Below are 133,848 nucleotides of genomic sequence, written 5' to 3' on the forward strand. Positions count from 1 at the left end.
AAAAGTCTAAAAGACACACATCTCTGTGCTGTGATCCAAATCCAGATTTAGCCCTCCTCCATTTTCTATTTGGAGGGGGAGGATATAAAAGGGGAATGATTCATTCACACATCTTGGCTATCATTTGCAGTTTTGCCCTCTGAGAATGCTTTTGGTTACTTAAAAAAAAACACCTGCCAGGTAAAAGTTACATGGAGGGTTTAGCATTACGTATATAAAAGTAACACTGTTCAACATATTCCTCGTCATAAAAAGATTATATGCAGCACTAGGCCACAAGGTGGTGATAATTCTTCACAAAATACCTCAGTCCTTCAGGAAGTGGAATACAGTCAGACAACTGAAGAGGCCGCCCTCTTTTTCTTTTATGCGGTGTCTTTTACAAGCTTGTAGAAGCAGATGTAGCTTTCACTGCAGCCACAGGGAAGAAATTACGCTTCTTTCTCCTGAAGATATTTAATTGATGCTACTCTCAGGTTACCAGATTTTTTTCAATGAATCCGGGGACACTTTTCAACTTCCTACTAAATAGATGGATTTTGTCAGGGGGCTGATTTGCAAATCCAGGGACTGTCCCCGGGAAACGGGGACATCTGGTAACCTTATCTACTCCTCAATATCTACATTGAGGCTTATTAGAAGGGCAAGTTGGCATAATGTTCTACTTTTTATAAGCACGTATTGGACACGCTTTATTATTCATCTTATTTCCTATGTATAATTTCTGAAAACAAATGAAATGGTGGGAAGAGAACCATGTATCCTGCCCCAACTCCTCAGAGAAATGATGGGATGAAAATGCCATTAATATTAATGATGATGATGATGACACAGAATCTTGCTTTAGAACATGGGTAGAGAAGCTGCTTCCCTCTAGATGTTGTTGGGCCACAGTCCACCCCTCATTCCTTGACAGAGGCTGGTGGGAATTGGAGTCCAATGAGATCTGGAGGGCTACAGGTTACTCCATCCTGCTTTAGGAGAACCTTTTCATTCCTTCACCAACATGGTCCTCCAGGTGAGGACTTCACTTCCCATTAGCATGGGCCAACAGTCATTCTGGTTGAGGCGGATGATAGTTGTTGTCCGGAGGACACCAGGTATATCCTCTAAATTCTCGCTGCATGAATGTTAACGAACTGTCCCAAAGCTGCCTGCCACCCATGAATGGCTCAGTATGTGGGGTACTCAACATAAAGGTTACTGGCTCAATTGTAATGCTCTAACATGTGAAGAATGCCTTTGAGAATAGCACTCCAGCAACAGAGGCAGATTTAGGGGAGCGCAACCAGTTTGGGTGTGAAGCCTTGGTGGTGCTGCAGAGGGATCCACGACTGTTACGTAGAATGGAAAGGGGAGCAAATTTTGGCATCACAAAGGGCACAACTGAAATTTGAGACCCGCCTTTATTGGCAGAGTTTGGTGGAATTAAAGGAATGAAGCAGAAAGTTGTCTCTAAAAATGCTCTATTGAATTGTCAAACATACAAAAAATCTTAAAAATTAATTTGCAAAAAGGTCAATATGCAAAACAAAAGACATTGTTATTATTCTGGTCTGTCCACAGGAACCTAGTTCCTGCAGATGACGTTTTGCTGCCTTTCCAACAAATCCTCTGGAATAAGGAACTGATTTTGCTTCCCATTCCATAAGAGCGCATATGTCACTGGGATTTTGCAAAACTCCTGTTCCTAGGTAAATGAAATAAAATTGGGTTGGGATGTCCCCCCCTCTTTTATGATTTTATTGTCTAAATTATGACAATAAAGGCTGAATGAATGAATGAATGAATGAATGAATGAATGAATGAATAACTACTTCATTGTTGCCTTTAGCCAGTACATTTTTCTGAGGGTACTCGAAGGTATGGAGTACCAGCACCTTTTTTAATGTTAAAAGTGTGGCACTTACTGTAACAACTTCATGGCGATTACCAGCACCATTTTTTCTATATAAAAAGCACTGCCTTTAGCCATTCTATTTTTGCCTTACCGGTCTCTGTTCTTCTTTTTAGCTAGTCTCCTTTTCCTGTTTGGGTTCTTTCCTGCCATCTGTCTTCGGTTTAGCAGTCTTGGTGTAAGTATAAGAAATATTCATATTTCTTCTATGCCTTAAAATATTTTGCTCTCCCTGATTCAGTATAACATTTGGGCAATTGTGCTGTTCTCAGGTATGTAATCTGATTCTCAATCTCTCGTTTTTATGTGACAAAGTCTCTACTTGATAGCCTTTACTTTCTGAATCCAACAGCCCATTACTGAATCTGAATACCAGAAGTCTGGTGCCGCAGGGCTGGTAAAATGGAGCACTGAGAATACCTGCAGCTATGCACATTAAGCAGCGCAAATAATGGAAACCAATCTCTCCATGCTGGCTCATGGAACTATAAAAATTGTCTATGGAAGCTAGCCATCTTTTTGAATATTGGTAGGGCAATGGTTTGTTCGAAGAATGTTCGAAGAGCCCTGCATTCGAAAAAGAAAATACCAAATTTTTCCATGTATAAGACTGTTTTTTTATTATAAAAAATTTAAACAATTGGGGGTCGTCTTATACACGGATAGTGCAGAGGGGGGATGGGCAATTGGTGGCAGCCGCGAGCAGGAGATTGTCGGTGGTGGTTGGGGGGGGGTGATTAGTGGCTGTGGCAAGGCCTGCTGGCGATTGGCTTTTGCTGCGGCAATTGGGTGTGCTATTGGCTGGTGCTGGCGGTGAACTGGCAGACGATCATTGACTTAGGCGAGGAGGAAGATTGTTGGCAATCCCCCCCCCCGCAAAAAAAGCTCAACAACTCTGCACTCAACAACTCTCATCTCCCCCCATTTTCTTAATTTGGGGTCCCCAAAAATAGGGGTCTTGTACACGGGGCGTGTTATACACAGAAAACACTGTATAACCTTCTTTAAAGTATTTTTAATGAGTAATTTCATGCAAAGATATAAAATATAACATAAAAAAGAGAAAAAACATCAAACAAAACTATGAAAAAATGGAAGAAATAAAGGTGAGATTTTCTCCAATTTTCCAAACTACAAAACTGCTAAATTATGCAAATTTGTTATACAACTGATTTTCTTTAATGTGTCAGGCATACATACAATATACTGTACTGTTAATAACTTAGGCATACACTGAGTTTTTGGTAACCACATCACTAAAGGTTGAAGCCTGTGTAGAATGCTTGAAATGGGGCATGCTGCACTGAACACCTTGCAGAATAAAACAGTATTTTGGTGATGGAATGTCTGAATATTAAAAAGAGGTTGAAAAGGTCATTTAATATTAACATTAAATGAAGTATTTAATTTTTCTCTTCCAGGTGTATCTATGCTGTCTTCAAGCCACCCCGTGTATTTTCAAGGCACTGAGTGTTTACCCATGGTATGTCAGCCGTATATGGGCAGCAGCAGAAGCGAGGTAAGAGAGAGAGAGGAAGCTGGCAGGAAGAGGAAGAGCAGTGAGAGCTACTGACTAACAGGCCTCTGGTAGAAGCAGCTGAGTCTAAGAGGCTGTGGTGTGTGTAGGTTTTTCAGTTTTACAAGCCAAGAATCAAAAGAAAAGCAGAATGGTAAGTAGCTGACAACAAATGTCCCCCAATCTCCCAATCCCCTCTTCTTCCATGCTTGGTGTGTATGTTAGGATTTTAACTATCCAAGCTGCTCCAGCGAATGGTACTATGGTACTATGATTTGTGTACATCATGTGAGTGTCTGAGAGAGTGTGAGAAAGGAAGTCTGTCTTATCTTTTCCTTCTGAGTACTGTTGGAAGTTGGTTTCACTTCTGTATGTGTCGCAGTTCTGTACTGGTGTTCAGAGAGCACAGACGTACTAATGGAGTCTCTGTATATAAGACTGTAAATAAAGTAACCAGCCAGCAAGGAGGAGCTGCATCTGATATGTAGATCTGAGAGAGTCACAAAGGGACTGCCACCCAGGAGGTACTCTCGGAAGTTTGCTAACGTAGCTGTTGCATATAAAGCTGTGGCTAGCAGCTCAAACCAGGTTTCAGACACTGAGGTCTTGAGTGAGGTACAAGGTTTGTCCACACCTGAAGGTTGCAAGAGTCAGCACTGTTTCCTCAGACCAAGGTAGAGCAAGAGCTCTAGTCCCATGGAAGAAAGGTAACCAGAGGTTTGAACCTGTCAATCCAGTTGCAGGTAGTTCCAAAGGTGGAACTGGTACAACAGGGGTATACTATGTGTATGACAACTGTATGTTTATGTACCTTGATGCTGCACTAGCTTATGCAGCTACAGTTACCTAAAAATGGGGGAGTATGTTAGGATTTTTATCTATCTGAGCTGCTCCAGCGAAAGGTACTATGGTACTATGATTTGCATACATCATATGAGTGTCTGGGAGAGCATGATAAAGGAAGTCTGTTTTAACTTTTACTTCTGAGTACTGTTGGAAGTTGGTTTCACTTCTGTATGTGTTGCAGTTCTGTACTGGTGTTCAGAGAGCACAGATGTACTGATGGAGTCTCTGTATATAAGACTGTAAATAAAGTAGTTTTAGAACTACGAATGAGTCTTTCTTCTGCCATGATATACCAGAAGACGGGCGTGCTCTTTTCAGGAGAGAAGGGTCGCTTATTACCGTTCTCTCTAGACAGATGGAGATTTACAGCCAGAGAGGACCACTGGAGAGACTCTCCAAAGACTTGGGAAGTTGGCAGCCTTCCCAGGGCATTTTTCCAAAAGTGTATGTGTGTAGCTGTGTTTTTGAGGTCTCACCTGCCTATTCCTCTGTTGACACTGTCATACAAAACCAGGCAGGATTCTTCCACCTGTCTCAATGTGAGATAAGCAAAACACACCCACTCTAGTCATGTGCCAAAAGAGTGCAAATCAAGCGATAAGCACATTATGGGACCATAGAAATGAACAGAGGTCAAAAGGTAGGGCAGCCTTTGCCAACCTGGTGTCCTAATGGGTGTTGTAGTTCCAAGCTTCTGGGGGGCATCAGACTGGCAAAGACTACCCTAGGGATATGGTGGGCGCTTGTGGTGATGGTTTCCTACCTGCTGATGAAGATACAAGTATTCATGAGGGTTTTCCCACGCAGATTTTTGGACTATTGGTATTCCTAGGTATCAGTGATTTTACCTGTTCTAAATATCTGATTGTTTTATTGCATTGATTGTACAATGAAAGGTGGTTTATAAATATTTTAGGTAAAGAAAGTAAAATGGACAAATTCCCTGTAATTTGATTGAGAATTCAGCTATACTGGCAAAGAAAAAGCACTTTATATGTGGTGCATATGCATTATAACACGGTGATACCAGATGGCACTGTTTTTGCCAACCCACTTTCTCATACAAAGTATACACCGTGTTTAACTGAAACGCTTCTTTGATGTGCCTAGATCCAGCCTGGGTTCCTTTTGGAGGGAGGGCAGGGTAGAAATTTTGCAAGTAAATACTGGTATGGAGCAAGATCCCCCAAAGTTGTGGATAAATGCCCTTGTGGTAAAGATGTCTGCTATCTGTAACCCTGCCTATTTTGTTAAAAGGCGTCTCCCAATTAAGGGCACGTTGCATAAACTTGACACACATGATAGATAATTGGCCAGAGTTGCTACCTGCTGTTTTGAAGTTGCAAACCACGGAATGTTGTAAACACTGAAGCCTTTGAAGTAATTGTGTTTGTCACAGAGAATGAGACTCAGCATGGAGCAATATGCTGGACTAGAATGCAGTACCCAATTCTGACATCAAATTGTCCTGGGCTGGCCCACCTATGAGGCAAGATGAGGCAACTGCCTCAGGCAGCAAGATCCACAGGGGCAGCAGATCAAAACGTAGATCTTACCCTTTCTTCCATGGCAGGGTGTGTAGGTGTGTGTCATTTTGTGGTTCTCCTTAGGTGCCAAAATGTCTCAGGCTGGCCCTGGTCCTGAGTATTCTGCTGATGCTGAGGGAGAGACAAGGAATGACTCTTAATAATGTTGCCTGATATGAAATGCAGCCTCAAAAGGCTCCCAACTTCCTCCTGGCTTCAGGAGGAGAACAGGTTGTGCTCTAAATACAATCTTCTCTACCAGCTGCAAAGAAAAGCATTCTCAAACAAACTTTTAAACAATTATTTAAATATCTGATCTGAGATTGATTTTAGACAGATGGGAAATATCTTCTAGTGTCTGCATTTCCAGACAACAGAAGGATCAGAATTAGCCTTGTACAAACCCCTGAACTCCAGTTCAGTTCATTTAAAAATGTCTCAGATGTCGACTTTAGCTTCTGAGTACAATTTTTTGGAGGAAGTCACATTTTCTTGTGCAAGATCACTCTGAATGCAAGCAGGAATGGGTTGTTGCAATGTGTCAACACATTATGAAACCTCTAGGTTTAAATACAATTAGCATGAGCCATTAGCGTATAGCTTTTGCAATTAGTAATGAACTCAATGAGTAACAATCCAACCTTATAGGATGTTTTGTAGCAGGAGGGAGGAGCATAGCTAAACTAACTAGAAAGTCTTGTTCCTGAGAATACAGAGAGGTGTTGTCTTCCATGAATTTTGTTATCCTTCTTTGTTACTATTTCAGCAAAGTGTTAATTTTGCTGTGGTTAGCTGAGAACACACTGCTTGAAACCAAGAATATTTTGCTGGTAAGTGATTTGTTTGGTGTTCTGTCTAACCTGATCAAAGTTTTAGAATCTTACTGTCTGGCTGTATGTAGTAAACCTTACTTGGCTGGTGATTTTTGTGTTATATATGAAATATGATTTCTCATTGTGTGGTTAAGAAAGGTTTCAAATCCATCTGTTCTGGTTTCTAATTAATGGATAGTTCACAACCACTATAAGATAGCAGTTCACATTTAACTGAACTTTAAATATGTTTAATGCTAAATGCTCTCAAGCAAGAGACTATGGGAATTGTAGTTCTGGGAGAAATAGGGCAGTGATCTTTAGCAAACAATTTCTACTACCTACAACTAAACCTCTTTTAAACCTAGTTTAAATATGTAATGTAGATTTACCATAAATCAACAGTTCAATGAGTACTTCAAAGGAAAAGATGAGACGTTTTGTCCAGGTTACCTCTGCACCTGACATCTTATGGTCTGATTCCACACTTAGCATGACACATTTCTTGGTATCTCTGAGAATTTTTACAAATCTTCTCTTCTTCCTCTTCCTCTGCTCTTCCTTCAGCTCTTGCCTGCCCTACACCTTAAGGTGCCAATGGGGGTTACAACATTATTATAAGAAGTTTTATTGATTCTCAGTGTATAAACACAATTACAAAGAGCCCCCCCACCCCAACTAACATTAAAACAAATAAGGTGGCTCCTAAAAATATACATCTCAGGTGTTGGAAGCCAGGGTAAAGGGGTGTGTCTCCATCATCCTCTGTATAATGAAGACATCCAGCTGTCTCTCTCCTTTTAATCTAATGCAGTTCAAGTGGTAAATGTGCTAAAGAGATGTCTGGTGCCAGGGACTGGATTAGGGCTCATAAACTGAAGCTCAATTTGTTAGACAGCTAGGCAGGGGTATTGTTGTTAGCTGGCTTTATGGGAGTGACTATAGCTCAGTGACAGAGCACAGGCAGAAGGTCTTAGGCTCAGTTCCTAGCATCTCTAGTTAAAAGGATGAGATGTGTTGCTCAAGTACATCTCCCACGAATCCTTGCCTTTGGCCATATTGGCTGGATCTGATGGGAGTTCATCGACATCAGCGAGGGGCACAGGTTCCCCAGTCAGGCCAGGCAGATGAACAAATAGTCTAAGACAACTTCATGTATTACTGATCAATGAGGTGGGGTTTCCTCTTCTGGACAGTGTTGTATTTCCCCTTAAAAATCAAGTTTGCAATTGGGAAGGACTGTTGGATCTCTCCATTACCTGGGAAGTCCAGGCGGTATCTGTGGCATGAAGAGCTAGAATCGTTCGCAGGGAACAGATGGTTACAGCAGTCAGAATCCCTCCTCCTCCTATTCCTTAAGTCACCAACAAGAGAGGGCAACTTTTAAACAGTTTAAAACAAGGATGGGTGACCCCTGTTGCTCTGGAAGTTGTTGGACTCCTATTTGCCCCTGGGAGTTGGAGTCTAGCAACACTGGAAAGGCTACACCAGGCCTCCTCAACCTCAGCCCTCCAGATGTTTTTGGCCTACAACTCCCATGATCCCTAGCTAGCAGGACAAGTGGTCAGGGATGATGGGAATTGTAGTCTTAAAAATATCTAGAGGGCTACAGGTACACTGCTCCTGGCTTAAAGGAGGAAGCAGCAAAATTAGAGGCAGCTGTCACTACATGGTAAATGCCGGATCCCCTCCAAAAATACCTCCCAAATTTATCCCCTAGCCCTCACAATTTGGGAGAGGCAAGTCACATAACACTCCACATAAGGCAAACCATTTCTAAAAAGAAATGTTCAATGGAACCCATGTTGTAAATGGGTCTGTCTTTTTGAAAACTACTGCTGCAATTGGTGCCAGAATACAGTCACAGGAGTAGTAAACAGCATTTCCGTGCACTCTGGCTTCCACCACAGTGTTTCATTGCACCAGAAGCGGTTTAGTCATGCTGACACATGACTGTCTGTGGACAGCAAGATGAGCACCACATCCCTTAGTCGCCTTTGACTGGACTTAACCATCCAGGGGTCCTTTACCTTACCTTACAGGAGTAGTGACTGGAACTGGCCAGTCAAAACATGCCTCCTCAGCTTTACTGGCTTTCTATGTTTCTGGACACAATTCAAAGAACTGATTATAATATTTAAAGCCATGCACAGCCTGGGACCTGGGACTAAAAGGACCCACAAACCAGTCTCCTGGATGTTAAGATCTGCATCCATGGCTCTTCTCTGGATACCCCACCTGTGAAAGCTTAGGCTTAAGCTACAGTTCTCATGAGTTTTTTGAGGAAGTCATGTGCTTTAAATGAATGCTGTGGACCAGAGTTTTTCTTTTAAGATGTTTTCCATTCGTTTCACTGCTGAGTTCCAGGGAGTTCTGGCTGGGAGAAAGCCCTGATAATGGGCCTTGTGTTTGTGGTGTTTTCTTTTTGTTTGAAAGTTGGTTTAGAAATTTCAGTTTAAAAGTTGGCCCATACTGAATTTGAATGCATGAAACTGCTGAAGCACACAAAGCTTCTTCCTCTCTAGGTCCATTATCAGGGCTTTTCCCCAGACAAAACTCGCTGGAATTCAGTTCTGGCACCTCTCAGGTAGGCACCATTGCTATTCTAAGAGAATGAGGATGGTGTTCGTGGTGACTTCTGGCACCTATTTCTCTGGAAAAATAGCATGGCCCACTATACTTTCTCTTAGGAGCACATCTCTGACAGCCACTCTTCCCATTTTCCCCATATGATCTGGACATGAATGTGTGGTAGCAGTAGAGTCAGAAGATATATTTGCATGCCATCTCCTAAGGCACTGAAAACAGGAAATAAACTCAGTATCATTGTAACAGCTAATAACTAGGTACCTCCCAGCCTTTCACTGTAAAAGAGACATGCAATAACGTGCTGCCCTTATGTGTAATTTTATCCAGTTCTCAACATTTGGCGTGTTAGGAAAACTAGATGCAAACAAAACCACAATCTCCTGCCACCCCATTTGCATTTCCTTCTTTGATATCTCCTAAGAGCTTTTGTGTCTAAGAAGGGATATAAAGCTATTATTGGCTGGCTGTACATGATGTGGTGTGCATTAATGCTAATCCAATGTCTGGGAGTTCCTAGAGTTGCTATCTCAGTGGTTCTGTAATGTAATGAGATTTTCTTCACTTAAATTTGAATCGATACTCCTGATATTGTCAGCTGACTGGTCTCCTGAGGCTCAGACCTCAAGAGTCTCGGGCACTAAATAGCAGTGGGGACTTGTTCTTAGGAAGAAAATGGTCAGTGCCCTATGACCACTGGCAGACTGTGGCCAATCTTGTAGAGCCTGAGGCCGCTCCTTCTCTCCTCTTCCCTCACACTATCGGTATTCACTTTCCGTTGTCTGTCTTCTTGCTTAGAGTCTGCGTCACTGTGGTGTGACTCCATGCCCATAACACCAGGAAAAAAGAACATATTTTCCCCAAACAATTCCCATTGAAAATGGCTTTCTTGAAAAGCAAGGGCACTTACCAACTTTTCCTTGTGACTGGCAACACCTAGCCAGTTATTTGCATACAATCAGCCTCAAGCACTGTAACTGCTGGTTCCCATGAGCCAGTTTTACATTGCCACTGAAAGTAACAGGGATGGCAGTGGAGAGCACTCAGAGCCAGGCCAACAGCAGTTGCTAGATAGCTTTAGTCTCTCTCCCCCCACCCCACCCCTGCTCTCATGCCCTGTGCTCCCAATGATAGCAAAATCACAACAGCCTTGCCCACTCAGATCATGGTGAACTGAAACTGTACCAGCTGCTGTGAGTCAGGTGGTTGCCTACAACAGCTGATCTCAGATTACTCGACACAGAGTTATGATTTGTCACACACCCAACTCAGGATGCGCAGCGACATCCTGCATGAGATACACACCCAGTTATCCCTGCGCTAGCAAAGAATTATTCCTTGGCCATTCACAGTTCTCTCTTTTCTTTCAGGAAGTTCATCTCTGAAATAGCAAGACCAACCGAATAGCACTTACTTATCGAGTTACCAAAGAGACAATTATACAGGTCAGTTGGTTATTTTTTTCTATGCCTATGCTGTTTTCTTTTGGTAGTGGTTTTACTATAAGCACATGGCTGTTATTTTACTTCCATGTGTGGAATTTAAGGCTCGTTGATTGGATTCAGATAAATAGCTTCCGACAATAACATTTTTTCAGGCACCATAGAGTGGGGATTGAATGGCAGTAGGTTGTGTGAAGCAGGTGTATGTTGGATTCACAGCCAACACTTGCTGAAGAAACTGTAGCCTAGCATGTCTAACAAACCACAGAAACCTTAATGCACTGGGCCTCTTCAGTCTGTGGCCATTTGATTCCCAATACATAGTCAAAAACCAGTAAAAAAGAAAGTCTGAATCTGCCTACTACCAAATTGATAAGGCGCCAGAAGTTTGAACAAAGAGAAATGTAGAAAGAAATTATTGAAAATGTTCTAAGTCAGACTTTACCAACCTGGAGCCTTCCAGATGGTGTTGGACTACAAGGCCCATCAGCCCCAGCACAGCCTGATGGGATTTGTAGGCAACAATATCTGGAGAGCACCAGGTTGGCAGAGGCTGGTCTGAGTCTTTAATATAATTCAATACAATGTGCATGTTGAGCCAAAAACATATATGTTTTTTTATTGTCCACTTTGTGCCTTTGATGAAATAGGCTTTTGGCTATGAAAGGTTAGCAATACACATGTTGCTTCAGTGATAAGCAGTGTCCTCTTTCTGGAGTTCTGTTTTTAAAATAATGCAATGTAAGCAGAGATTATTTTTCACTCTCTACTTCTATAAGAGCTATAAGCCTAAATTAACTATTATTAAACTTTAAACTATTTTTAATTAAGCTATTATCACTAACTAACTTAATGATAATGCTTAGATATTACTACTAATTACTAGGAACACAGGAAGCTGACATATTCTGAGTCAGGCCATTGGTCCCACTGGATCAGTACTGTCTACAGCAGGCTTCCTCAACCTCGGCCCTCCAGATGTTTTTGAGACTACAATTCCCAGCATCCCTGACCACTGGTCCTACTAGCTAGGGATCATGGGAGTTGTAGGCTGAAAACATCGGGAGGGCCGAGTTTGAGGAAGCCTGGTCTACAGTGACTGGCAGTGACTTCCCAGGATTTCAGGCGGAGGACATTTACAGCCCTTCTTGGAGATGCCAAGGATTGAAACTGGCATCTTCTGTGTGTAAAACTGTGACTCTACCACTGAGCTACTTACTTTTCATGTAAATAAGATAATGCAATTCCCTGTCCCTTTCTCGGTGGAATTGCAATACTTGATACGCTGCTTCAACCGATATCACCTAACCACTTGATCTACTGTGCATCAACGTCATTGATGATGTATTTGTTAGACAAATATATTATAATTACTATTCATGCATTTCAAGCTTAATTGTGTCTTGTTAGCAATGTATCAGAGAAGCCAAGGCACACCCAGACTTCTCCACCCCACCCTTTCTCATGGTATGTTGCCTATAGCAGCATTCTTTCAAACCTGTAGGATTCCTATGTGGAAATCAAGAAATATTATAAAATACAAGTGCAGAGAACTGATGTTGCAGGTATATATAGGTCTCACAACTATTTGGACCTTTTTCGTTTCACTGAGTTGGAAACGAGCAAGTAGATTCCACTGGCTTAGGAAAAGCATAACAATTAAAATGAATTCCATTTCTGAGGCTCAACACAATTCACAGCAACTCATCCAAGCATAAAGCTATTTCATTGGCTCCTCTACTTCACTGCAGGCCACTTGTCAGATCAAGCTATTTTTTAATATATATAAAAAGAGGCTCGTCTGGAGTCTATTTTCATTACTTCAGTAAAGAGCTGTGAGGCTCAGAAATGAAGGAAATGAAGGACAGTCCTATAGAATAAGAAATATCCCTTCAAATGTGAGACAGTTGATCACTCTAGGGCCAACAGTCAGGCTGTGTTCCAGTGAAGGAAAATAACCCCCAAATTATCTGAACAAACTGAGTGATGTGGATTTCCAGGTGGTTCCAGCATCACTAAAATGGTACATTACATTTTAGGACAGTCTGTAAGCTTGTCGTCATTACATGGTTTTGATTATTTGTGTTGTTGTTACCCTGCTTGTTGACCGTTTCTAAAGTCACTACCGCACCGATTCTAAGCATTGACAACAGAGAACCGGCCTCTAGCCATTTGTTTGTCTGCTGAAAACATTTCTGTCTCCATCATTCAGAACTAATCTTTCAAGGCAGCTAACAAGAAGAATGGCAAAATATGGAACACAGTAAAATATTGAAACAATGAATGATAAACTATTGAAAGAAAACCATACAACGCTATGCTAGAAAACTAAAAGTAAAAATAGTGAAGGAAGAGGTAGTTCATAATTAATTAAATTGGGGGGGGGGATCAATTGTTGTTGGACTCCAACTCCCATCAGCCTACTGACCAGTAGACCGGGATGAGGGAAGTTGTAGCCCAACAGCATCTGAAGTCCCATAGGATCCCCACCTATTAAAAGCATGAGGACAAAATGTTTTATTTAGCCGGTGCCTAAATGCTAGCAGATTAGGGAGATCATTCTGAAACCTGACCATGATCACAAAAAGAAGCCCTGACTTTAGTCACTACCTGCACCATTTCTGGGAGTGGGGGGAGCTGGAACAGAGCATCTGAAAATTATCTCAACTCGTGGGTAGATTTATAAAGGAATAAGCAGTCCTTCAGATACCCTGGTTCCAAGCTCTATAGGGCTTAAAAGGCCAAAACCAGTATCCTCAATTGCCCCCAGAAACAAACTGGAAGGGAGTGAAGCTATTTTAATACTGGTGAAGTGTTCTGACCAGTTGGTTTTGGCTAATTTTCTGGTGGCTACCATATGTTGAAATGAAGTTTATGAGTAGTCTTCAGCTCATTGCAGGCTCTTCAGCACCACTTCTACCTCACCTGATGATGGCATCCCATATTGATGGTGTCACATGCCAAATCCCTGAGCGACCTTTCTGAGTAGTTGCATGTAGCATGAGATGCAGCATAGAGCTCTATGAAGAAGAAGAAGAAGAGTTTGGATTTGATATCCCGCCTTTCACTCTCCTTCAGGAGTCTCAAAGCGGCTAACATTCTCCTTTCCCTTCCTCCCCCACAACAAACACTCTGTGAGGTGAGTGGGGCTGAGAGACTTCACAGAAGTGTGACTGGCCCAAGGTCACCCAGCAGCTGCATGTGGAGGAGCGGAGACACGAACCCGGTTTCCCAGATTACGTGACTACCGCTCTTAACCACTACACCACACTGGCTCCACACTGGCACCACACTATGGGACCTCCTGGCCCTAAAGCCATGGGGAAGAGGAAACATTAACCAGCATTATCTTCTGAAACCAATCAGTTGGGTAGGGACAGAAATGCCACAGCATGATGCCCCCAAATCCCAACATAGATAATGTAGATGAACACCATAGTCAATGGCAATGAGTGCCACTGAAAGATCCAGGATAAGTCACGTGACCAGAATGCCACTATAACGTCCTGTTTTGTGACTTTGCGTTGCTATAGCTGTCAATAAAACCTGTTCCTCAGAAATATGCTCTCATTGCAAGTCATGTGACTGCTTCATGTGTTTCTCTTGTATCATTCAGTGCGATCTTAGGTACTCATAAATGTCTCAATGTGTTACCAGGATTTCAAAGACGGAATTGGTACCTGGGTGGGTGGGTGTGCTGTGTCCTGGATTTTAGGCAAGTCAGTCGGAAAACCATAACAACTTTCGGGGTGTCCTGGTTTTTACTTTTTGAAATGTGGCAACCCTACTATGTGTTAACTGGGCTTACTCCCTGTTAAGCATGCTTAGAATTGCAGCCTTACTGCAGTAAATAAAATGTCGTGTCACATGACTCAAGTGTGAAGCAGTTCTTTCTCAAGGAACTCTCAGGTTTTCTTATTTGCTTCCCTCCCCTTTATTTTTTAAAGGTTGTTAACACTTTCTGCCTGATCAGATTTGAAATGGATTATGAAAGATCTGAAGGACTTAACCAGATTTACAATCTCTTTCTCCATCTCTTTTAAACAGACACAACAATGAGTAACTCAAATTCTGCTGATTTACTTCATACAGGAGGAAAACAAGGTAATGAAAAGATGGGGAGACTAAGCCTGGGGGCACATTATTGGCTTAAAAGACAATTGGGCAACCAAGTATAATATATTTTGGTGTGCTTGGCTGTACTAAAGCGACATTTTTCAGAAGGCAGCCATCCATGTGTTTTGTTTCAGCTTATTCTTCTGTAATATTTTGAGTCAAGCGCATAAAATAGTTGGATACCAAAGTCTGCATGTTCACATCCTGATTTTGGGCTTGGAATGGGATATGTGAATTGGTGAGATCTCTCTTTCAGTTTAACAGTACCACTGTCTGTAATTTAGCCTTTCTTGATTAAGTTAATTTTTATTTTTATGGAAATTACTCTCTGATTAGATTATTCTTATTCTAATTATTAGTATTCACCTTCTATAGAATTGTCTCATGGCAATGTACAATAAAAACACTATCCGCTTATACTGAACACTCATTTTAAAATGGGTAGCTATGGCTGTCAGCACTAACACCGAGGGCCTTCTTGGTAGTGGCGTCCGCCCTGTGGAATGTCCTCCCATCAGATGTCAAGGAAATAAAGAACTATCTGACTTTTAGAAGACATCTGAATGCAGCCCTGTTTAGGGAAGTTTTTAATGTTTGAAGTTTTATCACATTATTATTATTATTATTATTATTATTATTATTATTATTATTATTCTGTTGGGAAATGCCCAGAGTGGCTAGGGAAACCCAGCCAGATGGGTGGGGTATGTATAAACAAACAAACAAACAAACAAACAAACAAACAAATAATTATGGCAACCGATAGGCCAAAGTTGCCATGAGTGCCAAGAAAAACAAACATGGAGTCCGGCACGCTTCCCGTTGCGCAGCTTGCAGACTGTTTGTGCCGATCCAAAGGTCCTCTGCCTCCCTGGCTGTTAGCAGAGCGATCGCAGCAGATAGAAGCAATTGCAAACAGTGTGGGTAATAAATTCAGAGCAGACACAAGGCATTCCTTATCTTCTTAGCCTTTTAATCAAGTAGAATAACATCATAACTCAACCTGGCGACAGCTCGCCCATTTTCTCCCTCTCGCATAGCGTCCCAGAGGCAAACTGAAACACTCGGAGTCAAACCCCTCCCGTAAGTGTTTCTAACCACGCCTCAGGAAAGAGACGTCACACAGAACTCTTTAACCCTGTGAGTTCTGAAACCAATAACAATAATAATATTATTATTATCACAGTATGTAAGGCTAACTCTGTTTAGATATGTAAATAATACATGTAAAGTGCTTTACCATCATGAAAATCTTTGATGTTTTTCTCTTATACTTTGAACAGGTGGGAAACCAAAACAAGGCAAGAAATTAAAACCACAAGAAGAAAGTGAGGGTGAAAGTTCTTCTGGGGAGCTTAGAACAGAGAGTCCGTCACAAGGTAACTCCAAAAGATTGTATGATGCTTTGTCTGTGTGCAGGGAGAACTGATCTTCACTTGGGAGCTATCTTATGTGCCAAGCTTCAACATGGAAAAAGCACTTGCAAATGAGTATTCAGATAAACCCAGCAGCCAAGGTCAGACTAGTGCTGAGCTGAAACAGGGTGGACCTTTGCAAACCTTTCTCTCACCCACTCATTCTGCACAAACCTGCAGAATGCCCCCTCTGAGATATGGCTGGCACTGAGGAACTTTTGGCATCAGCTGTAGACCCATCTACAGTATTTCATCTATTTGCTGCCCTGGGGTTTTTTTGAGAGAGAGAATGGGTGGGATATGAATTCAATAAACCAGTAATAATAAATGCACAGGACTTTGTAATGCCTTGTCAAGTTTTGTTGTTGCCTTTCACTAGATTAGTATTTGTTTTTAGATGCTGTGTCAAATTATTAAAGATATGGAAATGATAACCTGCCTTTCAATTGAAAAGGGCACAAAAAGAAAAATTAAACCACAAAACAAACTATAACAGGAGTTTCTATATTTTGACAGCAACATAAGCTGGAAAGTTTTACCTTAATCATACTTTTATCTGTTCTATATTTGTGCACTATTTTAGATTCACCCAGAGAAGTCGTTCCATATGGTGAATCAGGTAAGTCGACTAAAATCCTGAGCAGCACAGTTTTTAGGTTTGAGAGGCCCTTGGCCCCACACTCTGCATCTGTGAGTGGACCAACTGCTTCCTCCTTCACGTTGCTGCTGCTGTTGACTTCACCAGGGACGTCTTTACTACTGGGCGTAGCGGTGCGGCAACCAGGGCGCCAAGCTGTGGAGGGCGCCTGGCGGAGAGTCCAGGGAGGGGAGAGCGGGGAGGTAAGTGAGGCGGAGCTGGGGCTTGGTACCTGCACGCTTACAGCGCCCTGTTTGGACCCTGTTCCGCTCTGCAGCACCAGGTCCGAAAAGTGAGGCGGGGGGCGGGGAGAAGGCGTGGAAAAAGCTGCCTCAAAGAGAACTTACAGTGGTACAGTTTTGTTATTTAGGCTCAAGGCTCAATGATCTTGCAGCAACAGCCCCTAAATCTGCCTCAACGTCCTGCCTTGTAGCCTCTCCACCCCCCTTGCCACTCTGTGTGTGTGTGTGTGTGTGTGTGTGTACGCGCGCTTCACTGATTTAATCTGGAAATGGTGTTGTTTTTTCCTGCCAGCTGGAGATTGTCTATTGCGATTGGTCCTTTTTTCAATTGGCTGCATCAGTGGCTGTTACTGATTGGTTGTAACAGCTTTTGTTGTTGTTCTGTATTTTTTTCGGCGCTTTGGCTGACGAAAGCTGCTTTTGGTACTGCGTGCTAGTATTATTTGTCCTTTATTACCGATCTGTCCCTTTTTTAAAAAAGTGCGGAGGCCCCCTAGAAAAAGCTCACTAAATATTGGGAGCCCCCCAAAAAAGCTTAACAACTTTGGGGAGCCCCCCTAAAAAAACTAAATTTGGGGGCCCTGGGCGGATCTTTGCACCACGACGCTGCATATGCTAAAGACGGCTCTGGACTTCACCCCCTATCTGCTCTTTCTTTGCTTCTCTTCTGGGCCAAATTGACATGCCTCTCCCTTGTGGGAGAGACGCATGTATTGGTAAACCCTATTTGCTGCCACAAAATTTATGAATTCTTCCTTAAACAAAAGGCCCCACATGGAAAGAAATGGGTTATATCGAGCTTGAACAAAGCAGCTAGAATTTTCTAGCTTTGGGATGTTTCAAGACAAGTCTTCATTGCTCCCTCTAGTGGTAGCTTCACTCAATGGCTTCTGTGCATGGGTTTTATTGTTGTGAACCACCCGGTGACCTTAGGATGAAGGGTGGCATACAAATTTAATAAATAAATAAATAAAATAAAACAATACTGTTATTTGGGCTGATGAGTTGCAGTCAGAAAAGCATGGTGAGCAAGGCAAGTAGCTGTTACAATGCATAGAGGGTTTTTTTTTTGTCCAGGTAGGAAGAATCTTCATATATATGCACTTCCTAGTATTGTAATGTGGTTTGTTTCTGGTTTGTTTTGCAAAAGGAGATGCTTGTTTGCTTTGGTCCCCTCCAGACGACCTATTTATTGAACATTCATTCTGATTTGTTTCCACAAAGATAGATTAGGTAATGTCAGCTGTTTGTTGAGCATTCGCTCTGATTTGTTTGCAGGGAGATTTATACATCATTGTATCAAGTAATTATCCCATGTTTTCCAATGCATTTCCCCATCATTTTAATTCTAGCAAAAAATAAATAAATCCATTTTTTGGTGGGGAGGAGGAGGAGGAAGAAGAGGCTGGCTTTTGCACAAGATTGCCAGATTAACTTTAATTGCACAGCCTGAATTTGTCACTATGTGACTGAATCCCACCTCAAAACCGTGAAAGTCTGAAAGCACCTTTTATATCAGTCTGTGTTATTTTTCAGAAGTTGTGTGCAGAGAGGGGGAACCTGAAACTGGTAAATATAAATTGCAGATTATGTTGTTCTTTTCTATATAATTCATGCCTTTTAAGTCTCATACAAGTACCATGTTATCTGCCTGGGCTATGAAAGCTTCAGCATACAAACTTATAAGCATGCAATGGTCCAACCCCCTGCAATGCAGGAATCTCAACTAAAAACACCCATGACAGATGACCATCCAACCTCTGCTTAAAAACCTCCAAGGAAGGAGAATGTTTGCTTTTACTTACAAAGTGTTCTAAGATATTTTGTGAAATAGATTTGTATTTTAAAGCATTTTGGGCCACTCAATGGCAGATTTCCTAAAACAAAACAAAAAACAGAGCATATTGATCCAGCTTTCAAACTAGTCCTTGCTTGTGACCACAGATGGAGCTTGGTGTTTGGCTTCCTACGCCCCCCTCAATATTGTGGGGGCTGAGCCCCCTGTTAAACAATATAGAGGGCTCAGCCCATAGGAGTTGGCGCCTGTGCTGGGTGGGCAGGAGACAGGCAGAACTGGCCAGGCGGAAGACCCCCAGGGCACGGGGCTTGCAACAGTTGACCCTATTCCCTGCTCCCAGGGCTAGCCTTTTAAGAAATGCTGTCTTTGATGACTACCTCCACTGTCGGAGGCAGTGAAACTGAATTGCTGGGAATCACAGGTGGGGAGGTTGCTTTTCTGCTCAGGTGTGCTTGCAAGCCTCCCTTAGGCATCTGGCTGGCCAGTGTGAGAACAGAGTGTTGGATAGGATGGGCCTTATTTTGTCCTTAGGTATTGTAAAATGCCCTGAGGTCCATTGACCAATGCACCAAATAGAAAAATAGCAACAATAATAATAAAGAATAGAATTCAGTGGCTAATATGATGTGGCTCAGCTTCAGTTTGTGTACCTGGGATTGACTTTTACTTTAACTGAAATTTTATTTCCCATAGCGTATGAAAATGTTCCCTGCCACCCACCTCACCACCCAAGATGGTGGCTACCAGGCATACGAAAAGATGGTAAGAGTTTTTCTGACCCTCAGGCTCAGGCTGTGGGCACCATTTACTCTGGCTCCAATGCACTCCCGCCCCTGAGTACACATGACATTAGCCAGAATCCATATGTACGTTGTGGTTTCTTGAGTAATGCTGCTGTTTCCCTCAGACATGTGTTTCCATCCTATTTGAAGATGTAAGCCATGGTTAAGCTGAGACGTGTGTTTCAGACATCCATTGTGCATGCACAACTCTGTTGAATAGGACTTGGCAGAGAGGTTGCAGGCACAGAGAAACAAATCAGGTCATAGCACGTACAGCACTTTAGATTGCAACTTGAAATGCACGAGGGGAAAAGCCTAGCTGTGTTTTCAAGCCATTAACATGCACATGCCCTTAATTGCAAAACCTGCTCAGTGTGAACCAGAAGTTCTCCCATGTGCAGGTACCTGATAAAAATGCCAGAATTCATTCCTAGAATTGTGAATAAACAGTGTAGTGGTGGTTTAATTATGGATGTTTAAATTCTAATGCTTGTGTAATTGGTTTACACACTTGCAAACAGCTTCAAAGACCGTTTTGTCATTAAATAGTATACAGTGGTACCTCGGGTTAAGTACTTAATTCGTTCCGGAGGTCTGTTCTTAACCTGAAACTGTTCTTAACCTGAAGCACCACTTTAGCTAATGGGGCCTCCTGCTGCTGCCGCGCTGCCGGAGCACGATTTCTGTTCTTATACTGAAGCAAAGTTCTTAACCAGAGGTACTATTTCTGAGTTAGCGGAGTCTGTAACCTGAAGCGTATGTAACCTGAAGCGTATGTAACCCGAGGTACCACTGTATAAGTAAATAAATACTGCATGTGAGCACATGTAGGACAGAGTGCCTTTTCCACAACATTGCGTAATCAGACTTCACGTCTTGGACTTCCATATATAAAGTTCCTAGTAATTAATCAGTAAACTTGCTTAAAGTCTTCACAATTAATTGCTGATTCTTGGTGGTTTTAGCTGTGTGGGAATAAAGCATAGTTCCATATTTTAAATAATGTATATGGCTAAGAGGGTTGCTGACTTAAGTTCTTCACTTGAGTTGATGCCTCTGGAAAGTATACATAAATTATATATATGTACAGTGCAGTTAGTGAAAGTACTGGCTGTTGGTCTAAAGTATGTGAGTAATCATCACCTTACCCTCCTCCACAAACATATGTGTTCCAAAAGCAGACGACTTTCACTAGTACAAGAAAATTTCAAATTGCAGCCAATAGGGGCATTGAGTTTGATTTTGTGATATCCTTTAAGAACTGTCTCTTCTCTCTCATTTCAGATGAATTCTTCCATTTTGTCATTCTTTGTTTTGCCATTGGAACCTTGTTGGTTTGCTATTACAGATATAAAGGTACATCAAAACTGGAATGCACTGCTTTCATTTGGATAACACAGAACATAATGTAATACAAACATATATTTGTATATTTTTAGACTGGACAGTTTCCCTTGGTATTGGTTTGATGACCTTTGCAGGCTTAGAAACAACTGGAATATATTTTGGTCTAGGTAAGTGTTTTGCATGTACCACTTGAGACAGCAAAATAAGCTGCTTCGTATTTATACCTAGGTATAAACTTTAAAATATACCAACATTCGTTTGATGTTTATATTACAGTTTGAGTTGTAGTGGAGCTATTAGCTTGTCCAGTTTTCTTTGCTTCTTTGCATATAACCATTTGTCTTTCATTTCCCTAATAGTGCACCGCATTAGAAGTATCCTGGAAAGTTTCATCCCCCTGCTTCAGAGCATCAGAACACCTGGTAATACCTACTGCCCTCTTGATGTGTCTTTATATACCCCTGTGGAATCATTTGGGTACAGCACATAGATAATAGTTGTAGTTTTGCAATTTTTAAATAGAAAAACTCAGGAAAAAGGGCTCATCCCAGGAAAAAGGGCTCAGGATTAAGAGATTGTGTGTCAGCTCCAAAGATTGTCATGGCTCCAGGTTTTGAGGGGAGACCCATGTAAACTTTTCTAAGGGTCCTTGGAGACAGAGTACTAAAAGCACAGACTTCTTCGTGCTTTTAACCAGCAGGCTTGTGCCTATTGGGACTGCTGCCTCTAAAATCCCTGCTTCTTTCAAACTTCTAAATTAAATGCTCATGAAAGTGACATCGAAGTGCTATCTTTTCTGACCCACAGACCAATGTGTGGTATTTTGAAATAATCATACTGACGAGTTTCTCTCTCTCCCTTTGTCATTGTGTAGGTTTGAAAAAGATTAACTAAATCGGAGGTGTCAACAGAGCTGGGTGGATCCTGTTAATATTGACAAGATGTTTACAAGGCTATTATAGCCAATGTAAAATAATATGTTAACTATACAAATGTGAAATTTCCTCAGTTGGAGAAAAGAATCAGGCTTACAGTGAATCCTTTGCTTCCTTGGTGTATGTTGAGAGAGAGATATGTAAAAGTTGCCAGCCTTTTCGTATTCATTGGGTCTGTGGCTGTATGCTGCAACCCCACTTTGTGAATGAATATCAGCTATTTCCACTCCGTCTTGTATTCTACCATGCACCAGGTCTCACCAACACTGAACATTGCTGCTCTTATCTATGGCTGAAATCGCCTTCCCTACACTTGGTCAGGACAAAGGACTGTGCATAGCCCATGGCTACGTCATGGGAAGTTCTTTACATATTCCGTGAGCCAGCTCATATGATGAGTAGTATGTGAAATAGCTTCAAGACACGTTTCTCAAGTCTTTTGTGATTGTGTGGGAAAAGCTAGTTCACTTGGTAATCACTGTGCATGACCACAGCTGGCCTGTGGAACAACTTGGAAGTGGCCTCCATGTGGCAGCCATGAGCCATTACTGTGGGGCAGCTTCTATTCATTGTGGTGGAACTTCTACGCACGTCCTTGGCTGGTTCTTGCTCTTCATTGTACTACCATCCTGTCATCCATTTGATTATGCAGCAAGGCTTGCCAATGTCACAGGAACGATACCCCATTTCTCGCTAACACATGAGATACGCATGAGATACGCTTTAGAAAAACGTTATGCTACATAATGCAAGCAATGGGCAATCCTAATGCCCGTATCTTGAGCGTTATTTCAAAGGTGTAATTTTGCGTGCAGTGTTTCCTTATATCTTCAAAGAGCAGCCTTCTGTTGCTCCTGCCTTTATCTGGATCATGGGGCATCAAGCACAGTGCTATGCATTACATTCAGGTGAGGAATTTTACTGTACCTTTATCCGGATACTGTTTGTTTTGGTAAGGCATGGTAAGATAAGGTAACGAAAAGGCTGGGCGGTGTAAATGTACAGTAGGGAACAAAGTCTTTATTGTTTGATGAAAGTAGTAAGAACTCTGATGTGAACATACCTGATTTGCTTTAGTTCATTAATGTTTAATACCTTTGGGCAGGTCTTATTTTCTGTCTTGGCCATTTGACCAAGAATTCAGCTTCAATACCTCATCCAATCTTCAATCTTGGCAACTTCAAATTTTAAAAAACTGGTGTTTCGGGGTGGGTGGGGTGAGACTGTGGCAAGGAATCTTCTGAAAAGTGAATACAAGCTCAAATTGCAAAGTAAACTTGGAAGATCTGGTAATATTAGTACTTCGTTTGTAAAAAAAACCACCACAAAATGTAGCTGAAACTCATAAGCCCATTGTTTTGAAATATTCCTACTAAATCTGGGGAAATATTTTGAAATAAATGCCCTGTATCAAACGCATAGGGGAAGAGCAAGTATTTTTAAAATTAGGAGGTGGGAGGAAGTTCCTAACATTCTTAGAATCATAGAGCTGGAATAGACCACAAGGGCCATCGAGTCCAACCCCCTGCCAAGCAGGAAACACCATCAGAGCACTCCTGACATATGGTTGTCAAGCCTCTGCTTAAAGACCTCCAAAGTAGGAGACTCCACCACACTCCTTGGCAGAAAATTCCACTGTCGAACAGCTCTTACTGTCAGGAAGTTCTTCCTAATGTTTAGGAAACAGAATTGTCAGACCCCAAAGTTAAGAATTTGTCAAGAATGTATAACTTGCTGTTGAAATGGAATACTCAGGATGAAACGGTGAAATCTGCTATGATCAAATGGGCACAAGATGTTGGACATAATATTATGTTGGCTGACTGGGAACAGCTATGGACCACAGGTATGAAGTTTACGGCATGTAATGCCTTGAGAGAATCTAATGAAAATGATTTACAGGTGGTACATAACACCAGTCAAGCTTGCAAAAATCTACCATTTGCCTGATAACAAATGTTGGAAATGTAAGGAGACTGAAGGTACATTCTTTCACCTTTGGTGGACATGCCCAAGGATTAAGAACTTCTGGGAGATGATTTATAATGAAAGGTATTTAAATATACCTTCCTGAAGAAACCAGAGGCCTTTCTCCTGGGCATGGTCGGCCAATTGGTGCCAAAGAAGGATAGAACTTTTTTTATGTATGCTACAACAGCAGCAAGAATACTCATTGCAAAGCACTGGAAGACACAAGATTTACCCACCCGGGAAGAATGGCAGATGAAGCTGATGGACTACATGGAATTGGCGGAAATGACTGGCAGAATCCGGGACCAGGGAGAAGAGTCGGTGGAAGAAGACTGGAAAAAATTCAAAGTATATTTACAGAAATATTGTAAAATTAATGAATGTTAGAAGGATGCTGGAATGAAGTTACATGGTTTTAGCAGAAATGTTATAAAGAACTAAGTAAAAATAGATTGTTAATGGGCCAAAGTGTAAAACTTAAGGTCAGATTGTGTTAAGATAAATTATAGAACAAAAATTGAGAAAGATGGAAAGGATTTGCTGAAATAGCTAATTGAACAAGAATACAAAAAAGGGGGTGTGAGGAGGTCGATGATACAAATAAATGAAAGGTAGAGATATAGAGATATTGGATGTGCTTTTTGAATGTTTTTGCTTTTCTTGTGGTTTTGTTCTTTTTTGTTTTTTTCTCCTTTTTTGATGTATTGTGAACTTTTTACTGTTTTTTTCTTCTTTTTTCTGTAACTATTAAACTTTTAATAAATATATTTTAAAAAATAATAATGTTTAGGTGGAATCTTCTTTCTTGTAGTTTGGATCCATTGCTCCGTGTCCGCTTCTCTGGAGCAGCAGAAAACAACCTTTCTCCCTCCTCTATGTGACATCCTTTTATATATTTGAACATGGCTATCATATCACCCCTTAACCTCCTCTTCTCCAGGCTAAACATGCCCAGCTCCCTTAGCCGTTCCTCATAAGGCATCGTTTCCAGGCCTTTGACCATTTTGGTTGCCCTCTTCTGGACCACCAAACAGTCTTCTTAACTGTATTAATGTAATCCAGCTATTTCACTAATAACAATTTATGTTTAACTAAAAATATCTGTCAAAAGAACAATGGCTTAAATTATTGGAATTTATTTCATCTTTGCTTCATTTCATGCTGGCCTGAATGATGACTGAATTGTGTCCTTTAAAAAAATGCATTGATGCTGTGTCGTTACATTGATATACATATGAAAGGCTGCTGTTGATGTTGACAAGTTACAGATTTTCCGTTTTGTTGTTTGTGCGTGGTCCTACCTCTGCAAGTATCATAAATTAATTTAGAATCACAAAAGTCCAGTTGAGAAGTAAGGATTGCTGTAGATGCAGGAGGTCAGTGTATCCAAATGCACCTGATGGCTACACACATCTAGTCAGATCAGGCACCACACTTTCATGCGAGGCCCTGAAATGTCATTTGTAGAAGACAGCAGAATTATATTTCAAAGTAAAATAGCTGCATACGTCCTTTGGCTTCCAAAGGCAAGCCAAATCTCGCTACCAAACGGACCCATGCCTGGGAAGGGACGTAGCTTAGAGGCAGAGTAGTTGCTTTTATGCAGAAGACCTCATTATCATCCCTGGCATCACCAGGCAAGGCTGAGAATGTTCTGCCTGGAGTCCTGGGAAGCTGGAGTCAGTCAGTGTAGCCAAAGTTAAGCTAAACCATGGGTAGGCAAACTAAGGCCCGGGGGCTGGATCTGGTCCAATCGCCTTCTAAATCCAGCCTGCGGACTGTCTGGGAATCAGCATATTACATGAGTAAATGTGTCCTTTTATTTAAAATGCATCTCTGGGTTATTTGTGGGGCATAGGAATTCATTTAATTTCCCCCAAAAAATATAGGCCAGCCCCCCACAAAGTCTGAGGCACAGTGGACCGGCCTTCTGAAAAAGTTTATTGTCCCCTGAGTTAAACAGACCAATGATCTGATTCCCTAACAAGGGAGTTTCCCATGCTGGGCTTGCTGAATGACATTCTGGTTCAGGGACACCACTTTGGTGAACTGCACTGGGAGACAATAGGAGCCATGTACACACTTACAGGCACAAACATGCTGCAGCTAAGTAGGTCTGCCCCAAGATGGGAGACCATCTGGGAGCAATCTGCAAGCTTCTCCGAACTCTGCAGCTGAAGAACAGGATACAAATAATGAATAAATAATAAGAAGCTGCTGCTTCCTCCTCCACTCCCTTAACCTCTGTTTGATTTCCCCATACACTCGAGATGGCATGCTCCACCTTGCTCTGAGCGCAGATGGTGGAGCAGGCTAATAATAGATCATAAACCTCAGAGAAGCCCAAGGACATGCTGTCTGTGGGTACTTGTTTGTTTTAAATCAGTGATGGGTGAGCCAATGACTCAGTCCAGATATTCCAGCTCAGTCAGCACTGATCTCAAGCAGACAGGACCGAGGGACAGAAAATTGGGCTCTTAGCTTTCCTAAACCGATGGATGATGCTGTTTTCTTCTCTCAGCACATGCACAAGAAGTGTGTTTGGTCAGTATTTAAGACAGGGATGAGTAACCAACTCCCATCAGTCTCCAGCCAGTTTGCAGAAGCAGAGGCTGACAGCAGGTAGTAAAGGGACACCAGAAAATATAAGCAGAATCCGCTGGCGATAGAGGAAGAGGAGGATGGGAAGAAATAACAGCCCCACTACTCTTGGATGAAAATACAGTGCATGGAAATGTTTCACCTGAACATAGGAAGCAGGTAGTTGAAGTGAAATGTTTGCTCCTGTATATCTTATTTCACTACTGTGCCAAATAGGAAGTATTTCTGGACAAGCTGGCAGTTATGTGAGAGAGAAAGGTTTCTCAGAAGAAACAGAAGAAGGGACTGAGATGTCACAGTGCTACATTCAAAGCCCTGTGGTCAGCCATAAAATTCACAATCCCACAAGTGTTGAGAGAAGCATTATAAATCATTTTGGTACATTAAATTGCAGCAATTTACTTGGCTCTTTCTGTTTTACGTTATGTGCTATTGCCTTATCAGCATCTAGGTTTCCAGAAATCCTAACAGTTCAAAACAGAAAACATGACTTTTCTCCCAAAACTTTTACTTTTATTAGAATTCTTCCATTAAAACTCTGCATATAATTTCAACCCTGTTTGAAAGCTACAGTGTTTGGGTTTTTTTAACCATCCTTATTCCAAAACACTGCCCCCAGAACACAATGGGTGTACAACACAAACTACTCTGCATTCCTTGATTTGGACACTGCCACCTTCACAGCCTGGATGATGCCATCCTTATCGATGCCAAACATCCTAAGCAGCTCAGCTGATTTTCCACTTCTTGGTATGTGGGACACAGCCAAGCGAGAGACTGTGATCCCTGGTTCTCCAACCACAGCCGCAGCAACGGCTTCTCCAATGCCACCTAGGGAAAGATCATATACAAATGGATGATAAGTCAAGGCTAACAAGCTTTATTTCTTTGTAAGCAGCTTAATCCAGCTATTTAAAAAGAAAACAATTGGATAGTTCAGAGGGATTGGAAAGGTTGCAAAGTTGTTTGTCCCATGAGAAGCTTTTGCCTAAACAGTTTTTCTTCTAAGAAGATTAGTGCTTTGATGCCCAATCAAGGCAGCTGATCTCCAAGAGTCCACACAAGCCATCCAAGTAGAGTAGTTGATCATGAAGACACAGGAGATACAAAAATTATATTTTATAAATGTCTAAAGGAGGACCTGTGGTAAAACGTTGCAGTGTGGAGTGCTCCTTTTTTAGTGTTCCAGCCAGCCAGTTAGCCACGCTTTCCTCCACAAAATTCCATTCCATTATATCATTCCCCCGCCCCTCCACAGCAAACAATCAGCATTCTGAGCACAATGAGCTTGTTCATTCCTCAATGGACATCTTTGAGGTTCCTTAGCTATTTCCCCCCCCCCCCAAGAATTTTTTTATGGGAACGTTGGGGTTCACCCAAGCCTGATACCTCCCCATTCTGCGAGTATGGTGCCATTTTGGCTATATAACTAATGGCGCTCATACCCTGAATATCTAAAATAGAGGAAACAATGTCTTAGATATGTAGCTTATTAGATGATGTTGGACCCCCCATCAGCCCCAACCAACTAATGGTCAGGGATAACAGAGTAATATCTGGAGAGTCAACAGCTCCACTACAACAGCAGGAAATGTAACTCCAACAGTATAACTGTTGCAAGAGCACACCCAAGCTAGGATTGTCAAGCGAGGATAGTCATGAGAGAAATCTCTTTCATTTCTCTAGGTGTCTGTACCATGTATAGGTAGAGTTGAAGCACAGGAACTAGAAAATAATCAGTGTCCATGTATTTCTCATCATCGTTATTAATCACCTTCCATGTATGTCCAATGCAATATACAAAATATAAAAAACCCTCCAAAGTTAGGAAATAGCACAGAAGAGGAATTAAAAAACAATAAAAAATGGACACCCATGGCAGAGACGCATATACATTACTGAATTTTTCTCCTTTGTTATCATGTGTGTTGACCTACCTTCATAGTAATGGTCTTCCACAGTGATAATTCTGCCTTTGGTTGCTCTTGCATTTTCAAGTATAGTTTTCTTATCCAGAGGTTTTATAGTGAAAGGGTCAATCACTCTGATGGAAACTTTTTCTGAGAAAAAGAATGGGAACAGAATTATGCACCAGAGCATGTGGCTCAACAAAACACAGGAGAGGGGACTCGCTAATGTTTAACGTTTCATACACATTTATTAAAGCATCCCAATGGGGGTTTTGAAACCACTAAGTATTTGATTCTAAGAATGGCCAGAATATAAGTCAAAAACAAGCTGACTGATAAGTAAGCATAAGCCTTACTTTCTCATTTTGTCATTCCCTAGAATGAGGGCACTCATAACCCACTTCCAAGGACCTTTACTATGATAATTAATCTCCAGAAGAATTAAGCCACCCAGAAGCTAGCTTATGGAATATCTAAAGAACTAGATAGCACAAGGTCATCATTCAACTTCAGTCTTCTTAAAGCACAGCTGCCTGCTCATTTATCCAATGGCTATAATTGCATTAACTTATTAGTACTATCATCTTGTGGACTTCTCAATAGTGAGATTTCCTTTATTCCACCAAAGGTTATGTTGGAGAATGCCAATAGTCTTGGATAATCATGGCCCAGTACACTTCCGATATTAAAATGATATCTGCAGTGAAATGAGTAGCAACACATGTGTTTCAAGGAGCAAAATGAGGATGGGAATATGCGACCTACTGCCAGTTAGGTAGCCTGTAACTGAAAGTGTTCAGGTATGGTGCAACCTATATGTTTCAGGAAAGATGACATTTCATCTACTGTGAAACAAACCATGGTTTACTTATCCAGGACTATCCATCTAGTAAGATCTTGTGCAGATGCAATATTCCTAATCAATATACCACATGCTCACTGACTTCTCCTTTCCCTCCTTCCCTTTCATCCATGGTTCGTCTTGTACATGCACTGCATTGAGGCTGATCATAGTTACTCCGAACCAGGGTGACCTCAAGTGTTTAGAACCAGTCTGCATCAGATTCACCAGTCCCTGTCAAATGGGAATCTAGTTCGCTATTCTTAACAGTGATGTTAGTGGCGTAATGTTACACCATTGTTAAACAAAGCATGGAAATTCACAAGGAAGAGAGGCCATGCAAATCCATATCGCATTTCAAGTCTCTATTGTTCGTACCAGGGCTACATTGCTACAGATAAGATACATGTTTGGGTTTGATTTTATATATTAAACTAACTTTTTTCTTGATTTTTTTTAAAAATAGACTTAAGGCTCCAAGGGAAGGTGTAGTAATTAGATTACACTTCTAAATAATTTCCTATCCCCCCCCCTTTATAGCCCTCATGTTCTTCCCTACAAGATGGCTGGTGTGCATTTCTCAAAAGAGTTTGGTGTAATCACCTCTCTTCAGTTGCTCAGCTGCAGCCAGTGCCTCGTGCAGAGTTACTCCTGCTCCAATAACCGTGACCTGGTCATCTTTGCTCTTGAATACCACCTGATAACAACAGTAAAACAAAGAATTAGAGAAAATTCTAGATTTACTGGGAAAAAAATAGTAATAATCACTATGTTCAATGACTACATTCTTGTAGTTCAAGTCTTTTAGCAACTTTCAAAATGGTGCTCACCTTGGCTTGTCCAACATGGAAATCCTCATTGCTGCCATAGATCACAGCATTTTCTGGACGACTGGTTCGTATGAAACAGATGCCCTGTTTTCAAAATGAACACAGGATAGATTGTAACACCCATAGTAGCCCATGGAATTAAACTTCAAAACAGAAAAAAAACATTTAAAAATCCAAACACTAAAACTAGTCTTTTTAAAGCTGAGTGTGTCTAGTTCTGGATGGGTGACCACCCAGATATTATAAGCATGACACCTTGGGTTCCATGACAGAAGAAAATGGGGGTATAAATGGAATGGAATAAACAGCCAACTAACAATGAAACTCTGACAAATTCACAGCAATGGGCACCCTTCCCTATATGCCTTTGCAACAGAAGTGAGCAAACTTCAGATCTGGAGGCAGTACTGGGCCAGATCCTTATCTTTTCCCCATCCCTATGCAGCAACTGTCAATCATCTGAGGTCATGAGGATGCCAGGTGATTGACGCCTGTCAAAAGTCCCTTGCACATTTCCTTCCTAATGCCCACTGCACTCGGGAAGTGCTGCACAATGAGGAGTCCCAACGTTACCTATCCTCCATCTGATGTCATACGAGCTTGCCGGCCAAATGGGGAGGGCCAGCAGATTCCCCACCCCTGCTCTAAAACTCCCAAGCAAGTACACTGCAGAAGAGTTGCATACCTTTGTATTTGCAGCCAATTCTACTGCCTTTTCAGTGGATACAGCATCACTAGGGTAAAATACAGTTGAATTAGGAATGGCACGGAACATGCACAGATCTTCCAGCCCCATCTGTGAAGGTCCATCTTCACCTAGAAAAGAGATGGTTTAGGGGCAGGGGATGAAAGAAAAATATCAGTGTCGAAAAGTGAACAAACTTCTCTGTATACTTCTTAAAACAAAAGGCATCCAAAATAAATATAAGTCACTCACAGGACATGGAAGGCTACCTACCCTCTTCTGCTTAAACTTGGAAATAGCAAAGAAAGAAGATAGAAGGAAACTAAAAAGAAAGAAAACTAGGGTTATAAAGAAAAATCATGGAAAAATGCAGACGTAAATGGTAACTAAAACAATAAAGCCGAAACTAAACCACCACTACCACAGAGGCAAAAGGAGAAGGAAAAGGGATATAGGGCTACATACATGAGTACAGAAATGAAAGAAAATAAATGCACAATTTTAGCCAACTGGCAAAAGAAAAATGTACAAGGTGACAGTAGGCATGTCTTAATTATTGGTGGAACCCAGAGTAATTCATGATTCTATCAGAATGTCCCATCCTGGGAGGGGGCACTTGAAGCTCATAAGAAGCTTACTTTTCAGCAAAGATTGGCTTAATGAAACCCACAGAGAAATGCATTATAATTAGGGATATATTTGGATGGGGGGGGGGTAGAGCAGTGAATGGCACAGTTCAAATCCCTCTAGGGCCAGCAGTAGGAAGAGCTGTGGATGCACTTGTGCCCTTCTGGTAGAAAACAAAAGTATTTACAGGAAACCAGTTAGAAGAACTGAGTGCATTTTTTCCAGCTTCTACTTGGTTGAACTGACTTGTGAACACTGTCTGCCTTAAAAAGGAGCCAGAGGGCCGCTCCAAAGTCATTTTTTAAAAATGTGGGAAAGTGTCTGCTTCCTGTTTCAGTACAATTGCCACACAGGATGCAGTAAGAGTTACGGAAATGACACTACCACATCCTTTATATATATACCTATTTGGTCAAGGACCCCAAAAAGCCCCAGTCGGTTGTGCATCTCTGCATTTTAATAAACTTGAGGGGGTAAAGGTTTCTCTCATCATTGGAACTTAAGATCCCATTCCTGATAAGGGTAAGGATTGAACCTGCAGCCTCCTACATACAAACACACGCTTCAGAAGCAGGCGAAGCTTTTATCCTGATGGCCGTGAGAGATCTACTGAAATAAGATCTTGGCATGTGCAAAAAACAAAAGCACATGTCCCACCCTACAAACAGTAATAGAATGTGTGCACTGAAATACACTGGCACCTGTACTTAAAAGAGGGCTTCACTGTACGGTTGAAGAAGCAACTGGAAATTCTTTGAAGAGAAGCACAAGTGGCAAGTGGTGTTAGAAAGAATCTGAGGCTAATTAATGGCTAAAGCGAGCAACCTGACCATGCGACAGCACTGAGAGACAAGTATAGCAAAGCCCAAGCTGAAAATTCCTGAACCACTGCCAAGCTGTTCAGGCTTCACTGCTTACATTTCCAGTGCAAACTCTGAGTGCAGCATGAGCAACTCTTAAGCCAATAAGGAAACTTCCACTGTGCTTTACAAAGCTCAGATTTAAGAAGAAATTTGTGATAAGCCACTTGCAGTTCTAATCAGCTTTTAGTATGATATCATCACTGAACCATACACTTTGTCAATGAGCTATGAAGGAACAATATTGCTCCCAAAGATTTGGCAGCTGGTGGCAAAGGTGGTTAATACTCATATCGAGTGGCGTAGCGTGGGTTGTCAGCACCCGGGGCAAGGCAAGTAATTTGCACCCCCTAACCCGTGGATTTGCGCCCCCTAACCCGTGGATTAGTGCCCCCTAACCCTACCCCCCAGATGTTGCGCCCGGTGCGGCCGGCCTCCCTGCACCCCCCACGCTACGCCACTGCTCATATCTATCAGACAAAACACTGTTCATAATAACCCAATTTGCACACCCCCCTAAGGCAAATGAGCAAGCATGCAGGTACCCAGAGAGAAAATTATGGCTACTTTGCTTATCTCTGGTCATGCTATTGCACTGCTTGTAGCTAAACCAGGGTTTGGCTTAGGGTTACGTTTGAACACAGACTTGAGGCTTGTCTCCCCCAAATAACCAAGGTTTTTGCTTGGTATAAATTCTGGTTTTTTGGGAGCGAGACTAACCACAAGCATAAGTTTACACAAAATGCTAAATTAAAGCATGTATTTGGCTCATGGCAGTGCAGCAGAACCAGGGGAATGACAAAGTGCATCAGTTTTCATGCTGGGCACCCACATGCTTGCTTATTCTTGCTAAGTCATAGTCTGGTTTAGTATTATGTACAAACAAGGTCATTATCCATATAGCAATAATAGAATAAAAGCTTGGGGGAAAAGCTTGCTTTGCTGTTTTAATTTTGTTGGGTATAGCCAGAGCGTCCTGCACGTTGACACAATGGTAAAGTGTAATGTTCATTTGGAACTAAATGAGAATACACAGCATTTTCTAGCACATGTTGGAACAATCTCTGATACATCCAAAACTCACTTTATTTGTCTCTAATGTATACATGGAATGTCTATTGTAGGCAGATCAACTATGTGAGGTTTGAAAAGTACACTTTGGTCAAAGGACTTAGCAGACCATCAGTTTTACAAGCCTTATTTCCTCTATGATGCAACAAGTGATATCAAATAAAAAGCAGAGAATAAAATTTGTAGACTATGATAATAAGGTAGGGGTGAGAGATTCCTACAGAATTTTGAAATTACTTCCACTTCATGGGTAAAGCAAAGTTTAGATTTGAATATTTGTTTCAAACTCATACGGAGTTAAAACTTTAACCATGCCCCTTAGTTTTATGAGCTGTCTGTGTGCCTGCATCTGGGAAACTAAGGCAATTTGCTGAATAAATTTGAAGACGCTTACCAATGGATACACCGCAGTGAGATCCACAGAGGTTGATGTTGCTCTCGGAAATTGCTGCCATGCGGATCTGATCATATGCCCTGGTGTAAAATGTGGCAAAGGTGCTGGCAAACACAATGTTTCTGTCCCGGGTTGCACAACCAACGCCAACGCTCACCTGTAATTGGGGGGGGGGGAGGGGAAGAGCAGATTAACCAGTTCCAGCAAAATTTGAGTGCTACATGCTGAGTTAGCTAAATGTTTTATGCCTATATAAACTATATACGTTTTATATATTTATATTCTTCCTCCGAGGAGAAGTTCAGGACAGTATACAAAGCTCTTCCCGTCTCCCTATGTTATCCTTACAATAAGGTAGAGAAAGATGGGAGTGACTCAAGATCAGCTGGTAAGTTTAATGGATGAATGAACTTGGTCTCCATGCTCTTGGTCCAATTGCTACGTCACTAATTGACTAATAGAGCTGGAGTGCATAGAGGAGTGGGGAAGGAAATAAGAGTTACGTGTGCCGACAGAATGATCATAGCAGTGCAACCTGCTCTCGTGCACATGTTTGTGGTGCACGAAATGTGCTTAAGCTCCTCAAGAAATGAGAAGTAATGGCTCTGGTTACAGCAGCCTGATCTGCAGAGCTCTGAAGCAGAAGCTCTCTGACAATGGTAGGCTGGATATAGGGAGAGCAGCAGCAAGCTGTCCAAGGCCTGAGGGAAAGGAGAAACAGGGCAGGAGATGCTCTGAAAGAGGTGGGAGGCAAAGAGAAGGTTAACTATGGGGCTGAAAGAGGAGGAGAACTATGGGGCTGATGCACTATGAAATGTGCCCTTGAATCAACCTGGCCGTTGCATGTTGCAGTGCACCTAGAAACCCTAAGCCCGTGGTTCCCAACGTGGGGCACACGCCCCACAGGGCAGCAATTTCATTTTTAAGGGGGGCAATTTGAGAATGAGTTAGACCAAGTTAATGGCCTTTTAGCTTCCTCCACATGAATAGGAGTTCCCTTTTTGAATACAGTATAGTGGTACCTCAGGTTACAGACTCTGCTAACCCAGAAATAGTACCTCAGGTTAAGAACTTAGCTTCAGGATGAGAACAGAAATCGCGTGGCAGCAGCGGAAGGCCCTATTAGCTAAAGTGATACCTCAGGTTAAGAACAGTTTCAGGTTAAGAACGGACCTCCGGAACGAATTAAGTTCTTAACCTGAGGTACCACTGTAATAAGAATTATATGTCACTGGGGAGGATCAGGATTTTAGAGATGTTTAGGTGGGGCATGCCCCCCCCAAAGGTTGGGAACCACTGCTCAAAGCTCTTTAGGACATTGTATCTAACCAAGTCATCTTCAGAGGAGGGTCACCAAAATCAACGGACAGCACTAACTTGAGTCTATTGATTTCAAAGGGTCTGCTTCAAGGAAGACTTAGTTGAATACGAAACCTTATTTATAAAGGTAGAGTAATGGCAATGGTTTAATTATGAGAGTGAGAATTTATCCAAAAAAACCCTGCTTAGTTTGAAGGAAGAAACAAACGAAGAAACACCCAAACAAAGCACCTTACCATGTTTTGTTCAGCGATGTAGCATTCAATGAAACGGCTGGGGTGCTCTTTTTTGAAGAGCTCAGAGAAAGTGGAATTTTTGGTATCCCCATCCAAAGCAACCACACGGTCACAGGCATGGCCCAGTTTGGTAAGGGCCAAGCCATAAGCTTTGCGAGTAGCAAACTGTGGAGAGGAAAAGGACATAGATGCCTCGTTTTCATTATGTTCAATTATTCTGTTATGCTGCAATTGCAAACCACATAAATAAAAACCTTCGAAAATGAGTCCAAGACAAAACTCTGCATGACCAATATTACACTGAAGAGTTTCAAAGAATCTCTAATGCTCCCCTGTATGTTATAGTATGTCACATCAGTACCTCATACTTACGGCCAACATTTTAAATGTTTACCATTCTGATCCTAAGCATAGAGATTATCATAGCTAACTGAAGCATCTATAATATGTCCTTGCAATCCTGGTTAACTTCACGCTTTGTGGTGTTCTGCTAGTAGTACAAGGGTCTTTATACCTCTAGTCATCAAACACATCACAGCTGAAGCAGAAAGACCTAGGAAAAGGCCTCAGGGGAAACTGTGCTGAGAGAAGCCAGGTTGTCCTCATACAGTCACACCAAGTGCAGTGTTGTCCTTTATTTGACTCAAAGCTAGCCATGGGAACACAACCAGCACTTCCCTAGAGAAGTGGAAACCCCAAACCACGCTTGCATGAGTTTCTCCTTCTGTCTCTGTTTACTTTGGCATCTAAGAGTTTCCATAAGGTTTTTGTCTGCAGGCTCAGGTAAGATTTCCATGCTCTTCAAATCTGATGACAGGGAGAGAGACTGGTAAGTCTTCCTTTTCTTCTCCCATTTGCTGCATTAGTTCAGCTGCCTGACAGCTATAACTTGCTCTGCATCACAGCAGGTGAAGGAGACAACTGACCAGTATTGTGACTTTGCCACTACTAGACAAGAGGGACAGACAAACTCTCTACCTGGTTCATTCTTAAAGAAACAAGAAGTCTACCTGGGTCTAAAAATGGCAACCAAATTTGATCAGGATGTATCCCTTCCAGTCTGAAGTAGGGACATGCAGCCTTCACTTGCAGCCATCCTGAATGCGCAAGACATCTCATGTGTGATGGCTCCACAAGTCCCATTCTTAGCAGTTACCTTAGAAGTGACTCACTAGAATTATGGCCTTAAACAGGCATGAAGTAAAACATTTGCTTTGAGACTCACATGTACAAGATCAAGTTTGGCTCATCTTCAATAGTTTGAAATAGCATTTACTCTTCTCTCAAAAGGTGTGACATTTTGAATGGGCATTTTGCTACTATGATGAATTAATTACAATTGGAACTCCACTGAGTAGGCAGCTGAATGTCATCTGGAATATTTTACAGAATTCTGGACTGAAAGTTGTTTAGTCTTATTAATCAACTCCATAAAAAACGCAGTTCCCAGAATAGTGAGCAAAAGCACCTTTCCAATCACAAATATAAACCTAAGCTAGAATTGCTTGAGGAGAACAGAGAAACACCATCATACCTTCTCTCCCAACTTATAATTTGGTGGTGAAGGCATCTTGACATTTCTGATACTGACAACTGGTGCATCTTCCTGCGGAAGGGCTGGAGAAAGCTTTTTCTTGTTCTGGATTCTATCATCAATCTCTGAAATGACCTGCTCAGCCATGTTTCTGGGAAGAGGTTTGCCATGCCAGTTTTCCTTATCCTCAACACCTGCGGATTACCATACACATAATTAAAAAAAGGAAATAAGTTAAATACAACACACTTTATCAAAGTGCCAAAATCAGCAGCTTCTTCTGAGTTAGGCCCAAGTAAGCTAATAAGGTTATTTGCAAATGCAAATATCTTCCTATGAGGTTTAAGCTAGCAATGCCTTAGCCTGCCTCATTCCTGTTACTGTATTCCTTTGATCCTGCAGGAAGTCTCCTGACATACTCTTCCCTGATGCTCCTACAGCCCAATTCCTTCTCCCTCCCCATTATACTCCCAGTTCAATTATTCAAAGATGCTGATGCTGAGCCAGTCATGAGAGTGTCATACTAAGACTGGAAATACTTGGGTTAAAATCCCCACTTACCCCCCCCCCCAAATCCAATGTCACTATCATTCAGCCTGACCTACTTCACAGAACTCCTTTGAGTTTAAAATTGGGAAGGAGATTCCTGAGCTTCTCCAAGGACCTAGCAATCAATTAATAAAAATATAGTCCTAGTAATTCCTCCCTTCATCTTCTCGTCACCTCCTTTCTAGAGTAATCTCCTTTGGTGCTTGGGCCCACTAGAATGACAATATAACACACACATCTGCATCAGTTCAATTACAACATAAATGCATATTGCTATTATCCCTTTTTGGCCTCTCTTAGTCCTCTTTAGATCATGAGCCTCTGCAACACGTATCATCACAATTTTGCTTCTGCAATCCTGCTAGCTAAACCCTTGGAGCAGGTTGCACTATGTGTTCAAGTAAATGAATAAAATCAAGCCAGCAAATCAATAACCTTGACTGCAATAATGACATGCTAGGTATTCTGTAATTAAGGACCTGAATAAGCAGGCACTCTGTGCAAGCACGAAACGTCTCTTTGCTTCGGGAAAGAGCATCAGACAGACTGAGCTCTCACAGTAACAGGAGCTAAATACTGGATTCTTTTCGCCATACAGAAGTCTCACAGAATGGCAGCATTTGTTCCTGAAAAATGACAAATATCCTAAGTTTATTTAGCTATTTTTGAAATGGCTTAAGCCAGCTGATGGATGCACAAGATTAAAAATGTAACATAATGGGGAGGAGGGGGGAATACATGATAAATGCATAGTGGCACAAACCCCCAGTTGCCTAGCGCAAAGAGATTCATTATTCATTGTGATTTCAGCTGGTTCTCTACCAGAGCAGAAAGGAATTCACATCCTTGCACGTATCCAAATTCAGCAGATGTGCCTCGGCTTTATTTAATTTTTAATGGGCACAGACTGCCAAGCAGGCAGGAGGAGCACAAAGATCTCTGCTGCACGGCTAATGAAACATTTGATGTGTCCTGCCACTTGTGACAGCTCACAATTCATACTGAAGAGCCAAACAGAAGACGATTCCTACCTACTATTTACCAAAAAGTGGCAGATTACTTAACGTGAAGCAGGAGGAAAAGCACAAGATATATTTTGAAGGCTAACTCAAACTTCATTTGATATAAATATATAATATGAGTGAGCATTTCATTCATATTTAACAACTACTGAATTTTTTAAAAAATGTCCATGTGATTCTCTTGAACATTGTACATTGATTTATGGTTTGAATACTGCACACTCCACTTTTCCTGATGACTTAATTTTTGGACCATAACCATTCTCAGGAATATGGAAGTACATATACAGGCATTCTCCTTTATGCTAGCCCACTCTTCTTCTCTCACCCCCCTTGAATTGAGCCTAAACTTCTATTTTATTTAGCTTCACATCTCAGCACCATGCTTGACACTTTTGTAGCATGTTTATTGCACGAAAAGCTATTCCTTCACAATAATCAATGATTATGCTCCCTTAAGAACAGGGCTTTTAAAAATATTTCTGCTTAATAACCCAGATTGATCACATTTTATGTAATTTGTGTGTAAGACTATTATTCAAGTCCTGAGGTATGCTAATCAGGTTTGTTTAGTGTTTTGATTTGCTTTTGATTTCGTGGTGTATATAAATCAGGCTAAATAACATCAGATATAGCAAAGGGTTATATTGATATGCAGAATAATTTACGGCTAAAGCTAGGTGTGAAAAGAAAAGGCTTAGAGTTCAGATCTAGTGTTTCCCACTATGGCACATACTGTGTCACCTTATAGGCAGGCATAGACAACATGGTGTCCTTCGACCCCAGCCAACATGACCATCGCCGGTGATGTAGAAAGGGGGTGCGGTGAATGCGGGCCACCCCAGGTTTCATCACTGAGGGGGGTGATCGCGGGGCCTGACCTGCAGCACGCCCGAGCCACACATCTCTCCTGGGGAGTGACGTGGTGGCTTGGACAACTGCAGACTCCGCGCTGCCCGAAACGGCAATGTGGGGATTGCGGATTCTGTGGAGCTTCCGCGCAGCAGCGGCTTGCAGCGTCCCTGAGTGCAGGGCATTTGCGTCGCCACGGGCGCTCAAGCAGTTAGCTACGCCACTGACCAACGCTCAATGATAGAGGGAGCTGTACTCCTGCAATGTCTGGAAGGCGACATGCCACCCTGTAATAAGGTGTCAGCCATCTTGCCATTTTAGTCACCTGCAAATGCAGAAATGTTTAGCAGGCATTTCAGCTTGAGTGAGGAACTGATTTCAAAGAACTGGTTCATACTGAAGTCTTACTGGGGGAAATCAAGCCTTTCACACTTAGTGATGTGGCGTAAACATTTTCTAATGAGATCATTAATGACACTGTCATATAATCCAGCATTTCCCAACCTTGGGCCTCCAGCTGTTTTTGGACTACAACTCCCATAATCCTCAGCTAGGAAGACCAGTGGTCAGGGATGATGGGAATTGTAGTTCGAAAACAGCTGGAGGCCCAAGAGGTTTTCTGAAATCAAGCAGTATATATATTGACTTGTAGCTCAGTCTTTTCACCACTATGCTATACCAACTATCACATTTATTTCTCTCTCATTCATATATATGTGTGTGTGTGTGTGCGTGTGTGTGTGTGTATGAGAGAGAAACAAATGTCATAGTTGGTGTATTTATTTCTCTCTCATATATATATATATATATATATATATATGCAGGTTTTGGTGTCCTCGGGTGTCTTCCCGTGTAAAAGTTGGGGTGTCTAGGCGACGTTTCGACGAGGTCTCACTCGTCATCTTCAGGCTGGTGCTTTCGGCTTCTTGTTACTGGAACAGAGCGGGATCTCAGTGTTTGAGTTCCTATAAATACTGTAGAGGGGTGTGGTGTATTGCCTCAAAAGTTCTGGGCAGAGGGGAAGTTCCCAGGCTAGTGTTCTTTTCTTCTTTTGTTCCTTAATTACTTGAGGGATATCTTGAGTGATTTCTTGAGTGATATTCTGAGTACCACTTAGGTGGGTCATTAGGTGTGGATTAGTTGCTAAAGCCTTCGTGTCTTGACCTCTTGAATTTGTGAAGAGTTTTTCTGGGAAGATGGCTGTACTGCACTTAGTTGTGCTTTGGCTTGGCTTCGTGTATAGGGGCGAGCTGTGGTTTTGTGCCCTGTGCCAGCCAGATCTGTGTAGGGATTGCAGGGGGGTGCAGCATCCGGAGGTGCCACTATGGTTTGGTTACTGGATGGTGTCTGTAATTTATCTGTGGAGAGGGTCTGGGTTTGGGTCTGGTGTGGTTGATTGGTGGTGGCGTTCTGTGTGCCTCTGGATCTGGTGTCGGTTTTTGTGGGGAGGGCTAATTTCCAGATGTCTGGCAGGCGGGACGTGTCGTCACGCTTGTTCATGTTGTGAGGGTGTTTCTCTATCTCGATGGCTTCCATGATTATTCTCTTGTGGTGATGTTCCATGTTAAAGAGCAATTTGGAATCTGCAAAATTAATTTCGTGTCCTGTTTCTTTCATGTGTTGGAAAAGAGAGGAAGATTTTTCTTCTTTTTTGACGGCATTCTTGTGTTCTGCGATACGTGCATTTATTCGTCTGTTTGTTTGTCCAATGTACGTGGCTGGGCAGACTTTGCAGGGTATTTCATAGACCCCTTGGTTTTCCAACTGGATTTTATCTTTGGGGTTTCTGAGGATATTGGCTATTTTTTGGTTGGTGCAAAAGGCTGTTTTGATATTGTGTTTATGGAGGATTTTGCTAATTTTATCTGTAGTGCCCTTGATATAAGGAAGGAGGGCCATGCCATTGTTTTCTTCCGTGTCTTGGTTTTTGGGGGGTGTTTCTTTTTGGATTAGCTTCTTAACCCTGTTTTGCTGGTATCCATTGGCGATTAACACATTTGAGAGATTCTGTAACTCAGTTGTCAAGTGGTCTTTGTCAGCCAGGCGTTTGGTTCTGGAGATGAGGGTCTTGGCTACGGAGTTTATTTGTGCAGGGTGGTGGTGTGATTGAGCATGTAAGTAGCGGTTGGTGTGTGTTTTTTTCCGGTAGATAGTGTGTCCTAGGGAGCCATCAGGTTTTTTGTAGATTAGGACGTCAAGGAAGGGAAGCTGGTTGTTGGCTTCTATTTCCATAGTGAATTGTATTTTGGGGTGTAGGCTGTTGAGATGTGTGAGGAAGCTATCTAGTTTTTCTTTCCCGTGTGGCCAAATTACAAAGGTGTCGTCAACATATCTGAGCCAAAGTTTGGGTTTGTGTTCTGACTTGTCTAAAGCATTGGTTTCAAAGTGTTCCATGTACAGATTTGCGATGACCGGTGAGAGGGGTGATCCCATAGGTGCTCCTTCTATCTGTTTGTATCTTTGTCCATTGTGGATGAAGTACGTGTTGGTTAGGCAGTGGTTGGTCAGGTCCAGGATGTATTCGGGGGGATTGTATTTGTTTTGAATGGCTGTCAAGGCTTCATTAATGGGCACTTGTGTGAAGAGAGATACAACATCGAAGCTCACAAGTAGGTCATCGGGATGTAGGTTTTGCTTCTTTATTGTTTCTATGAACTGGAAGGAGTTTGTAACGTGTGAAGAGATGGATTCTGCATAGGGCTGAAGTTGCTTAGCGAGAAATTTAGCGAGATTTTGTAGAGGTGAGCCTATGGAGCTGACTATTGGTCTGAGTGGTGTTCCTTCTTTGTGTATCTTGGGGAGGCCGTAGAGTTTGGGGCATCTGGATGATTTTTCTCTGGGGATGATTCTTAGCTGGATTTCTTCACTGATAGGAGAGGCTTTTATTTTGGATTTGGTGGTTTTTTCCAGATAGGTGGTGGGATCTGTTTTTATAGGTTGGTAGGTAGGGTCTTGGAGTAGATTTGATAGTTTTGCTTGGTAGTCCGATGTGTTCATCACAACAGTGGCATTACCTTTGTCTGCTGGGAGAATGATTATGTTGTTGTCTTTCCTCAGGCTGGTGAGTGCTTTCTGTTCTTCTTTGTGTAAATTGCTTCTGGGTGGTTTGCTGGAGCAGAGGATGTTGGTGACTTCAAGTCTGATTTTATTGGCTTCATCTGGGTTGATTTTGGTTAGGCTAGCTTCGACTCCGCATATGATGTTTTCCGTGGGGATGCGTCTCGGGGTAACTGCAAAGTTGAAACCTTTGGAGAGTACTTTGGTTTCAGTTGAGGTGAGGATCCTGTCTGATATGTTATGTACTGTTTGTTTCATGGGTTGTTGTGGAGGGTGGCTGGGCTTCTGGCGTCTCTCTAGTTTGTGGAGTTTGTTGGTGTGTGTGTCTGTCTTATGTGAGGTCTCAGTTTCAGCTCTCCAGACGGCTAGTTGTTTGCATTTGTCCCAGAGTGCAGGGTGGATTTTGTTACAGAGTTTGAGGTGAAGAGTGAGCAGATCTTTGTTGGTTTGGTTTAGTAGGTATCTTTTCTTATGTAGTTCGTTTCTGATTAGGGATAGTTCAGTTCGTTTCAGGATCCTTTCGGTAGCTGGGGTTTTAGAGTGGAATTTAAGTTGGAAGCATGTGGGAATTAAGTTGTTGTCTCGGCAGTTGCGTAGGAACAAGAGATCACATAAGATGGTGGCTCTTCGGATTTCTAGTTTCTCGTAGGTTCTTGTCAGCTGGAAGGTTTCCTCCCCGTAGAGGTGAGATATTTGTTTTCGTAGATTTTCACGGGTACAGGAATGCAGGTTTTGGTGTCCTCGGGTGTCTTCCCGTGTAAAAGTTGGGGTGTCTAGGCGACGTTTCGACGAGGTCTCACTCGTCATCTTCAGGCTGGTGCTTTCGGCTTCTTGTTACTGGAACAGAGCGGGATCTCAGTGTTTGAGTTCCTATAAATACTGTAGAGGGGTGTGGTGTATTGCCTCAAAAGTTCTGGGCAGAGGGGAAGTTCCCAGGCTAGTGTTCTTTTCTTCTTTTGTTCCTTAATTACTTGAGGGATATCTTGAGTGATTTCTTGAGTGATATTCTGAGTACCACTTAGGTGGGTCATTAGGTGTGGATTAGTTGCTAAAGCCTTCGTGTCTTGACCTCTTGAATTTGTGAAGAGTTTTTCTGGGAAGATGGCTGTACTGCACTTAGTTGTGCTTTGGCTTGGCTTCGTGTATAGGGGCGAGCTGTGGTTTTGTGCCCTGTGCCAGCCAGATCTGTGTAGGGATTGCAGGGGGGTGCAGCATCCGGAGGTGCCACTATGGTTTGGTTACTGGATGGTGTCTGTAATTTATCTGTGGAGAGGGTCTGGGTTTGGGTCTGGTGTGGTTGATTGGTGGTGGCGTTCTGTGTGCCTCTGGATCTGGTGTCGGTTTTTGTGGGGAGGGCTAATTTCCAGATGTCTGGCAGGCGGGACGTGTCGTCACGCTTGTTCATGTTGTGAGGGTGTTTCTCTATCTCGATGGCTTCCATGATTATTCTCTTGTGGTGATGTTCCATGTTAAAGAGCAATTTGGAATCTGCAAAATTAATTTCGTGTCCTGTTTCTTTCATGTGTTGGAAAAGAGAGGAAGATTTTTCTTCTTTTTTGACGGCATTCTTGTGTTCTGCGATACGTGCATTTATTCGTCTGTTTGTTTGTCCAATGTACGTGGCTGGGCAGACTTTGCAGGGTATTTCATAGACCCCTTGGTTTTCCAACTGGATTTTATCTTTGGGGTTTCTGAGGATATTGGCTATTTTTTGGTTGGTGCAAAAGGCTGTTTTGATATTGTGTTTATGGAGGATTTTGCTAATTTTATCTGTAGTGCCCTTGATATAAGGAAGGAGGGCCATGCCATTGTTTTCTTCCGTGTCTTGGTTTTTGGGGGGTGTTTCTTTTTGGATTAGCTTCTTAACCCTGTTTTGCTGGTATCCATTGGCGATTAACACATTTGAGAGATTCTGTAACTCAGTTGTCAAGTGGTCTTTGTCAGCCAGGCGTTTGGTTCTGGAGATGAGGGTCTTGGCTACGGAGTTTATTTGTGCAGGGTGGTGGTGTGATTGAGCATGTAAGTAGCGGTTGGTGTGTGTTTTTTTCCGGTAGATAGTGTGTCCTAGGGAGCCATCAGGTTTTTTGTAGATTAGGACGTCAAGGAAGGGAAGCTGGTTGTTGGCTTCTATTTCCATAGTGAATTGTATTTTGGGGTGTAGGCTGTTGAGATGTGTGAGGAAGCTATCTAGTTTTTCTTTCCCGTGTGGCCAAATTACAAAGGTGTCGTCAACATATCTGAGCCAAAGTTTGGGTTTGTGTTCTGACTTGTCTAAAGCATTGGTTTCAAAGTGTTCCATGTACAGATTTGCGATGACCGGTGAGAGGGGTGATCCCATAGGTGCTCCTTCTATCTGTTTGTATCTTTGTCCATTGTGGATGAAGTACGTGTTGGTTAGGCAGTGGTTGGTCAGGTCCAGGATGTATTCGGGGGGATTGTATTTGTTTTGAATGGCTGTCAAGGCTTCATTAATGGGCACTTGTGTGAAGAGAGATACAACATCGAAGCTCACAAGTAGGTCATCGGGATGTAGGTTTTGCTTCTTTATTGTTTCTATGAACTGGAAGGAGTTTGTAACGTGTGAAGAGATGGATTCTGCATAGGGCTGAAGTTGCTTAGCGAGAAATTTAGCGAGATTTTGTAGAGGTGAGCCTATGGAGCTGACTATTGGTCTGAGTGGTGTTCCTTCTTTGTGTATCTTGGGGAGGCCGTAGAGTTTGGGGCATCTGGATGATTTTTCTCTGGGGATGATTCTTAGCTGGATTTCTTCACTGATAGGAGAGGCTTTTATTTTGGATTTGGTGGTTTTTTCCAGATAGGTGGTGGGATCTGTTTTTATAGGTTGGTAGGTAGGGTCTTGGAGTAGATTTGATAGTTTTGCTTGGTAGTCCGATGTGTTCATCACAACAGTGGCATTACCTTTGTCTGCTGGGAGAATGATTATGTTGTTGTCTTTCCTCAGGCTGGTGAGTGCTTTCTGTTCTTCTTTGTGTAAATTGCTTCTGGGTGGTTTGCTGGAGCAGAGGATGTTGGTGACTTCAAGTCTGATTTTATTGGCTTCATCTGGGTTGATTTTGGTTAGGCTAGCTTCGACTCCGCATATGATGTTTTCCGTGGGGATGCGTCTCGGGGTAACTGCAAAGTTGAAACCTTTGGAGAGTACTTTGGTTTCAGTTGAGGTGAGGATCCTGTCTGATATGTTATGTACTGTTTGTTTCATGGGTTGTTGTGGAGGGTGGCTGGGCTTCTGGCGTCTCTCTAGTTTGTGGAGTTTGTTGGTGTGTGTGTCTGTCTTATGTGAGGTCTCAGTTTCAGCTCTCCAGACGGCTAGTTGTTTGCATTTGTCCCAGAGTGCAGGGTGGATTTTGTTACAGAGTTTGAGGTGAAGAGTGAGCAGATCTTTGTTGGTTTGGTTTAGTAGGTATCTTTTCTTATGTAGTTCGTTTCTGATTAGGGATAGTTCAGTTCGTTTCAGGATCCTTTCGGTAGCTGGGGTTTTAGAGTGGAATTTAAGTTGGAAGCATGTGGGAATTAAGTTGTTGTCTCGGCAGTTGCGTAGGAACAAGAGATCACATAAGATGGTGGCTCTTCGGATTTCTAGTTTCTCGTAGGTTCTTGTCAGCTGGAAGGTTTCCTCCCCGTAGAGGTGAGATATTTGTTTTCGTAGATTTTCACGGGTACAGGAATGCAGGTTTTGGTGTCCTCGGGTGTCTTCCCGTGTAAAAGTTGGGGTGTCTAGGCGACGTTTCGACGAGGTCTCACTCGTCATCTTCAGGCTGGTGCTTTCGGCTTCTTGTTACTGGAACAGAGCGGGATCTCAGTGTTTGAGTTCCTATAAATACTGTAGAGGGGTGTGGTGTATTGCCTCAAAAGTTCTGGGCAGAGGGGAAGTTCCCAGGCTAGTGTTCTTTTCTTCTTTTGTTCCTTAATTACTTGAGGGATATCTTGAGTGATTTCTTGAGTGATATTCTGAGTACCACTTAGGTGGGTCATTAGGTGTGGATTAGTTGCTAAAGCCTTCGTGTCTTGACCTCTTGAATTTGTGAAGAGTTTTTCTGGGAAGATGGCTGTACTGCACTTAGTTGTGCTTTGGCTTGGCTTCGTGTATAGGGGCGAGCTGTGGTTTTGTGCCCTGTGCCAGCCAGATCTGTGTAGGGATTGCAGGGGGGTGCAGCATCCGGAGGTGCCACTATGGTTTGGTTACTGGATGGTGTCTGTAATTTATCTGTGGAGAGGGTCTGGGTTTGGGTCTGGTGTGGTTGATTGGTGGTGGCGTTCTGTGTGCCTCTGGATCTGGTGTCGGTTTTTGTGGGGAGGGCTAATTTCCAGATGTCTGGCAGGCGGGACGTGTCGTCACGCTTGTTCATGTTGTGAGGGTGTTTCTCTATCTCGATGGCTTCCATGATTATTCTCTTGTGGTGATGTTCCATGTTAAAGAGCAATTTGGAATCTGCAAAATTAATTTCGTGTCCTGTTTCTTTCATGTGACCAACCACTGCCTAACCAACACGTACTTCATCCACAATGGACAAAGATACAAACAGATAGAAGGAGCACCTATGGGATCACCCCTCTCACCGGTCATCGCAAATCTGTACATGGAACACTTTGAAACCAATGCTTTAGACAAGTCAGAACACAAACCCAAACTTTGGCTCAGATATGTTGACGACACCTTTGTAATTTGGCCACACGGGAAAGAAAAACTAGATAGCTTCCTCACACATCTCAACAGCCTACACCCCAAAATACAATTCACTATGGAAATAGAAGCCAACAACCAGCTTCCCTTCCTTGACGTCCTAATCTACAAAAAACCTGATGGCTCCCTAGGACACACTATCTACCGGAAAAAAACACACACCAACCGCTACTTACATGCTCAATCACACCACCACCCTGCACAAATAAACTCCGTAGCCAAGACCCTCATCTCCAGAACCAAACGCCTGGCTGACAAAGACCACTTGACAACTGAGTTACAGAATCTCTCAAATGTGTTAATCGCCAATGGATACCAGCAAAACAGGGTTAAGAAGCTAATCCAAAAAGAAACACCCCCCAAAAACCAAGACACGGAAGAAAACAATGGCATGGCCCTCCTTCCTTATATCAAGGGCACTACAGATAAAATTAGCAAAATCCTCCATAAACACAATATCAAAACAGCCTTTTGCACCAACCAAAAAATAGCCAATATCCTCAGAAACCCCAAAGATAAAATCCAGTTGGAAAACCAAGGGGTCTATGAAATACCCTGCAAAGTCTGCCCAGCCACGTACATTGGACAAACAAACAGACGAATAAATGCACGTATCGCAGAACACAAGAATGCCGTCAAAAAAGAAGAAAAATCTTCCTCTCTTTTCCAACACATGAAAGAAACAGGACACGAAATTAATTTTGCAGATTCCAAATTGCTCTTTAACATGGAACATCACCACAAGAGAATAATCATGGAAGCCATCGAGATAGAGAAACACCCTCACAACATGAACAAGCGTGACGACACGTCCCGCCTGCCAGACATCTGGAAATTAGCCCTCCCCACAAAAACCGACACCAGATCCAGAGGCACACAGAACGCCACCACCAATCAACCACACCAGACCCAAACCCAGACCCTCTCCACAGATAAATTACAGACACCATCCAGTAACCAAACCATAGTGGCACCTCCGGATGCTGCACCCCCCTGCAATCCCTACACAGATCTGGCTGGCACAGGGCACAAAACCACAGCTCGCCCCTATACACGAAGCCAAGCCAAAGCACAACTAAGTGCAGTACAGCCATCTTCCCAGAAAAACTCTTCACAAATTCAAGAGGTCAAGACACGAAGGCTTTAGCAACTAATCCACACCTAATGACCCACCTAAGTGGTACTCAGAATATCACTCAAGAAATCACTCAAGATATCCCTCAAGTAATTAAGGAACAAAAGAAGAAAAGAACACTAGCCTGGGAACTTCCCCTCTGCCCAGAACTTTTGAGGCAATACACCACACCCCTCTACAGTATTTATAGGAACTCAAACACTGAGATCCCGCTCTGTTCCAGTAACAAGAAGCCGAAAGCACCAGCCTGAAGATGACGAGTGAGACCTCGTCGAAACGTCGCCTAGACACCCCAACTTTTACACGGGAAGACACCCGAGGACACCAAAACCTGCATTCCTGTACCCGTGAAAATCTACGAAAACATATATATATATATATATATATATATGAATGAATGAAATAAATGTGAAAGTTGGTATAGCATAGTAGTGAAAAGACTGAACTTGTACTCAGGAAACCCCTGCTTTTGAATCTCACATCTGCCTTGAACTTACTAGGTGGCCATAGGCAAACCACTCTTTCGGTCTCAGACCCCTTTCAGCAAAACAGCGTTAATGTTAATGCAGGGTTGCTGTAAGATTACATGACAATATAAGTGTTATGAAAGCACTATGTAATTCCTTATCATCATCCTTATCCTTAAATCCACTAAAAAGTGGCTAGAAATACTATTAACAAGCAAATCATAGCGGTAGCTGCTGCTCAGCTGAAAAGTCTGCCGCCTGGCATCACCTGTTATTCCTTTGCCTTTATAAGTCTTGGCAATAATTGCAGTTGGCTGATGTTTGGCCTGGCCAAAGGCTTTGCACAGTTCCTCCACACTGTGCCCATCGACGACGATAGCATGCCAGCTAGGAATGCAAACAAACAGATTAGCTTTTAAAAGGATTTGCAGAGGCAAAGCTTTTTATAAGAGCTCCGTGCCGAATAAGCAAAAGCAAGCACTGAACTGGTACCTATAGTTATATATTATTAATAAGATACATGATGGCATTTTTTGTTGCAAGATGCAGCTAAGATCCAAGGAATAGCTTAAGTGCACCAAAGGTGCCCAAAGGCACGCCCAATAAGATGTTTTGCTTTGTTTTTTGACCAGCCAAGCCCAAGCTGTATCACAGTTCGCTTTATAATGCCTCTTCAGTATCAAACTCCTCAGTAGTTTGAAAGAAATTAAGACCAAGCTCTCCTGGATGCTTAGGAATGAGCACACAGTTCTCTGGATCCCAGTGACATGTCAGAATCAGAAAATGTTGCACTTGGGCTTGTTGCCTTAGCTTATTCGTCTTTGTCTCTGACTAATGGCATGCTGAACAGTAGCAAATTTTAGTCCTAGCATATTCAGCCTAACCTTTATAAATGAATAATAAAAGAACCAGTAGCTAAGAATGTATGGCAAGAATGTATCATGGACTAAAAGATAAATATCTTCCAAATATTCATAAGCATAAAGGACCTTTGCAAAAACCAAGAATTATCTCTCTGAATAATAAGTTTTTATTTTTTCCACTATCACATTCTCCTTGTGGGCTCAAAGGCTATAAGCTACCTTCAACCTGTTTAACCACTTTATTAAAATAACTATAAACTAAAGCAAGGTCTAGAATACTTGCTAAGGACACAAGAATCTATAACAATAAATCCTTTCTGAAATAGAGACAACACCTATGTGACCTAAAGGCTCAAATAGTTCAATGGGGCCTTTAAGCATGTTTAAAGGAGTGAGGAAATAGCCAGTTTCCTCAAATAGGACAAATTTCAACAGAGCCAGAAATAAACGCTTTGAAAGCATGACTGTCAACGGCTAAACAAATAAAAAAAGCACTTCCTTGCCATTTTGTGCTCTTCAAATGAAAGAACGGACTGACTCCTGGACAAAATTTAACGACCTGTGTTGGCCTTTACTTTTCTGTGTTTATGATCCCTTTATATTGACTATCATGGCTCCAAGTTGGATGCAGACATCTCTGTTTGTGGAAGGGATTGAGATTCAGTGGAGGCTCCCAGTGCATGAAGAAGACAAGGTGATTTTCACCAAATCTGCCTTCTCCGTGTAGCCCCATGTGCTTTGTACCCTGACACTCTGGAGCAGCTTTTCAGAGAGCACAGGAATTTTAGGGGAGGAATTGGGGGGGAATGGCCTCTTCCTTCAGCAGGAGAGCCCTGTGGGAAAACTGCTGCCCCTAGAGATTTTGATTCTGCATTTAATGATCCTCCGAACTCAATCCACAAATTGAAAAGAGCACAGAGCAACCAAGGTTGAAGACATCATATATTTCTCAAATACATACATACATACATACCCAAAGGCTTCACAACGTTTTTGGTAGATTTCAACATGATGCTGCAGAGGCGCAGGGTCACTTTGTCCAAGTCGGTTAATGTCAAGAATAGCAACCAAATTATCCAGCTTGTAGAACCCAGCAAAGGCCATTGCCTCCCAAACTGAACCTTCAGACAATTCTCCATCACCGAGGACACAATAAACACGGTAGCTGCGTATTGAATAACAAAAAGCAGGGACTAAATATTCAGTATCATAAGTTGACAAAGGAGGAAAAACACTTTTTCAGATAAGCCTACACAGTATGGACAATACAACAGTAGCCCCAATGAAACATTTTGCCTTTAATGACACTCTTCCTACATAGATTTTGTTGGCTCTTCTTCAAAGCCTATAACATGCTTCAGCCCTCTGAGGAATTTTGCTTTTGAGTACTTTCCTTTCTTTCTACCATTTTTTGTTGCATCATTATTACACAACCTAGTTAGATGTGACAGCAGTACATTTGTGTATCTGGAGAAAATAGGTTTGGATCTTAGGAGCAAAAAGCAGTCAGGGGCACAGCCCATCATGCCAGCCACATGCTTCCTAGCCTGACAGACTTTTGGCATCAAAAAAACTTCAAGTGACAGCCACGTGAAAGTCCGGTATATCACTTCCTTTTATTCTTCAATTCAGACCCTGTCACCATCCCCAGCTTCCTGTGTGGCTGGGGAAGAACTGGATTTCAACACAGACCTGCTGCCGTTACATTCGGTTTCACCATTAGGACAGGGGCAGGAAACTTGTGGTTGCCCGTATGCCCTTGGACTACAATGCCAACTATCTGTGAACAATGGCCATGCTGGACAGAAGTTTCTAGTTCAGCAACATCTGAAAGGCCTTCAGTTTCCCACCAGTGACTTTGCTACAACCAGAATGAGTGCGCTTCGCATACTATTACACGGCCTTCTCAAACTTGGGTCCCCAGATGTTATTGGACCACAACTTCCATCGTCCCTGACCACTGGTCCTGGTAGCTAGGAATGATGGGAGTTGTAGTCCAACAACATCCAGGGACCCAAGTTTGAGAAAGGTTGCTATAATGTTTCCAAAGCATGCTCTCTGGGTGTATGATACTAAAGGCATTAAGATGTCTTGGGTTATTTCAGTTCTGGCAGCCAGTGTATTTTGATTTATTCCTTTAATCAGAGAGAAAGTATACAATCCTCATTAGATGGGTCAATCCAAATGTCTTGTTTGTGTTGGTTTGTGACTCATTTATACTGAAAAAGCTTAAGTGATTTATAGTACTGGATGCGACATAAAATAAATTTTATGAGCCTAAAAGGTGAATCAGACAAAGGCTCATCTAGTCCAGCTTTCTGTTTCCACCAGCAATCCAGCAAATGTGTTCCGGAAAATAGTCACCAAAACATAATTTTAAAATCCAATTTAAAATAATGAGTCAGTTTTGAAGACAGGAGGAAGAAAACACAATTTTTTAGGGCTGTGTCAAAGTAATCACAGAAAACTTACACATGTGCAGATAAAAGCTTTACGCTAGCTATGCCATATTTCTTGTGGCTGCCATCCGCAGGGGTATGGACACAAGATTTATGCCTGCATTTGGGGATTTGGTTTGACAGGTCACACAAGGCTTGTGGATGCTCTCCGAGGTCCTGTTCTATGGTCAGGCTTGCACTAGAGACATAAGCCTGCCTTCAATGTCATGGTTTCCCCCCCTCCCCAAGAATTGTGGGAAGTATTGTTCTTATTAAAAAGCCCTCTCCTCCCTTTATGGAATGAGCCTATGGAATGAGCTGCTGCAGGATATGGTAGCAGCCACTAACCGAGATGGCTTTAAAAGCAGATTAGACAAATTCATAGAATATAAAAGGCTATTAGCTGCCACTAGTTAATGATGGCTATATGCTACCTCCAGATTTAGGACGCCACTGAAATACGGTTGCTGGAAACAATAGTGGGAAATGTCTTCATATTCTGCTTGTGGGCTGCCATCGGGCATCTAACTGGCTAGACTAGATAGGTCTTTGCTCTGATGCAGCAAGATTCTGTCAGCACCCATGCAAAATTACAGCACCCATGCAAAATTACAGTCATTTAGAAGCTATGTCTGACATTACTGGAACCTTAAGCACAGATTAATATTGGTTTTAGGATTCTAACATAAATGTGCCCTGAGAGGACAGCTTTTTTTCATAGTCATACACCATGAGAAACAGGGCTGCAGACAAGTATTATTCAGCTCCGTAATGCAGGTTTTTAAGACCAAAATTCAAGCCCTCCTAGTGTAGTTCACTGAACTAACTTCATTTGTTCCTGTAGGCTGCTGCGGTTGTTAAGAGGCCTAATAATGTGTGCCCGTGTGCCCTAGAAAGTATTTAAGGAGCTCATAATGAGCAGCAAGAATAATCTGAAACACACATTATTCTCTACTTTTGGTTTTTCCGCCTAAGTCAAAGCCTCACCTAAAGGTAATCAAAATGAGTAACCAGAGGGAAGCTGTGAGTCATTAGTGCCAATTATTGTAGAACGAGAATGTAACCTTGAGGGGGAAAAGGTGCTTCAACAATAACTCTTACTGTAAAGCTGGAATGAATGCGTGCCTGCTAAACACACCATCACTGTGACTCAGCAAAATCCTTGGGAAAGCTCAGCTACTACTTAACAAGTGATGCTTATAATCTATTTAGCCAGAGGCAAGGATTTGCACATTATTCAGTATGTATATTTGAGTCTAAATGCTTAACCTGTAAGAACTGCTACACCTCAAGGGAAAACAAGTTGGGACACTAAAATGCTTGAAGTTTTGTTTGCTTGTTTTATAGTTCATAGCTCCAACCACCACCAATGGAAACTCCCTTTCTGGGTTGAAGTGACAGCATGAGGCATATTTAGCGGAGGATAGAATTTCCCACCCACATATCACTATTAGCTGTAAAAAAAAACAACCAACCAAACATACAAATGCAACTTCCAAATGCATTTAGAGTCATGTTTAATTTGGCCCTCAGTTGTGGCCTACTGCAGTTAAATAAAAGGTTCAGCCCCACTTCCATTATACTGGGTTTACCCCCAGTTCTTTCGTGTCATTAGCATCTGCCACAAGTAAAAGCACTGGGAGCGACAGTCTTGCACAGCAATGTTCCTTCTTGGTACGGCTGATTATATTAATATAGATTAGAAACCTTTTGATTTATTAAAAAGGTGCCCAAGATTCAGCCTTGCATTTAAGCACTAGCCTGGTAGCCACACGTGATTAGGAATTGCATGCAGGTTGAGTGCATGTTGCAATTCTAAGCAGGCAAATGAGTGGTGTTAACAGAGGGATAGACGAGTTTGTCCCTGCTGAGCAACCAGCAGAGAGACTAAGGGAGCTGCCGGAGGATGGAAACCCTTTCCCATTTACTTCCAACACACAATGCCACAGCTTGTTGCAAAAGGAACAGAGCTCTCCATCCATCCTTTGTTAGCCACCAGCAAGCTTGTAAACAGTTCTGCAGGCTAGTAACTTCTATGGGCTTATTTACAAGGTCTGTGAGTTTTAAAAAGCAAAGCAAAAGAACTGATTTTAAAAACATTCTTAGAAAAAGCTGCAGATGGCAGGTGTTGTCTTTCAAGAGGCATCCCCTGTCCCCTCTCTCTTACAGAGGATGAAAAGTCTCTGGTAAGATGGCGCAACATGTGCAGGCATTCAACATGTGCAGGCATTCAAGAGTATGCTGGCATTGTTGTTTATTCTGATACAAATTTACATAGTTATAGTCAACTAAAAACCATATGATCAAGTAACTAGCATTTCTTTAATCAGGTGACAGTTCTACTTTATGATTTTTTCAAATGAGCAAAGGCCAATATGGATTGTGATGCATCCTGGTAGGGACAGCAAGGAGCCACTGTGAAGTAACTGCTGCATTGTGCAATCTGATGCCATTTTTTTCCTGCCGGACATTTAATGGGTGATTTGCTACCCATCCCAGTATCTCATGATGGGGAATGCACCGGCAGCAGCATTTAAACCTAATATGCAGCTGTTAAAAGGCCCAGGAGGCTGATGGAACAAAGTTGACAATCCTAGATGGACTTAACATTCCTCTCTCAGCCTTAAGATTTTGTGAATCAAACTCAACTCCAAGTGACAGGGTTTCTCCCCCCCACCCCCAGTTTAGCTTTTCTGCATTTCCTATTTCCTCAAATACTTTACAGATGACTGGGCTGATTTGTCTATTTGCCAAAACATCAGTGTGCAAATTAAATGTATTTGTGTGAGAGGTGAGGTGGGGTGTGTGAATATAGCAAGCTGGCAATAATACAGCAAGGCAGGAATAAAAACGGATAAATACTGATGAGAGCAGTTCATGCTATCATCTACAGTAAATATCATTTGTGTTAGGGCACGTATCTGCAAACTTTATTAGTCACCTAGCTAAGTTACGATTTTACAAAACCCTGGCTATTCCCCAGCATGACGTGCAAAGAGCCAGTGAGCACCAACCGTAGGCAGAGATAAAGTCTTTCTATGAATACCACCTGCCAGGCTGCATTAAGATCAGCACATCAGTGTACACAGAAATGCTTTCAAGCAAGTGAAGTGTGCAATGTAAAATTGCATTTACTCAGCAACCCAGATTTTCATGCTCTAATACTGTCACATAAAATACATCAACTTCCCCAACACACACAGACAAATGCCTTTGGATATCTACTTTTCTTTAACACCACATGAAGATTTTCATACCAGTTCTAACAGGACTATTGCCCTTGAACTCACTACGAGTTGCACAACAGGGTTCTTCTGCATAATATCCTCTAACACCTTTGTTGGACAACGCTGTGTTGCCATAACAATCTTTGAACAAAATTCGCTTTCGCTCAAGCTAAATACTGCTTTCATATAAAGTCACCTTTCTATTCCATTGTCACTCACATTATTTCTGCAGAGGTATGGAGATTCTCGCACTTTCTCTCATACGTACATGGGCACCGAACAAGCTATAATTGCAATTCAAAAGGTTGTGGACCAGATTTGGCATTTCTTTGCTCTGTGCCCAATTTAACAACAGATGAATCTTGTTAATTTAGCAGGGTCTGCATTCTCAAACTTGAGATTGGAAACTTGATTGTGTAACAGCATCATGGGCAGTTTTGCTTCATTTCCTTATCCATCCATATACCTCCATGCAAAGCAAAGAGGGTGAAATATTTTCAAGATACCTGGCTTTGTCAAAGTACTTCCCGGTGTAGGCCATACCGCATGCAGCACCCAATCCTTGACCGAGTGATCCAGTAGCGACATCAGTGAATGCTTGTTTCTAAAAAGAAGAAGAATATCATGTAATCAAAAGAATATCTACTTCATAAACCCTAAGCTTTCAATCCTAGGCACACCAGCAGTGAGCCCAGTTTGGGGTTACTTCCAAGTAAGAACAGGCTGCATGTTCAACCCTGACCCAAAGTTCCCACAGGTATATCTAGTGCAGCAGGGAAAGATACCAGCCTAACTCCCTGAAGACTAATTTGTTAAACTCACCTTTTCACCATCAATACTCATCTTTTTAGCCATCTATATTATCTAAGGACTGTACCCCACCCAACCCCACCCTGCCCTTGAAATCTGGCCCTTAGTCAGCCTTAGCTGCCAGATCAAGCACTCCCTCTGAGCACTTCATGAAGTCATGAGAAGAGCCTATGGGCTGCATCCAATACAACTGGCGTTCCATTCATGCAACAAGACTACTACCCCTACGTCTTCTGTGTGACCCAAAAATCTGCTCTGGATCAGATTTTAAGGGTGCACAAGGAACTGCAGGGAAGAGGAAGCAGACACTCCCATGTGCAAGAGGTAGTATGTTGTGTGAGCAGATCAGCAGCACCGGATGCAACCCTACGTGAGTAAATTAATGCAATACAGGTGTGTCAGGAGTTAAGTATTACTCTGCAGTCATAACCCATACGGCACATCTCTGAAGGTCTGAGATGCAAAAGCTGCACCTGCCCTAAATATTTAAAGCCCCGTTTTCTGCTCTTAGCTGGCAGCTGTTGCAATGGTCATGTTAAACAGATTCTAACAAACAAAGAAAGCATGCTGAACTAATTATCTTGATCAACTGTACATTTCAAAAACAGCTGCTCATTAGGTGAGCTTCTGCATCTAGGGTAGGCAGTGGCAGTGTGTGGAGGGGATTTGTGATGAAGCATCCATCCATTCTCAGAGGTATGAGAGATGTGTTGGAGCATCATAAAAGGTAGCCTGTTTTAAAGGGACCCCTGACCATTAGGTCCAGTCACGGATGGCTCTGGGGTTGCGGCGCTCATCTCGCTTTACTGGCCAAGGGAGCCAGCGTACAGCTTCCAGGTCATGTGGCCAGCATGACTTAAGCCACTTCTGGAGAACCAGAGCAGCGCACGGAAACGCCGTTTAGCTTCCCGCCAGAGCGGTACCTATTTATCTACTTGCACTTCGTGCTTTCGAACTGCTAGGTTGGCAGGAGCCTGTTTTAATACCATAGCTAATATTGACGTGCATGAAAGTAAAGGCATTGAGTGCCCTTCTAAAATGTAAAAGTAATCTTCTTTGGTTGCTTTCTCGGGGCAGGGGGGACACCTTTAACTATACTTCATTTGTTGTCAACCCAGGGGTTTATTTCTGTTACCTAAACCATTGCTAAACTATCACTACGAACCAGATGTTGACAGTAGTGTAAAAGGTGCACAAACTTTTGATTCCTAAGGCAATCTCCCTGCGTTTTCCCAAAATACTCACTGGCACAGGGTGGCCTTCCAAAATGGAATCAATTTTCCTCAGGTTTAATAACTCTGATTCATGGAGGAAGCCTGCTTCAGCCCAGGCAGCATACAGGATTGGGGCTGCATGACCCTAGACGAAGGGGAAGAAACAAAATCAACAATTGCAGACCATCTTAAGAAGAGAGGCAAAATAGCATGCAAGGATATGGAAATGCTCATGTCAACATGTTGCCCGCATATTCTGCCTGCAGGTATTTGGTTCTCTACTGCAAGAACAGGATGCTAGAGTAGATGGGATTTTTGCTTGATGCAGCAAAGCTCTTGTGTTGTTGTTTTTTAAAAAATAACTATTGAGGAGAAAAACCATTAGATATCATACTAGTGACATGGTCCCTGCTGAAGGGTCTTATTCAAATCGGAGAGTTTAAATGAGGCAAAAAGGGACAGTGAACTAGTAGAAGGGGGAAAGGGGCTCAACAGAAAATGGGGATGGCTGTTCTAGAATAGGAAACAGCATGGCAAACAAGGCAAAAACAGGAGTAGGAAGTAATGGAAAAGAGTGGGAGCAGACAAGCAGTTAGAACAGGAACAAGGGAAAGTTTTTTAAAATAGGTATGTCTACATGTGCAAGGGGGAAAAAATATTTCAAGTCAAAGACCAGAAGGCTGCAAATACTTTCTCCCAGTCCCTCCTCTGTTCTGCTCATTGTAGAGAGAAGCAAATGCCCAAAGTGAGAAAAAATCCCAAGGATCCTGCAATATATGGGGCCTCCTGGTTAATGGCTTGCTTCTCTTCATAAGTGAGTTTGAGCCCCACTCCCCATCTCAGGGTGTACAAAGAGGTAGAGATAAGGAGTAACAGCCCAAAGGAAAATACAGTCGGCTGAATTTCAAGTTCCACTGAAATTAATGTCCCGTTGGCTACTTGTCCTACTGATTCCAATAGGACTTAGGTGTGACTAACTTGATTGGCATTTGAGCCAATGTCTCAAAAGCCCAAGGAGTTTGAAACAAGTGCATGAATCCAAGGGTCAGCGCAGAAATTGCGAAGGATGGCAAAGAAATTCTTGGATTTTTTGCATTGTTGTATAAGAACACTGCTGAGGATATTTTTTCCCCTGTTGCAAAGAGCCATTAGGAAACAGAGTAGAGTATTCAATCAGAGCTAGCCTTCAGGAGAGTAATGAAAAAGATCTAGCTCTTACCTTGGAAAGAACAAACCGGTCATTGTTGGGATTTCTGGGATCCTGCGGCTTGTACCTCATGGTATGGAAAAACAGCACAGACATGATTTCTGCAGCACTGCAACATGACGTTGGGTGGCTGCAAATCAAAGCACACGGAGCGTTACAACTGCAGCCTCTTGTCAGGTCACATTCCTGTCACTGAAACACCAACATGCTCACCCTTCCAGGCTTCCACAGGGAAACATGCCATTAGAAGTGCCTGTGAGAACTCCTTCCATCTACTATCATCCTAGCGTCCATTAGCTCTGATCAGTTAAGAGAAGAGGATGTCGTGTTATCTCCCCCAAAATGGATGCCGAAATGTAAGCTTCAGTGAGAGGGCACCTTGAGCTACTTTCTCTCCACTAAGATCAAGAAAGAGCGTCAGAATCAGCAGCTATTGTGTTCATGAAGTTACACGTTCACCTACTTTTAGAGAAAAGCTTCATTTTCTGTGAAAGGCCCAAGGAGATCTCCTTGACCTGAACGAAGCCCTGACAATACTTAGGTATTTTGGAAAAATGGCCCCTGGCCTATGGTTTATCATACGTGGCTAAAGGGTATTCTCTGCCTAGATGCTGCTGGACTCTACTTCTCACCAGCCCCAGCCAGGATGATGGGAGTGTAGTCCAGCAATATCTGAAAGGACACAAGTTAGCCACTTTGAAAGAGCACTTATCTGACTAGATGTTAAGTTTTAATGAGCACTTATAAAGGAAAGTTAAGCTTCAGAAAACAAGTTGGTGCATTATGACATTGGATATGTTTTCTCTCTTTCGAGAGCACAAGTTGAAGGAGATTTGCAGCAGGGATTTCAATGGCATTGTGAAGGAGCATGTCATCTATGATTTTCTCCTGAGCTTCAGGGAAGGGTTTCAGTTGCTTTGCAAAATAACCATGTCAGTACATTACTAAAAGGAAGATGAACAGGAGAGATGCCCTTTCTAGCGCTGCAGATTATTAGGCTGTTTCAGGACAAGAAACAAGCACAATTCTGTTTAACCTAGTATAAACTTGAAGTGGCTTGCTTCCTCCTCCTATATATCCCAATGTGATCTTAAGGATCAACAGCAAACAATTCTTGTAGTACCACACCTGAGCATCATGTTCGGGCAGCAAGAGAGATTTTCTACAGTTGTTAAACTAATTTCTTTAAGAGGTTTCTAAAAGCCCCGACTTGCCTTGAAAAGAAAAAGAAAAACCTCAATAGATCTGGCTTTTGAATGGTGGAGTGGGAATTCCTTTCCCGCCCCACTTCATTTTTCATTTGTGAACATTTGTCATACCCTTTTAAGATATTGCCTACCCTGAACGATTATCACAGGGAAACTAGAAATTAACATTTCTAGGGATTGGAGAAACTGAGAAAGCAAGCATTACCCTGCAGTGAGATTTACTTTGTCTCTAAAAGACAGAATTTATAAGAATGCGTACAGTTAATTATAGATAGTATAACAGCATTCCATAAACAAGGCATCTGGATTTCAGAATTTGGACTTATCAATAATATATCATTTATTTTAAAATATTTAACAGAATTTTACAGCTCAACCCTATGTATGATTACTTAGCCCTGCCTCAAGTGTGGAGAAACCTTTTGGCTCCACAGGCCAGATCCAACTCATGGGCCAAATTTAACAAGTGAGTGAGGATGCCTACCTGTCAACCCACATTCTGTCACAAACAATATCAAGGTATTTTGCCCTATGAAATCCCAAAGTCAGGACTTCAAAGTTTGTAGCAGGCAGGAAGGCACTGCTAACATCTGTTTCACTACAAGGGGTTTACAGTGAAACAGCTGCAGAAATGAAGAAAAGGCTTGCTTTTAGCAGTGCTTTGCTACCTGCTGAGCGCTCTGAAAGTGCAGCCAAACTGAGCAGATTTGGGTGTGTGAGGGAGTTTCCTGTAGGATCACCCTTTCCTTGCATCAGCCAATGTACCAGGAGGGCAATCCTACTTAGTGCTGGGTACCAGTTTTGTGCAGCATTTCAAAGGCCCCCCACCCTTATCTGTATGACCCTCAGAAGTAGGACAGGTGAGCATGGCTTGCCCAAAATGGCTTTGCAGTCCAAATGGGGAAAGTTGGCAGGCCAAAACTGGCCCCCTGGGCTGGAGGTTCCTCTCTCCTCTCCTACTGGGTTCAATAAGGCTTAAAAGTAAAGGTAAAGGGACCCCTGACTGTTTGGTCCAGTCGCGGATGACTCTGGGGTTGCAGCGCTCATCTCGCTTTATTGGCCGAGGGAGCTGGCATACAGCTTCCGGGTCATGTGGCCAGCATGACTAAGCCGCTTCTGGTGAACCAGAGCAGTGCATGGAAACGCCGTTTACCTTCCTGCCGGAGCGCTACCTATTTATCTACTTGCACTTTTGAAATGTGCTTTTGAACTGCTAGGTTGGCAGGAGCAGGGACTGAGCAACGGGAGCTCACCCCATCGTGGGGATTCGAACTGCCGACCTTCTGATCGGCAAGCCCTAGGCTCTGTGGTTTAACCCACAGCGCCACCCGCGTCCCAATGAGGCTACTCCCTAGTATAAGTGTATTATGGACTACAGAATTGGAGTAAAACGGTTCATAAATTTATGGCTGAAGTCTGTGACCCAGGATCATGCTCAATTTTAAACATTACTAGTCTAAAAGTGTCAGTAGCTTGTAATGATCCAGTGGAATGAATTGTCAGTTGTACAGTACTAACTGACATGCTATAGGGCAGCTATAATAGTTAACAGCCAGAAATCCTGTTCATAGAGTAATGGTCTACTAGTTTGGCTGTCACAAGGCATTTTCCCTTTGACTACATTTTCCATGCATGTTAGCATTTTAAAATCATAAATCCAAACACATGATACAACAGTTGTATGACATCCACAGGACTTAAGGCTATATAATGTGCTAATTATCAAGCTGCCAATTAAATATTGCTTCCTAATCCAAACCCCTTTGGGAACAGCACTCTCGTTAACAATTTCTTAAAACACATGCAAATGCTTTTTTAAAAAAACAGGAGTAAAGGTTAGTGCTCATCCCTTGTTAAGTACTTGCACGCTAGGAATTAAAATAATTAGATTTAAGTCACGACTCAAAAACATGTATTAGTAAATATTTACACATGGCTGTTAATCAGTAAACCTTACATGCTTGCTTAAAAGGCTTTCATTCCTTAAATCTTATAAATGTTATACTTAACCATCTCTCTAAAGAACTGCTGCTCTGAGGGTAAAGTTTTTAAATAAACCTATTGATGAACATGTAGAAGAAGAAAAATTAAAAAGGGATTGAAAACAAAATTTAAAAAAATTAAAGCAACCAATTAAAAACATTTTACCACAACAATTCTCAGTTCCAACAAAGAATCTTGAGGCACCTTAAATGCTAGCTAATTTATTACAGCATATGTTGTAGTGGACAAGAGTCCATTTTATCAGACAAGACTTCTTACTGTTTTGCTGCAGCAGACTAACACAGCTACCCCTCTGGGCACTCAGATATAGATACAGATATAAATATACAGATATAGAAATATAGATATGTAGATATATTTGTGGTAGGGGACTTCAATAATTGTTAGCATTTTAAAAACATTTTAAAACAGGTTTAAAATTATATTAATAAAATATAAGAACTGAAAATTGAGCTACCTATCTACTGGAGGGGGAAGATGTTAAATGTGCTTAGGACTGCAACCTTGGTTACCAGGAAGCAAGTCCGATTAATCTTGGCAAGATGGACAACACAGTTCTAGCTATGTCTACTCAAAAGCTCATACCAAGAACTAACTTAGTTGGTCTTTAAGGTGCTATTGGAAGGAATTTTTTTTATTTTTACTCAAAAGTAAGTCTTACTGAATTCAACAGGGCTTGCTTACAGGTATGTGGGAGTATGACAGCAGCTTTAGGATTAGATTGCAAAATACCGATATTGCAAACACAGTAAGCAATAGTGTTCTGCAAGTACCACTAATTTTCATAAGACTTCTGCAAAAGGCTTCAAGCAGATTTCAAAATGAACTAAGGTGTTGCAGAAGACATAGTAGAGCACACCCTCTACCTTTCAGCTTCCATCAGTAACTGGAATTCAGTTTACAAGCCGAGCTACGCTCCAATATCTGAAATTCAACACGTTCCATGTAAAAAACAATTCCTGTTGAAACTAGAGATTTTCAACTATTGGCCAATGTGCAAAATAACTTGTTCCCTATACATTTGCAAACAGCACTCCCAATACAGAAAACACATTTTGGAAAAGGAATGTAAACACAGTGGATTCTATGGAAAATACATTCATACGTAACTTCCTTCTTGCAATTCCTTAAAAAATAAAATATTCCTCTGAAACTACAATAACCATTTGTTCTTTCTCAAACCTCTCTTCTTTTAATCGTCAAATTCTATTAGTTCTGGTCAAACTGCTTGGATTAACACAAAACAAACAGAGCTGCAACACAAAAGATGCCTACTCAGCATGGACAGTTGATTAAGCAAAAACACACCAAGTGCCAGCGGGTGGAGTGGAATTATGCAAAGGCAAATATGCCCAAAAGGAGTAGAAAAGCGTAACAACGTGAAAGCATAAAACAACCAATTTCAGCTTTTACCAAGAAGAGACATTTGGAAACATGCACCGCAATCTTGATGGAGGTTGTGAACCCATGTTAAGAAAGTCACTTATTCCAGATGTTGGCAAAGGAGGCAGTAGTCAAGAGACTACCTTGAGTTGCTGCACTGAAAAGGACCTGCAAAAACCAATGTGATTGCTCAGGTTGAGCATGCAGGGCTAGCTGGGTAGGACAGCCAGCAGCCTACAGCCACCAATCACCAGGTCTGTGAACTCAGGGCTTGTGCTAAAGGCAGGGATGCTTCAGGAAGTTGCTATCACTATGCAACATGGCGCAGACACCACCTAGCTCTATTTCTCCTTGTCATCTGAATCCTTGACCAGTGCCCAGATACATGGGAGGCATCTAATGAAACCAGCGTGGCAACATAAGGAACTTACAGATGAGCTGAGATGTAAGAAGGGAATGAATAAGAAATGGGAAGCCCCAAAGGAAGAGTATACATGAGTTACCAGCAGTTGCAGGGAAAAGGTCAGGTGGGCCAAATCTCAGACTTGCAAGAGAGGTTAAAAATAATAAAAAGGTCAGGAGTCAACAGCAAAAAAAGGTAACACTATTCTAGGCTGCGTCAACAGAAGTACAGTGTTCCAGTCAAGGAAAGTAATAGTCCCACTCTATTCTATCTTGGTCAGACCACACCTGGACTCTTGTGTCCAGTTCTGGGCACCACATTTTAAGAAGGATGTTGACAAGCTGGAACATGTGCAGAGGAAGGCAACCAAGATGATCAAGGGTCTGGAAACCAAGTCTTATGAGGAACGGATTAAGGAGCTGGGTATGTTTAACCTGGAGAAAAGGAGACTGAGAGGAGATATGATAGCCATCTTCAAATATCTAAAGAGCTGTCACACGGAAGATGGAGCAAGCTTGTTTTCTCCTGCTCTGAAGGATAGGATTTGAACCAATGAATTGAAGTTACAAAAAAACAAAGAGAGAGAGACTCAGGAAGAACTTTGACAGTAAGAGCTATTTGACAGTGAAATGGTTTCCCTTGGGAGGTTGTGGGCTCTCCTTTGTTGGAGGTTTTTAAGCAGAGGTTGGGTGGCCATCTGTCATGTATATATAAGTTGGGATTTCTGCATTGCAGGGGGTTGGAGTAGAAGACCCTTGGGATCACTTCCAACTCTATAATTCTATGAGGACCAGTAAGTAGATACTGAATCCAGACAAGAGGGAGGTCCTGTTGATTAGTAGATTGCTTTCTCTTGAATTAGGTAGACAGCCTGTTCTGGGTGCAGTCAGAGTCCCCTTGAAAAGGCAGTTACATAGTCTGAGCATGCACTCATTCATCATTGCCACTCAAGGAAGATAAGTGTCATCATGGACAAAGGCTGACTCCTTCTTCCAGCTCTGGATTGTTTGTCACCATCACCTACTTCTACCTCTGGCTCCTCCCACAACTGGCATGTTACCTGCCCCCTGGTGGCCATGAGACCCTTTTAAGACTCTACTAGATGGCTCAGTCTGGACACAATAGGGAAAGAGGACTAAAAGACTACCCAAGCGTCCTCAGGCACTTTTCTGTTAGTGCAAACAAAGAAGTGGGTAGGGCATATCAACTGGAGACTTGCAGAGCCCCATAACATGATTCATCATGCATTTACTTCTGGCCATTTTCTGCTCCCAAGGAGTGGCAAGAATTGATATCCATCTATTCATTCTAGTATCTGGCCCCAGGGATAACAAAGGAGGAATTAGATCTTGCCGAACTGAGTACTGAGTCTCTGCTCCCTGCTATTTACTAAAGGAACTTTTCAAATAAATATTGATCCTGTATTTGGATGTACTGTACAATCACATTGTTCCCATCTCTTAATTTCCCAGTCACTAGGCTTTGCATCCTCACAGTCTCCTTCAGACAGAACTCCAACTGACTTCAAAAAATAAAACAGGAACCACCTTGATGTTGTAAAATGGTAAATATAGCTATTGCAACACCACACCGAGAATATGAAAGGCAACTTCCTTCTAAGGGTTCTGCTTTATGGTTAGGTACTTTCTTCCCCTGCCCCCAGAACCTGCTTCATTTCCCCCCCACTCATTCCATATACTTCCTCAGAAATGGTTTTGCCTTAACAAGTTACTTGTTACAAGAGATGTAGCAATTTGTGACAGAGTCACATTTTAATGTGCATAAAAATTAGCATAGGCTTTGAAAGTACAGAAGAGCTGTGACCAAGGCTGAGGAATGCTATTTGCCCTCAACTAGAGGCACACTCAAAATCTGGTGAATCCAAACTGCCTCTCTATCCATTTGCAAGCTCTTAAGTTGATTGCTAAAGAATGCATGATATATATTTGGGAAGTCTGAAGCTGAATTAAAAAGAAATGGAGATTGCAGAATGAGGCTGCATTGCCTGCTCTGGAGAGGCATGACACTGACAGAATCAATTTGCTGCTCTGGATCCAGATTTGCTGCTTGAAGCTCAGCTGGCAATGGTGGCTAGTTATAAATGGTTTTTGCGTGCCCAGGCAAAGTCCCCACCCCACCCCTCTGGGAACCAGACCTCAGGATCAAGCAGGAGGCACGACAACATCCTTAGGGATTAAAATGGCCACAACTTTATTGAATTTCACATGTAGGAAACCTTGGCACAGGCACTGGGTGTGTATCCCTCTCAGCTCCCCTGCTGGGGGTTTGAGGCAAGTCACGGTCGAACGGGAATATGGGGCCACTGCAAAATGTGTGTTTACGCAACTGGCTCTCTCCCACGTCGCTGGGGGGAGTTCTATGGCCCACTTGTTGTGCCCTTGTGGACAAAGACTCCCCTCAAGACCCCTTTAACAGGGTATCCTGGTGTCGCTGCCGCAAAAGGGATGTCACCACTTTACCCTCTTTCAGTTGTTAAGACTAAAGGATTCCGCCCAATGCCTAAAATCGCCAAAATTGTGACAATTGCTATGAGGTAGACAAAACCTGTAGAGCAGGGGAAATTCTTTCCCAGCTGTGAGAAAACAGCAGCCACTGTACAACCATATCAATGCCAGAGAACCCAAAAGAAGAAAGGTTAGCCTGTAAGAAAAAACAAGATTAGAGGTCAGCTCTGGCCCCTTTTTATGCTTCTGGAGTGGACCAGAGTGAAGCCTGCTCCAACTCAGTCCGCTGCTCTTGCCCCACCCCCAGGCTGCCGCGGATAGGTTGGAATTTGAATCTGGGTTTGGTGGGAACCCATCAGGCACTGCGGCAGCCAGGAGGGCGGAGCAACTGCCCACGGAACAGTGTGGCTTCAGGAGGATGGTGAAGCCGCGCACCGAGTTGCTAACACCACCCACAACCAATATAAAGTCATTTTGAGCTCCATCTGGGAGAATAAGGTTTTTGCCACCTTCTACATGACTTGGTGAACTTTAGGATCAAGCAGAACACGCTCCTTTCAAGGCAAATCAGCACGATGATTAGAACTAATATCAGTTTTAAAATACACTTGCATATAGATTCTTGCTGTTGTTACTTCTCTTACAAAGGGACTCGTTATAAGGCTGTTCACTGTTTGTTCCCAACTCCTCTAATACTGTGAGCTGCCCTGAACACAGCTACAGAGGAAGCATCTAGTAAGAGTTAGGCTATGAAAAAGGAGATCTATCCTGTGAGCAGAATAGAGCACTCATGAAGATGCTACAACTGAAGTCACATGTGCACTTTCATTTTCCCCAGCTTTTCTGCCTTAATGGTGCACCAAGGCATCAGCCATACCTATGGTGTGTCAATTCAGACAATCATGGAATTACAGCTAGTACAAGCAAACTCATTTCATATCATGTTCCCGGTTGTAATTTTCAGTTCCATTACAAATCATGGTTTCTCAGGTCTGATGTCACACTGAACCAACGTTAAGGTTGAACTATGGTGCAATTGTTTTAATTCATTCAAATTCAAAATGGGTCCATCACTTTTCTTTTGTTGCAACTTTGTTGCCCAACACAAGGTGGAAGGGTTTACATTTATATATATATGTATGTATTATGATCCCTAGTCCTTCAGATGGACCTCAGAACAGAATGTGTGGTTGTCAGAATTTAGCATTCCATGTAAATGAAATTCATTGCAGGAATGCCTCCAACGATGGCATTTTCATGCACCTTACAAAAATCAGTGAGATCACTACAGACAAAAGGAATTTAAAACGTGGGCAGATGTTTCAACCTTACAGAAAACTTTTGCTTCTAAAAATTAAATTTTAAAATGTAACAACATGAACCCTATACAATATAGCACATACAATCAACAGAAAATAAAAAATACAATCCTCAGCTGAAACAAAGTAAATATATTGTAGAGATTTTAGAAAATCAGTGTTTGTCAATGGAACATTAAATAAACCTGTTTGATGTGGGGAAATAGCTTGATTTTCACATCAAAAGGCAATGAATTTTTCCCATCGCAGAGTACAAGCAAAACTAGACTAACTCTGGAATCTGCAGACAGAGCCTAAAATAACCTCTATTCTAAAGCCTGAATAAACTGCCCATATGAGACTTCAGGCATTTGAAAAATAATCCCACTTTGGCGAACTTGAAATTTTGCTGATAATTAGTTACGACTGTTGGGTACAAAAGAAAGAATTTGGCCGAAAGCATAAATTGTTTTTCTTCCAACTGTGTGTCAAGAGAGCATTCCTGAGTTCCCTTTCTGTCATATCATATGCATGAAGAACCTCATATCCCAATTCATCTGTGTCAAAAATACACTGTCAATATTATACTCTCACGCTTTCTGGACGCTCTGATTTTAGCTGCCCACTTTAGCTGCACATGATTAAAGCAGACAGCATTAGGGTAGAAGGGCTGATTCTGCACGCTATCCACACTGAGCCAAACATTTGGACACACACACACTACATGCATAAACAAACTGTATGAGTATAATCAGAAAAGCCCCTATACAGTATTTAAGAGCAATTAACTCTGTTCTCTTTCTAAAAATTAAGCCTTTGAACCAATCTATATCGTGTAAAAAGGGTTGTTGTGCAATGAGCCCTTTATAAAAACATATAAAACACAAAAATATTTCATCAACACAAGCATCCAGTGTTCAATGTTTTATCATTCTTATTCATTTTTCACAGCCACAGGTGAGGTAATAATTTTCACACACAAGTGTATTTGCAGATAACTACTGCATATATAGTTCTGATCTGTATCTTCCAGGGACAATTATTACATCCAGCACAATCCTAACATTGGTCTATTCAAAAGTTGCCCCATTGAGTTTAATGGGACTTACTCCCAGATAAATGTGTATAGGGCTGCAGGCAACAGATGAAAATGGGTTTGTTCAGCTCCTTGGAACTTACACAAATCCCAAATTCAATCCAGCTACAGATGAAGCAAATAAGCTATCTAATTCTATTTGCACCTTCGCTATATCTGCAACCTTCTAAAGTGATTTGTAATGGCTACGTCTTCTATCCAAAGAAAATCCTCCATTAAATTGTATGGCTGTTGAAAGCTTTAGGTTGCCAAACCAGGTTTGCTTATTACATGAGTTGTGAAACATAACTGACACCTAAAGATTGCTTTAAACCTGCATTTCAAAACCTAGTGGAAGCTCTGAACCCATTTTGCAACTCAAAATTCAAGGTTTCCCAGTAAGAACAAAGATCTTCAGCTCTATATTTTATTTATCATTACTGCTTTTTAAGAAAAGGGGAAAAACAGGTGGTATGCAAATAGGTATGTTTAAGATATCACTAGCCCATTTGGGCAAAGCTGTGAAATTAATTATTGCTCCAAGAGAAACACCCTATTGAACTCAAATACAATGTTTAGGTAACAGTGTACGCACATTGTGGCTTGATGACCGATGCATAACTCAATAGATTTCAACAGTCAGATCTCTGCAGAAATCCCCAGGACTGCACACACACACGCAACAGTAAGAGGCAAGATTTGGACCAAATTTCATCCAGAGGCACAGACGTCCACACAAACAGCTGGTAGTGTCAAGGCTGTTCGACACATTAGTAGCCTTGTTCTAGAATCATTTGTAGCAAGACCAGGGAAGGAAAGCACAACTATCTTTTTGGGCTACACAGTACTAAAGAGACACTTAAGTAGGGGCTACCTTCTTGTAACTAGGATTATTAAGAGTGAAGGGACGAGACGAGAACTTATCCATCTTATGGGGTGAAATGCCAATAAAGGTATGATCTGCTTAAGGAGACAGCAAGTGCATTTTCCTACCTTCAGGCAGTTGGATAATGCTTTGATATGTTGTGGGTGGGAGCAAAAAATAGATGTTAAGAGAGTTGACCCCACCTTGCTCAGAAAATGGTAAGGGTCTGTTTTTAGGAGGATAGCCAGTACCCAAGTAAGATCTACCCTGGAATAAAGGTGTCATGGGACATTTACAGAAGGCACCAATAGAGCAACTTTCCACCCCAATCCCACACTGTGGGTGGGAAACCTGGGGCAAGATCAAAGGCGGGCAGCCAGTGCTGAATATGTCAGGCAGACTGCTGCCATCCCTCCGTGAGTTCATTTCAGCCAACGCTCAGCTCTGGAGAAACAGGTCTGCACTCCGGAAGCGGCGTGTATTACAGGGGAAAGGCATGCAAACGGTGTTCGGGTCAACCTTTAGCATCTCCACTGTAGGGCTGGGAGAACCTCTCTGCCTGGAAACCCCGAGTGCCGACTGCCAGTCCGAGTCGCGCAACACTAAGCTAGGACCAAAGGTCTGACTCGGTGTGAGGCAGTTTTCCTTCGAAAGGCTGCCTTGATCCCTCATCTGCGAGATCCGGGGCCTTCCAAGAGAGAAGGCGTGACTGGCCGGCAGGCGTGTGAGCCCCGGCACTTCTGCCTGAGTCGAGCCCGGCTCCCTCCCTCCCTCCCTCCCTCTCCCCCTTGGCTCACCCGGAGCCAGCCGCGGTGGTGGCCTTGATGGAGTTGATGCGCAGCCGATTGGCCGTGTCCTTCAGGGCCTGCAGCGTCTGCTGGTCGGGCTTGTGATAATCCTCCATGGCGAAGCAGGAACGTGGCCGGCGGCGGGCTCGGGTTGCAGGCGGCGGCGGCGGCAGGAGCTGGAGCGTGTGGCGCTGGACAGGCCCGGGCTCGGCGACTGAGGCAGGAGAGGCGGAGCTGCTCGGCCGGGCGAGGAGGGGCCAGGCGCCGGGGCCACCTCTGCCAGCGGCGCGCGGGCGGAGTCCTGCCTGCCTGCCTGGCCCAAAAGCCCCCGCCTCCCCAGCAGCGCGCTGCCTGCGGACTGAGCTCTCCCGCCCGCCTGCGAAGGCCAGCCGCTCCCCTCCCGAGGAAGAGAGGCGCGGCTGAGGGGCAGAAAACAGCCGCGTCCTCTTCCCTCTCGCTCCGCGCGCAACGGGAGCAGGGCGCGGCTGAGCGCCATTTGCGCAGCGGAAAAGCCCAGGGTGCAACTCAGCCCGCGTAGGGCGCAGGGCTTGCTTTCTATCCGGCCCTCCAGGTGCTGTTGGACTCCGGCTCCCATCACTCGCAGCCAGCACGGCCAATGGTGAGGGATGCTGGGAATTGGAGTCCAAGAACACCTGGAGGGCCCGCAGTTTTTCCCCAGCCCCGCGTTGCAATGGCATTCTGTGCTTGCGATGTTGCTTGGCTTTAAAGCGGAGCAAACTGGTCGGTTGGGGGGGGGGGGACGCTCAAAAATTGAGAGACACTCTGTGCTATTTTTCTTGAAAAAGAGGCGCTGGAAGTCACCAGGAACGCCTCCCAAGTTCTCTTAGAATGGCAATGAGGCCCACCTGAGACGAGTTCCGAGTGAAAAAAGCGCTGGGAATAATGTTCTGCACTCCCTCCATTGAAGACTTTAGGTGTAAAATGAACCATATTTTTTAAATAGATTAGCCTCCACTGGGCCTCAGTTTTCCCAATGGAAACACTGGGTGAGCGCCTGGAAACCCCTGGAATCCTGCTTGGGGGTTCCAAAGCTGGGAGAAGTCGCTGAGAAGGCCCTCTCTTGTGTCCCTACCAAGTGTGCCTGTGAGGGTGGCAGGACTGAGAAAAGGGCCTCCTCTGAAGATCTCAGAACATGGGCAGGTTCATAAGCAGGAATATGGTCTTTCAGATAGCTTGGACCCAGAGAGCATTATAACTAGCACTTTGACTTATGCCATGAAACAGACCAGTGGAGCTGTTAATGCTGCCTATAACCAGACCCGGTCAACAATCTGGCTGCAGCTCTTTGGACCAGTTGAAGTTTCTGAGCACTTTTCAAAGGAAGCCCCATGTAAAGCGTGTTATAGTGATCCAAATGGGATGTAACCAAGGTGCATGTGTCACTGTGGCCAAATACATCTCAAGGAACGAATGCAGCTGGTGCACTAGCCTTAACTGTGCAAATGCACTCCTAGCCACTGTAGAGACGTGGGCATTGTTCAGGGGCCCCGTGCACATAGGTGGAATCGCATAAAGTGGGGAGCACCCTGTATATGCCTATTTCCCCCTGCTCTTCAGCTCTCTCTTCTGCTCTCTCTCCACTCCAGACCAAAATAAGAGTTTGGAGTTGAAGCTCTGGGGCTGGCTGGATGCCGCGTGGAAAAGCGCCAGCTGCTGTGCTACCCCGTGCATCAGCTTGTTCGGTGGGGAGGCTAAGCGGCCTAAACAAAGCCTCACTGAGCCTCTTTTGGACTTCCTCTGCCCTCACTGACATCCTCTTTAGGCTCCAGGGAGGGTATGGTTCCATTTACTTACCGTATTGGCCTGAATATAACCCTCTTTCCCCCAAAATTCTGACCATGAAAAGTTAAAGTGTGGCTTATATTCGTGACCTTACGGTAAGCAGCCAGGAGCGCAGCAGTGCCAAGAGTGCAGCAAAGCAGTGCCTGCCTCACACGTAGTCCCCTGTCCCCGTCCCCCCAAGGTCAGGAAGGGAGAGAGTGAGGAAGGGGAAAGGCTGCCAGCAAAGCAGCATGACTCCCCCCCCCAGTATGCAGCCAGGAGCAGCAAGGAATGGAGCGGCTTATATTTGGGTATTTTTCCTTCCCGCCCCCTCCAATTTTAAAGGTGTGGCTTATATTCAGGCCAATATGGTATTTCTCAGCGCTGTGCATATGTGCGGTCATGTACAAGTATAACCCACGTAAGTTGGGGGATGCTTGTATTCAGGTTACATCTTCATCAACTTGAATGAAACAGTTAATTTCAGAAGACATCCTGGCTTTTTAAAGATGCTAAGCCTGTCAGGTGAATGTCTTATACCATCTCCAATGATGTTTTCTCCTTAGCTTCTTCCCCCAATTTCATAATTGTATATTCCCTGGGTAAATGTGGCATCAGATGTTCGTATAGCATATGTTAAAGATTTATATTAAAGTGTTAAAGCAAACGAAAAGGAACACAGATGCAAGAATCTAGGGTTGCATTCAATGTTAGTCCACATACAGTACCTCCATTGAAGTTAATGGGCACGACTAACTCAGATCCATTAATTTCAATGGGTCTACTCAATGTTAGTTGGCTACAATCCCAAGAGTCACATTTTTGTGTTAAAGTACAGATACGTCTGGTTTTTGAAGATGGTACCCAATTATCAAACCTTCATAAAAGCTTTCAACAGCTCTCCTAAGCTGGATTCCCTTTTCAAAAGGTGAACTGCCACCAAGAAGATATCAGGACAGACCAGAACATTTGTCTTTGAAGTTTTATTACAAAAATATATCTGCAAACATACAAAATTTTCAATGAAAAATGCTTATTCTTAAACATTTATGCAATAACTTAATATTTGCCAGTATAATAAGATGGCACAAATTACATACCCATATACTGAAATGTTAATGAAGCATTATGGTGACAGTTTTAAAAGTTGCTCAAATGCTAGTGGGCACAAACGAGGCCACCACAGGTGCAGCGCCAATATGTAGAGGATTCCAACAAGTTCAATATATATCAGCTCCCAATACCCCCACCTATATATGTGCGTAGAAGGATGAATAACTTCAACCAAGCAGTCAAGGACTACGAATATGAATGAGACGTGCGTACAAAAGTTCCATTCCTCTTCCTATCAGTCTCTTGTACTTCCTATGTGCCCATAAAAAATGGGGAAATAGGGCTCTATTGATCCTCTGGGAATCATTCAGGTGTGAATGCTGTGCCTGTAGAACAGGACCATGCCCATTGTTTTCCTATAGTAATCACTTAAAATCCAAAAGATCGGAAGCACCTCAAATCTTGATATGCATGCGAGTGCAAATTAAAGCGCTAAACCCAAACACTGAGTGTAGTGTGCATTTTTAACAGAGAACCACCATGTGCCCACAATGTTAAATTGGTACAAAAACAAACCACAGGGGGAATATTATTGCAAATGTTTCCCACTTAAAGTGAAGATATTGCACCTTTAACATGTTCACGAAAGATGTCCAAAACTGAGGTGAAATATATATTGCACACATTCCTCTTTTTAAAGATATGCTAAAGAAGCAACTCATGTAAGCCAACGAGGTGGCTGGGTTTTTGTGTCAGACCACTCCACATTAAATATATTTCCTGGAACGTTCCACACTAATTATACCCGTGCCTAAACATGGCATTGGTGGAATGCCCTAAATTCAAGCAAAAGAGAACTACGGGGGGGGGGGATACCATTTAGTATGCCTGAAACATGATTATACTCTCTGGCTTAGATCCAAAGTTCCAGGGAGTGAAATGTCACTCTCAGAAGATGGAAATGTGGAAGCGGTTTCCACCAACTCTTCCTTTCTACCAAAACTACTCTGGAGGGCTGAGGAACCTTCCAGAAAACTGAAGCAGCATGGGGGAGGCAAGGAGGAAGTGGGGATCTGCAAGATCACCTTCCCCCTTTCCTTCAGCAACATTTGTCTCTTCCACAGAATGAGCTTTTCTGTTCATCGAAGAAACGTTGAATCCAACCCCATGTCAGAATAAGACATGCTTTTACTTGTCATACTGTCATATTGTGCCTTAGCTCTTAGCAGACTGTTTACATTTTGCCGGGTGTGTCACAAATACAGAGTTGCTAGGCACATTTTTAACAAAACATTGTTAATGCAACAGAACAAAACAGCAATGAGTTCTTATTGAGTAAGCTGTTTGTTTTAAAGCCACTTTTGGATGGACAAATATTAAGCAATTTTTAATAAAATGCTGCATATAGGCAATGAAAAAATACATGCTTAAGATACTGAATATTGATTTTAGGACAGTCTAAAATCATACATTTGCTTGTGGGAAATAATATCTTGCTAAAATGTAAGCTTGAAAAGAATGGCCCAAGTCGGTTAGCTATGTACTTGTTACTGTTGCATGCAGGTAAGACTAAAATGTTTCATTATAACTCTAAACTTCTACAAGAGATTAAAAGACCAAATTGCACTGAGAACAGACCTATTGTAATCATTCAACTTAAGGAACTTAATTCCATCAATTTCAATAGGTTTACTCTGAGTATGATTACTGTTGGATATGACCATATGTAATCAGGCTAAAGCTGTCCAGTAATTTCTGCATTTTGTAAGCATCTGTGATTTTTACCTTGCAGCAGAGTTTTGTTTTTCAAAGCAATTCTTAAAATGTTTTGTTTTGTTTCATTTGTTAACTTCTCACGCTACAATAAGCAATAAAAGCAGAATGCTGCTTTGTATTGCCTAGCTTGTCTGTGACCTCCCAGCTTGAGCCTGCTACATACACAAATGTTGTTAAGGACGTGTGTAAGATCCTAGGTTAATGCAAATCTACTAACAGGAAAAAAAAAGATTTAACTTTCTTCTAGCTAAGGGAATTCTCTTTGGAAGCAGAGAACTATTTATTGATGCTGCACATACTTCTATCAGTTGAGAACTCTGACCTGCCAAGCTACCAGATGAGGTTTCTGGGAATTATAATGCAAAATAGTAAACAGGAGGACGAAGTGTACTGGGACAAATATTCTTTGAAACAGTGATGCTGTCTGAAGCAAAACTCTCTCTCACTAACCCCTTGAAGTCACAAAACCGTAATGGTACATTCAATATAAGGGAACCCTTTATAGCAGGGGTAGCCAACGTGTCTCCCAGATGTTGGATTACTATTCCCCTCAGCCCTACCCAGTATGGTCAGTGGTCAGGGAGTTGCAGTTCAACATCTGGAGAGAACCACACTGGCTACTTCCGTTTCATTTCCACAGATATTTGGATACAATGCTTACTTTGACCATTGTGACCAAGTTCAGCTCAGTATCGTTATTCCTCCAATATTATGCTTATGGCTAAGAAGGTTTTCTTCTTTCCACAATAATTAAGGACTGTTCTTGAGTCTTTATTATCTACAAACACAGCATTATATAAATTTGGTTCAGGGGGTATGGTTAATACAGCCACTTAAAATAAACTGAAGAGTACTGCAGTGGCTTGATTCCTGCCCCGCCCCCCCGGAAAAAGCTTCATACAGAATAATTCTGTTTAAATAAGCAAGTATGTTTTTCTTGGTGCACATACATGGGTGTGCTATCAAAGGTCCAGCATTTAAGTAGAGCTCTCATGTTTCCTTAAAAAAAAAAAAAAAGGCCTACAAAGTCTGAAAAGAAGCATTTGAGTTTTACCATTAAAGCCAAAACATTAGTCAAATATGCATATCACTACTAACATATTTCCCTGAATTCTGCACATATATCTGATATAAAATACTATGTTCGCAACTAGAAACACTGAGTTCAAAGGCCGAAGAGGTTCTCTCAAAAGGCATATTTTGCTAAACATAAAAACATCTACTTAAAATCACTCAAAATGAAGTACATATTTTGATTTTTTAAAATCCAACACGCTATATATCAAAACACTGATTTGTGGTGGAATCATAATTAAAGCTTGGTAGATGAATTACAGATAGTATCTGCACCTTGAAGGGATCATCGTTACATTTAAATTTTAAGAGCAACAGGTACATTCTAATTCAGGACCTTTTCCATTGCAAACTCTACCAAAAGAAGGGGGCCTTTATAAGATCCTGGCTGTGCTTTTTATCAAGCCCTACTCATTTCAGTGGCTTGCACAGGAAACTGATTGTAACACATGGATCCTCCATTCCAGCAATGCTCTGACAAATAAGCAGTATGTGTTGATCGGTTAAAAGGATTACAAAATTACCTTTCACAATATAAAACAAAGACCTTCTACTAAAAAACAAAAACCACCCCATCCTTTAATATTAGTATTGCTTGAACATATTGAGATTTATGTTACACTAGAGTATTGCTAGCTACTATCACATGCCATAATGAAATAAATACAAGTCAAGGAGAGACCGATAGCAGCATATAAAACAACAAGGAGATCAGAGCAACTTCCTTTGGGAAGAAGTTTGATCTTTACAGTGGTAATGAAATCTTAACCTTCTATGAGAACTCACAAAAACCTGCAATTGGAGGGGAAATATGGGGAGAAGAGCAGACTGCATTTGTTGTTTATGTACCCATTTTTAAACACCAAAAACGAAATCATACACACTTCTCTGGGTTCCTTCCCATCTATGCTACAAGCAAACCTCCAAAATTAGCATTAAGCCTGGAAAGGACAATAAGGTGACCACAATGATGTTCCATCCATTTCTGTTTAAAAATTATTTGCTTGAAAATAGTATCATTAACAAAATATAAGAACACTGCAAGTATTGTTAAAGGGGTATTTCATAATCCACCTTCATTTTGCCTTAGTAAAACATAGGGGTGCATAAGCCAGCACTGCATATTAAGGGAGTCAGTTTGATGGTCAATACCATGCTGAGTCCATCCAGCTCTAAGGCTAAAAAACCCCCAGCATTTTAAAAATGCTTTCCACTGTTTCCTTCCAAACCCTAAAAGGATATTCTGAATTCCTTCCACGGCTCTTTAAATCAGAAGTTAGCTTCACAACTTGTTATCTTTACTCAACTGCCAAAGATGGCTTAGGCCACATTCACCCTAATTATTTAGATGTATGTACCAGATGAAGAAAAATCAAAACAGTTTTTCATATTACTCTAAACCCACTCAAAAATAATGTGCTGTTAAACATGAAGACCATTTTCCGCATACAGAAATAAAAGCCTGCTGGTGATTGGTCACAGTGAAACCTAGATCACTTCTGAGAACATTAGTTATCCATTTTTAAGGGACAAGGTCTCCTTACTTTAACAAAACTTAAAACTTCAACTAAAAACAACCTTTAAAAATATTAACAGTTTCACAGAAGAGGCATAATTGTTTCTGAAACAATTAGGTGGTAAGTTGAACTGTATTTACTTCAGTTATAGTTTGATGCTGTCCGTATTCTTGGTCAAGACTTGTAAATAAACTTCATGAAGCGTACTAAGAAAATTCGCATCGTTCTGAAGGAAAGAGAGGGGGAAACCATAATTAAACCAATGACAGAAATAATTCATTACTTTTTCCTACCCAATTCATTATTCTACACCTATTAACAAAACCTGTAAGTTTAGGAGTTGGGTAGGAGGCATGAAGGAGGAAGTTTAATAAAGCTACACAGTGGTACCTCGGGTTACATACGCTTCAGGTTACATATGCTTCAGGTTACAGACTCCGCTAACCCAGAAATAGTACCTTGGGTTAAGAACTTTGCTTCAGGGTGAGAACAGAAATCATGCTCTGGTGGTGTGGCGGCAGCAGGAGGCCCCATTAGCTAAAGTGGTGCTTCAGGTTAAGAACAGTTTCAGGTTAAGAACGGACCTCCGGAACGAATTAAGTACTTAACCCAAGGTAGCACTGTACTATCAATGATATATAGCTCAGAAATATCACTGAGCATATACAGTGGTATCTCTGTCCTGACCTTATGGGATAAATGTAACTGCCCAAATCAGTGCTCAAGGCTATTCCAGTGTAACTTGGTAACACTATCAAAATTCATTTGGGCTGTTTAGATTGTTTTCAACCTGAGGAAGCAGTATGGATTTTAAAACGAATTCTTTCTACATTAAAGCTGGATCAATCTTATTTACAAGGGTACACTACTTGAAACCTTTTAGAAGGGTGCTTGCAAAGCAACTAAGATAAGAAAAGGTAAAGTGAATGCGGAAGTACAGAGAAACAAAAAGAAGTGACGAAAACTAGTGACAGGGGAGTATTATGAACTAACAAATCTATGCTAAGTCTCAAAGTGAAAGCTAATGAGGGAAACCTGCATAAGTGAATGCAACTGTACAAGAAGGATCTGAATTAGTACAGCAAGCACACTCTTAAAGACAAGAAGGCTCATTTGTTTTGGATGATAACTAGGAACCAGACAGGAATGAAATAAAAAGTCAGCGTCTGCATATGTAGGATTTTACCTGCCTTGAGGTTTGGATCACTATACATTTCCATTTAGTCTCTTTCTGCATTTTGGGTATAGCTTGGGTTGAGTTCGGCAGGGCATTTTCACTACCTGACCTCCATGGACCAGCTGAGCTGGCATCATCATCATCATCATTGCCCAGGCCTCTACAAATCTACCTATATGCATGGCCTGGGACTTTCAGTGTTCCCATCATGTGAATTTGCATCTCAAATTAAACATCATCATCAACAAACATCCTGTCAGTTATTTCTGGTTCTTCATTGAAAAAAGATACCTTTGTGTACTAGGTGGGCAATTCTAAGCCAATAAATTCATGAAAATTAGCCAAACATAAAAGATGTGACCATTCGGTATTTTATGGCCTTATACTAATGGGAATGTGAACATAAAGTGCCATTTAGAAGGGTGAGGGCCTTTTGTAATGCCCCAACAGAGGAATCACCTCCAAGGAAAGGCTCACCTCTCACCTATTTTAATATCTTTCCATAGTAAAAAAATCCTCTCTTATTCTCTTAAGAATCAGATATATTAATTCATTTATATCTACATTTAATGGTAACTTGGAACACGGTTTTAGTGAGGCTGTGCAGTAGCTCTCCATTACCGTTTTATTACTTGACTTTTAGCCTCTGCTCCAGCTGTTTTGTTTTACAGGGATTCTGTGCTGTCATTTGACTGGTGTTTTATTTGGACTGGTGTTTTAAATTGTTTTATTCATTCATCACTTAAAGAACTCTAGTTATAATAAATGTAACAGTCAGATGAGCTTTGCATTTTGGATCCACATATAGCTTATGGAACATTGTAGCACTATTTTTAATACTCCTCCACTGAAGGGAAGCAGAGTTTAATAATAATATTATCAACCGTTAACTAGGTCGGACATACACAAAGCAGAGAGCAGATGAAAGGTCAGAAACAGCATTTGTGAAGGTTTAAGACAACACAAAGCACATTCTCAAGATCACTGAAAGTGCGGCATGATTTTAATTACAAAGTAAAATTGCTGACAGTTGACCTCTGTTCAAAGGGGCTCTTCTCCCCTCCCTTCACAGTCAGCAAGTTTCTTTGTTTCACTTGCGGTTCTGACAGGGGAAAAGAAATAGCAGGTTGTGCAGAAAAAAAACTACAAAGAAACAAAACAGAGGCCACAAAGCTGATTATGTGACCCGGGTACAGGCCCATTTTATTCCTAACAATTCTATTACCAAAACACTAATTTCTGTGTCCTGTTATTTTTAGATCTGTACTCTGTATGCAAGACTTACTGATATCAGTATAGAACGAACTAGAGAGCCCTGATGGAGCACAAAGGTTTGTGACCCTGGTGATGACAAAAAGGGCAAAACAATCCTCTTAATGTAAGCCTATCCTAGGTGCAAGATCTCTCTTTGTGATTCACTGGATTTATTGGCACACTTACAAAGCAGCCTTGCAGCTGAAGCCGATACATAACTAAAAAAAACAATTTTTCAAGTCAGGCAGTGTGCTTTTGCTGACTAAATACGAGCGTCAATGAATTCTCAAATATTTCGTAACAGAATAAACTGGGAATGGCAAAGCCACTTGGAACCTCTAATGAACAAACTCCTGTGGTAAAGCAGGTTGATTTGTAATCTCCAACTACACCTTTGTAACCCATTTTGCTAAAGGTTTTCATGTATAAAGTCAAACATCTTCCATCTTTATTTTTCCCATCCTTCTGAACTTACAGATTAGATTCACTCAAAAGAAGTGAACTAAGGGAAGGTTGAGCAGTTCTTTAAAATTCAGACAGCACTTATTTCTTCCTCTGATTGTGAACAATTTGGAAGTTCAAAAATCAGAACCCCTCTACATGCCCAACACATTTCAGGTGCCATGGCCACAGCAGACTTTTAAAACAAAATTTGCAACTTGGGAGGTCCCGATTATCCACTTTTCCCTTTCAGCAGTTATCATTTGGCTTAGAAATATGAACGCCAAATATTTCTGAATCAGTCCTGAAGCGTATACCTCTTGCCTCAAAATCCTTAGATAGAGAGTTATAGTCATACCTCATTTTGCGTCCGGGATCCGTTCCGGAGCCCTGGACGTTCAACAAAAGAGACCTTCAACAAAGCGCCACTCTGCACATGTGCAGAAGCGTGATTTAGTGCTTCTGCGCATGCGCCAAACCCAGAAGGAACCCTTTCTGGTACTTATGGGTTTGCCATGGATGTTCAATGAAATGGACCCTGAATGGGGAGGACTCAAAACGAGTGTACAGGGAGAGTTGTCCTTGGTAGATGACACTTAAGTTAGCATACTTAATAATAAATTGTGTTATTTAACTGAATTAACAATTCTCATGTTTTTAAGCTTATCAATATCATTACCACTTAAAATACTGGTAACAGTTCTCTAGTTGCTGCTTTTATTGCTAAATGATCTAACACACCTATCGGTGTTATTCCTCCTAACCTTCTTTATGGTGCCCACTGATAATCAGCACTTTACTCTGAATCAAGAGTCCAAATGAGTCACTGACTGTACCTTTATTAGATATATTAAGGTTTCTTGAAGCTGAGATCTAGTAAGAACTGTCGGAGGTAATGTTGGAACATCTACTGTGCCAAGAGTGAGAGGAGAAGAGGAACCAACTTTGTTTTCGATGTCAGAGGACTTCATAGCTGACTGTTGGAACACACTAGGTGACAAGAGGACTGAAGGTGCCATTGTGGTTGTAGCTGCAGCAAACTGTGGGGAAGCAACCTGCAAAAACAAGAAATCAAATGAGATGGGGGTGATTTTTTTCCTCATTTTTAAAGAACTATCTAGATATATTAAAGCCTCTTCTGACATTACCTTTCTGGTACTGTTTGAAGTCCCAGTTAAAATAGCAGGAACCAGTGATGTAGCTCCTTGGCACACCGGCAAAAGAAGCGGCTGCTTCACTGGCTCTTATGTGACCTGGGCGCTTCCAACATTACACACGCTGCAGGGACTTGCAGGCAGAAATGAAACGGCTTAAGTTGAAAGGGCCTCACAAAAGCCATGGATGCTAACAGTAACCACTGTGACCAACCTGGATCACAACGTTCAGTAAATAATTAATAAACCCAAATTTTTATTCTGGCATATTGATGTGGTAGCTCAAAGAGAACTCTGTATCAATTTACATTAATATGGATAGCATTACAATTGTTGATTCCTTCTTGGACTATTTGTACCAGCATGTAAACTCGATCTTATAAAGAAATGAGAGATTACTAAGATGTGCTCTGGAAAAATTGGGCACTTTTATAGAGAGCAGCCAATTGCATTATTGTTTTATGAGCTACAAGGGAAAGGATTGTTGGCTAGGCATATTTCAATTCTTGCAAGACCTGGAGGTCTCCAGAAGGAGTATACTAGTAAAGGAGAACTAAAAGGTAAAGGGACCCCTGACCATTAGGTCCAGTCGTGGCCGACTCTGGGGTTGAGGCTCATCTCGCTTTATTGGCCAAGGGAGCCGGCATACAGCTTCCGGGTCATGTGGCCAGCATGACTAAGCCACTTCTGGCGAACCAGAGCAGTGCACGGAAACGCCGTTTACCTTCCCGCCGGTATCTACTTGCACTTTGAGGTGCTTTCAAACTGCTAGGTTGGCAGGAGCAGGGACCGAGCAATGGGAGCTCACCCCATCATGGGGATTCAAACCGACGACCTTCTGATCGGCTAGTCCTAGGCTCTGTGGTTTAACTCACAGCGCCACCCGCGTCCCCTAAAGGAGAACTAGGTCATCCTAATTAATGGATAGGGATCAGGATTCAAGACACATTGGGTTGTCAGCCTGGATGGAACCAGGTTTTGTTGAGAATTGGCCTTTGCACAAATCCAGACAGGGAAAGACACTCTGGTGATGCAAGGATTTAAATACATACTTGGCTTGCCTTTGACAAAGCTTTGGGGTGTGAAAATGTTTCAAGCTCCTTGCTTTGCTGTGCAACCTACAATTTTAAAGAAAGAAATACGTAGTATCTGAACAATCCAGCATTCTTCTTAAATTTCCCCCTTTAAAAAATGCATACACGTACACATGCTATTGCTTCATTTGTTAAATAAGATACCTAAGGTAACCTATTATAAGAGTTCGTAACCAAAATTGTCAGTTACGTACTGTACTACTCCTCACCGCATGCTTGCTTGGAAAGGTGAGACTTGGTCTTCCAGATTCAAGCACAGTTCTCTGACCATCTAGTCTCTACTGACATAATCAACAAATAATCAGCACAATTTCATCTGTATTGGACCAAAGTGTTCTGATCAATACATCGCTTTTAAAGAAAAACACTGAAAAGCCAACATTGTTAAAAAATAACTAACTGGCTAGCCAGAACAGTGTTATAAAGCACCCTTTACAAGACTAGTATCCAATATAAATGTCCAATTCACCCGCTGGCAAGAAAGAAATTGTGTTGGCACTTTCAGACTCAAATAACATAGTGTAATAACATGAGAACCGCTGCTAACAGCACTAACCTACCAATGGTTTTACAATCAACCTTATTGCTAAAGCAATCTACATATTTTAATTTACTAGGAGCCGCAACCCCTGCTCATTTTGCTCGCCCAAGCCGTGCACCTCTGTCCTCCCCATAGCTCGCCTAAGCAGCAGCTCAGGCAAGCCACAGAGGAACAGGCAGGACAAGCTGGGGCAGCTCCCCAGCAATTGCCCTGCTCTGCTGCCACTTCCCTCCCTGGCCTTCCATGTTGATGAGGCTGGAATAGCAAAAGCCACGAGAGGCGTGCAGTGGCAGCAGAGCAGGACGGCTGATGGGAAGCTGGTCTTCTGCAGCTCACCTGGGCTGCACTCCAACTGCTTGCTCCACCCACTTGCCTCCATACCTGGGCCACCCGCCTGCTTCTCTATTGTGAACAGCAGTGTGATAACACTCTAACCATTTTATTATACACTAAGAGAACTGACCTGAACAGATGGAATTGCTTTACCGGTCAGGGCTTGTTTGGTGTGGGATTCTTTGAAACGATCTGGGGTCGCCAGCTGGCTAGCGGCAGAAGAGGAGTTAGGTGCTACTGGCGCTTTATTTGCTGACTGCTGCATAACATCATGTTGTGGGGTCAACCTGAGTTTTTGAAGGAGATCCGTATTTGGATGCGGCATGTTCGAAGCGCTTTCTGTACTGGTTGCAGCCAAAGATGTTAAGAATTGGTTCTGACTGGGAGTGATGTTCTGCGGACCGTGGTTCATATCAGACGGCTGCTGATTCACAAGCGGAGACATTTGCTTGGCAGCCTGCTGCATAACTTGCAGCATGTTATTGTTTGTGCTGCCGCTCTGAAGCATTTGCACACAGGGAGCTTCTGTGGCCAGAGTGGAATTAAGGTTAGGGCTTAGCTGTACGGCATAGTTTGGAGCTTTATTCACTTCAGGTTGTGGGGCAGAAGGTGAGGCAATCAGTAAGGGCGGCATACACTCCTGTGGCAATAAGGTACAAGAATTACTTTTGAAGCTTGAGCCATCCAGTTTCCCCAGAGGCTGATGGATCACTGTCGACTGCTCAAATGAAAAAGGAAGGAGCAAATTGTGCTCTCTGCATGAGGAGTCAGGCTTCTTGGTTCTCTCTGGATTCGAGTAGGGAACTGTACTGTGTTCCTTTGGAAATGAAGTTCCAAATAACTCTTCCACTGTTAGGTGTTTTGGTATGGATGAGCACGGCTAGAAATAGAGAAAAAAAGAACAACCAGAAGCTCAGCTTAAAATGTATGCAAAGACAAGTCTCCAGTAAATTAGTGGTAGTGTGCAGAATTTAAAAGAGAACAGCTTGCTAAAAGTTATAGAGCCATGCAAAAAACACATTACGGGCCATAGGTTTTATCAACAATATTTTTATACTTATGTGGCACAATATGCTTGTATATCACGGTGAAACAATACATGCTAACAACCAATTCTTGGAATCCCAATTGAAAGAGTTTGTTTTCCTATTGCTTTTCATTGTCCTTAAAATTGCAAAGCATTTTAATTTGCAAATACCTTTAAGGAGAGAATATTTATCAGGTGACTTAAAAAAATGATGGAGCCATAAGCACACTTGCCCCAAGAAGCTATTTATTTTCATACTCCTTCACCCATTCTACACAAATATTGCCATCCTATCTCATGGCAGTCCAAATGATACTTCAAGGAATTATCAGTTTCGCCTCACAAATAAGTAGTTCATATTTGTAAAGATTGCAAACTATAATAGATAAGTACAAAAAAGGAGTTTAAAGTAGAAGTAAGCTCTGCACATGGGCATAGGAAGGAATGAGCTGCTAGAAGGCCAACAAAAGGGTACTGGGTTACTTTGCATGGCATGGTGTGTTACTGTACACAAGGCAGGGCTCCAGCATGGAGGAGAAATGGGGTTGTGTGTTATTACTGCAAGGATTTATTTGCTCCCTGTGCACAGAAGCAAATATTCATGGTGAGAAAATTAGCTCCCTGCCACTTTCAGAACTGCAAAACTCATTTATATATATAAAAAAATTGGAAGCCGTTTCATAATACAATATAATAAAAGACAAATGAATCTAAACGAAAAGAAAAAGAAATAGCAAAGTCCTCTCTCAAATAGATCTTAGCCCTTGTCTCACAGAGAATGGGGTTGACCCTTCCAGTTATCACCTGAGAGATTCCCTTTCTTCCCTTCCCTGCCTCTCACACAGGGCCCTTCACCAGCCAGCCATTACCTTCCATGTGTGTATAATCCCAATAATGGCCCAGAATAGAAGACACCAGAAAGGAAAGAAGGGAGGGAGGGAGGGAGGGAGGGAAGAGAATAATAAACGGAAAAAAGGTGGCAGAGAAAGAGAAATAAAAAGGATGGAAAAACTCCTGTGATCTAGAAGTGTAACATTTTAGAATCTTACAGCACTGGTTCACTTTAATCTTCAATTCCATACTAATAATTGGGACTATGCACCCCAAACCCCATTAAGAGCCAAAAAGGCACATAAGACTACTTCTGATCAAATGCATCAATTTAAAAATCGAAACATCCAACATCCAAAATTCTCCTTGTAGATCTGTCAAAAACCCTCAGTGGCTTCAGTAAGACAAAATGGCCCTAAAACCCCATTTCTAGAAGAAGACTCTCCAAGATTAAATTGTGCACCACTTCTTTTCCTCCATGAGATGGCACTATTAGCAGGCACAAGACCTACAAGACCTGCTCATCTTATTTCTTGCAACCAATTTTCTGTATTAGTATACAGTATCTTTCTTGGCTATCTGTCTCACTTCTTAGCCAAAGCTCCTGTTTAGTTGACTGATAAGCTTTAAGATGTCCGATGAGGGCCAAAAGCTGGCCTAGCTGGTCAGACTTCCCTACTGTTGCTGTAAAAGCAAGCTACAGAAGGGGCAGAATCCAATGGGCGCTGCCCCATGTTTAGACATACAACAGAGTCATGAATGCTGCACTCATGGTTCTCACATTCTTCTTTCTAAGCTTAAAGCACCATGGAAAAGAAAAGTAGGGGAAGCTTGAGATCACGCCACCTGAGGCGGCCCCAACAAATATAATATGTGATAGTTCAGCAGGTATCGTTCAACACAGAGTTCATCTATGCAGTGGTACCTCGGGTTAAGTACTTAATTCGTTCCGGAGGTCTGTTCTTAACCTGAAACTGTTCTTAACCTGAGGTACCACTTTAGCTAATGGGGCCTCCTGCTGCCACTGCGCCACCAGAGCACGATTTCTGTTCTCATTCTGAAGCAAAGTTCTTAACCTGAGGTACTATTTCTGGGTTAGCGGAGTCTGTCACCTGAAGCGTATGTAACCCGAGGTACCACTGTACCTTTAAAATGAAGACAACAGGGGTTGTTTCCAATGCTGCCCCTTCTGTACACAAAAGGCTCTTTGATCCAGCAGAAGAGGGAGGGGGTTGGGGTTTTTTGTTTGTTTTGTTTTTGGCAAATTGCCTCTTTCTTCTGCCGCCTTCCAAGTGATCTTCCATGTTGTTCTGGAGGGTCTCCAGAGGGAAGGGGGAAATCAGTGAAAATTATTTCCCACCCCCTTCTGTTTATAGAAGCCTCTGCTGGATCCAAACACTGCCTATGAACAGCACTGAATGCAATCTACAGAACACCATGTTCCAGTAAGAAGGACCTATAAACTCATAATGGTTGTTACCAACTGGTGGCTCTGCACTAGTGTTAAGCACTTCCACTTGCACAAAACATGGCTCCCAATTTTACTGATCTCTCCTACCCAGGACAAGTCCCCTATGCCCCTCAAAAGCTTTTCCTGAGAGCCAGAGGATCCTCTGAAACACTATGGGATATAGCACAGAGGGCGTCAATTGTTGGGGGGAATTGGTGAAAATGGGGTGCCTTGGCTCACAATACTACCATCGGATACAACCAGTGCTTTTTTTCTTTTAAAATGTTAAGGAGTACTCTCATTTTGACTCAAGAAAAACACCATTTTATAGTTTAAATCAGGAAGAATAAATATAGTAAATGGATAAAAGGACAAAGATTCACAAAATATTTAGGGGTATGCGCCCCCCTGCGTCCCCCCAGAAAAAAAGCACTGGATACAACCCCATGATCCAATTATTATAAAGGTAACAAAACAGTGCAGTAGTGTCACAGTGCTTTAAAATGAACATACATGGTCTTGCATTTGTAACATTGATGATCCATGCTCTGAAATCTCTGTATTTTCCATCTTTGTGGGATTTGCACTTGGTTGTGTCCAACAAATGAGGTCACTCTTCTGATTCTAGAAAATAAAATGCATTATTGTTTTTAATTCCCACTCAGACGTGTTCATTTTTCGCACCCCTCTATAAACCTCCCAGGAAGATCTCTGCCTCGCCTGCTCTTCTTCTCTCTGCACTTTTATGCTTTTCACAACATACTTTCTATTCAATATTGTGGTGATCACACCGCACAATCATATGATAGTTCTGCCAGTGTCATGGTAAAGGCACGACTTGATCAGAAGCTGATTAAACATTATGGCCAGTATCACCCAGCTTCAAGAAGAAGAAGAAGAAGAAGAGTTTGGATTTGATATCCCGCCTTTCACTCCCCTTCAGGAGTCTCAAAGCGGCTAACATTCTCCTTTCCCTTCCTCCCCCACAACAAACACTCTGTGAGGTGAGTGGGGCTGAGAGACTTCACAGAAGTGTGACTGGCCCAAGGTCACCCAGCAGCTGCATGTGGAGGAGCGGAGACACGAACCCGGTTTCCCAGATTACGTGACTACCGCTCTTAACCACTACACCACACTGGCTCCCAAACAGTTCTCCCAGCCGTTGTCAGCTAGACAAGAATGCATGACTCAGGCCATTTGGGTTACCCAAATGAATGGAGAAGATACAGAATGTCTAGGCAACAGAGTTTTAAAACATCTCTTACAGCTATACAACCGGGTGCACATCCTCTAAAAGGGTAGATGTGCTTACACTTGTGAAAATACACACCAAGGTGTACACAGAACAATTATAAAATTAGCTAGAACAGTCATGAGTCCAGCATGTTTCCAGGCATTAGGCAAATGTACTAACAGCACTAAAATAAAGTGATGATTCAGCTTCATGGTTCAAGAGACCTGCCAGTTTAAATCTTGAGTGTGCCATTTATGATGCAGTCAACAGAGCTGAAGTTGACAGTCTTTGCTGCTGTTGGAGAAAAAAATCAGTCGATATATTACCTTACGCAAAGTTTTTCCCCAAGTACAAGCTTCAAGCTTCATGAGCTGACCATCAACACAAGGAAGTTAAGCCGACTGTAGCAAGCTGCAAGCTGCAAACATGGCCAGCAATGGAAACCTGCCACATCACTACAACTTTGCATAAATATGTAAAGATGTACTTTATCTTACAGATTTAAAATTCACAACATAGATTGACAATACCCCCTCTGCCGTGTCTGTTTCTCCCCCCCCCCCACCCCCCAATTTCCTGCACTTTTAGTGTGGTTAACATTTTGGTAAGGAATTTAAGCCCAATTTCATTGTTTATAAATACAATCCCAAAATATCATTGCTTGTTTAAGGCCAGGTTACAAAAAGTGTTATAATCTTTCTGAAGAGGGAGGGAAAAAGTTAGCTATTTTTTAAAAAGAATCTACCCACTAACCAAACTCATTCATTTTCACATACCGACTGGATGCAGAGAATACATGAAAGATTAAGCAGATTTAGAATCCTATATTAAATCATTCAGGTTACAAAGCTCTTTTCTCACTCCTGGCTACCCATTCTCATGCCGACTCTCTGCCCACCACATGTGGGCTGCACAGCAGGATTATTTTATGATCCATCTGGACTGTACTAGGCAGATTTTTCTATAAAATGCAAATTCATCTATAATTATTATTGACTCAAGATAATTGGCAATGAATTAGTAAGAGGAATGACATAAAAACATACACATGCTTGAAAAAGCATGCAATTAAGAAAATAAGGAGCAATAATGTGTAAGTCACATGACACAGCAACAGAAAGAACCCAAAACTAAACAACATAAAACACTAATTCAATTTATACCAGGAGTTTATTTCTAAAGCTTCTCTCTCATTTCTTTCATTAAACAGGTACTTTACAGAGCTGCATATTTAGAAGCATCACCTCTGAAAACCAAATTGGATAGCTGTGGTTTAGGGCACATTTCAATAGCTGGAGGAGTTATGCAAAGTATGCGCAAGAATGTGGAGTCGAAGTCCCTGCCTCCCACAGATGGAAGAGGCAGCATTATAATGAATTCAACCTGCCCTGAGTGTACAGAATGGTGTATACATTAAATCAAGTGATTCAATTCAACCTGTCCATGCTATTCATATTAGACCCCAAGAGAAAAGAGGGCATGCAGATTTAGACAGAAAGTTAGCTTACAATGACGTTTACAAGACAGACAAGTAGACATATTTTCCAGAATAGTTCACATGATTAAGGTTGCCAAATTATTTCTGGGCTTCTCCTTTGTCTTTAACAGCATGGAAAGCAGAAAATTAGGAGGTGAAGGTTTTCTTTATTCCATTATGTAGATACAGAAATAATAATGTTAATGTCTCAATGTTGTTGAATTGTGTTGAGAAATCCCACAAAACATTCCACACATGAAGAGGGGGAGGGGGGGAGTATTTTCAATGACTTCTCCTTCCTTCCGTCGCTCCCTGAAAGGTATACTGTAGCACTAGGGGACCCTTCAGAAAAGTGTGGCAGGTGGTGAATAAGGCTTCGTGGGAAAATTGCCATAAGTCATCTTCTCATCCATGACCGGGAACCTCTGGTGGATCCAGGCCTCTTTCAAAAAATGGAAGGAGATACTCTGGACCCAACTAATTGAAGCTGCTCCTTTTCTTAATTCATTCTACTCCACCACCTTAAAAAAATCAAAATCAAGGAGTACTTGCTAATTCTCTTCTCTCTTATTACCTCTAGTCCTACCTGATTCATTTAACATGTCTCCCTGATGAGGGGGGGAACAAGATGGGTGGGGGCTTGAAGTAGATGAGGCGTACACGGTGCACACCTTTCTGAAGGACTGGACACCCCACCACAGGCGAGTTGGAGGGATGGTGGGGAGACTGCCATAGTTAATAGAACCAAGGCAGTAATGGATGTGTGGTTGCAATACAATTAAGAAGACACAGGGTGAGCTAGACAACTATACATTATCTAGATAGATTACTACTGAAGGTGAGGGTTGGGAAGGCATTAAACGAAGAAATTTAAACTGATCAGATGTAAAATACTAAGGCAAAACCATATTTGCATGTTTAACTCACATAACCCCCTTCTCCCAAATAAAACAGAAGCTTGGGGGGGAAATCTCTCTCTCTCTCTCTCTCTCTCTCTCTCTCTCTCTCTCTCATTGTTTCTCCTTATAAGTTTTCAGTCAACACTGTCAGAGCCAAGACAGATTATGTCGCCATTATTTTATAAACCATGACAGGCTACTGTTTTCGTTTTTAAAAGGTACAGCAACTTATTCTAGCTTGGATAAACACCAATGTGTCTAAAATTGGTATTCCAGGATAGATGAAAGCCCTTAGCCATTTGCTTCATGATTCAACATGCCCTGAGGCATTGTAATATTGCCATGCACTGCCTATGATGATTCACTGCTCACTCTTTCTCCTTCAGCAAGTTTGGGTAAGGAGAAAGAAAACAGACTGTATTATAGTACTGAAGACTGTAAGGAAAGTTTCTAGTGTGAAGTTGTGCTGGGGGGATACTAAAATACAGGCAACTTTGTTGTTGCCCACTTTTCCTGGACTGTTGGTAATATAATCAAGTTTGCACAGAAGGAACATGAACCTTCAGTAATAGTATGCAACACCTCCGTTGACTTTTATCTCAGCTTCCAGAAAGGCAGCCATTTGAGATTGAAATTAAATTTCAAAAGCCTAATTATTTACAGTGACACACAAAAATTACATTAATGGAAATCCAGTTATTCTCAGAAAAACAAGGCAGGACAGCCCCATTTTGCCAGTGCCTACTGCTAGAAAAAGAAAAGAGAAGGAATGGAAATAATTGAGGGATAACCATCCAAAAAAAAGTATACCAAGTTTATTTTGGCTCCCACTAAAATATGTAATGCAAGTCTGACCTCTGATTTCTAATACAGATACTTTCCTTACCTGTTCATATTCAACCTTAGCTTTGCTAAGCATCTCTAGGATATCAGTGCATCCATTAATCCTGTTGACACTTCTTCTGTCCTGGAACAGCAGCTGGGATCTCTGAGCTTCTTCTTGCACTACTCTATGACAGAGGAGGGGGGGAAACAGCATATGATTAGATTTTATTAAAAATGTACAGCAAAACACACCATTCATATTTTCATATGTTTCATATTTTGAACTGAATACATGCTTCATGAATTCTGTGCACATCTTAACCCCAACAGAGCTATACGTTCTAAACCTGAATTTTATAATTTCAATTCATTGCTGGTTTCTACTTCCCAAAACTGGCAGGGTTTTGTACAGTGGTTATGTACAGCATTTAGATAACCTAACAGTAAAGCCATGTAAATGGGAGCAAGTAATACTGTAAACCAACACCTGTGATTCCACTGGTTATGACCAAGTTAGGCCATTTTCAAGATAGTAGAAGGAGTAAATGTACTTTCTAAAAAAAAAGCAGATCACTTACACAAACAAAAAGCTTTCGCGCATTTGAAGGAATTTTGAATTTGGGCTACTTGTAAATATGCTCAGTCACCAAGACACGCCAATTCACTTTTCATGTGAACATTTCCCACTTTTGTAGACATGTACAATATATACAGTGTGAAATACAGCAGCAGCCCATCAAAAAACAACACCAGGAGATTCCTCTATAAAATCCTTTATTAGCCACTACTCCAAAAATGTTTTATTGCCAACCAATAGAGCCCAGTTTATAATGACATTTTTTGGCACAAATTATCACAGGAAGCTCTAAGTGCATTATGGGAATAGCCTGATTCTCATCAGCTGGATGGTGTGTTTGTGTGCAAAATTCTGTATAAGAAAGAATAAGATTAGAGGGAAAGAAATACAAATGATATAGTCTAGTCACTGAGAGGTATGTCTGATCCCTTCATGGCCTATTTTCAAGTGCACACTTACAGACTATTTTATTTCAACTTGCATTTTTAGTCAGAGCCTTTTAAAGGTTTGTTTTGCTTGTTTTGCAATATACTGTGCTAACTTTTAGATTTCAGTTGATTATATTGTCACATTTATTTTGTTTTAAATGTAACTTTCAGTGTACATATGCATGGAAAGATGGGATATCAATTGTGTTTGTGTGTGTGTGTTTTAAAGGAGACTATTATTTTACCATAACCTCTCTCACTGGTCCAGAGCAGGAACATTGCTAGAAATTTAAAGGATCAGGGCACAAGCCCATGACCCAAATATGCATTACATAGGAGCCATCTCCAGGGGGCCGTGGGCACCCACAGTAATGACTTGTGGAGGCTGAGCCACCACAAAGTCAATGAGAAAAGCCAGCAGGCAGCAGCGGTGCTGCCTCTGAGAGAGAAACCGTTCAGTTCCGTCCTCGCAGCCAGTGAGCAAGCCATCCTTTTCCAGGGCATGGGGCTTGGATGTGGAGGCAGGGTCTCTCCACCTCCTAGTCTGAGCCTCTCCCCACAGAAAACAGTACACCGCTAGCTGCGGAGAGGAGGAATAAGAGGAGCCACCACCACCGCAACATGGACATGTGATGTCACACACACACGCCTGCATGTAGTGTGTGTGACGTAGCACGCCCATGTTGCAGCGGCAGGCACCCACAATCCCGAGGACGAGATGGCATCCCTGATGCATAATATTTGGAGATGCTAATTTACAAACATAGATGCCTCTCAGCAGCTGAGCCCACAACTGCACTATACATTTTATATAGTATCATACCACATAGTCATGGCTTCCCCCTAAAGGATCCTGGGAACCATAGCAGGGTAGCAATCACTCCCTCTTTCCAGGGAACTTTGGGAATTGTAGCTGAGTAATGGAAAATAGAGGTCTTCTAACAAATCTCTGCACCTTTAACTACAGTCCTCAGGATTCTTGAGGGAACTAATGGCTATTTAAATTGGTATGATTATGCTTTAAAAATGTATAATGCAGATGTGGCTTAAGATGATGGGTGGCTGGGTATCAACACCACTCTGCTTCAGAGGGCATCCAATCACCCTATAAAAAAAGCTTCCTTCAACAAAGCTTTTAAAATGGGAGGGAAAGGGGCAGGAGATCTAGGCTCTGGCTCAGAATAGCCAGTGCTTGGTCCCTACTTGGGAGCCTGCTAAAAACTTAATGGTCCACTTTCCTGAAACAGGTTAGATCAAAGCCACCTGAATTAACACAGAGTAACCTTCAATGAGATGGAGTAGTGGTTGTTGTTTTTTAATCTAGTCTCCTGCAGTGAGAGTAGATTTGATTATTAAGAACAGGAAATGCCATGTCAAAAGCATCAGGCTATATTACAGGCAGCTGATGGGAAAGCCAAAAGGTGATATCACAGCAATCACAGAATATGTCAATCACGCCATATCTTCTCTTCATGAAAGGATGCTAGGGCAAGTTAACTCCCAATAGCTTACTCCATCATTACATTAATGCTTCCCCAGTCTAGAAGGAAAAACTCACAGAAACAGAAGATCATAAATACCAATAAATTCCCTGGAGAGGGTTGAGAGTGGTCCGTTCTCTGAGCTCTAAAGTATTTGCTGATGCAGCTATTTGATGCCAAATAAAAGTGTGGTTTGTCCTCCAAGACATGACATTACCATAGGTAATATAGAGGACATGCTGGGCACACGCTGCGATAAAGCCACCAAATTACACAACAAGAAGCGGGGCAAACCTTCACTAATTGGCATAGACAATCTTAATTTGCATGATTCAGATCTGAGTATTTTGATTCTGTATCACTGGATCAATGCAGATGTAATGCTTCTAACATTGTAACCACGGTTAAAAAACTGGTAGCCATGGGATCGTGTGCTACTTGGTATAAATCCCTCTCTCTCCAGCACAAATCTAATCCCCACTCTTATCCATTGGTTTGACCAGAATTTGAACCCAGCATTGGGTTGCAGAATCAGAAGTGTTACATACAGTGATCTACTGCAACTCCTCACTCATTTTGAGCAACGGATCGCACCCGTTCAATAATTCTGTTACTTTACAATTATAAAAATGAACCAGTTTATGATAAATTCTTGACCAAAGAATTGTCCTGCTGGACCTGGCCCAGGGCCTATCAAGTTCAGTATTCTGTTTTCACAGTGGCTAAACAGGTGTCTACAGAAAGCCTACAAGCAGGGCACATGGGCAACAGTGCTCTCTTGACTGTGATCCCCAGCAATAGGATTTGTCTAGTCTGAATCTGTATTGAATTGTTTTATTCACTTGTGTTTGCCATCCTAGGCTTCTTTCGGAAGAAATGGGGGAGGGCAAAGTTAATTAAACAAATTAATCCATCCATCAAATAAGCTAGTATTCAGAGGCATGTAGTGTCTGATACTGGAGGTACCAGGGCTATCTGATATAGCATTATCCTCCAGATATTTTGACTTCTGTTCTGCTCATGTATAAACTTTGTACCCACTATAAGAGAGCTCATATCACATTGCCTGGGTGCTAAGACATAGTTTGGCTTAGCATTGCATGCAAACAGGGAAAGTAAATGGCCTTTACTCTAAGCACAAAATTAAGCAGTACATTACAAACTAAGTTATCGTGAATTTTTACTGGCGGCACAAATATTGGCAAAGATACATGGTTTTATAGGAAATGCTATAAAATGCAAACTAGAAATAACACAAAGTTGTTTTTTTTAAATGAGATACTTACTTTGCCATGAGTTTTGCTATTCGGTGACAGTCATTCTTGTCATAGAACCAGATACTGTAAATTGACACTTGAGGAAGGTATTTATAAAAAAGACAGTTAATCTATTATTATTATTATTATTATTATTATTATTATTATTATTATTATATCATTTTGATTACAGAATATCTTCAAATAGAAAACATCAGGATGCATAGATTACAAATTCTGTACTTAAAATGATTTATGCACATATGAGCAGTACTACTGGCTAATTTCAAATATTCATGGAAACAGGAGCAACAAATAATAAAACAGATGTTAGGTTATGGTATTACACTTGCTAGTGAACAATTTAATATGTACAACCATACTGAAAACAAACATCTTGTTCCCAGGCAAAAGCTTTAATCTTAGGCCAAACAAAAGGTTACATGTAAAAAGCTCCTGATCTGACAGGTTAAATTACAGGCGGGTCAGATAAAATGAGCACTTAAGACTAGTGCAGAACCCAAAGTGCAGTGCAAATCAACATAACATTCAGCCCAGTTATATGTGTATGATAATTATGAACCATTCACTTAGAAGTCAGTAGCAGCTTAAATTAGACTTTGGATTTAACATTATACAGTTAACTGGATGTACCAGTAAGTCCCATTTAGTTCAGTGGGACTTACTTCTGAGTAGGTATGTGTATGCTTGTACCATTAAAATGCTATGAAGTTAACAACATTAACTCAAAAGAGAATTCTGTATAAGTGTTAAATACATTTAAAAAGGTATATTTCACTTTCTGCCCTGGGAGTGAAAAAGAAAAGGTCTAAACTAAAGGAACCAGAAATTTGTGAGACTGCACGAGTCTTTCCTTTTGCTTCACTCTGTACTTCTACCCTTTCATCTGACACGCATATACAGAGTCCTTTCTGTGTCACCTTCCTGGCTATAAACCTTCATTATATTCTTGCAAAGTAGTAAAAAGGATCTAGCAAGAAGGAAACTCAAGGTCAGGAGGCAAGGCAGCCGGAGGAAGAGAGACAAAGTAAGTAACGGGCTAAATAACAGAGTCCCAAGAGAGGATGGGTAAAGGAAGCAAAGGATATGAAGCAGAATAAACAAAGGAAAAGGCACTGTTAAGAAAACCATCGCATGGGAACAGGAAAAAGAGTAGCTCTGCTACTGGGGTAGAGACAAAATGAAGACGCAGGATGAGTGATGCCCAGTTTAGTAATCTGATTTGAAATAACTGTGGACTCTAAAAAAGATATAATATACTACAGATAATAGAACAGGGATTGGGAACTGGATCAAGCTAGCAGGCCCATAATTCCATGGAACAGGAAACTTGTGGCCAGGTCTCAGTGTTAAGAGATTCTGGCTCAATTCACACAAAACACTAAACCATACTTAACAAAAATTGGGATTCAGTAAGGGACAAATTCTTAAATAAAAATTGGGAGATGTGATTCCATTCAGCGTTGTGAAATATTAAATCTTTGAAAGCAGGTGACTATTGCAATGCAAAACTATCTTTTAAGGAAACTGGTTCATAGCTGTGTCCTAAACATCAAAAAAAAAATAATACTCAGTTAGAAAGTACTTCTGAACCCACTGCTGTCGCTTTAGGTTCAGGTGGCCTCAGTGGGACAGAGTGCCTTCTATCAGCTTTGGCTGGTGGCCCAACCGCACCCCTATCTGGATATGCCCAGCTTATGTCATCTAGGCTCTGGTAACCTCTAGGTTAGATTACTGCAACACAATTATATAGGTAAGTCTGTCTTTCAAGACAGTTTGGAAAGTTCAGCTGCTGCAGAGTTCAATGGCCAGGTTGCTCACTGGTGCAAGACAGTTTGAGCATATTACACCAACTGCACTGGCTGCCAATCAGTTTCCAGGCCCAGTTCAAAGTGATGGTTTTCACCTATAAATCTTTGAATGGCTCAGGACCACCATCTCATATGAAGCCCTTCTTCATGTGGCTCCTCCACGAGAAGTCCAGAAGGTGGGAACATGAAAATGGGCCTTTTCTGTGGTGGCTTGTTGTTACATATCATGAGGCGCCAGGCAAAAACATTCCCCTTATCCCAGGCCTTTGGCTAATTAAACAATCTCTGGCATTTTAAAGCATGTGGGGTGGGTGGGTACAGTACTGTTTTTGTTTGTTATTACGGTATGTACTATTGGAAACTGCCCTGTGAGGAGGGCAGTATATAAATTTAATAAATCATAATAATACAGTGGTACCTTGGTTTAAGAACAGTCCTGTTTATGAACGATTCGGTTTACGAACTCTGCAAAACCAGAAGTAGTGTCCTGGTTTGCGAACTTTACCTCGGTCTAAAAACGGAATCCGAAGGGTGGAAGGGCACCGGTGGCGGGAGGCCTCATTAGGGAAAGTGAGCCTCAGTTTAAGAATGGTTTCGGGTTAAGAACAGACTTCCGGAACAGATTAAGTTCATAAACCGAGGTACCACTGTAAATACAAGCGACATCTTCTCACAAACATTTTCTAACTCAAGGGAAAACTTGTAAGACCAATAATATGAGCTGAATTCATTGCAAAGCAGCAACAACTACCAACTGTAATATAACTTATAAAAGACAGGGTGTAACAATTCAAGGTTTTAAAGCATGGATAGGCAAACTAAGGCCCAGGGGCCGGGGCCGGTCCAATTGCCTTCTAAATCCGGCCTGCGGGTGGTCCGGGAACCAGCGTGTTTTTACATGAGTAGAATGTATCCTTTTATTTAAAATGCATCTCTGGGTTATTTGTGGGGCATAGGAATTCATTCATTCCCCCCCCCAAAAAAAACCATATATAGTCCGGCCTCCCACAAGGTCTGAGGGACAGTGGCCCTGCTGAAAATGTTTCCTGACCTCTGTTAAAGGTTATGCTAAGGAAGGAAGGAAGGAAGGAAGGAAGGAAGGAAGGAAGGAAGGAAGGAAGGAAAGAAAGAAGAGTCTTTGATTTAATCTGGAGTTATTAGCACGGTGAAACAAAACATATGTCTAAGAGGATATCAAAGCCAAGTACTAATGGATTTGTCCTGAACAAAGCTAGCTATCGAAGACAGAAAAGAGATAACTGCTTTGCAACAGAACACAGAACAAGAAAGTGACTGCTGTTTAACATATTAGCTCATTGCGCCACACTATTCTACATGTTTGGCTGCCCTCAACTTAAACTCCATTATAAACACCCTAAATGCAATTTTACCATTTCTCTCTACAGAAATAGCAACAGCAGTCCCACTCCTTATCTTTCTTGAGAAGGCAGAGTTAAAGCAGTTACTAAAGACCCATTCCCCTTCCCTGATCAAACACATGTCACTCTGACAACACTGCTGATATCCACATGTGGCTGGTCTTCAACTTTCTGGACCCACTTTGATATTTTTACAGCAACGAAATAAGACTGCCTGGCTACAAAGGTATATTTAGGGAGCAATCTGTTGTTACCACCAAGGTAACAGAGTTTCAAGTACATCCTTCTGGAATTATATCTCTGCTGCTGCATTTCAAGTGGGAAAAGGACATACAGAGCTCAAAAAAGAAGAAAAGGGACAAGTGCAGGCAATATCTTCACTTGAGAATTCAGAGTTGTATACCACCTCCTATCTTTTAATATTAGCATGGAATTTCGTTCTCTACATCAAGACAGTGACATTAGATACAAAGGAAGAATTGTGAGTGAAACTGATTTGGAGGCATACTTCTTTAAGACCTTTAGAGGTAAGTTCAAAATTGTTGATTTAAAAACCAAACAAACCCAAGGTTCTGAAATTTTTGATCACATTTGTATCTATGAATTTATTAAGTCGTTCATGCTTAGATTTTAAGCCCTTTATGGAGAAAGGCACAGTTAGCAACTCTGTAGGGCACTAGAAATGTTTTTACTTGCAGTCATATCCTTTTCGTCACTGAGTGCTTTATATTGCTTCCTGCATATTACTGATGTTACAAACATATTCAATACTGAATAAGTAGCATAAGTGATGCTAGCTTTTTAAAAAGATTTAAAGAATAATCCAGCTGTTACTGTTATCAGGAAAAACACAATTTTTCCTAAAACAAATAGCTGGAGATCTGCATGCCTTGCTCCCTCAGCTAAAGATACTGTGGTCAAGAGAGGACAGTGATTCAGCAGACCTGCCAAACTGATTCAAAATATCCTGCTTTTTGAATTTCTCAGGTCCTTGCAAACATTACCTCTGGTGGCAAGAGAATGGTTATGTGACATGTGTTTGATCTCATAGCAAAGCCTTGAATGAAAGGAAATAGGGCTGTGCCAAACTAAAGTAATTAAATTATGATCTTTGGGGATAATTTGCTTGTGCCCATTTCCTATCTGGAATATAGTTTTAATGAAAGGTAGGACAGAAATGCTGAAAATAACAAATACATGCTATGCTGAATAAGGCCCATCATGTTCAGAACAATTTGCCTCCAGCTGGCTGGGGTGCCAGCCCTAATTAGCTCTGAGAAGTGGTGACTTGGAGAAGGGCCACAATGCACACTCAAATCTAGCATGGCCTACCCACTGCATGCTGCTTCCCAAGACTTTTTACTTCACCCCCCTAACCAAGCATCTGCCCATCCCTGCTAGCCTTTGACATTACCCTACCTCAACACATCAGTTAAGAACCATTATTTGCTACTAGTCAATCAATTGGAATTATGGAGACAGGTGTTCGAGGACACAAAAAGACCAGAGAGGTGTCGAAACAGAAAGACAGAAGACTATATAACACACTGAATTAACACTGTTTATGGATGGAACACAGCTGGAAGAGTGGCACCCCAGAAACTGAACTGGTGTTTAGAGTCTAACTAGCTACTGCCACATCACACGTCTATTACTTTAATAGCAGAAGTGGTCCAGGGCAGTTCAAAAAGTGGGGTCTCCTAAATAACAACATTATTCCAAGTTCATACTCACAGTTAGCATTTCTGTACAGAAGAAAGGGCTCGTGTAGTTGAAACTCCAAGTCTTTGTTTACAGGCTCAACCAAGTTGTGCATATTCAGTCGATTCACAATTGTGAAGCCATGGTAAGGTGACGCAGACCTGTTATTTCAAGAGAATAACAAAACAACTGTGTAAATCAGTGGTGGCCAAACTTGGCCCTCCAGCTGTTTTGGGACTACAATTCCCATCATCCCTGACCACTGGTCCCGTTAGCTAGGGATGATGAGAGTTGTAGACCAAAAACAGCTGGAGGGCCAAGTTTGGCCACCATTGGTGTAATAACATGGATATCCAGAGGAAAAAACTATTAAATAAATGCATTATATGAATAACAACCTGCTTTCAGGAAAATAATCAATAGCAATGATGGTGATGAAATGTATCCAACGCTATCACTCAAATGATGGTGAAGCAGAATGGGGGAGGGTTTCAGCTCTTTGGAGAACTTTTTTTTAATTTAATAATTTTTATACCACTTTACAAGAAAAATTCTTTGCAGAAAGGGGGCTCCAGTGGGCAGGTAGAATCACCAAATTGCTTCCCTCCTGGTTCTGTTGACAGAAGCTTTTCCATCAGCAATCACTCCTTTGGGAATACCCAAATGACTTTAGTAAAATCAAAATGCCATGCAAGCTTGCTACTTGAAACACAAGGTGTTTCACAAGCATAAGGAATTCTGGGAGTGGTACTGTTCTGTGAACTATTGTTCAATGGCCAATTGGAGATATTATTCAAGAGCTAAGACAAAAGTTCATGCAAGAAGAATAGCACTCCTCCTAAATCAGACAACACACATGTGCTTGTGGAAGAGGCCAAGCTCACAGATTGGCACCTTTGGATCTAACCAGATGAATTGTTGTATTTCTGTATCTGACTATCAAAAAGATAGCAATGATTAGTCTAATTAGTCTAATTAGCAATATTGTAACTAAAACTAGGGGAGGGGAAGAAGAGATGCACAATCTTTTTTTTAAAAAAAAGAAAGAAACGAAAACTGATTTTCAAGGCTACTCCAAAGAGGATTAAATTCATTCTTCTGCTTTATTTAAAATTATATAGCAAGTTTCACATGACATGAAAAAACACCGAAGGATATTTTGGTATGCTTACAACCTTGTATGCAAAACTTTTAGAGCAGAATGCTAACATTTCAGGTTATCAATAGCAATTCAGAGAGAGGGAGTGGGAAACATAACTTGTAGAGGCACACTTAAATCCAGTTCTCAAACTTTTCATAAATGCTAATTCATGCCCCCCCAAAAAACAGAACAGTGCAAGTATAGAGTCACCCCACCCCAAAATACACTTCAGAAAGCACTTCAGGATCAAAAGTATCAAATATACCAAAAATAGCTATAAAGTATGTATTTTCAATTATGAGCTATTTTCTAGGGAAAAAACGTTATTGCAAACATACCCTTTCTTATATAAATAAAAAGTATATCTGTGTTAAGAACAGCTGTGTTTGAAACCAAATTAAATAACAATAAATTAAATATTTATTGGGAATGCAAGAGAAAAACGACACAAACTGCATTCTAGCACACTGGTAAGCATGCTATCCCATAAAGTTAACAGGCCTAAAGTGTCATTGGGCTGTGTCTGAGAAACATAAGAGGTCACTTTAATACATACTTTCTTCTTAATTTTCTACATCTATTATAACAGATGGACTAACAGCCTGAGTTAGCATGTCAAAAATAATTAAAATTCAAGTGAAGTCATGATTACAGCAGTAAAGGTCTGGAAATAGCATGTGTAGAAAGCCCAAAGGCATTACAACAGTGTAAACAAGAAGAGTGACATTTTTGGTTTTGACTTATTTTATCTAGATCTCTAAAAAGGTTTTGGAGAAAACTGATCATATTGATATTTTTCTTGCTGCCCAAAATAAAATAAATGGTTCACAAGAACAGTTTTAAAAGCACTGCTAGCATTAAAGCATTACTGAGAAGACTGTTATTAAAGAGTTACAGTGGCGCCCCGCAAGACGAATGCCTCGCAAGACGAAAAACTCGCTAGACAAAAGGGTTTTGCGGTTTTTGAGCTGCTTCGCAAGACGAATTTCCATATGGGCTTGCTTCGCAAGACGAAAACGTCTTGCGTTTTTTGCAAGTTTGTGTCGTTTTTCTTAACACCGTTAATACAGTTGCAACTTGACTTTGAGGAGCAACTCAGAGAACGCGGTGTGGTAGCCTTTTTTGAGGTTTTTGGTGATTTTTGAAGCTTTTCCAAAACTTTTCCGACACTGTGCTTCGCAAGACGAAAAATTCGCTAGACGAAAAAACTCGCGGAACGAATTAATTTCGTCTTGCGAGGCACCACTGTATTTTTTAATCCTTAACTGTATACATGTACACAAGCAGAAGGAAATCAGAACAGCACAATCCTAACCATGTCTCCTCAGAAGTAAGTCTTTTTGAATGCAATGTGGATTACTTCCAGCTTAGTAGGGTTAGGACTGCTGCCTTAAGTACCAGGAAATAGGCCTGGAAGCCTACATTAAACTGTACAGACCACAAAGCACCCATCTCATCTTCTATGGATAACTGAGCGGGTCAGAAAAGGACTCTCATGTTCTGCACCCTCCAAGTTATATGTAAGGACAATACCAACTAGGGTCCTTAGAGATGTCCAGTGTGCATGATAAGAGGGGTGAGAGTGGCAAGTTCAAGAACGGAAACAGAGAGTTAAAGACCCTCAGCCAACAGACAGAGTAGTTAAAAAGCATGCATATTCAGTTGTAACCTGACACTCCATCTGTAACAGTCAACCATTAGAATGAAGCACACAGCATATCTATGTTACAGGCCTAAGTAAACCCAAAGATTAAATTGCTTTGGTGATGAAGACATTTTCTATTCTCATCACCCACAGATTGCAACACTCTGCTGACCACAAGTGTCCACTACCTTGTAAAGTGATTCTCCGTGCCACCTTCAAGCACCAACTCATCCTCTAAATATTTCCAGCAGTTAAAGTTGGCCTCCTCCCTCAAAAAACTCCTACAGCTCTATTTCAAGGTTATACCCTCTATTTACCATATATTTAAAATACTCCCTTTAACCTCAAACTCTAGTGTCACACTAAACTATTTCGTATAATGATGATACACTGCAACTACTATTCTTCTGCTAAACAGCATTTCTATGGCCATTCTTTCAAGCCAGTTTAGTTTCAGTAAGTCAAAATAAAAAGAAAGGAAGGAAGGAAGGAAGGAAGGAAGGAAGGGGAGAATATTACATAAGTGTTGTCAGTTACTTACTGTTAATACCAATCCTCCACATCCCCTCTACCATAGGTCTGAAGATACTATGGGAAACTCTCACAGTTATACACTTCCCCTCTTCATTGCAAATTCAATGCTTACTAAAATCAGTCAGGGGGAAAGATACATGACCACTGGCAGAGGCTGCCACCTGAAGAGGCAGCTAAGAACATAAAATGGTCCATCTAGTCCAGCATCCTGTTTTTACAGTGGCCAACCAGGTGCCTATATGAGAAGTGCAAAAGCAGAACCTGAAATGGACTCGGTTACCTCCCCTTGGGCCCAGTTCTGCATGGGAACCACTAGGGGTCAACCACTAACATCCATGGAAAGAGGAGCTGAACATTTTTGATGTAATTAAAAATATTAAATCATTATTATTTAGATTTATTTGTTACTGACTACAAACATGTCTCTAAGCAGCTAACAGTTATAAAAGCATATATAATACAAAATATAAAATACATAAAAGAGAATCTTAATAAACCAGAAATGCTCATCTTGCAGCAGCATTAAAATCCTACCCCACCCTATTAAATATGAAGACCAAATCTTAACCACATATCACTAGATCATTGTCTTACAACAACCACAATGACAAAAGCTTATGTTATTGTCTGTTTTGCCATTATTTACAGAAGGAGTGCACAGATTTGAGGGAGCCATTTCATTTTTTTTTAACTAGGAGCCTGGTGCAAAAGGCATACAGTTAACATTCTGAGCCCAGGAATTTGTTATGAGTAGCAGAACTGGACTGGACTAGATGAGCCTCAGGGATCCCCTCAAACTCTACAATTCCAGGAACTGAACTCATAAGGCTTCCACACAAAATCCCTCTCCTGAGTATTCCCACTTTTGTTCATCTCGACTGTATAAGTTAGTGAGGGAGCTGTTTTGTTGCTGTCACTGTTAATCAGCTGGGGAGTCAGAAATCCTTGCCAATCTACTTCAAATTGTCAAGAGGTGTACAGTGGAACCTCGTGTAACGGATAGGATCCATTCCGGAGGCCCATCCGTAACACAGAACTGATGCAAGCTGAAGCGCCGTGTCTGCACAGGCGCCCAATTTAGCACTTCCGCGCATGCACAAGCGGCACAACCCAGAAGTAACCCGTTCTGGTACTTCCGGGTTGCCGCAGGATGCAAGACGAACACATGCAACCTGACACAACATGATATGACTGTACCAGAAGATCCCAATCTACCTCCTGCATGCCTGTAATTTACAGTGCACAATACACATCATATCCAGATTATGTACTTCCTTGTGGAACTTACAATCTAATTATTATTGTACATTCTACAGGAGCGCCTGTAATATGAAACTAACAAGTTTAATAAATAAGAAGAATTTTGACTGTGGGGGAAACAAATGGTAGAGAGGGAAAACAGAAGCAAGAAACGTGAGGGCTCAAAAAACCAAGTGCATATTAAGGTTGCCTTTTACTTGGGGATAAGGACTAAACAAATTAAGCCAAAGGCTTCACAGGAAAGGCGCATCATGATGAAGGATTTGAAGGGAGACAGTGCTCTGGGCATAGGCACCAGCAAGGAATGTATAGAATGGAACTTCTGGGAGGGCTGAAGGGATAAATTTTGAAGAACAAAAAGTCACAGGCATGTATATAATGGAAAACAAGGGTAAAAAGAAAGGATGTTGCACAAAGAGTAAAAGATAACAAGAATTTTGTGGCAGATGCTGAAATGAAGCCAATGAAAAGCTTTATTGAGTTATAAAGCTTTCCACACTGAAGGGATATGCCACAAGCCATGTCCTGTGAGAATTTGGCTAAACTGGCTGTGATTATCCAGGAAAGATTTATCTGGTTCACGGGGGGGGATCAGTGAAATTTGAAAGAGGCAAATTTAGTGTGAAAACAGTTACTAGGAAAGTATTTTCTTTCTTTATTTAAGCATACTATAGCCATTTCAAATGTGTACAGTACTAGTTACCCCTTCTTAAGAAGGATATCCAAGAATTGGGGCAGGTGCAGAAATACCATTTAATGTGACCAAGGAACAGGGAGGTTCTTCCATACAAACACCAGAATTTGAAGCATATTTGTTTACATAAAAGATATGACAAATTTTTAAATGATATCATATATAGGCTTGCTAACACCAGCACAACACCGTAGCATGTAAGCTTTCCTGAAGACCTTGTTTATCAAAAGAAAGCCCAAATTTGTTTTTTTAGAACTGCAGGTAGGGGAAAATAGGCATGCTCTATTTGAACAGCAAATAGTTTTGCAATTCATAGTGTTGAAAGCAAAACTGACTCTAGAATAAGATTGATATACACTTACCTTTTATATACAAATAAAGTACCTTCAATGTCAGTCTTCTCCTATAACAAACAATAAGAAATTGTAGCAATAAATTAATTTAAGCATTACAGCCCCTGCTTTATTTATTTTCTTACATTTATATCCCATCTTTTTTCCACCATGGAACCCAAGGTGGTGAATTTGTGGTTTCTAAACAATCGCTGACTAGAACTGCTTGTTTTCAGCTCAAGTGCCTTCAGCTCATTCCCTGAGCTTTACATTTAACATAAAATTATAACTATAGCACTTAATGGATCCTAGTTATTTTCATGGTTAAGAATACAACTTATGGCTGAATTCTAAGACTCGCTGTCAAGAAGATGGCTGAGTTGTACATACTAACATCTGCTCCAACATAATGAAAACAAACCCTGAAATTATGCTAGAGGTCTAGAAAAATACATTAATACCAATGTTTATACATGGTGGCATTTAATATTGCTGTATATAATGTAAGGTGACTCCAAGCAGGAAGGCACAGCATTCCATACAATATTTAGAACTTTTAAAAAATCTATGGTGGATTCATTGGCATGGTTCAAAAGGTAATGATAAATAAATAGGGTGTTAAATTGCATGTACTTTTACATTTGATCTGTCATGCTAAATTCGTATTAAAAATCTGAAGTTAAATATTTGTTGTTTTTCCATGAATTCTGTGGGCAACTAGGGAGAGATAAAGTGAGCTATTAAATAGCATCACCTACGCCACACAATGGGCAAATAAGATAAATCAGAAAGTCAAAGTCACTGCAGAATTGCAGTCTGCAAATTTTTTTAAGCACATGAGGTTTTCCACATTACCATTCTGTTTCTGAGTCAGGGGTTGCCAAGATGATGCCCACAGACATATACATGCCTGCAGAGGTTTTCTTTAGAGCCCATAGGGTCCCCTGCCTCTGATGAAATTAATCTTGGAAGAATAACTGTAGCCAATAGACTAGGTTGTGCTATGTGTTGTGCCCACAATTTATTTGGTGAGCAAATGTGCCCATGGACCCAAAAAGGCTGGTGACCTCTATTAAGAGCTATAGACTGTAATATATACTGAATATAAAAATGGTGTATATGTTTGCAAAACTAAGATTTTTAAAGTTAATGGATGATTGACCACAGTAGTCTCTCAAGCATTACTCATTGCAGAGACAACTTGCATGGGAGAGATGAAGTGGCATGCAAGTTTCAAAATATGCTTGCAATAAGAAAAAGTACAAACAAAATCAAATCAAAATATGAGATCACTGGAGACAAATCAGAACAACTCAGTAGAACAGAGTTTTTCAAACTGCAATGTGTAGGTGTGTAGTGCGAACACTCCCTGAGCTCCTCCCAGGGCTGGAAAGGGGTTAGTTTAACCTCTGGTTTGCTAGTAAAACTGAATCACTGTGTTGTGAAATGATGTCTAAAAGTGTGTCACCAACATGAAAAGTTTGGGAAGTTCTGCAGTAGAAGACCAAAGGAAAGAGCGGTAACCCATTCCTTGGTAACATGTTACCACTATGTTACCATTCCTTCGTAACATAAGTGGTAACGTAGGCTCACTAAAGAGCAAAAACGATCAAGAGTGTGTGGTGCTATATTGGAAGAGATTGCTTTAAAGACTGCGCACAACAGCAGAAAAGGCTCTTACCCACGTATTCTCCATCCTAATATCTGAAGGCAGGAGGAGTGGACAAGTTCAGATGAGAGGAGGTGGCCTTTAAATGGCTGATACCGACCCATTTAGGAAAAGAAGTTTCTGCTACCTCTGTCAGCGAGGCTCTCTTGGTAAATATAATGCAGTGCTTCTAATGAATCCCAAAACTTACTGTGCAGATAGTTCAGTGAACACAAAGGAATTTTTCATACACTAAATTTTTTCTCACATATACATGTTATTCCTAAATTTGCATGACTTGTTGAAATAATGGAGAGGGTAACAGCTGTGTTTGTTTGCTATTGCAACCTATATGTTTGCACCACTAACCACCATGCAGAAATGTCCTGCAAGGGAAGGTGGGGAGCAGTAAAATTATTGCAAGCTATACCATAGCTCAGTTGTAGAACACATGTTTTGAATACAGAAGGCCCAGGGGTTCAATATCATCTCCAGGCAGGGCTAGCAAAGACTCCTGTCTGAGATCCTGGAGAGCCACTGCCAGTCAGTGTAAACTATACTGACCTGTACCTGACTCAGTATAAAGCAGCTTCCTATACAGTGAGAACAGAGATGGCATATGCCACATTGCTCACTGAAAAAAGATGTAAATCAACTTCTGATTTGGTCCTAAGAAGGGTCCAAGCCTTGTCAATCCACATGGAACAGGTCATGAATTCTGGATGACAATGACCTAAAATCCTGTTTGGGTACAGTTGTGTGCAATTAAAAATGTATAAACATTCCCTAGAAAGGACGAGTACTTTCCACCTTGTGATCTCTTTCATGTCTAAGTAAGAAGCTGAGTGCAACTGCAGAGTCTTCCCCAGTCCAGTAATACCCCCTTTAAAACAGAGATGGAGAACTTGTGACTTTCCAGCAGTTGGGTGGGTTACAACTCCCATTAGCCCTGACCACTGAACATGCCAGCTGGGACTGATGGAAGTTGGGAGTCCAACAACATCTGGAGGTGCACAGGTTCCACACACCAGCTCTAAAATATGTGGTTAAGTAGGAAACAGTGTAGGTGGGAGCTCTGTTATTTATTTATTTATTTATTTATTTAGCCTACCTTCCCCCAAGTAACTCAGAGGTCTTTCCACAACCACATGTTTTTTTCCCTAACAACAGCCCTATCACACAGATTAGACTGCAAAATGGTGATGGGTTGAAATCCACCTTCAAACAATCCTCAAGCTTTGTGGCTGAGTGGGGATCTGAACCTGCATCTCCCTCATCCTAGTCTGAATCATAGTGATAATCAGATAATCTAAAAGAAAGCCTTGAACTTGGGCTGGCTCCGACCTATCAAGGAAAGGAGGAGAAATGTACACAAGTCAAGCTGGAATCCTACTTGGTTCAGATGAAGTTCAGTTCCAGCTTTCATAATCCTGCACTATATAATTAGAACCTGTCGCTAAAACCTTGCTCTCTCACAAATATACATGCACACCAACAGATATGAGCCCTGACAGTATACACAGACCAACAGTACATAAGCCATCATTCTCTGGATCCATAATTTCAACAACTAATGCAAATCTGAAGGCTGGCCAGGGATGCTATTTCATATTTTGGAGAGGAGGGGACAGCAAGATCCAGTAAGACCCATTCTAGGATGTGGGCATGGCTAAAAGCAGCATTTTAGGCATATCCAGTCTTCAGAATCTGTGGACCAGCAGCCAGCCACAAGGGCCTCCTAGGACTCAGAAAAAGCACCGACGGAAAGAAAAGTTCACTCCAGTACTAGTTCCTACCAGCAGTTTTTAAACCACCCTCAACTGAGGCCGGCTAATTTGAAAGGGTGTGTTAGGCGCTAACTAATCCGTCCTGAATTTTGAGCCCAGCGAGTTAGTGGCAGAAGGAGGAGGAGGAGGAGAAGAGCACGACGAGGAGGTGAACCACGGAAAACCAAGGGAGGTGGGCGTGTTCCCCAAGAGCTGCGCCAACCGGACCGGGCAGCCTCCTCTCTTCTCCCCCACCGAAAACATTCCTCTGTGGACAGTTGCGGATATATAGGAGGGGTGGGGAGGGAAAGCCGCACGTGCGCGCCCGCCCCCAACCCAACCCACCCTCTTTCCTTGCGGGGGGCAGGCGCCAAGCGAAGGCGCTTTTGTGCGCCTCTTCCATCGGGACCTTCCTTCTCTGTGAGCCTTTGGACCCCGCGAGAAGACTTTGGACGAGGGCGGGTGGGGTGGAGAGGCAGAGAGAAAAGGGTTAACAGCCGGGGCTGAAAGGGGGGCGCCCCCGGCCGCCTGCCCCCCCCCGGCCCCCCGCTCAGCGCCCCACTCACCCACTCGTTGGCCTTGGGGCTGAAGCGGTACAGGGCCACCTGGCCGGTCACGTCGGCGATGCTGGTGATGTAGGGGTCGTTCTGCTTTAAGGCCGCCAGGCTCATGTCCTGCCCCGCTTTGCTCAGAGACTCCATCTTGGACCCGGGATCTCAGCCGCGGCGAAGGGGGGGAAAGGAAGGAAGGAAACAGCCAGCCAGCCGCGCGGAGGAGCCCTGTGCGCAGCGCTTCCTCACCCGTCGGCCGGAAACCGCTACCCTGCGCCTTCGGTTCCGTCGCTGCAGCGCGTCGGGTCACGGGGGTCCTACAGGGGTTCCTGAGGATACTTAGTCTCTGGTCGCTCTGTCTTGTCCTCGTTTCTCCACACGCCCAGGCTTGGCCAGTTTTAGAATCGAAATGCGTCGCCCGCCCCCCACTCACCCAGAAATAAAACCCAGCTATATAACCAAACCAGCTCCTGGCAGAAATGCCAGGAGCTCAGAAACACATCAGAAGTAAAGTGAATCCGTCGCTTTCTCCTGCTGGAGCCTCTTCAAGCTGAAGATTTCATAAGTTATTGTTGGTTCTCAAATAGTTCCACGGTTTTTGTTTGTTTGGCGAAAATGTAACTACTGTACGTTTAAGAAAGCCCTGAATGTAATGACACCGTTTTATTATCAACTATTTTAATCACGAATTCAGTATAGAAGTGGGGAGGTGTGTAGGAAGAGGGGGAGGGGTTTTACGGTTTATCCAGATTTGGGCACCGGCACCTATTTTTTTATATATAAAGAAAGCACTGACTTCATGTAAATAGCTTTGTGAAAAGCAGCACTGCTTTCCAAATCTCTTAGCATTCTGGGATCATTGGAAGTTAGGATATTTTTGTTTTGCTTTGTTCTGCATTCCACTCTGCCAAATGAAGAACGTGAAGAACACTTCATTTATAAAAACACATAGGATAACAATGAATAATCTACCAAGTATAGCCATGTATAGCCTTAGGTTCAAACAGGAGCATAATTACTAGTTTTTGTTTTACTTCCAAAACTGATAGCCATGCTCAATGTACAGCAAATGTAATTTTACATTATGCAAATGTAATTTTACAAGTATGCAAATCCACCTTAAGTTGCTATTTCTCAACTGACTTACCTCCTGGAATGTTTGTGAGGATGGAATGTGGCTCTGAGCTCTGTGGAGAAAAAGCGGCATATACATGAAATAAAGCAGACTTTTTCAACTGTTTTGTCCTACAGCTACCAGCTGGCCCAACATACATGGCTGTGCTGGCTGGGACTGATAAGGGTTGTAGGCCGAAACAGCTGGAGGACACCAGGTTGGCAAAGGCTACAGTAAAGCATGGGAGGAGCTTTCAAATCAAATCTTTATTGTTATAGTCAATGACTACCATTAAACAAGCAAATTAAGAAGCACATAGATGTTTGTCCAGATGTGCATAGTTGGATAGAATAAATAAAAGTAAAACAGAATAAAATAAAATGAACATAAAAAAATAAAGTTATGGTCACATAATGATCTCCAAAGAAGAAAATTACAAGATGTCTGGAGTCAGTTCTGTTATGTACTGAAGTTTTCACCCTGGGCCAGCAGGGGGATACTGTAGATAGTTTTCACTCAGGTCCGCGTATGCAAATAAGGAATTGAAAGTGACGTTACAAAAAGTTGTTACTGTTGCTTTGTAGTTGAGCTCTATATAAGCAGGTTGGCTGAACCCTTCAGTTCAGTTCAGTTCAGTTCAGGCCTGTGAATAAACAAGAGCTGTCTGAAGAATCGCTGTGTCGGATATGTTCTCCCACAACTTAACAAGCTCCTGATGGGGTCTGCTTGCTGCAAATGAGTATTTGGCCACTGAGAGTGATAGATGTGTTTTGATCTGAGGTGAGTAAAAGAATGTAAAATGCATCTGATTGTCCTGTGTTTGATGAAAATTTTTCAAAGACCTCAGTAAAAGGAGCAGTAGAGGAGGGCACAAGTCGCCATCTTGACCTCTCCAGAGGTACAGGGAGAGCTTCAAAAAAAGTCACATATTCCAAATGAATGCACCCATTTTGCCTATTGCAGGAACAACAGCAGGAAAGGGCTATTCAAGCCGCCTTGTGGACTTTTCATAGGAATCTGATTGGCCACTGTGGGAGGCAGATACTAGACTACATGGACCTTTGTTCTGATTCAACCTGGCTCATCTTATGGCCCTGGGTTCACACCTTTGCTGTTAGTTAACTGAGCTTCAGTAGAAACTCAGAATTAACTTTGCCCTCCCAGAGTGTAAAGGGGCTGTAGCAAATGTAAAGAGAAATTCTCAGTGAAGGCAGCTTTCAACTTCTCAAGTGCTTAAGTCCCTGTGAAAGTGCAATATGAAGCAGGCTGATACAGAACAGATTCTGATAATAGATTATTTTTTTAGTATTCTAACACCACTTCTGGTGGATTTCTTATTAGATGCTATTTTCATTAACATAAGAATGTGAGAAAATAATAGGAGCCTGCAGGATCAGGCCAATGGCCCATCTAGTCCAGCATCCTGTTCTCACAGTGACCAACCAGATGCTTGTGGGAAGCCTGCAAGCAGGACATGGGCACAACAGCACTCTGCCCACCTACAATTCTCAACATCTGGTATACAGAGGCATAATGCCTCTGACAGAATGTACCTGTCATGGCTAGTAGCCATTGATAGCCCATCCCCCATGACTTTATCTAATGTCATCTAGGTTTGTGGACATCACTGCCTCCTGTGAAAGTTCCTGTGCAACCATGCACTGTGTGAAGAAGTGCTCTCTTTTATGTGTCCTGAATCTTCCAACATTCAGTTTCATCGACTGTTCATGACAGAGCATCATGACAGAGCATGAGAGACATTCATCCACTTTCTCCATGCCATGCATAATTTATAAACTTCTATCTGGTTTTACATTAGTCACTTTTTAATAGATACGGTACATTAAAAGACACAAATAGCAACCATGGTGTTTCAGAATGGACCCTAGAAGCTGGGAGTTTGGTCCCTTGGCAAAGTAATACACTGGAGCCAACATGTCATCTTAGGCTGTCGTAATGTTTTCTGTGCACTGCCAGCCACCAAGCTCATAAGGAAAAGACAGTGTGCCTAAGCTTCACAGAAGGTAGCAATGCCACCCACCAATTCTCCCTGTTCCCATCAACCAGTGTATTGGCTCCTCCCATGCCTGCTGATAGAAGTGTGAGGTTGTGTTCTGGAAGAGCAAGCATGTACTCCTTTGAGTGGGTTTGTGAGGTTTGTGTGCACTGGTGTCTCCATGACCTTGGAGGCGGAGGCGGGGTTGACACCAGCTCAGCATCTGATTGACTCTCTCAGTCATCTCTCCCAAAGGAGAGGCTCATCACTGACAGGAGGAGATGCCAGTTCAAGAGCAGGAGGTGTCTGACTAGGGGTGTATCAGTTTTCACAGGGGTGGAACACTTGTCTTTCAACTTGCTTGATCCCTCCTCAGGATCCAGCGCTCTGTCCCCTGAACAACTGGCCTCCTTCCTGGCCTCTGGTACTTATTGATTTGACCTGGCCCATCCTGCTAGCACCTTTTCCAGGGTTCTTCAGCCCCAACTCCCATAGCTCCTCCTTGGAATCTGACCATGACATCCATTACATGTTCACAGGATCGTTGTAATGATAAAATAGAGCACCAAAACCATGCTATGTTACTGTTACGGAAAAGGAGCAATGCGGCAGTGAGCTGCAGCTGGCTGGAAAGCAAAACATGATGGGAATGTTTGGGACTGTACCGTGAGAACAAAGAGACAGTCTATTCACTGTGCTGAGCACCGGATTTAGCTCAGAGTGTAATTTGACCTGTACAGGAAGTACAGGAGGTGGGGTTTGTCTCTCTGCTGATGGTGTTTGAAGAGAGCAGATGCGTTTCTCTGTAATGCTGCAAAGACAGAAATAAAGGCATGTAAATACATTTCTGTCTATCTCTTTCCCCTCCCTGGGGGGAGCAGGGAGCAGGGAAGAGTGGTGTGTCCTTCTCACGCTGAGGAGGATCGCGATCGCGACCTAGCCTGTATCCTGCCGGGAAACGCAGACAGGGAGATCAACAAGGAGATCAAGCCGGGTGCCTGGAGAGTGGCCAGTTTCTATGATAAGGCTTGAAAATCCAACAGTTACTGCCTTCATAAAGTATCATAAAGAGCATTGATAAAATAATAATATATATGCACCAAAATCCCCCGCCTTTCTGTTTAAATTTCCATCCTGATATTTGCAGAAGCTTTCATTTGTTTGTTTTGCTCAGAGCTAATCTCAATCAATCACAGTAAATAAACTGTAATGTACAAATGCCCCAAAGAGTTTGCAACACAGAATAATTATTTTTATCTATGTAGACTTGTTTTAGGAGCCTTCTGATTCTTGCATTTGATCCTTAAGTTTACACACCCCCAGGCCTCCGGGAACGGATAAAGTGTGGGGAGGCTAATGTGAATCAATACACACTGCTTGCTCTTTCCTGTGAAGCCAGTGAAATCCTTTAGGAAATAAATGTAGAGTAGGAAACATTAAAGAAATGGTGAATAATTGAAACCATGTAATTTAATAGAGTACAAGTATAACAGCATAGAAGAACAATTTATGCTTCTGTGTGCTCCCCTATGGTTGTGGAATTAACTAACCATAACTAGTGGCTGTTCCAGCTAACAGATGTGAAATGGCCATTGCTGAACAAAAAGGGCTATAAACCACCCTGATGATCCAATAAGAACAGCTGCCAGTGAGCAGCCAGTTTCATTTCTATACCAAGGCTGTTCTCACCACAGCAGTAGGAAAGGTTGAAATAGGTCACAGGCAGCCCTCCTTACATTGCTCAAGAACATTAGAAGGATTAATAATTTATGGATTATCTCCTAGAAACAATGATCTGGTGCAGACAGGTAATCCAATCTCCTGCATCCTTCTGACATGGGATGCCATTTCATCAGGGGATTGTGCAAAGGCGGCAACTTTTCTGGAAAGGCAGCATCGGCCTGCCAGCTGGAGACATACAAATTGCAGGAATTTGCTTCATGAATATGACATCTTCTGTCTGAGGGCGGTAAGTGGTTCTAATGACACAGGTAAAGCTGGAGCTGTAAATGTGCCGCTCACAACTTGCAGCCCGTTTTTTTTATTATTCTTATTCTTAAGAGGATCTGTTTTCTTAAGGCAGCTTGTGGTAAAATAAGACATCCTCCCTTGTCATTAACGCTGCTAGCCAACTACAGATGCAATTTGCATTTCTGTTCTGCTTCTTTTTGTGTAAGAGTCGAGAAAGCTGCTGATTTCTTTGGCGCGTTCAGCAAACTTGCATGCACTTTGCAAAGTGATGAAAGTCTCGACCAATGCAATGGGAACTCTCTTGTTCCCTTACAGTATACAAATATTTGTTCTCTTTTCCTAAATGTTAATGTTTTGAGCAATATTCAGTCACAGGTAATATAATTTCAATAGGACTACTGTAGGTCTGCAGTAAACAGCTTAAATCTGCAGCTGTAACAAACATAAACAGCGAACGTCATTCCTTTGTGAAATAGTGGAAGATCAGCCATTTTTGTCATTAGAAGGTGAGCAAATGCCATAGAAAGCAATTGTGGTTGCCTAATGAGGGAAACTGGGGACGTGGGTGGCGCTGTGGTCTAAACCACAGAGCCTAGGGCTTGCCGGTCCGAAGATCGGCGGTTCGAATCCCCGCGACGGGGTGAGCTCCTGTTGCTTGATACCTGCTCCTGCCCACCTAGCAGTTCGAAAACACATCAAAGTGCAAGTAGATAAATAGGTACCGCTCTGGCGGGAAGGTAAATAGCATTTCTGTGAGCTGCTCTGGTTCGCCAGAAGCGGCTTAGTCATGCTGGCCACATGACTCGGAAGCTGTCTGCGGACAAACGGCGGCTCCCTTGGCCTATAGAGCGAGATGAGTGTGCAACCCCAGAGTCGTCCGTGACTGGACCTTACGGTCAGGGGTACCTTTACCCTTACCTTAATGAGGGAAACAGCTCCTGAACCCCTCGGAGTAGGACTCACCTGCCTCCCCACCATGCAAAAAAAGAGAAAGACAATCTTATGCATTCTTACCTAAAAGCAAGTCTCACTGAAATCAGTCGCAAGCACTTTTGAGACAACCTCATCAGCAGTCTTGGACTGTCTGTCTTTGATTAGGTCCAAACTTTTTAATGTAAACTATGCCTGCAGTGGTATATAGCAACAGGAGAGAGAGAGAGAGAGAGAGAGAGAGAGAGAGAGAGAGAGAGAGAGAGAAGAGTCTGGGTCCTGAACAGTATACCTTGAGATCCTGCAGCTGCTTTGCCTACGAATCGTAAGTGGCAGCATTAAGTAGACATTTGAAAAGGTGTGATTAACATAATGTGCACTTTAGCCCTCAACTCCCTGTCCGAAGCCATAAGCTCAACAACAAGGATGGGAAACCTGCAGATATTGCTGGGCTACAATCTCCCAACATTCCTGACCTTTGTCCATGCTGGCTGGGGCAGAGGGGAGTTGGAGTCTGAAAACATTGGGAGGGCCACAGATTCCCTATCCTTGCTTACAATCTGTGGTTGCATGGCATTCCACTACTGCCATCATCATGCTTCTGCCCACAAAGTCTCCAAGAAACACCTACGAATTCTAACCTAAGATTTGGGAATCCCTTGTGTAACAGACTTCTGCAATTGAAAGATACTTGTAAATATGATTACACTTTAAAAAGGCAACTTTTTTCTAAATTTGGTGTGGCAAATCAAGCTCCAGCATTCAAACCTCTCTGTATATATGTCTGTCGTTGCATCAACTTTCTTCTGCGGTTTAGAAAACAGGCAGATTCTTCAGATGAGGCTGAATAGGATTCCACTGAGTATAACGTCTCAAAATTAGCAATGAGTTGTATACGCACATAAGTTGCTTTGCAAACAGGGACTTATCAAGTTGTACCCCTTGCGGCATAATTCTGGTGTTCTTGTTTGCCAAGTATTTTAATTACACAGATTTTAAGTCGGTGTTGTTGATACTTTGTCACGCAAAAAAGCTTTAGTGTTTCATAACAGCCCCTCTTCATTATTTTAACCTGAACTGATGGATCTGGGTGTTTTGGAGTTTGATCTCTCCACTTAAGTTTACAAACATATGTTTATGTGCCTCTTCATTAAAAAAAGAGCATAGCAGTTACTAGAAAGTAGCAAGTGATGCTATCTGGCTAACACCTCTTACATTCAGTTATGATGAGAACTGAAACTTGAGAGATATTCCCTGGAACCAGTATCAGTTATTCCCTTATCATACAGTACAAAACTGTATACATAAGATTCTAGATACCAGCCACTGCCTTAGAATTCTGGATGCCAGCCATTGCCTTTAAGACAATTCATTTCCTATTCACATAGATTACTTTATACTCTAGCCAGACACCACCACCAACACACACACACACAGGCATGCAAGGACTCCTGGTGGCAGTGATGATGATGATAAAGAACATGGCCTCCCAAAGTGTTTGTTTGGGCAAGGAAAGTGGTGAGGTGAATGTCTGTTGGAGTAGTCCTTAACTCGAATACAAAGTCAAAGTTGGCTCATAAGAAGAATTCTAAAACTAGTATCTTTATTAGGCCAAACAAACATGATTGGTACTCAAGTGCAGCCCTACTCCTTGCTCCCACATTGATTTACCCAGGAGCTAACAACCAAATGGGGCTTTAGTCTCTTAACATACTTGAGTCCTTATTGGCAGTGGTGGCTGATGCCCATTGGTGGTTGGGTGGGGTGGAAGGCAGGGAGGCCAACAGCAGGCAGAGCCAGAGCCAATGATAGGCAGAGCCAGAGGCAGGCGGAGCCTACTAATTCTAGTTTTGTTACTATCCTGCTCTCTGCTGCATTCTACAAGGGCATAATGAGGAAGGAAGCTGACAGGGCTGGTTGTAAGAAAGCAGGCAAGTGGGTCTGGTTGAGAGCAGATGAACACTGTTGAGGCGGTGCTCACTCTAATGGACCAGCTTCCACTCCTCATTGGCTGGTTGAAGAGTTTTCTCTGCCTTAGGATCCCCCACGTCCCCTGAAAGATTTTATGATGCTGCCAAGCTGGCTGGCTTGTGCATGGAGCTGCCGTTCTGGCTACAGAATGGTGGGCACTTTCCTTCCGAAGTTCAGAATCAGAATGCATACACACACCTACTCTAATCTTAAAAGTGGGAAGATGGTAAACCCTATTAATAGCCTAATGTTAACTGAAGTGGTATAAAAGAAAAGAGAACCAGCAACCATGGTGACGAGGAAGGTGTCTTCCTACTGCATGTACATTGTAAACGTATCTCAGCAGTTTGACCACCACCACATGATCTTAACGCAGGGGTGCCAACTTGAATAAAATATGGGGGGGGGGCAGGTAAGCCCCACACTGCATAACTGATCACATGACGCAGTGCACACACACCATTTGAATGACAATGCCCATCAACTCGGGGGGGGGGACTAGCCCCCTCAAATATTTTATTGCGGGGGGGTGAAGACCCCTCAGCCCCCAGGAGTTGGCTCCTATGTCTTAATGCACTGTTAGAATAAAACCAGGGAACTTCTGCAGGCCTGACATATTATTGTTAGGTCACTGGTCAGTGGCCTTATTAGACTTTGCCCGAGAGGCTGTCATAATAATAGAAGAAACTATTTAAGGACTCAGTACCCATTTGCATGACAGGCTGGAATATATCCCTCAAAACCTTTATGATAGATATCCAATGCTTGTTTTCACATTTAATTAATATACTGCCATCTATGCTTAATTGTACATCTTATAATCTTGGAGAGATAATGTCACAATGCTTTCATATTTTTGAGAGTGGCTGTATAAATAATATGCAGATGCTGGGGAAGCCTGCAGAGGCTTGGCTGCCTCTCTGGCACTGTGCCCAGCAGAAATGAAGGATACAGTTAGTATTCAGCTGCCCAAGTCCTTACAACAACCCTGTAAGGCAAGTCAGTATTATTATTTCCCATATTGTGGATGGAAAAAGAGAAGTTGAGGGAGAGCAGCTGGCCTAAATGAGTACAGTAAACTAACATCTAACTTGTGTGCATTCAGCTTTACATGCTTGGCAAAAAGAAATATTTTAAGGGGGCGAAGAGTGGGCAGGTATCTGGGAAAAAAGACTTTGGCAATGCCGCCCACCATTGAACCCATTGTGTTTTGACTATATGTGGTTTTGGTTTTAGGTGCCATCCCCAGAACGTGACCCCCAAGCAAGTTGCAGGCTTACTGTACATAGCAGAGCCAAAATTCAAACTGATTATTTTTTTTAATAGTATATGCTCCATCATGTCAAAAGATGCTTCTAAGCAGCTAAATTCTTAGCCGCTACGCTACGCCAGCATACAAATCTACATCCTATTTTTTTCTGTCTGAATATGTATTTGGAAGTAAGTACCATTTTCAGAGTAGCTTTGTAGAGCTACATAAGCTCCGAAGAGAAATTAAGGCTTTATTTGCATGTCAGCTAGATCCCAGTGGTGCTGCTGGGAGCCAGAGCTGGGAGACCCCTGTAAATTGGATTCAAATGGTGAGAAGGCAGAAATAAAGCCCCTACCTCCAAGAAAGCCTTTTCTCTAGGTGCAGAAGTATTCCACAAAAAATATACTTAAAAATAGCAAAAAAAATCAGCCCTCATAGAGGGAACATAGTAACAAAGGAAGCTGCCTTATACTGAATCGGACCATTGATCCAACAACAACAACTTATTATTATTTATACCCCGCCCACCTGGCTGGGTTTCTCCAGCCACTCAGTGTGGCTCCCAACAGAATATTAAAAACACAATGAAACATCAATCATTAAAAACTTCCCTAAACAGGGCTGCCTTCAGATGTCTTCTAAAAGCGCTCTGCTAATACCATTGAGGTGCACATGCAGTGCTGCAGCAAGATGGCAGCATCCAGCAGTGGTTTATGAAGCTCTGATTAATAATTGGCCCTTTACTTGTATGTAGGCCTCAGCAAACGCCATAGTGACTGTTGATAATGCCAGTCTTACTGTCCTGAAGAGCACTCTTCCTATGCGGCAACTGGGCTACAAAGTGTGTGGGGTGGGGGATATTTATGCATACATATGATAGAGAAGAATGTGGCTTTTGTTCCTTCAGCTTTACAAGCGTAAAATATATATATTCTGAAATGTACCAGAGCGATCTGAAGCACATAATATTTCAATTTTGAGGCAAACAGCTAGACTCCTGGGAAGATCTAAGAGACACATACACTTTGGATCAGTAAGGTGTAATATTCTGTGAACAGTGAATTCGACATATTGTGGTTTTTCAAGTCCTAGGTTTCAAAACCAGAAGAGCATTACAATACAATGTCATTTACAATATCTCTATGGACCAGGAGGTGGTTCAGTCCTCTAGTTCTTCCCTGTTCAGTATTCTGAAACGTGTGCCACTATAATTCAGGAGTTTAAACATACAGTTTTTAAAATTATGTTTGTAAGACACATTCTGCTTACTCAGAGTGAATGATACCAATGTATTGTTTTCAGTATTGGTTTAAATACAAATGTTACTCATTATTAGGAATGTTTCCCCTGACGAAACCATACCGACTTTGCAGAAAGTAATGGCATTTGTTTTTTAATTATGTGCTGCATTAATATTGCACATATTACCAAATGGTGCACATCATGTGAGGTTCACAATTTGTTGCTGTTATGTAAATTGCTTGAGTAAGCTTTTTGCTTAAATTTTGTACTGGATATTGATTACAGTTGTGTGAGTATACACTTTTAAGATTTCTCTCACTATCCATTCCTATAGGTTGGGAGTGGGCCACATTCCCTCAGGATTAATCTGTCAGGGGTCTGTCAGGGGCTGCATGGCAGCTGTGGGTTTGTTTAAAGTCAGTAATGAGTAAGGCCAGTCCAAAAGTAAGCAGGCCATCTCTCTGTCTGTCTGCCACCCACTTCTCTCTCCTCACTTTCTCCTTGCCCAGCAGATTGCTGGAGAAGGCACAGATCGCTGTCACCAGAATTCTGAAGTGATCATTTGCAAAAGGCTTCTGAAATTAGATCCCCCAAACCTCCCCATCTGCTGTAGGTAGATAAAGGTAAAGATAAAGGTACCCCTGCCCATACGGGCCAGTCTTGCCAGACTCTAGGGTTGTGCGCTCATCTCACTCTATAGGCCGGGAGCCAGCAGACACTTCCGGGTCACGTGGCCAGCGTGACAAGCTGCCGTTTACCTTCCCGCTGGTAAGCGGTCCCTATTTATCTACTTGCACCCGGAGGTGTTTTCGAACTGCTAGGTTGGCAGGCACTGGGACCGAACGACGGGAGCGCACCCCGGCGCAGGGATTCGAACCGCCGACCATGCGATCGGCAAGTCCTAGGCACTGAGGTTTTATCCACAGCGCCACCTGCTGTAGGTAGATATATAGCTGTAATTCCTAAGAAGGACCTCACATACTTCCATAAGCAACATCTTATCCAAGCTCCTCTTCTGATATACATTGCTGTATCCAGGTAGGGGTCAAAACAGGATACAGTGTTGTTGTTGTTTAGTCGTTTAGTTGTGTCCGACTCTTCGTGACCCCATGGACCAGAGCACGCCAGGCACTCCTGTCTTCCACTGCCTCCCGCAGTTTGGTCAAACTCATGCTGATAGCTTCGAGAACACTGTCCAACCATCTCGTCCTCTGTCGTCCCCTTCTCCTTGTGCCCTCCATCTTTCCCAACATCAGGGTCTTTTCCAGGGAGTCTTCTCTTCTCGTCAGGTGGGCAAAGTATTGGAGCCTCAGCTTCACCACCTGTCCTTCCAGTGAGCACTCAGGGCTGATTTCCTTGAGAATGGAGAGGTTTGATCATCTTGCAGTCCATGGGACTCTCAAGAGTCTCCTCCAGCACCATAATTCAAAAGCATCAATTCTTCGGCGATCAGCCTTCTTTATGGTCCAGCTCTCACTTCCATACATCAGATACAGTGGTACCTCTGGTTAAGTACTTAATTTGTTCCGGAGGTCTGTTCTTAACCTGAAACTGTTCTTAACCTGAAGCCCCACTTTAGCTAATGGGGCCTCCCGCTGCTGCCGTGCCGCCGCCGAGCAATTTCTGTTCTCATCCTGAAGCAAAGTTCTTAACCCAAGGTACTATTTCTGGGTTAGCGGAGTCTGTAACCTGAAGCCTATGTAGCCTGAAGCGTATGTAACCCGAGGTGCCACTGTATTGCTTATCCCCACATCTACTTTTGCTGAGGAAGATAGATGTTTTGGATTCTTTAACTTCAAGGAGAGAATAGAAGCCTGCATAATATTAACGTCAAGGTCAGGCAGGGCTGTTGAGTTCAACTATTTTGGCCCCAGCTAACACATAGTTGAGTTTTATTCTTTCACTATCAAGCTGAAGCCCTGGCTTTCTTTTGTTTACTTTAGCCTTTTGCTGTGCCATTGCCTTCACGAAAGAAAGAGACCAGAGCACTCAACTTTAAACTAACGAGAAAAATGCTGTCTAATTTCCAATGGTCTTTAGAAACAATTCAGAGCATGTTGTCTGATCTAGTTCCTGCCTGTAAGCTGGAACCCACCCACCCCTGGTTATAAATACCCCATTTTTCCTTTCCCTTTTTTTAATGCATTCAGTCAAAAAAATCCAGCTGAGATGGGTTGGATTCAACTTAGTGCTAAGTAAGTAGTTCCATTATTACATGGATTTTTGCTTGTGCAACAGAACTCTCCCCACCTTTCCCCTCAACCCCCTAGATCTATTATAGGAATTACCCCAGCCCTCCAGAACACACTGGAAGTCTCAGTCTCAGTCTCAGTCAGTTTTATTGCACATAGCCAAAGGCTGCCGCAATGTACACAGAATTATTTGACAATTAAAAGAAAATATACTGAATTGGTAAAAAAAAAGACTTAAAACATTTATATTATTAAAACATTACGTACTCTAAACAAAGCTATAAAAGTACCCCAATGTACAAATAAAAACATTAAACAATAAAATTCATAAGCTAAAATCATCACATGGTCACTAATGTTAAAAACAATATCAATTAATACAGTGTGCAATTTATACTCAGAGTTTGGTGACAAAGATAGAGCATAGCCTGAGGTAGAAGATAGGATCAAATAAATTCATCTCCTTTACAGTTAATGGCTACCTTGGCTATATAATTTGCTCTAATTTTCCTAGCAGCAGTTGCAAAAAGTGCTACCCGCCAGGTCACATACTTATCTGTGTCTGCAAGGAGATATAACATCATATCAAGGGGGTTCTGGCCAGGGGACCCTGTCATTATAGGTACCAAAAATCTTTTTCTTGCATCATTATATAACAGACAGTGCAAGATATAATGCATAAGGTCTTCTACTTCAGAACATCCCCTAATGCAAACACGTTCGTTTTTTGGTATGCCTCTATGTCTCCCATCTCTATAAGCAGAGCTTATTGTATTTAGTCGTAGCTCTGTAAAAGCTTTTCGAAGCTCTGCAAAAGTCAATTCATTAAAATAAGATATGTGTTCATTGACCTCTCTAAGTTTAAAATACAATGGGGCGCATGTAGATGTGCACATAGAGTTTAGATCGTTTTTAGTTGCCACTGCCCTTATGGTTTGTTTAAAAATATTTTTCTGTGAATATAAGGGGAGTTCTTTAATCTCAGTCACTGAGAGATCATATGTGCCCATCAGTTGGGCAGCATGATGTACCCAGTTTTTAAGGGGTAATCCATTTGAGAGATCAATCAGGCATTTTTTTGGTAGCCTAGTGTTGTCCATCTGTTGAACTCTAAACCAGTAACAGTAATTACCGTAAGTTCCACTGGGAGTCATGAGGCAGAGCCAGATATAGGGCACCCAGTTCCCCCACACTGGGCGCCGAGTTGCTAACAATGTTGTGAAGAATTAAATTGACTTTTCTTTTAAACTAACAATTTAGGATGCTTCCTTACAATAATCTGAGTGGTGATTTGATTTGTCTTCCTCTTTCTGAATTTAATTTTTGGATCCACCGTCACTTGAATCTCAAATTACTTATCAGTTTCTGCTTAATCGTCACACTGATGCAACATGCTCTGCGTGGATCACTGGCTACTGGCCAGCCATGGAGATGGTTGAAGGGCAATGTCATTCCACTATTTTAAAGAATGAATCAAAGGCGCTAAGCCCTACACAAAAAGAATGCTGTCACACATATCGATTGGGGTTTTCTGGCTAAGGAACAGGTGTGCTTTACCTTTCCTCTGAGCCACAAAAGTATCTCTGAAATGGGAAGCCCTGGTTTAATTTCCCCCTGTTGCCTTCTGAGCACTTACCTGCCCTGTGGTCTAAATATTTATTATGTAACCACCCACAGAGCTTTTAGTTGCACGGAACTCTTGTGCTACTGCCCACAAGTTAGGGATACTTGAGGATTTCATTTGGCCTGCATTTTCAAGCAAACCAAGCTGACTGGCATTTCCTAGAGTCTAGACTAATACACATTGGATATCCTTACTGCTTTTTCACTTCCTCAAATTTTGCAATACATTTGTCTTCTCAAAAAAGTACCAAAATTTATTTTTAATCTCCACTTTCTCTCCACTTTCCTATCCGCCCCCTATGATTTGTGGCACTGTGGTCTAAACCACTGAGTCTCTTGGGCTTGCTGATCAGAACATTGGTGGTTCAAATCCCTGCAATGGAGTGAGCTCCCGTTGCTCTGTCCCAGCTCCTGCCAACCTAGCAGTTTGAAAGCACACCAGTGCAAGTAGATAAATAGGTATTGCTGTGGCAGGAAGGTAAACAGTGTTTCTGTGCGCTCTGGTTTCCATCATGGTGTTCTGTTGTGCCAGAAGCGGTTTAGTCATGCTGGCCACATGACCCAGAAAGCTGTCTTTGGACAAACACCGGCTCCCTTGGCCTGAAAGCGAGATGAGCACCGCATCCCACAGTCGCCTTTGACTGGACTTAACCATCCTTTACCTTTAACTTTATAGCATATACAGTGGTACCTCAGGATATGAACGGGATCCATTCCGGAGCCCCGTTTGCATCCTGAAGTAAACGTAAGACGCAACTGCGCATCTGTGTGTGCACGGGTCACGTTTCGCCACTTCTGCGCTTGCGCGTGACGTCATTTTGAGCGTCTGTGCATGCGCAAGCGGCAAAACCTGGAAGACCCGTTACTTCCGGGTCGCCACAGAGTACAACTCAAAAATATATAACTTGAAGCTACTTCAACCCAGGTATGACTGTACAGTGGTACCTCGGGTTACATACGCTTCAGGTTACAGACGCTTCAGGTTACAGGCTCCGCTAACCCAGAAATAATGCTTCAGGTTAAGAACTTTTCTTCAGGATGAGAACAGAAATCGTGCTCCGGCGGTGTGGCGGCAGTGGGAGGCCCCATTAGCTAAAGTGGTGCTTCAGGTTAAGAACAGTTTCAGGTTAAGAACAGACCTCCGGAACGAATTAAGTACTTAACCCGAGGTACCACTGTATAAGGCAGCTTCCTGTATTCCTGAGGTGGACCAGAAAGTTCATGGCTGTCTTCATGCTCGTTGAGCCACTTATTCTGTATGCATTGACTAAGATGCTCTCTTACTGTCACCCCTTTATTACATCTTCAACTTGTCTTGGTCAGATCATACCATGAGCACCACAGTCTCTCTGTCGCCCCAAAGGCAAAGGATGTACAGTGTGCCTATTGCCAAAAGTATTGCAAAGCTTCTGGAGAACTTAATATTGTGAAAGGTAACTAAATATAATACATATTTGTACGGCAAAATAAATAAATCCCCAAATGTTTTGCAGCTGGAAGGATCTGAGGCCTGATGTTCTCGTAGTGGGTAGTATTTGTACAAAGTGTACTTAGTGAGGGAACAAATTGTTACTGTTGTTGGCTGGAACACGAAAGGCTTTCAGCATGCCTTGTGAAAGCAGACAATGACCGTTTCTGCACTGATCCTCTGTCACATCCGCTGTGCTGCCATGATCCATTACCATTCTTCTGCATGCATTAGAGCAGAGGTGGGGAACTGGATCATTTCCTGCACCCCAACTCCTGGGCCAAATTTGATTAGAGTGTTCACGCCCACAGACCCAGGACACAAAATGTCTGGCCAAAAGGGAACATTATGCCCTTCATACGCAATTTACAAACCAAAAATCAGCAATCATAAAAAGGTCACGTGGCCTGCTTTTAAAAGATTTTAATTCTGACGACTACAACCTCTTTGATTTGGAAGTATTTCCTACAGAGAAACCCTCGAATTCTAGGATACTGGAAGGAAGAAAACTCAACTGAAAGGCTTAACACACTAAATATTGCACGACCTTCATGACAACACTTAATTTCTATCCAGCATTTTTGTTTTTGCTTTGTTCTTTTTATAAAACTCTTGTGAAAACTTTTTTATTGATCTTTGGGGTTCTTTATCCTGGTCTTTGTTGCAAGTGATCTTAGGAAAGATTGCATAGTAATGAAACAAATACACACAATAAAATCAACCCATTGAAAATTAAAGCCATGTAAATACCCTAAAATGTTACACTCAACCTGCTCGAGCCAGGTGGCCCAATATATCAACTCCCATCCCTCACCAAAGGCCTGGAGGAAGTGGTAGGCTTTCAGGAGGGATTGGAAGCTAAGTTTTGTTGGCACCACCAATATCTCTGGAGGAGGAGCCTTCTGCAACCACCAGTCCCAAGGCAAAGTGCCTCAAGCTACACTCAGTGATGGGACTACAGGCAGCCTCCTGTTTATGCGGGAGTTACGTTCTGAAATTGAATATAAAGGAAACCCTTTAGAAAATCCTGCAAACACCCTGTTCCGTTCCTTTTAGTGTCGTTTCCATGACATCTTTATGACATTTCCAGGTCACTCCTGGGTTTGGTGTGATGTGCATATACACGGCCGTGCACATCTTGAACATGCATAAATGGAGGGCTGCCTGTGCAGGAAGAGCCACAACAGTCAAAATGCCACAGGGGTGATGATGTCATCTTAGCTCCCAGAGTTCCTTTGAAAAAGACTGAAGCCAAAACATTTAAAGAGACCTCCTTCTGTATCCACCAGCCCATGTTTAAAGATCAGTGGGGGGGGGGGTGTCCTCCCCACACAGGTGCACCTCACCACCACTTTATATTTTTTTCAGACACCAGGAGAGGACTCATCTTTTTTTGGTCAGGCTTTCAGAGGCTGAGTAATGTTGCTAATTATGTTCTTACAGGATGTTTACAAATTATTATTATGTTCTTCTTATCATGTTTTATATGGTCTTATTTTTTTGTAGACCACCCTGTGACCATTTTTGGTGAAGGGTGGAACAGCAGAACATAAACAATCTTAAACCTCTGTCCGGTCCTTCACTTATTTCACACTACTCGCACACATGTAGCTAGGTAGAGAGTAAAGCTCAGATAGCTAACTAGAGAGATGTATTTCAGTGCATATTGTGAATAAGGAAGGCTTAGCTTTCCACTCAGAGATGCTGACGTCACTGGAACTGTGTGGGTGTAAGTGAGAAGAACTTGTAGCTATTATATAATCGATTCCTCCTATAATATATTCAGCACCTCATACCGACAACAGAGCTAGGGATTACATCAAGATGCTAATGAGGCCCTCCCCACACTCCTCCATGCTTTGTTCTCACAGTTTAGCCGCGTTAATAAAATTTACCACATGTTTTGCAGAGTACCAGAGTTGAGGTGTGCCAGCAGTTCATAGGGTCAAATGGCAAATACTCGATCTGTCATTTTTCGGAAAACACATTGGGGACCAAAAAGGATGCCCAGCGCTCACCCTCCCTTTTTCCCATAGCAAAAGCAATTGTTAATTTGAGAGAGAAGAGCTCTATTTTTCTTTTTGCCTCTAGAGGGTAGGAAGAAATAGCTCTGTGGTTTTATTCCCTCCCAGCACATTAATTGCTCTGTCTCTATGAGTAACTTTTCAGCTCATCCTCCCCACCCCCCTTTTCAAGCATATCTTTCTGTGTGGTGATTGGTCTCAGCCCCAAATTTCTTTATACTGATCGCTCACTGATTCAACATCATTAGCAATTTGTCATGGATAAAAGATCGTCTTAATAAGTGCTGGACTGTAATTGCACTGCGATTCCTCTTGCAATGCATTTCAGTATGCAGTGAGAAGTAATTCATTGTCGTTTGTAACCAGGAACTAATCACTGCTTGGCAAACTAGAACTGAATGAGACAATGGAAAAGCTAAACCTTGGAGATCCGAAGTTTATTTTATTTAGAAAGATTTATAAAATGCTTAACCAAATATCAGTCTAAGGGATGTAAGTAATAAAATGCTTTTTTGTCATTGGAATTTATCAGAAAGATGAATCTTTTTCAGATGTTCAGTGAGCACATGGAGGTGGGCTGAGGACCACACCTACTGCTCCCACTCTTGACTCTTTCTGCTCATTTATAGCATGAATGTTTGAAGGGTCTTAGTACATAAAGTTGTACTGTAAATGCTTTTCCATACTCTAGAGCCCTGATCATTCATATTATATGTGATTATGTGCTTTCTACCTCCCATCAGGGAGAAGTTGAGAAGCTTTTGTTTCTGTTTTAGAGTGACCACTTGCCATATTTTCTGAACTCAGATGAACTGTGCTTAAACCATGGTCAGTGGAAACAAGCCAACTTCAAACCATAGCTTACGAACCTGCCTCCTTTTAATAACCATAGTTCACATTACTATTTAGGTTTTGGATGGCATCCTTAACCGCTTTTAATCTAAAATTGAACTGGAAGCATCTATTCTCCTCCTCACAGCCAAACTGGAGGAAGAGAGGGAAGGGGGAATGTTTGACCCCATGGATGGGTTGGCTCATTTTTGAAACACCAATCCATGGTTTAGCATTATGCCAGAATGCAGCCAGCGGCTATTCTGGAATTATGATCTGCTGCTAGTTTTCCTAGAAGAGCCTCAACATGTTAAAATGGGGATATTACTTTTTTTAAAAAAAATGATTTTTATTGGAGGTTTAAAAATTACAGAAAAAAGAAGGGGAAAAAACCAATAAAAAGTTAAACAAAACAGAACAATACCTTACAACACATCAAAAATGAAGGAAAAAACAAAAAGCAATACAGGAAAGCAACAAGAAAAACAAAAACATTTTAAAAAACACAACCAATATTTCCGTACCTTTACCTTTCATTTACTTGTTTCATCAACCTCCTCACACCTCCCTTTTTTGTATTCTAGTTCAATTAACTATTTCAGCAAATCCTTTCCATCTTTCTCAATTTTTTTTCTATAATTTATCTTAACACAATCTAACCTTAAATTTTCCACTTTGGTCCATTAACAATCTATTTTTACTTAATTCTTTATAACATTTCTGCTAAAGCCATATAGCTTCATTCCAGCATCCTTCTAACATTCATTGATTTTTGCAATATTTCTGTAAATATACTTTGATTTTTTTCCAATCTTCTTCCACTGACTCTTCTCCCTGGTCTTGGATTCTGCCAGTCATTTCCGCCAATTCCATGTAGTCCATCAGCTTCATCTGCCATTCTTCCCGGGTGGGTAGATATTGTGTCTTCCAATGCTTTGCGATACGTATTCTTGCTGCTGTTGTAGCATACATAAAGAAAGTTCTACCCTTCTTTGGCACCAATTGGCCGACCATGCCCAGGAGAAAAGTCTCTGGTTTCTTCAGGAAGGTATATTTAAATACCTTTTTCATTTCATTATAAATCATCTCCCAGAAATTCTTAATCCTTGGGCATGTCCACCAAAGGTGAAAGAATGTACCTTCAGTCTCATTACATTTCCAACATTTATTATCGGGCAACTGGTAAATTTTTGCTAGCTTGACTGGTGTTATGTACCACCTGTAAATCATTTTCATTAGATTCTCTTTTAAGGCATTACATGCCGTAAACTTCATACCTGTGGTCTATAACTGTTCCCAGTCAGCCATCATAATGTTATGTCCAACATCTTGTGCCCATTTAATCATAGCAGATTTCACCGTTTCATCCTGAGTATTCCATTTCAACAGCAAGTTAAAATGGGGATATTACACCCAATTGCTTGAGGATCACCTATAGGTTTAGAAATAAGAAGGTTGTAAAAATCTGTTCAAACACAAATGCCATTAGTGATTTACTAGGGTGCAGATGGAACAGGTAACTTAGCAGCAATTATTATTATTTGTTTGTTTAATGTGGTAATTCTGTGATTGGGTGCACAAGAGCCTCTTTTGAAGTGCATATTGGCCAAGAATCACATGGCTCTTAGTGTCACAACATTGATCCCTCCCCTAAAATCAAGCTGTATACCAAGGCATTTTGCAAGCAATACCAGCCATCATTATTATTGCTTTGCTAAAGGTTGCGGTTATTGTTCTTTGCCCTATAGTAGAATGCTGAAATTAATATCTTCCCAAACAGATAAAGGGACCTCCTGTCATGTAGTTGCTCTTGGCTTTTGATATGGCCCAAATAGTCTCCGGTTAGTTCTTAGAGCAGCTGCTGTTGCAATCTGTTTGAGTAAGAGCTGTCGCTGCAACCATTGCTTTCTATATTGCTGATCGGAGTGCTTTTTCATCTGAATTTCTTTTGGTTAGCTTGATGCACGCTTTGATGTGCTTCAGCTAAACTTAAACACAGCTACCCCACCGTGCGTACACACACACACACACACACACACACGCTGGTTTCCATGGTTTCCATGTGCTAGATTGTCACTTGTCTCTATCTTCGCGGATCCTTTTAACTAAATTTGATTCCTGAACCTTTAAGGAACGACAATAATTTGTGCAAACCCTCCAACATTTCATAGAGGGGAAAACAAGGACACTCTTGTAACATTGCACCACCCACTAGTACTGTTCCATATTGCTGGCAACTCTTCACCATCTGCTCTGTGTTGGATTCATTTACTCTGAAATAGCCTGTCCCACCCAGGCTTCTGAAGCAGGTGTGTTAGTGTATATTGATCATAACAGTTTGGGTGTTTTGTTTTGTTTTTTTAATTTTTTTAAAACCTTACTGTTTTAACATAATGTTTTCCCTCACGATGGATATGGTTCGATTGACTAGCTGCAGCCCAAACACAGCAACATTTACTATATGGATAAGGGAGTAACAGGAGGTGTATTGAAGGGAAGCAACACAGGATAAACAAACAAGAATTAGCAGCAGCCTCTGCCTAGTTACATAATTGGTGAAAATGTACATCAGGGTGAAAAACATATTTACCACATAGTATTGTTGCAAGATTGTGGGTTAATGGACCAGAAGGACTGCTCAAAGGTGGCCAGATGCATCCTTTTGTTAGGCAAACTACAAGTGATATGTTGCCATGGGAATTAAATAGTTAGACAACTGCTTCTTGATGATTCAGGAGAATTTGGGGAATGTTCCAAACAGGGAAGCTTTACAGAGAAGTGGGGAGGTCATCCTCCTTCAAGCTAGGGTGTGGGGAGAAAGTAGGTTGGTTGAGATGCACAGGAAGAGAAACAAGGAACTGGGTTTGGGCTCTGTAGGAATCTTGTCTGTACTGCTAGCATGGGCGTGGCCAGGATTTATTTTAGGAGGGCAGGATTTATGTGTTAGAATTCCTGCTCTGTGGTTACAGTCATGGGATTGTTGTCTTTCACTTGATGTGGTATGTTTTGACTCCACAAAGTGGGAAGTAATTGAGATAGGATGTTTGTGTTACTGTGTTCCGTGAAGTGGGACTGTTGTCCTTTGTTTTTTTCTCTTTGCTGTCTGATGCTAGACAGAGAGGGAGCCATGTTGCAGTGCTCCGTGTATGTTTATATGTAAATAAAGTAGATTAGCCAAAATGCTGAGTTGCTGAGGTCTGTCACGCATGATGCGCAAACTCTGCGGATCCTTAAGTGTGCCTGTGTCGGCTGGCATCGGTCGCTCTGATGTTCAGGCTGAAGAAAGCTAATGAAGCTCCCAAACGATCGACCAGGAGGGAGAGAACATGCCAGTCAGACACAGTCATGTGTCTCTGCCAGGGTCCTACTCAAATGTAGGACGAGCTCCTGACATTGTGTTGGGGGAACAAAACTGAGTTATCTGTGATGCAATTGGTCAGTTAGTTAAGTATTATTATTTATTTACTTGATTTGGGGGGCAGCTGCCACCTCTGCACCCCCAGGCTACGCCCATGCTTGCTGGCCATCTGATGTGGGAACAGTGGACTTTGACTGTTTGCTCAAGTGTTTAACCTGTGTACCTCCATCTGTGCTCAACCTGAGTATTTGTAAAGTTGTGCAGTTATTGCCATCTCCCACTAGTAAACATTGAGTGATTGGCAATTGGATTACAATGTGGCTAGAGGGCTACATTAGTTGTGATTCCTGCATTCCAGAGGCTTGGACTTTCAACCGAACAGTTCTTTGATTCTGTTCCGATTTTCTGCTTGATGAAATATTTTGTGTAACTCAACAACTTCAGGTAAAATTACAAACTGGGCACTGTTTGTGGAACAAACCTCCTTCAGTGTTGAAAGGAGAGACATCAAACTCTGGATAAAATAATAGAACAATAAAATGAAGTGATACTAAGAGCAGATACTCATTTAGAGATCATATCTGGAAGAACCCATTATGCACAGGATTTAGCCTTCTTGTTATTTATTTATTTATTCATTCATTCATTCATTCATTCATTTAAGAAGAAGAAGAAGAAGAGTTTGGATTTGATATCCTGCCTTTCACTCCCCTTCAGGTGTCTCAAAGCGGCTAACATTCTCCTTTCCCTTCCTCCCCCACAACAAACACTCTGTGAGGTGAGTGGGGCTGAGAGACTTCACAGAAGTGTGACTGGCCCAAGGTCACCCAGCAGCTGCATGTGGAGGAACGGAGACACGAACCCGGTTTCCCAGATTACGTGACTACCGCTCTTAACCACTACACCACACTGGCTCTCATCAAACTTGTTAGTTGCTTGTTGGCATCCATCTGTCTCAGGAGGCAATGAGGAGTGGGCTTTTGGGAGTGAAGTCAAACTGTTAGTTGCTTAATATTGTTATAGAATGGGGCGGGGTGTCCCCCTCTAAACACAAGGGACAAATAAATATTAGGATTTTGATTAATTGGGATATGGATTAAAGTACAGAACTGTGGCAGACAGGGAATTCAGGGGATTCCTGGGCTGGCTTATGCAAACTAGCCTGGCTGACTGGGGAGAAGAGCAGACCTGTTAGCATTATAAAAATGTGTTGATGGGCCATAGAAGGCTCCTTTGGCCTGGGAAGTCAGATGTCACAAAGGTTGTCGGGGCAACTGTGTGCTTTAAAAAGGTAAAGGACCCCTGACAGTTAAGTCCAGTCGGACGACTCTGGGGTTGTGGTGCTCATCTCGCTTTACTGGCCGAGGGAGCCGACGTTTGTCTGCAGACAGTTTTTCCAGGTCATGTGACCAGCATGACTAAGCCGCTTCTGGCGAAACCAGAGCAGCACATGGAAACGCCAATTACCTTCCTGCCGGAGCGGTACCTATTTATCTACTTGCACTTTGACGTGCTTTCGAACTGCTAGGCTGGCAGGAGCTGAGACCGAGCAACAGGAGCTCACCCCGTTGCAGGGATTTGAACTGCCAACCTTTTGATCGGCAAGCCCAAGGCTCAGTGGTTTAGACCACAGTGCCACCCACACCCCTGCCTGTGTGTTTTAGGGGGCAGGAAAAAGGAGTTTTGAAGCAAGGATTCCGTGGAAGAAGGAGGAGGAAGTAAAGCTGAGATCCATCTTTGTGGGAGAGAGGGTAGGTTACCTGCAATGCTGTGGGCCATGCTATAAGATCGGGACTCCCTCCATGCAGACTGAAGGTGTAAATAGGCAATTAAACCCTATTTCTTAAAGCACGACAGCCTCCGCCATTTCTTCCATTCTCCAAAGGGACACAGACCCTCTGTGTGTGCCTGTGGCCCCATGCGCTCTGGCCACTGCTTGGCAGAGAGGGACATGCACCAGGCATTTGTAAGAATATAAAGAAAAAAGTATTAAGCACACACTCCCTATTGCTTATGTGCTTTATATCAAAAGGGTAGAGTGCATTGAAAGGCCTGAATATTCTTACCATTCCTTTGGTGGGCACCAAAATGGTCTCTAGAGCAAGTTCAGGAAAACAGAGACACATGGGATAATTCAGAAGAACATGAACGAGGGTGGCTACTTAGAAATAAATGCTATAATTTAAATAGAAATACAATATACCCTATTAGAAGGTATATATATTGGATTTGCCTCTTTTTCCATGACACATCCTCTTTTTCATGGGTAGAGTCGTCATAGCAATCCATAGTTAAAAGTAGACGCTCTCTCTCTATATATGCAAACTTGCCTTATACCAAATTGGATTGCCTTTTACCATTGGTCAATACAGCCCAGTAAAAGGTAAAGGTAAAGGGACCCCTGACAGTTAAGTCCAGTCGCAGACGACTCTGGGGTTGCGGCGCTCATCTCGCTTTATTGGCTGAGGGAGCCAGCGTTTGTCCACAGACAGTTTTTCCGGGTCATGTGGCCAGCATGACTAAGCCGCTTCTGGTGAACCAGAGCAGCGCACGGAAATGCCGTTTACCTTCCCGCCAGAGCAGTACCTATTTATCTACTTGCACTTTGACGTGCTTTCAAACTGGTCCACACTAACTCTCACCTTCTCCATTTCTTTCCACACTCGCCTCCTAATGGTCAGGTTTTCATTTCCGTTTCTCTGTTGAACTGCTCACTTCCAGTTATTGCCTTGCTGGGACACAAGATTTCCCCCCACATTTTCCAAATGACCCTGCTATGCAAAAAACAAAACAAAAACCTCATACCTCTGTTCTAATTGTGCCACATCTCTGCATAATTTCAAAACTTGTCCTCTAAAAAACACAAAATGACCCAGCATCTCCTTCAGAGGAGCAAGAGGGAA

At 42.1% G+C, this 133,848-nt stretch overlaps 3 protein-coding genes across 8 annotated transcripts; 1 reads left to right on the plus strand and 2 right to left on the minus strand.

Moving 5' to 3' along the window:
* The first annotated feature begins 3,318 nt into the window (after positions 1 to 3,318).
* On the plus strand, positions 3,319 to 23,316 carry TMEM40 (transmembrane protein 40). 3 transcript variants are annotated; one of them, XM_083489449.1, is made up of 11 exons: positions 3,319 to 3,567; positions 6,552 to 6,615; positions 14,673 to 14,729; positions 16,025 to 16,120; positions 16,740 to 16,775; positions 18,572 to 18,604; positions 19,527 to 19,595; positions 20,900 to 20,971; positions 21,055 to 21,129; positions 21,322 to 21,384; positions 21,837 to 23,316. In XM_083489449.1, exons 3-11 carry the CDS (start codon positions 14,681 to 14,683, stop codon positions 21,854 to 21,856), a joined length of 513 nt encoding a protein of 170 aa, XP_083345575.1. In that variant the 5' UTR covers positions 3,319 to 3,567; positions 6,552 to 6,615; positions 14,673 to 14,680; the 3' UTR covers positions 21,857 to 23,316. The 3 variants fall into 3 exon arrangements, with proteins under 3 accessions (XP_083345575.1, XP_083345576.1, XP_083345574.1); XM_083489450.1 differs by lacking the exon at positions 3,319 to 3,567 and having other exon boundaries at positions 6,464 to 6,615; positions 18,575 to 18,604; XM_083489448.1 differs by lacking the exon at positions 3,319 to 3,567 and having other exon boundaries at positions 6,476 to 6,615.
* A 3,644-nt stretch (positions 23,317 to 26,960) lies between these two features.
* Positions 26,961 to 70,311, minus strand: TKT (transketolase). The gene is made up of 14 exons (XM_083489316.1): positions 69,819 to 70,311; positions 58,333 to 58,450; positions 57,145 to 57,258; positions 55,596 to 55,693; positions 50,398 to 50,589; positions 48,830 to 48,948; positions 36,778 to 36,971; positions 35,244 to 35,408; positions 33,688 to 33,844; positions 30,736 to 30,866; positions 30,051 to 30,134; positions 29,824 to 29,917; positions 28,407 to 28,529; positions 26,961 to 27,300 (listed from the first exon to the last, which is right to left on the minus strand). Exons 1-14 carry the CDS (start codon positions 69,923 to 69,925, stop codon positions 27,113 to 27,115), a joined length of 1,884 nt encoding a protein of 627 aa, XP_083345442.1. The 5' UTR covers positions 69,926 to 70,311; the 3' UTR covers positions 26,961 to 27,112.
* A 2,248-nt stretch (positions 70,312 to 72,559) lies between these two features.
* On the minus strand, positions 72,560 to 109,220 carry DCP1A (decapping mRNA 1A). 4 transcript variants are annotated; one of them, XR_014522470.1, is made up of 10 exons: positions 108,989 to 109,215; positions 105,039 to 105,079; positions 99,436 to 99,563; positions 94,521 to 94,587; positions 90,810 to 90,933; positions 86,827 to 86,937; positions 83,136 to 83,885; positions 82,099 to 82,155; positions 78,224 to 80,938; positions 72,560 to 77,636 (listed from the first exon to the last, which is right to left on the minus strand). XR_014522470.1 is itself a non-coding variant. In XM_083489353.1 (10 exons), exons 1-10 carry the CDS (start codon positions 109,121 to 109,123, stop codon positions 77,157 to 77,159), a joined length of 1,713 nt encoding a protein of 570 aa, XP_083345479.1. In that variant the 5' UTR covers positions 109,124 to 109,220; the 3' UTR covers positions 72,560 to 77,156. The 4 variants fall into 4 exon arrangements, 2 of the variants coding, with proteins under 2 accessions (XP_083345479.1, XP_083345478.1); XR_014522471.1 differs by having other exon boundaries at positions 82,090 to 82,155; XM_083489353.1 differs by having other exon boundaries at positions 72,560 to 77,237; positions 80,720 to 80,938; positions 108,989 to 109,220.
* Positions 109,221 to 133,848: the final 24,628 nt, after the last annotated feature.

Source organism: Podarcis liolepis, assembly GCF_965112155.1.
Source record: "Podarcis liolepis genome assembly, chromosome: 2".
In the NCBI taxonomy this organism is placed as follows: Eukaryota; Metazoa; Chordata; class Lepidosauria; order Squamata; family Lacertidae; genus Podarcis; species Podarcis liolepis.

Coding starts and splice junctions, on each gene's coding strand:
- TKT (XM_083489316.1), bottom strand. CDS start 69,925: ATGGAGGATTATCACAAGCCCGACCAGCAGACGCTGCAGGCCCTGAAG. Junction 57,259..58,332: donor ACCGGTTTGTTCTTTCCAAG/GTAAGAGCTAGA, acceptor CCCTTCGTCTAG/GGTCATGCAGCCCCAATCCT. Junction 35,409..36,777: donor ATTATAAGTTGGGAGAGAAG/GTATGATGGTGT, acceptor TCCTCTCCACAG/TTTGCTACTCGCAAAGCTTA.
- TMEM40 (XM_083489449.1), top strand. CDS start 14,681: ATGAGTAACTCAAATTCTGCTGATTTACTTCATACAGGAGGAAAACAA. Junction 14,730..16,024: donor TCATACAGGAGGAAAACAAG/GTAATGAAAAGA, acceptor TACTTTGAACAG/GTGGGAAACCAAAACAAGGC. Junction 20,972..21,054: donor TTGCTATTACAGATATAAAG/GTACATCAAAAC, acceptor GTATATTTTTAG/ACTGGACAGTTTCCCTTGGT.
- DCP1A (XM_083489352.1), bottom strand. CDS start 109,123: ATGGAGTCTCTGAGCAAAGCGGGGCAGGACATGAGCCTGGCGGCCTTA. Junction 105,080..108,988: donor GCCCCAAGGCCAACGAGTGG/GTGAGTGGGGCG, acceptor TGTTTGTTATAG/GAGAAGACTGACATTGAAGG. Junction 82,156..83,135: donor AAGCAATTCCATCTGTTCAG/GTCAGTTCTCTT, acceptor TTAAAATTGTAG/GTTGCACAGCAAAGCAAGGA.